This window comes from Amborella trichopoda, chromosome 3 (assembly GCF_054954075.1).
Source record: "Amborella trichopoda isolate Santa Cruz 75 chromosome 3, AtrichopodaSantaCruz75HAP2 v2.0, whole genome shotgun sequence".
Lineage (NCBI taxonomy): Eukaryota > Viridiplantae > Streptophyta > Magnoliopsida > Amborellales > Amborellaceae > Amborella > Amborella trichopoda.
The window spans coordinates 38376812-38520990 of NC_142338.1; the positions used below are offsets into that span (position 1 = coordinate 38376812).

The following is a 144179-nucleotide window of genomic DNA, read 5'->3' on the forward strand; positions in this document are numbered from 1 at the left end:
CTTTAGAGATTAGCTCTGACATGAAGGGTGGATTGGATGCCTCAACATGTAGGGCGATCTCAAAAAGCATGTTCCGCATGCAGGTCTGGACTGCTTCCTTCTCGGTCATGGGAGTGGCGTGAAAGGTCACCAACTCTCTCCATCGGGTGATGAATTTATCAACCGGCTCACCAAGGTCTTGCATCAAGGTGAGGAGCTCGATGGTTTCCACATTCCATTGGACTTCGTAGAAGCATTGGTAGAACAACTGCTCCATTTCGTGCCAAATGTTTACCGAGTACGACAACAACTGAGCATACCACTGGAAGGCTGATCCTTCGAGAGTTTCGATGAACTGGCGGAGGAAAGACGTCCTTCAGTTTCCATCTCCCGACGGTCCCCTTGGAATTGGGTGAGGAGACGTGGTACCATTGAACAGGGGGAGTATCCCTTTTTGATAGTTTGGGGGAAACGACACCTGTCAATGTACGAAGGATACGACTTTTGGTAGAGTGGCATCTCCTGCACGCCCAGGACCTTGTTCTTGATGCTATGGGCCACCATAACATCTATGTCGATTTGGGAGACCCCGCAAGAAGAGGAGTTACTTGAGTGACTGGTGGGGGAGCCTACGTGGGAGCTGTGTCCTCACCAGTCGGGGAGTCAGGCGTAGAAGGCACCCTAAAGGCCTCTATGCGCTCCATCTCTCCGAAGATGGCTTGCATCATTTCCTCGAACTTGTTCATCTGCTCCTCTTGAGTGTTGTTTGCGTCATTGATCACCATGACACTGCCCGTTTCCTCTAGGAGGTCAAGGTCAAGTGATGCAGCGGACTGTCGAGGCTAGCGAGTCATGTGTGGCAAGTAAATCTAGAGGGGCTCAGCTTGCACAGACTGGACTCGATCTTTCTATACCGATCTTGTGAGGACCGGTTCATGACGGTCTTGGGACCATGGTTTCTGGGTGGTGATAACGGACTAGTACTCCTGTACTTGCTCAGGATCTGAAATTAGAAGAGGGAAGAAGGGATTACATGGTAGGAGGTCGTCAAGGGTGGTGACTTCGACTGCCTTGGAGGCTTCGTTGGTCAGGATCCGTAGGCCTCTCTTTTGCTTGATCCTGAGGCGACTTTGGACCTCATTCCAGAACCAAGCTTGAGACCTAGACTGCCCCATTTTCTTTGAACGGGCGAGGGCCATGTTTATGAGATGGAGCAGGGAGTGGGGCCCAAGGATGGAGTGCAGCTTGGGTTCTTGTTTTGGAGGTTGGAGGCCTTTGTCCGACATCGAGCCATTGGCCCGAGTTCCCTTGTGAGGCCAGGGTGATCGGATGACCGAGGCCGGCTCAAGATGGTACTCTTAGGGAAGACCTTTGAGTACCAAGGCTCTACGTGCTTGCCTGGCATCGAGAAAGAGGCAGAGGAAAGAGGGGACGGCTCGTGACTCTGCCTGAGTCTGGCTTCGAAAGGGATCTACAAAGATGGTACGTGTGCGCCTCTAGGGTTAGCCGTCCGGGTAACTTGGGGGTCAGCCCGGGCCCGGTCAATAGGTTCGACCTTTGGAGCTTGTGTTTGTGAGGGACGAGGCGGGAGATTGTCTCTCACAAGCTGAAGCTGTGTGTGCCGGGAGGGAAGACAGACCGGTCGACCCTCCTGTGCTCGAGGTGGCATAGAGCTAGCGCTGCCTCGAGCTATGGAAAGCGAATGCATGGTGCATGCAGGGTTTGACCCAAGAAGGCCTAGTCCTGAATGAGAGCTCAAGGCAACATGCGGGTCGCCCTAAGGTGTGGCTTGATTAGATAGATCACGAGCCTCTGAGTGTGTGCGAGGGGTGAAGACCTCAAAGGCTCCGCCTCTGTGTATCCTGGTGTGGGGGCTCGGAGTAGTGATGGAGCACGAGGGTTTACCTTGCGACGAACCTCAAGAGCGACAGTAATTCATTTGCCTTTCGCTGGAATGGACGAGGAAGCCTTACGAACTGGCAGAAGACTTACTAGTAGCAGGGTGTACGGTAGCAGAAGTGTTGCTCATGCAAGGGGCCTTGGTGGAGGGTCCACCAGGGCGAGAAACTAGGGAGGCAAGGACCTTTAAATCCCCTCTCGCACCAACCTAGGTGAGAACCTGGGAGCCGGACCGTGAGTCTTGACTCAGAAGGAGAGTAAGGAAGGAGGCTTGAGCGGCTCGCTTCCCTGAGACAGCCACGAGTGCAGGGATATGGAAATCCCCGACCCAGATGAATGGGTTGAACAACTCAGGCGCCATAGAAATGAGTGCAGAAAGTAAAGAAGGAAATTGGTCAAGCAAGAGCGAACCGACTAAGGGGTAGTAAGTCCCCAGTGGAGTCGCCAAGCTAATTAGGTTCCTCTATCTCGCCCTATAGATCTTGGTGATCGGGTGGCACATGTCTCAAGTCTTTGGTAGATCTAAGACTTGAAATTGCTCTCTCAGAACCTTGCTCGAGGGGCAAAGGCAGGTATACCAACCAATGAGAGAGGAATTTTAAATCGGTTTGGGACTTACTCGGGTTGGCTCGTGTTGATTCCCTATTAGATAACAAAGAAGGCCCCCCATCTGCTTTAGTTGGTTCAGAATCGCCTCCCTTGACATGTAATCCTCCTATTTTTCTGCACAACACTTCTACGGGTAATTTGTAAGACAAGTGGGTCGAGAAGGACCCACCCTTGTCTTGGGGTAATGCACGTTCATGGGAGAAGGTGATGAAGTGCAACGTTAGACGAAAGGCAGAAAAGAGAAGAGAATTTGACGGAAGGGCGAGACTAGCATGACAGTCAGAAGTTGTTGACTCGAAGCGGTAGCAAGACGGGCATGGTTCACAGACCAGCATGGTGACAATACTAGTCGGAACCGAGTTCGACGTGGCGGTGCTAATCTAAGCCCACCTTTAGTAAAGTGAGAAGAGAAAGAGGTGGAGAGGAAAGAATGAGACGGTGAAGAGAAGGGGAAAGTCAGACGTCAATAGACTTCACGGTGGGCAATGCAAGGAGGCGGTGCATCCCTTTTGGATGGCGCTGGCTCTTAACAAGGCACACGACAATGGTTTCTCCTAGGTCGCACGACGATAGGTGTGGGACGCAGGGGAACAACAATAGGCATCGGACACACAGAGGAATCTCGCAGACGGTGATGGATATTGCCAGGGCCTCTAACGGGCGGCGATAGGTATCGCCATCTATGCTAGATGCGCAGCAGAGGAAGACTCCTACAGGCGGCAACACACTTCGTCGTCTAGGTTCTTCACCGAGACATCAAAGCTACGCTTGTAGGTAGCGATGGGCAGCACTAGCTACAGACTTCATTAAGAGAAAGAGACAGACGAGAAGGAGGGGAGGGAGACTCGCGCATGGTGCTGCCATCGCTATGTGCGCCCTATGAGACCAAGGGAGAGGCATGCACGGCACTGCCACTACCGTGCAGGCCTCCTCAAGGGACTCAGATAAAGAAGAGGGAGAAGAGAGGGGAGAAGGGAGAGAGAAGAAGAAAAGAAAAATAAGAGAGAAGATTTACCTCAACTCTAAGGGTACCGATCAAAAGTTTCTCTCACCTCACCCTCTTTCTCAAGTGTAACACCACAATGGTAAGAAAAAAAAACTTGTATTAAGTGAAAGCTCTCTCTTGTGTGTGTATGTATCTGCCTTTTTTGCGTACAATGGTGGTACATATATATAGAAGTGTGCCCCAAACATGGGTGGTTGATCAAAAGTAACCCTGTTTGCTGAAAATTAAGATTAACTTGATTTAGAAGAAATTAGAAAATAGGGTATAAAATGACAGATTTACCCCTTTCTAACAAGTTGTGAAATTCGAGAACAGTCCATGTGTTGCCCTAGGACTTGTATGTTCTTGCATGGCTCATTCGGGGTCATTCTGATGCCCGGTTGATCGTAAGATGATTGTTTTCTTGTAGGGCTCGACATGGCGATCGATTTGATACCAACTTCGAGTCGTGGATTATGTTTTTGGTGCACGATCATGTGACTTGAATGTTGAGTATATATTGAAACTTCAAATCGATAGTGTTCGTTCCATGATGTTTTTCTGTGTTTTCTTTGCTGAATCACACTCAGCATGCTGCTACGATCACGGGGCACCAAGCGTAGCTCAATTCTGTAGCTGAACAAAGATTTTGCAAGTTTGAAATTTTGGTCGGAATCAAGGATTCCGGTGACAGAATTTACAGTCTGTTCGTTGGCTTCTTGTGCAGAATCTGATCGTTCATCTTATATGGGTTCGGGTCATAGATGGCTCGAGATCTTACGCCCGTAATGGAATTGGTTTGGCGTCGATCGGGCTCGCGAGCAACGTGATTTGGCAGCTCGAGTGAGGCATGATGCTACTGAATTTTCTGCACTTTCTTCACGATTCAGTAACTTTTCTCTAGCTTTTCTTTGCGCTCGGGTATCGTCATGGGGCGTGCCACATTTCGAATCGCTCGTCTTGACTAAACGAACATGCTCACGAAATTTGAGCGCGATCCGACGTGGGACAGCCAAGATATGTGAATCAAAAGTCACTAGTCGTAACTGTCCTTTAATGGTGTAGTGTTGCAGGGTGGGTGCACGGGAATAGCGTGCGGCTCCTCCTGTTTCACTCTTTAGGCTATAACTTCTTTCTGAAGTGTCTGTTTGGATTGAAACTTGACCCCTGGGGGTTTTCAACCATGCCAGATCCAATGGTAGTAGTCCCATAGCAATTTGAGATGTTGAAAATGATGCTCTAGTTATAGGGGTTCGTTTCATGGTGCAAGAGGCTGACTCTGCTGGAATTGTGTCTCAGTCTGCACTGCCTTAGACATGTCAGAATACAACAAAACTTGGCAGGAGAATTTTGAGAGACCTCATGATGATCCTGGCCAGTTTTGGGGCTGTTATGAGAATATCAAAATTTCCACTACTTGCTCGGCCTTTATTGAGCGGGGGCCTCATGTTGATGAAAATGCCTTCCAACATGCACATGAATGTGGAAGGCCATAAGGTCTCTCTAACAAAACAAGCGAGTATTTCGAATCCTTAGGCTTTCATTTCACTAAGGGTTGGATACCAAACCACCCCGAACACTTATGTGGACCACGCACACACCTGCAGGTTCAATGATTCGACCAACGAAAAAGGGAAAGGAGCATCAAACACACTCCTCACTACCCCAGAGCCGTTTGGCATGTGGTACTAAAAAAAATTCCCTTTGAGTGCCATCTTGATTAGTCCTCCTTCTCTATACACATGAGCTAGCCCGCGAGGCAGGGCTCAGGGAAATATACTCTCAAAGGCACCCAGTCAGCACCCCCCTTCTCCAGACAATCCTATTCCTCCAAAGTCAGCCATGAGCTCCCTTCTTCCTCAATGTCACACATTACAGGACTTGATCAGCTTCACCCTCATCTCCCTGAGGCGAGATAGTCAAGAAGGAAATCGAGGCTGGTTTTGAGTATGGGAAAAAAATCTACTAGAGCTTGCAAAAAACACAGACGAAAGAGATGAGGGTGCTGCTCCGAAAAAGAAAAGAAGATTTTTCAATCTCAGAAGATTTTCCAAAGAAAAACCGGTTCTACCTGTTGTAAAGAACGGAGGAGCTTGTCATCAGTGACACTATTCACTATTGTGACATCGAAATACAGAAAGATGGACTCACTCCATCCAATATGCGGCCCCAAGGCCATCATGATGAAATAGAAGAGACACAGCCCCAAGGCCGTCTTGAGCCTATCCAATTTGAACAATGCCCCCAAGGCCTTCAAGTGTCAGGCATAGCAGTGATGAAGCACCAGCAGCCCGTCAAACCCGACTTGGGGGATGCACTAAGGAACTCAAAAAAAGGGAGGCCTTCGACTTATGAAGCATGCCACATGCTGGTGTTTCACCAGGGATGTGTAGCAGCCCCTGTTGACCAAATATAGTTGAGGTTAAGAAGAAGGTTGAAAAAACCCAGAGGTAGGCTCCGTCCAAAACCCTGAAATATCCCAGACCACCATTGATCCCTTATTCGAATTCAACCACTTCCGTTCGTAAACTACCTGTCCTCTTGAAATACCTTGGACCTCTTCCAGTCCCTTACTCAGAAACCTCATCTTCTCCCGCTAAGACTCCCACACAATCGCAATTCTCACCCCATCCTACCTCACCACCTCACCTACACCAGCCTCAGCAGTGCAGTCTAGTTAGCCTGTGCCACCTAAATTCACATTACGAACAATTCTTACCTAATGGCTGTAGCAATCCCTTCCGCTTCAAACACCATTCGTCCCTATAAAATCAGTGGAGAACCAAGGAACCATCCTTCCTAAGGCCGATAAAGTCAAATGTGATGTGATCGGGCATCTTAAGAAACTAATGGCTCTCCTAAGTATTTATGATGCCCTCATGTTGTCTAAAGACTTTCGAATGGCTTTGGTACATGCTCTCTTCAACCCTGAAATATATGAAACGAAAGTCAAACAAGTCGAGGCCGTGCAATATTCAGCACTTGCATGGCTATCACGTTCTCGGATGATGACCTACAACTAGGAGAGAAATTCCATAATCAACCTCTCATTGTGACTGGCGAGCTGCATGCTTATTAGGTTAATCGAATCATGCTAGACGGGGGATCATCATTCAACCTTATTCCTCGAAGAATTCATACCCAGATTGGGTTAAGTGAGGAGCAGCTTGAACCAACAAGCTTAACGGTTCAAGGGTTTCAATTAGTCAGGAGAAAATTTGGCTGGTACCATCCGTCTCAAACTCAAAATAGGGGATTTGAATGCTTCTACGTTGTTCCATGTTATTCACACAGACACCTCTTACAGCATCCTACTGGGTCGTCCTTGGCTACATGAACATGGTGTGGTTCTATCCACACTGCATCAGTTCTTCAAATAATCGAGATGGAAGGCAACACACAGTCTATGCTGACAAAAGGCCATTCCCCATCGCTGAATCACACTATGCTGATGCAAAATAGTATTTTGTGAACGCAATACTCGCTCAAGAACTAGCATTGCCTGTGAAAGTCAATATGGACCCAAAATTGACAGAGGCTGCATCAACCTCTCATGAAGACGTCAATGATGACAGGATCACTCAATCATCTTTTTCAAGAAGAGAAGAGATATGGAAAGATAATACCTTTTACACCTGTCGATGGAAATTTCCCTACAACCCCAAGAGACGTACTTTGCCAGAAAACAAGGAGGAAGACTCACCATCTATTCCCTCGGTACGGGCATCTTTGCCGATGGAAACTCAAAGTAAGCATAACATAAACAAAGCTGCAAATTCAAGCCTGTTGACACCTACAACCACTCATGCTCATGATGGCATGAAGGTGTTACATATCCCCATCCCCTTTCTCGAAGCTGAGATGGCGCACATGGCTGAAGTAAAACAAAAAGCTGACCAGAAGGTTTTGCACATTCCAGTCCCCCAGAGGGAGGAGAATGATGCTTCCTTCACCCCTCAAGTCAATTACCTCACAAGTAAGCTTGAGTTATTAAAAGTACCTAAATTCCTACACATTGAAAAGGATGAGGTGGATTGCCCTCACCCCTTCTCGATACATTGACAAGACTCCTCTAGAATCCTACAAATCCCTGAAGTCCTTCCTGGACCAGTCCTTGAAAAGGAAGGAGATGAAACCAAGCTCACAAACCAAGCATACCACATGCAAGAATCCCAAAAGACCCTACATGTCTCAACTCCCGTGTTGGAAGCTCGAATCGCTTGCCAGGAAACAAGGAGTGGTCGGCTTCCCTTGTTCACAACTACGCCGGCAGCCTCGACTAGCAAAATGAGCCTAAAAAACAAGTCTTGATTATAACACCAAAAGAATAAGTGCGATATTTGCTAGACCAAGCTGAAGCTATAAGAAAAGGAAAAGCTATGATGAAAGATTTTGCTCCCCTGGAATCGATTCCTCCCTCTTTTAAGGTTTCATCCCAGAAACTCAGGAAACAGCTGTCCAGGTAAACCTGCGAGGTAATCCTCTCCTAGATGCTGAAGTCATACCCAGATGGGACTTATACAACCCCACGGCTCATCAAATCATGAGAAAGATGGATTACGAGTCGATTAACAACCAAGGGTTGAATGATGGTAATGGGATGTTGGCACCCTTTTCTATCATTGAAATTACGACATCGCAACATAATCAAATGGAAGGCCTTGGCTACCCTGGGCACCTGAGCTTACCCTCATGGCCCTTCTTCACCGACCAAATTTCCCATGTGATAGTGTCACAAGAATTGTCACTGTCCCCTCGAGAGCTTACTTCTGAGGAGGCTGCTTTCCGAGAACCTCATGTGATGACAGAAATGAACCGAGTCGTTCAAGAATCTGAGTGCTCGGAGGTTGAAGAAGAAAAAGAAGAAGCGCCACCCGCGGGGCAAACAGTCGAAGTACTCAAAACTCCTAGGAACACTATTGACTCACCGTCCCTCACTAAAGAGGAGATAGAAGAAACGCCGGAAGTCTTGGAAGACGGTGGCCAAGCAACGACAGATGACTTAGAAAAAGTAAATCTGGGTGACGAAACTGACCTAACACCCACTTTTATCTCAACCATCATACCTCCTGATGAAAAGAAGGAATGCACTAAGTTTTTGAAGGCCAACAGAGATGTATTTGCCTGACATTACGAAGAAATGCCGGGTCTCAATCAGCGGGTAACAGTCCACAAATTAGGGATTGATCCCTCTTTCAAACTCGTCAAGAAAAAGTCAAGGAGATTCAAAGCCGATTTAGAAATCTAGATCGAAGCAGAAGTGAACAAGCTTAAAAAGGAACCCGTTAGAGAAGTCAAATATCCATGTTGTATCAGTCAAGAAGAAAAATGGACAGATCAGGATCTGTATTGACTACCACGATTTATATTCGGCTTGTCCCAAAAATGAATTTTCAATTCCCTTCACAGAGTTGCTGATTGACTCGACTGCCAACTGCCAAGTATTCTCTTTCATGGACAACTATTCTGGCTTTAACTAAATAAGGATGGCTCAAGAAGACGAAGAGTCTACTGCTTTCCTAACTCAAAAAGGAGTCTTTTCTTACATGGTGATGCCCTTCAATCTCAAAAATGCTGGAGCCACCTATCAAAGGGCGATGACCACTGTCATCGAAGACATGCTCCATGAGAAAGGGGAATGTTACGTGGATGACCTCGTGGTCAAGTCTAACAGAAGAAGCGATCACATAAAAAATATGAGAAAAGTCTTCGAGAGACTTCGCCTCCATCAGCTCAAAATAAACCCCTTGAAACGCACCTTCGACGTACGATCTGAAAAATTCTTGGGATTCATTATCAGGCATTGAAGCTTGAAAATCAAACATATTAAGATTAAAGCCATTCAAGAAATGCCACTGCCAAGAAACCTGCAAGAGCTCAGATCTCTTCAAGGTCATTTGGCTGACATACAAAGGTTCATCTCTAACTTGTCAGGACAGTGCCAATCCTTTTCCCATCTCTTAAAGAAGGATGCACCCTTCGAATGGGATGAGGCGTGTCAAACAGCCTTTGATGGTATTAAAAGTTATCTGTTGAAACCCCCAATTCTTCTGCACCAATCCCGGGGAGGCCCCTCATTCTATATGTAGCTGCACTCAATGAGTCACTTGGAGCTCGACTAGCCCAAAACAATGACGAGGGGAAAGAAATGTCTTTATCCTATATAAGTCGGAGAATGAACGGAGCTGAGGGAAATTACTTGCCAATAGAAAAGATATGCCTAGCCCTCATCTTCACAGTAGAAAAACTTTGACACTACTTGCACACCCGGTTCAGCTCATTTCCCGAGCAGATATTATAAAATTCCTCTTGTCGCTCCCCTGCCCATCGGGCCGCTTGCAAAATGATCACTACTTCTCATGGAGTTCAACATCACATATGTGCCACAAAAAGTCGTCAAAGGCTAAGCCCTCGCAGACTTCCTAGCTGCACAGCCTCTACCAGCCAGTACCCCCTTGATCAATGATTTGCCAAAAGAAGAGGTCTTTCATGCCAAAGTCTCGCACGAATGGAGGATGCATTTTGAAGGAGCATTCTAATCCGAGAAAGGTGATGCCGGAGTGGTGTTCTTTACCCCTTGCGATGACCTTGTTCCTTTGTCCTTCTCTCTCTCAGGGATAGAGTCACATAATGAAGCCAAATGTCAAGCACTCATCATAGGCTTGGAAATTGCTGCCCATATGGACCTAAAGTATCTGAACATCTGCGGGGACTCAGAGTTGGTGATTAGACTACTCAAAGGGGTATATGATGTAAGGAAATAAAATCTCAAACCTTACTTCAATACTGATAAATCATTAACGGCTGAATTCGAAGGGGTTAACCTTGAGCACGTGCCGAGAAGGCCAAATGCACAAGCTAATGTGCTCACCAAATTAGGGGTAACTATTTAAATGTCACTAAAAGGGACCACACCAGTATGGGTAGCAGAATGGAGATGTGTTGAGTTCGTTAGAAAACCCGACAAAGAAGATGAGGATCAATTATCCGAACAAAGCCCTCCTCACCTACTTGGGGCAGACATGGCTGATGAGGGGAACACATGAGCCTCATGCCGCTCCCCAAAATCCCCCATGATTGAAGAGGAAAAAAATAATGGAGAGGAGTCAAGACTGCCGGAGCACATATACATGAAATAAAGCCAGTAACTGACTGGCGCACCTCCATCAAAGATTATCTACAGCATAATCGGCTTCCTAAAGATCCTGTTGAGTGAAATAGGATCCAAAGGTCAGCCACACGATATGTGTGTCGTGACAGCACCTTGTTCTGAATTTCCTACAACAACAAGCTGCTCAGGTGCATCGATTAGGAAGAAGCAAATCACGTATTTATGGAGTTTGCGGAATGCATCAGTCTGGTCTCAAGTTGCATAACAGGATCATCAGGATTGGCTACTATTGGCCTATTATGATTGTTGACTCCCTAATGTTTGCAAAAATCTGTCCAATATGCAAATTCATTCAAGCTTCATTCACCAAGCTGCTTAACCTCTTCACCCAACGGTGGCATCTTGGGCCTTTGCTCAGTGGGGGATGGACAATGTAGGACCCATTTATCCACCTTCTTCATTGGGGTACATATTCATACTTGCTGCCACATATTACTTCTCTAAATGGGTTGAGGCAATCCCACTCAAAAAGGTCCCCGGGCTCGCAGTGGCTAACTCCGGGTGCCACCATATCATATACAGATTCGGAGTCCCTGACTAGCTCATTTCTGATAATGGCCCCCAATTTCAAAGTAATCATATTGACAAACTAGTTGATGAGTTCAGGTTTACGTAGAAATACTCGACCACGTATCATTTGAGAGTTAACGGTCCGGCCGAGGATTTTAATAAAACCCTTTGCGACGCCCTAAGGAAATCTGTCTTTGGAACTAAAATATATTGACATGAAAAGCTCTTTGAAATTCTATGGGCTTACCGCATTACAGCCCGAGGCCCAACTTAGTCAACCCCCTACTCTTTGGTATATGGGGGTGAAACTGTGTTGCTTCTAGAAATTCATTTGCCTTCCCTTAGGATAGCCCTCCATTATGGAATTAAAGATGAAGAATGGGCTACCCTTCGATATCAAGAACTAGATATGCTTAACAAAAAAAGATTGCAAGCACAATAGAGTCTAGAGATTCACAAGATTCGTATGCAGTGAGCCTTCAAAAAATTGGTCAAAATAAGATCATTTGTTAAAAGAGAACTAGTCTTAGCAGTAAGAAGACCTATCGTCACTCATGGCTGAACTAAGGGGAAATTCAGGGTAAAATAGGAAGGCCCATTTGTGATAAAAAAGGCCTTTCTCAATGGAGCCTACGTACTAGTCAATTCTGAAGGGGAAGAGGTTATGCCCCTAATCAATGGGAGATATTTGAAAATGTATTATCCCTAAGCTAAGGTCCAACCTACATGACTGTTAAACTATTAGAAAATGTCTTTGTTTGAACAAATTTTTCAACACCTTGGTCCATAATGTGGGATAAAGAGAAAGCATGTCAATAAAGCCTACAAAATAGTGGAAATTTCGATAGCCTCAGAATGGCTCCAGAATAGCTCAAGATATTCATTAGTACTCCAAAAGGCCATTTTCCAAGTTTCATCGCGATCCGACATGTCTAAGGCAATGAACACAAAGAAACAATTTCAGAAAAATTGACCTCTAGCACCCTGAAATGGACCCCGTAACTAGAACTATATTTTTGGTGCATCAAATTACTGTGGAACCACCATGATTAGAACCGGCATAGTCGAAAATCCTTATAGGTCAAGTTCTGGCTTAATCGGTCACTCTAAGACAAAGTTATGGGTAAAATACTTAAAAGGTGTGGGCCGCACGCTATTCCCGTGTGGCCACCTTACACTAGAACACCATTAAAGGTGGTTGTTGACACAGTCACGAGCAGTGACTTTCGAGGCCCATATCTCACTCGTTTGGAGATGGATCGCACTCAAAATTTTTTAGCGTGCTCATCTCGTCAAGACGAGCGATTCGATATATGGTACGCCCCATGACGATGCCCAAGCAAGGAGAAAAACTAGAGCAAATTTGCTGATCGATGAAGAAAGTCACAGAAAAATCAACATCAGCGTATCCCACTCAGGGGACCACATCACGATGCTCGCATACCCGATCGGCATGAAACCAAATATATTATGTGCGTAAGGTCCTCGGTTATCTTTGTCCTAAACCCTGCGTACGATGAATGGTTAGATTTCACAAACAAAGCCGTCAACGCTGCTATAAATTTTAGCTGCCGGATTTCAAGATTTCGATAAAAAATTCAAGATGACAAAATCTTCATTCAAACATGAAATCGAGCTGTGTTTGTTGCAACGTGATCGTGACAGCATGCTCAGTGTGATTCAGCGAAGAAACTGAAGAAAAAAAATCAAGGAATGAGCACACTATTGATCCGAAGTTTTCAAGATTCTTCCAAAATTCATGTCTCATGGTCGTGGTTTAAAAACATGATCCATGGCTCGAAATTGGTATAAAATCGATCATCATGCAGAGCCCTACAAGAAAATAATCATCTTTCGATCAAAAGGGCATCAGAACAACCCTGAATCAGTTATGGAAGATCACGTAAGTTCTCGGGCAGCAGCAGGGACAGTTCTGGAATTCGACACATAGTTAGGTAGGGGCAAAATAGTCCTTTACACCAATTTTTAGAATTTATTTTAATTCAATAAAATTGTAATTATCTTCAATTTTAGTTAGTATTTTGGCATCCACCAATGTTTGGCCCAATTCTATATAAGCATGCAAAGCCAAATTGTAAAAACCATGGATTCATTTCTTCAATAAATCAATAAAGGCTTCATCTTTTCTTAAGCTCGTGGGTGCGTCTTAGAGAGAGATAGATAGGAGAGAGGAGAGAGAAGAAAAGGATTGGTACCTTTTAATAATGTAATTTTCTCTCTCCTCCCCTCTTTTGCTCTCCGCCCATCTTTTTCTCTACTCCCCTCTTTCACTCTCCTCCCCTCTTTCTCTCTCCTCCCCTCTTTTACTCTCCGTCCATCTTTTTCTCTCCTCCCCTCTTTCACTCTCCTCCCCTCTTTCTCTCTTCTCCCCTTTTTCCCATCTCTATCACTCTTTCTCTTTCCTTTTTCTCATCTCTATCTCTTGTTCTCTCTTCTCTTTCTCATCTCTATCTCTTATTCTCTCTCCTCTTTCTCATCTCTATCTCTCTTTCTCTCTTCTTATCATCTTTATCTCTCTCCCCGCTCTCCTTTTAAACATAGCCAGTGATGTTAGCACTGATTGTGTCTTCTTTCTTCTCGTCCTCTAATACAGTCAGTGGAGCTAGCACCAATTGCATCTTCTCTCTCTTCTCGGTCTAATATAATCGGTGAAGCCTAACGTCAACTGCATCTTCTCTCTCTTCTATGTCTAATACAGCCAGTGAAGCCTAGCGTCGACTACATCTTCTCTCTCTTCTCTATCTAATATAGTCGGTGAAGCCTAACACCAACTGCATCCTCTCGCTCTTCTCTGTCTAATCGGTGAAGCCTAATGTTGACTGCATCTTCTCTCTCTTCTCTATCTAATACAATTGGTGAATCCTAACACCGATTGCATCTTCTCTCTCTTCTCTGACTAGCACAACCGATGATGCCCAGTGTCGACTGTATCTTCTCTCTCCTCTTTTCTTAAACACAGCCGATGAAGCCTAGCACCGGCTTTGTCCTTTTTCTCTCTTCTCGTTCCAACCCAATCGGTGATGCTCAGCGTCGATTGTGTCTTCTCTCTCCTCACTTCGTAAATACATCCGATGAAGCTCAGCACCGACTGTGTCTGTATCTGTCTTCTCTTTCCAACCCAGTCGGTGATGCCTAGCGTCAACTATGTCTTTCCTTCTCTTCCCCTTCCAACATAGCCGGCGATGCCTAGTGTCGACTGTGTCTTTACCCTCTTTTCTCCTTCCTTCTCTCTTCTCTCACACTCTTCTCCTTCTTTCTTTCTCTTGCTCTCTTTCTTTCTCTTCTCTTTCTTATTCTATTACTTCTTATTCTCTCTTTATGATTTTCATTCTTTCTGTTATCCTTTCGTTTGATTAAGAAGGGTTGAGATTAGCCTCTTATAGTAGTCCTATCGTCTTGCCGTAATGTTGTTGTCTCAGAATTGCTGTGCCCTCTTTATCGCCACGACAGACGAACCATCGTATCTAGCTAGTCAGTATCGGTATTGACGTTTAATACTAATTTTGTTGAGCCGGTCTGAGTTATCGAGACCATTTTACTACCACGTCAGGGCAATTATCCACAAGCTTAGTCACTGTATTGATCTCCCCTCCTGGTCAAATTCTTCTTTCCCCCCATCTTTCTTCTCTTGTTCTTTCTTTCTTCTTTTGAATGTGCACGTCTGTGTACATTCACCCAAAAGGCCAGGTGAGGTCCATTGACCCATCTATTTTATAACCTTTTTCATATAGGTGTGATTGCAGAAAACAGGCAAATACAAGCCAAGGAAGGTGACTTCGAACCAGTTTTATTACTGTGGGGCTTTCTTCATGATCTAAGAGGGCGCCCACGCCAGCCAGCCTGAGTAAATCTCGAACCCACCTTAAATTCCTCTCTCATCGGTTGGTAATACATGCCCTTGTTCTCGAACGAGGTTCCCAAGAGAGCGATCTCAAAAGTCTCGAGTCTCCCTTGAAACCCGAGATGCATGCCGCCGATCATCCAGATCGGGAGGGTGAGATTGATGCACGTAACCAGCTTGGCGACTCCACTGGGGACTTACTATCCCTTAGTCGGATATTTCTTGTTTGTCTAGTTTCTTCTTTTATTATCTGCTTTATCTTTTAATACTTCACTTATGGCTTGAGGGATCTGTAACCCATTCATTCAGATCGAGGATTTTCTTATCCTGCATTTGCCAGTGTCCCTAGGGAACAAGTTCCTTCAACTTCATTCTCAACCATCCTTTTGAGCGAAGACCCCTTTTCCAGCTCCTAGGTCTTAACCTGGACCGGTGTGAGGTGGGAGTTAAGAGTCCCTCACTCCCCATCTCCTCACTTTGGTGGAAACTCCATCAAGGCACCCTGCATCGACAGCACTTCTATTGCCTCACATTGCATGTACCCAACCAGCGACAAGTCACTTACCTGTCGTCCGAGGTACACTGAAAGGCTGCCCAGTCCCTTCCACAAAAGGTAAAAAAGTTGCCATTACTTTTGTGGGTCGTTGCAAGGCTACCCCTCACATTCTTGCACCACCACAAGTCTCTATCCACAGGGGCTCGACACATAGAGACAGAGGCCCAGTGACCGCCACCTCTTACACACACCACAAGGCTTGTGGGTTACCCACTCGAGTCACACCTCGGGGCAACCGTTATGTTACCTCGTGCCAGTGTCCAGGATCGAACCTTCCAAGACCAGGTCCTACACATGCTACTCATATGCATCCCAGCGCTTTGGGTAATGCCATTTCTATGCCAACCCGAGTACACAGGAGACAACCTCCTTGTTTTCCTACTCTGGACACACCAACGCACCTTGTGAGGGGTAGGCCTCCACCCGTTCTCTTACAGACACCAGCTCGTAGTTCTCCGCCTCTTAAGGCCAGACCACTTGCTCGATCCCGAGCTGACCCCCAGGTCACCCTTGACCATTCTTTCCGAGGCGCACAAGCGTCGCCGTCGCAGACAGTCCCTCACCGTCTACTCAGACCTCCTCATGAGTCACTGCTCTTGCCTGCTCCACTTCTTCGAGCAAGCATCTTCATCCTTAGTATTCAAAGACTCTTGCCTGCTCCACTTTTCGAGCAAGCATCTTCAGCCTTGGTATTCGAAGACTTTCCCCAAGAGTACCATCCTGAACCAGCCTCGTTATTTTGGTCGTGTCTCTAGAGCCCACAAGATAGCTCGGGGCAACGACTTGATGGAAGATCGAGTCCTTCATCCTCCCAACCCAAGATGACCCCAGCCATCCCTTGCCGCAACTTGATGGGGACAGCTCTCTCTTGTCCAAGAAGAGCCGATCAGCCGCAGTCCCAATCATAGTTTTGGTGCGAGGTCCATCAAAGCCTCAAAGCTAAACGTGATAGAGGTCTACAAATTTTGACTAAGGAGTTGACCAAGGCAATCAAAACAATTAGTTCTGACTACCCTCTCCACCTGAATCCCTTCTACCCTCTTCAGATGACGAAGCCTAAAGAAGGGCTCCATGAGCCTTGCACTATGATTAGTGTCATAGAAGATGACCCAGCCACTCAACAGCCACAGTCCCAAGACCGTCAAAAACCTGTCTAAATGCGATCGGCATACAAGAGTCGAGTCCAATCAGGGCACGCTGGGTCGCTGCTGACCGACCTACCACGCATGACCTGTCAAGTTTGCAAGCCCTCGGCTGCGACTAACGTTGATCTCCATAGAGAAACAGTCAGCGTAATGGTTGTAAGCAACCTGGCGATGTGCAGGAAGAGCGCATGAACAAATTCGAAGATACGACAGGCGCGATGATGGAAAAGATCGATCGTATTGATGTCGCGCGTCAATCAGCTAACCACGAGGTCAATTCCCATCACTCAGATGGTGCACCTCCAAGGCATCCCCTTCCCTTTGCCTCACAAGATAATTCTGCCCCTCTCCCCGTCTCTCAAGCGGACATTGATGCTATGGTGACACATAGCCTAAAGAACAGACAAATCTCGAGGATACAGGGTGCGACGCCTTACCAAAGGTCGTACCCTTCATACATTGACCAGGTCTCGTTTCCCATAGATTACAAGAAAGGGAAGCTTCCTCTATGCAATGGAACCACGTCCCCAAACCAGCATATTGCCCACTTCTAGGCAGCATGTTGAGAAACAACAGCAGACGGGAGACTTCTTCTCTGTCAGTTTGTTGAAGCCCTTGACGGCTCAGCTTTTCAATGGTACACTCGACTCCCTCCAAACTCAGTACATACATGGGAAGAAATGGAGAAACTATTATGTTAGCACTTCTATGAGATCGAGAGAGAGGTCCAAACCATCGAGCTTCTCACCCTGACTCAAGCCCCTGATGAACCTGTAGACTAGTTCATATCAAGATGGAGAAATTTCGCTGCTCTCCATCCCTATCCAATGTTTGAGAAGGAAGCAGTCCAAACTTATGTGAGGAACATGCGGCCCAAGATTACTCTACACGTCAAGGCCTCTAATCCGACTTCCATGTCAGAGCTGATCTCTAAATCAGTCAGCATAGAAAGTCTATCACACCGCTATGGTGGGTCACGACAGCAGCCTGCCAGCTCTGCGAATAACCGGGGCAATGGTTACCCTCGGACTAACACTCGGGGCAACCAACAAAAAGGAGTAATCAATGCAGCCGTCATGGTCACTGATCCCAAGAAAGCTCGCTCGCAAACTTTGGACCTCTCTAGAGGGATGAGCACATCGAAAACAATGCCCCAAGCAGGCAAGCAACAACAGTCATACTATCGATTACTCCCACCAGCTAATCTTAGTTGGGATGCTTATTTCACCAAGCATAAGAACAAGGTCTACCCCTTTGAGAAGGAATGGGTCCTTGCACTGCTCTGATTATTATTGGAACAGAATATGATTCATCTTCCAGAAGCTAAGTTCCCTGAGCAAGTTGGCCTCAACACTTTGACGAATTATTGTGCTTACCATCGAAGGATTAATCATCCTACAAATGACTTCGAAACACTAAAAGATATTATCGAGGCCCTGATTCAAAAGGGTCAGATAAAGCTTGAAGATTTAAAGAAGGCCTTCAAGGCAGCAGAAGCCTCCCATACAATACCCATCCAGGAAGAAGATGAACTCCCTGGTATCCTTCACGCCTTCTTCGTTATATTGCTTCACAAAGGCATAATCACACCGAAACAGGCAAGGCAGCCCCGACGGCTAGCTCATGGGACTAAGGACCGTTGGTGCCCGTAGCATCAGATATGGGGCCAGTACTTATGAGAATGCTCTAGTTTTCATGATATATTCGCAAATAAAATGCGGGAATGTCAAGAGTTTTACAATGTCCCAGTACATGATCTGCAAGCCACTGCTCCATCAGTGTAAGAGGAGGACCTCCCAACACAAGACCTTCACAATAATTATTCAAACTCTGCTGAACCCTCGACTTCCCATCCATGGATAGTTCACCACGGGCAAAGCAAACTCAAGTCTTTAAGGCAAGAAGCATTTCGCCAAGCTAGGGCTATTCACAAGCCTAGTGACGCGAATCAAGTACCACCTCAAAAAACCGAAAGGAGACGGGTAATGAGGGCTGCTTGTTCGAGAAACAAGATGGCTCAACTGCTAGTCAAGCAGGAATTTCTCACGCCCCTTCCCCCACTGCCAACTTTACTGGACTTTCTCCCTGGCACGCTCCTTCTTCCTTCCCATCGAGAGGACCTCCGAGAGTCCTCTTCCACTCATAACACTTTCAATGAGGGTGATGACGTTAAAAGCTCTTCCCAATGGTCTAGGCAAGGGAAAGATCTAAGAGACCCCCTGCACTCGTCCAACCCTGGCGATGACGTAAAAAGCTGCCCAGAGTGGTCTGATGAGGAGATCGACCTTAAAAGTCCCCCACCTTCTAACCCTTCTCCTTCTTCTTATTCTGCTTCTCATTCTTCCTTATCTATGTCTCTTACAGGTACAACCTTGATATGTCCGGACTTCAAAGCTCTTGATAGAGAACTTGAGGGATTAAACATAACTAAAACACAATGAAGGCGATTGAAAAAGATGCTGGTTCAGAAAGCAGGATTCTGGACAGTTGCTACCACCTTGGCTGCTAGTGCCAAAGCACAAACATCCTCTTCAAAGAAGAACAAAAGGTCAAAGCCAAAGAAACCCCAGTGGCCCCCTGAGCTTGACTTTGAGCAGAGACTGAAAGAGTCAAAGGGGCAGAGTTTCTATTCTCGGAAAGCTTGCCACATGGTGCAAATCTCAGGAGCATCACCCAACATGGGGCAGATGAATCTCAGATCAGGGAAGACGCTACAACCTCCGCTGCAGAAGTCCGACAACTTGAAATTTCCTGGTTTGCCACTACACCCTAATCCAAATACCAACCTCCCTATTCTACAGCTCCCTAGGCTCCTTCGTAATCCGAATACCTCAAACAATCCACCTCTCATCCAATTCCTCGTGATATCTTCGACTCAATCTTTTCCAAAACCTTGAACCTCCATCATCCAAAGCAAGCTCACTGTGCAATTAAGTCAGCCAATAGGCCAAAATAAACCTACTCCTTAACCCAAGATATCACCCAAACCAGTGGCAGGACCAGAAGCACAAAGCCTTGACCAAGAAAGGTGCAATATGATGTGATAGAACAACTGAAGAAGCTCCTAGCCATTCACAGCATCTACGATGCCCTTATGCTCTCAAAGGATTACCAAATGGCTTTAGTCTAGGCTCTCTCGAACCCGGAGGTGTATGAGACTGAAATAGAACCCATTGAGGTAGACCCGACAATTTTACAAGGATGTATGTCAATCACCTTTTCAGAGGACGACCTGTAGCTAGGGGAAAAGTTTCATAATCGACCCCTCTTTGTCACTGGTGAATTACATGTATGCCCCATCAACTGAATCATGTTAGAAGGAGGATCAGCAGTTAACCTCATCCCAAGGAGGATCCTTACGCAATTGAGATTAGCGTCCAAGGATCTTACGCCGACCCACATCACGGTCCAAGGGTTCAACTAGTCAGGAGACCAGCCAGCTGGCACAGTTCGCCTTCATTTTAAGATCGGTGAGCTGGACGACTACTCCCTGTTTCATGTAATCGACAATGACACTTCTTACAATATTCTCCTCTGTCAGCCATGTCTCCATGACCAGGGAGTGGTTCCATCATCGTTGCATCAGTGCTTCAAATACAGTAGAGATGGGAGACAACATATAGTCGATGCTGACAAAAGACCATTTCTTGTAGCTGAAACTCACTATGCTGATGTTAAATATTACTTCACAAATCTATTGTCAACTCAGAAGCTGAATCAGGAGGATCACAAGTCTACAATGAAGACAGGATCTTCACCTCATGAGGATGTGGGGAGAACATTGGTAAACATGTTCAAGGAAGAGGTGAGGCAAGGAAAAACTCTTCCTTTAACCCTTATTCATTCTAGCATCCTGTAATTGTCCTTGAAGAAACCCCTTCTTCACTTCAAGAGGTGTCCTCGCCCTTTGCCCCTAGTTTTAGACCACCTTGGCCAGAAGATGAACCAGAGGTCAGCTCTAAGATTGAGCAAGTTATGGGGACAGAATTCCCAGCTCCAAAGATCACCTATACGTTGGACCATCAAAACGTTCTGCACATCCCCATCACACTCCTGAAAGCAAGAGTGGTGTGCTAACCACCGCGAAAGATTTTTCAAAACCCGGTTGCTATAAGCATAGAGGATGCTTCTTGGATCATGGACCAACCATTGTAAAAGGGCTCAATGATTCAAATCAAAAATTGCTAAGGCACTAGATCAGCCCCGACTGATTCTTTCAATGCCTAATGCCAGCCATGTTTTCTAATACCTAGCACCAACTACGTTTGCCAATGCCTAGCGCAGGCTGTGTCTGACAACACTTAGCACCGGTTGTGTCAGCCAACCCTTAATGCTAGTAAAGTCTTCCAATGCCTAGCGCTAGGTATGTTTTCTAATACCTAGCACTGGCTGCATTTGCCAATGCATAGCGCCGGTTGCGGTTGCCAATGTCTAGCACCGGTTGTGTTCAGATCTCTAACACATGCCATGGACTCCACATGTGACGCCTCAACCCCTGCTGCATCCCCTAACAACCGTCGCCACATCCTTCTATGCCGCTTGACACATGTCTCACACGTGTGAATGGAAACCGCCTGTCTTCCCTGTGACGGTTCAGTTCTTCTGATCATCCACTTCCTGCAACCGTTCGCCTTCCCTGCGACGTTCCACCTTCAGCGATCATTTCGTTTCCCTTGACCCTTCAGTGTCTCATCAGAACTTCTCCTCCATGGTTGGAAAAACATTGAGAGACTTTTCCTTTCCTACGTCCCTAAAACCCTCTGCAACTTTCCCTAAGTCACCGGGAAACCCCTTGAGCTCCTGAAAAACTTTCCAAAAACTTGCGAAAACCCCAACTATTGCATTTCCCGCCTCTTCTACCCTCGAATATCACAACTAGAGTTCTCTTGCTTCCCGAAAAACCTCCTGTGCTAACCGAGAAACTCCTGCAACTCTTCCTTTTCCGACCATCCCTTGACAAGCTTGCTGTAACACTTGATCTCTTGCTGGACCACTTTATCTCTTGTCGGAATCCCTCTGCTTGCTGAAGCTTTCACCCGAAAATCCTCTGCTCACTGTTAAAAAAACTTTTGTTTAAGTTTTTTATCTTCTGTGAAAAGTGAAGAAAATGGGGTTTTACCCCCTTATATAGCCAGCACTACCCTCAAATGCCCCTCCCAGTCGCGTCCAAGGAAAACCAGACAATGAGTCTGGTCGAGCTTTGACCCGAGGCCCGAGGCAACTCTTATTGCTGCCTGTAAAATCCCAACAAATGAGATGGACAAGGTCGGGTTTTGACCTGAGGCCTAGGAAAAGTTTCATTTACCGCCTCGTCAAGGCCAAGTGGACCTCAGGTTACGGCCCGAGTACCAATCCATACTCAGCGCCGGCTATGTGGTCAAAGTGACCTAGCACCGGCTGAGTTTCAACAGCCCTAGCGCTGGTCATGTGCTCAATAAGCATCGGCCATGTCAAACGATAGCATGGGGTGCCCTCTGCGTTGGCTGTGTTTTTAACAACCCAGTGCTGGCTATGCGGTCGAAGTGACTTAGCGCTGGCTATGTTTCAACAAACCTAACGCTAGTTGTTTGCTCGGCAACTCAGCGCTAGTGGTGGCACATGTCATCCTCAGCGCCCATTGTATTTTTAACAACCTAGTGCCGGTTGAGTGGTTAAGAGGCAGTGTTGGCCAACTTTAGCGTCGGGTGTGTTTTCAGAGACTTAGCACCGGCTGAGAGCTCAACAAATAATGGTTGATGCAACAGATGCCGATTGTATTTTAAGGAACCTAGGCCAAATTTGTGTGTGACCTATCATCTCTAATGGAGTCAGGAGCAGGCCACTATCCTTAAGGAGTCGGCTTACCTATTCTTCATGTAGTCTCATCTTTCACCCCCCGGGAGTCATACTCACACCCTAATCCCAAGTGAAGTCTGCTTCCGTTTGCCATCCCTTGTCGGGCTACTATCTCCATCTGAACCCTCTGCTTGTGTATGGAATTAACTACTTTATCCCCAAGGTGGGGTCTCACCTACATGGTGACCCAAACCATGGTCTGTTCTGTATGACCTTAAACTGCACAGCCTTGGTCTAGATGCACCACCCTAAATTGCATGGTCCAAACTATATGACCTTAAACAGTAGTGGAGGTCTAGTTGCACGACCTTAAACTGTACAGTCCTAGTTGCATGACTCTAAACTACATAACCATGGTCCAATCTATATGACTTTAAACTGCAGCGGAGGTCTAGTTGCATGACCTTAAACTGCATGGTCCTAGTCGCTTCACTCTAAATTGCATAAACATGGTCCAAACTATATGACCTTAAACTATAGAAAAAGTCTAGTTGCATGACCTTAAATTTTGCGGTCCTAGTTGCATGACTCTATACTGCATAACCATGGTCCAAATTATATGACCTTAGACTATCGCTGAGGTCTAATTGTACGACCTTAAACTACATGGTCCTAGTTGTATGACTCTAAACTGCACAACCACGGTCCAATCTGTGTGACCCTAAAACCATAGTACACGTTCTGACCGCATGACGATAAACTGCTTTGCACAGGTCTAGGAGGCATGACCATAAACTCGCCCCCACATACGCGCACCACTATTACTATCTCCCCAATGAGTCCATTCATTTCATCATCCTACATCATTCCCCAGTGAATCTCACCCATGTTCACAAAATGGTGAACCATCTTGCCACCTATACTCGTCATAAGATAGTGGGTCACCACTTTCCACCTTCCTTTCATGCATCATCCATCTTTCACAAGTAGCTTCGTGCCATCTTCCCAACAGTGAGCTAAACCACTACTATACTCACTTCATGGCCCCTACAGACGACTATTCACCCCCATTATAATCCAGTTGTATGATTTTAAATTGTAGTTTACGTCCTGACCGCATGACGTTAAAAGGCTTTGCACAGGTCCCGAGGGCATGACCCTAAACACGCCTTCACAAAAAAAATGATGAAATAACAGGCATGGTGTATAGCTTAATAAGGGCGCGCCATGAGTAAAAATGATGGACGGGCATGGTCACGAAGCCATGAGTAAAAGAGTTTCGGGAATAAAAACCGGGCACGGTGAAAACTCTGAAGGGCATCGTGAGTAAAAACGGATGAAAAGGGTGGACATGGCCGAAAGGTCATGGGTAAAAGAGCCCCAAATAAAAAGAAATTGGTGAAAACCATCTCTACGGCACCAATTCCCAAGTTCAAGTGAAAATCCACAAAGGGCGCTTGGACCAATAAACATGTTGATGCAGCACTCGCCTCAATAGACGGTTCAACCCTCACTCAAAAAGAAAAATCCTTGGTGACACATATCAGGACCCAAAAATACGAGCTTCAAGGAAACGATTCCGACAGCCTGAGTCCATTCGCCAAAAAGTACTCGAAGGATAGAAGATTTGCCAAGAAGGTAAGACAAGTCTCATGACAAAGAGCATCATTCTCACATGCTCACCAACATACTTCCAATATGTTGAAGATGTCCCATGGAAGCTAAGTCAACCATGACTTTGGAGCGGCAATCAGATGATTATCGTAGTTGCAAAGCAGTGGATAGGGGTGGTTGTACCCAGAGCTGGTCACCTGGATAAACTGAGGTGCCCTACTTGCCAAGGAATAACTGATGCACGAAGCAGACGGCGTCAGCATAAGGCCTTTCAGCATACCATTCACGTAATCCTTAAAACATGCCTAAACACCAAAGGATATACACAAACCCAGACTAAATGGGAACAATACCTTTCGACATGGCACTCGATTGCCAAACATGCTTGATTATGACTGACGAGGTCCATATAAAATCCTCATCTTCAGAATCACAAATAATCTGCACGAGGGTGAGGACATCGAAAAGATCCCTCAAAGAGTCTCTTCTCCCCCTAAAGTCTCCACGGATGGATCTGCAAACAATGCATCCCTACGTCTGAGCATCCTAGTTGCACCATTACGTGAATCTCCTTGACGTTCACGTGGTCCTGTGGCTAGGAAGAAAAAAAAAATGTAAAAGCCAAACGAAATTTTTCAAATGTTGTCCTTCTCGCTTCTCTCGAAGCACAATATTTGGTGGGTAAGCTATTTGAACACATATTTCAGCACTTTGGTCCCTGATGCTGAATAAAGAGGAAGCAGGTTAATAAAGCCTACAAAACAGTAGAAATTTCGACAATCTCATAATGGCTCTAGAGTTGGTCAAGATCTTCATCAGTACTCCAAAAGGCCATTTACCAAGTTTCATCATGATCAGGCATGTCTAAGGCAATGAACACAAAAATAATTTCAAAAAAGTTGGCCTCTAACACCCTAAAATGGACCCCGTAACTAGAACTATAATTTGGTGCGACAAATTGTTGTGGGACCACATCTATTGGATCCGGCATGGTTGAAAATCCCTATGGGTCAAGTTTCGACTTAATAAAGCACTCCAAGACAAAGTGTGACACTATTCTTGTGTGGGTGGGTCGCGCATCTAGCACCCTAGGGTGGGCCACACACTATTCTCGTGTGGTCACTTTACACCAGAACATCATTAACGATGATTGTTTTTATAGTCATGGGCATTGAATTTTGGGTCTCATATCTCACTCGTTCGGAGATGGATCGCGCTCAAATTTTGTAAGCGTGCTCATCTCGTCAAGACGATCAATTCGATATCTGGTACCCCCTGTGACGATGATTGAGTAGGGAGAAAAACTAGAGGGAAGTTGCTGATCCATGAAGAAACTAGCAAAAAATTCAACAGTAGCGCGCCTCATTCCGGTAACCAAATCACGACGCTCATATACCCGATTGGCATGAAACCAATTGCATTATGTGCATAAGGTCCGTGGCTATCTCTTGCTCGAACAATTGGATTTCACCCACAAAGACGTCGAACTACTGTAAATTCTGGCTGCCAGATTTAAATATTCCGACCAAAAACTCAAGACGACAAAATCTTTATTCGGACACAAAATCGAACTGAGTTTGTTGCAACGTGATTGTGAAGGCATGCTCAATGTGATTCAGCTAAGAAAATGAAGAAAACATCATGGAATGAGCACACTATTAATCCGAAGTTTTCAAGATTCATCCAAAATTCAAGTATTATGTCGTGGCTTAAAAACATGATCCATGGCTCGAAATTGGTATCAAATCGATTGCCATGCGGAGCCCTACAAGAAAATAATCAGAACAACCCCGGATCAGTCATGAAAGATCACGCTAGTTCTCAGGCAGCAGTAGGGTCTGTTCTGGAATTCCACATATTGTTAGGCAGGGGCAAAACAATTATTTTGCAGCTATTTTTAGGATTTATTTTAATTCAATAAAATTGTAATTATCGTCAATTTCAGGTAGTTTTTGGGCATCCACCCATGTTTTGGCTCAATTCTATATAAGCATGCAAAGCCAAATTGTAAAAACCTTAGATTCATTTCTTCACTCAATCAATAAAGACTTCATTTTTGCTTAAGCTCGTGGGTGCATCTTAGAGAGAGATAGGAGAGAGAAGAAAAGGGCTGGTACCCTTCTGTAAGGTAAATTTCTCTCTCCTACCCTCTTTCTCATCTCTTTCTTTAATTCTCTTTCCTCTTTCTCATCTCTATCTCTCTTTTTCTCTCTTCTTCTCATCTTTATCTCTCTCATCGCTCTCCTTCTAAACACAGCCGGCGATGCTATCACCGACTGTGTCCTCTTTCCTCTCTTCCTCTAATACAATCGGCGAAGCCTAACGCTGACTGCATCTTCTTTCTCTTCTCTATCTAATACAGTTGACGAAGTGTAGCACCGACAACATCTTGTCTCTCTTCTCTGTCAAAAACAATCGACGAAGCCTACCGCTGACTGCATCTTCTCTTTATTCTCTGTCTAATAAGTCGACGAAGCCTAGCACCAACTGCACCCTCTCTCTCTTTTTTGTCTAATACAGTAGGTGAAGCGTAGCGCTGACTGCATCTTCTCTGTCTAATACAGTCCGCGCAGCCCAGCACCAATTGCATCTTTTCTTCTCTGACTAGCACAGTCAATGATGCTCAGTGTCGTCTGTGTCTTCTCTCTCCTCTTTTCTTAAACACATCCGACGAAGCCTAACGTCAACTGTGTCCTTTTTCTCTCTTCTCTTTCCAACCCAGCCGGTGATGCCCAGTGTTGATTGTGTCTTCTCTCTCCTCACTTCTTAAACACTTCTGACAAAGCCTAGTGCCGACTGTGTCTGTCTCTCTCTTCTCTTTCCTACTCAGTCAGCGATGCCTAGCGCCGACTATGTCTTTCCTTATCTTCCCCTTCCAGCACAACCGGTGATGCCTAGTGTCGACCGTGTCTTTCACCCTCTTTTCTCCTTCCTTCTCTCTTCTCTAACACTTTTCTCCTTCTTTCTTTCTCTTCATCTCTTTCTTTCTCTTCTCTTTCTTATTCTCTTACTTCTTACTCTCTCTTTATGATTTTCATTCTTTCTGTTATCCTTTCGTTTGATAAAGAAGGGTTGAGATTAGCCTCTTATGGCAGTCCTATCGTCTAGTCGTAATGTTGTTGTGCTAGAATTACTACGCCTGCTTTATCACAACAACAGACTAACCATCGTGTTTAGCTAGTCAGTATCGGTATTGAGGTCTAGTGGTAATCTTGTTGAGCCGGTCTGAGTTACCGAAGTTGTTTTACTACCACGTCATGCCAATTACCCACATGCTTAGTCACTGTGTTGATCTCCCCGCCTAGTCAAACTGTTCTTTCCCCCCATCTTTCTTCTTTCGTTCTTTCCTTCTTCTTTTGAATGTGCACGCTTGTGTACGTTCACCCAAAAGACCAGGTGAGGTCCACTAACCCACCGGTCTTTTAACCTTCGCCATATATGTGTGATTGCAGAAAACAAGAGAATACAAGCCAAGGGCGGCAATTCTGAACCAGTTTTTTTTACTGGGGTTCTTTCTTCGTGATCTAAGAGGGCGCCCACATGAGCTAGCCCGAGTAAGTCTCGAACCCACCTTAAATTCCTCCCTCATCAGTTGGTAATACCTGTCCTTATTCTCAAACGAGGTTCTCAAGAGAGCGATCTCAAAAGTTCCGAGTCTCCCTTGAAACCCATGATGCGTGCTGCCAGATCATTCAGATCCGGAGGGTGAGATCGAGGCACCTAACCAGCATGACGACTCCAATGGGGACTAACTACCCCTTAGTCGGAATGTTCTTCTTTGGCTAGTTTCTTCTTTTATTATATGCTTTTATCTTTTAACACTTCACTTATGGCTTACGGGTTCTGTAACCCATTCATCCGGATCGGGAGGGTGAGATCGAGGCACCTAACCAGTCTTAGTTGTACATACTAAACTATACCGCACACGGTCTTGAAGGGATGACCTTAAAATTGCCTCTCTCAAAAAAAAAAAAAAAAGAAAAAAAAAATGATGGAAAGAAACAATCTTATTCCCTGGCAAAGAGAGAGGTTACAAGAGCCTCGAGGAAGTAATCAAGGCACGCGAACGAAGTTTCACACATCTTTCTACTCCACAGAAGCACAAGAAGCACGAGAGAAACGTCATACCACTTCACAATGTGGAAGCACAAGCGACACGAAAAGTGAAAAAGTCACGTGATCCTGTTGCAGGAAAAATACAAACACTGCGCGGACTAATCCTTCAGCACAAAACCACACGGTCCTACCAGCTGGCGCACATAACCCTATCTTCCCAATAGTACGCGCGTCTCCGACAAAAGATCGCTTATCTCAGGTACGCCCCTACCCAAAGGCTCACACAAACCTTTGACCTATTTAAGGGCCTAGCACACACTCGTGCACAACTACATGGAGCTGACAAGAAATTCCTTGTGCTATTCGCACACACGAGGCTCTTAGTGGTCACGTGTTTTTTTTTCAAAAAAAAAAAGCATCAATCAGGGTTATTGCAAAACCCATAAATGATGAACACCCTAAGGGTCCGGATGAAAGCCCGAGAGGGCATCCAAACTTGACAGATGGCAGTCCTCTGGGACCAAACAGGTCTCCCAACCCATTTCTTATCCCCACCATAAAAGAGGGATAAGAACTAAGTGAAGAAAAGAAAAAGAAAAGTGAGCAAGCCATGAGAAGAAAGAGAGGATACACAAGCCACAAAGAAGGAAGATTCAAGCTGAAGAAAGATTTTATTTCATGAATAAAAAGGATTACAAAAGCTGCGGTTACAATATTGTGTAGCTACAAAAAAAAGATAGATTTGTTTTGAAATGAGTCTCCCTCCAAATCTGTCATCACCTTCTAAAGTGGTAGTGTCTTCCAAGACGAAGCGTCATTCTTTTCCAAAAAAAAAGGAGCACCAAAAGAATGAAAATAACCTCTTGCTCCTTTTCACCCCCGAGTGAAGACAAAGAACCAAGAGGTAGTTACGAAAGTAGTAAGAAGCGAAAATTCGAGTTGCATATCTCCTGCTAAACATATTGATAGCTCACCCATGTACTGAACATCCAAGCTGACCAGATCATTCATCTGGTCAACTGTCATGAAGAAGATGATGGGCAAGCGAAGACCATCACAATCTATCATCAAGCTTGCATGGACGAGATTGGTTCCCTCATAATCTAATGCACAACCTCGAACCATGCTCTTAGAATATCAATCAAACAACAGGGATTTGAAGGCACAAGCCCGCCATCCAATGCAAGTCCATCAACACATTCACAGGGTCGAACATCTTCACCCAGGAGGTCAACATTCGGACGAACTCCAAGACCAAAGGCCCGAATACCGACCTCATCAAGAGGCATGGCCTCCCAGATGAACACTTCAGGAAAAAGAGATCTCCTCTCCCCCTTTTCCAAAGAAAAACAGAATAAGGAAACTTCTCCAAGGGAAGGAGTTGCTTTGCTGCTATCTTGGCCTAGCCTTTTTATAAAATTGCACGCCTGACATAAAAGCACTCCGGTTCCCGAGCAGTGCTTCGTCTGACCACATGGACACGTGTTACTATGCAAATGCCTCGACTGACTCCCAGTCAAGTCTTCTGCAGCGTCACCTCCAAGGCATCATTTTCAATGGATCACGTCAACTCTTCCGTCGGGTCGACCTCCCAGGCATCACTATTCGACGGATTACGAGAAAATCTTCTACAAAGTCCCATGTCGACAATCAGCTGCTCATGGAGAAAAGTGTTCCACACGTCCAAGCATCACGTGGTTATGTCACACTCTTCCCCCTGACAACAACTCATCTATGGTATCTGCTACCCCAGGGAGCCCTATCCAGGCACGACCCCCTCCAAGAGGAGTCCCTTTCAAAAAAAAAAAATGGACATGGAGAAAACTCGCAAGGGTGCCATGAGTAAAAATGACAAGCGAGCATATCCATGAAGCCATGAGTAAAAGTGTCACAATGGCGCCATGAGTAAAAGTGGAAATTAAAAGCAGTGGGTGTGACCTTGAAGTCACGACTAAAAATGTCTTGAATGAAGAGAGTTGGCAAAAACCAGCTTTTTGTGGCAATACTCTTACCCAGTTCAAGTGAAAACCCAAAAAGGGTGCTTGGACTAATAAACAGATCAACTCGGCTTCCTATACCAGGTACGACTTCAACCATCTACAAAGAAGAAAATCAAAAAGATTCTGGCTTAGTGCCAATCAAAAAATTTAGGCCCCAGTGCTAATTAAAAAATTCTGACCCCCAGCACCAATAAAAAATTCTGGCCCTAGCGCCAATAAAAAAATTACGGCCTTAGCACCACTAATAAAAAAAAAATTCGGCCCCAGCGCCAATCCAAAAAAATATTCTAGCCTTAGAGCCAAAAATCAAAGTCCTCGGACCCAGATCCAAAAATCAAAATCCCAGGCCCTAAAGCCAAAAATACAAAATTTCATCCCTAGAGCCAAAAATTGGTGAACAACTATATTGGAACCCACTAGCTGGTCCAATAAGGAGGCATCATTGACATGTAATGGTAAGCCCTTCACAAGGCAGCCTATCAGCGCGCTCTCCCACCAAAAAAAAAAAGGATTGAGAAGGAAGCCCTTAAACAAGGCCCTTAATCGCTAGAGTCCACTTCGGTCACCCCTCTTCGAAAAGGAAGCTTAGCACGATCTCCCCCTCAAGGATCACACTGATGCCAGTGATCGAGAAGAAAAATATATTTGTTAAGAGGCAATAAAAACACGTCTTAGCGATGATTGGAAAAAACAAGAAGATGAACTTCGAAGACGAAATCTCATTCCGAATGATTGCACTTCTCGCTTCTCTCGGAGCGCAACATCCGTTGGGGCAAGTTATTGCACGTCATTTTTGACGTAATTACATCCCTGGAGCAAATAAGGAGAGAGTCAGTGACGACCTAGTTCTGTTGGTAACCAAGACACTGCCAGACGAAGGGAACACTGAACAATAAGCTTAATACTAGGCAACCTTGGGGAAAAGTACTATTATGCCAAAATGATACCTTACAGCTATAGCCCATTATCAGTGACTTCAAAATAATACAAGACCACTTCCTTTGTATCCAGAACGCTAAAAACCCCTAGGGACCAAATTTGGGCTCAATCAAACTTACGAAGAACATTTTAGGCCCAAGTTACCCCAAAAGGGTAGGTCATACACTGTGTGGCCTCACCGAACCAGTCCCCGTTCATGGAGGCTGCGTTCTCCACATCTCTAGATTGTTTTGCAAAACACTGAAAAATTGCTCTATTGAAATGGGAACAAGCTTAAATTTAGACACAAACTAAGTCTCGATGACCCGATCATTTTGGCATATGGCACGCTTCGTGATGTGACCTAGAGCCATGTTTTTCTTGGAAGAAAAAAAACTTGAAACTATGGAAATCAGAGCTTTTGAAGAAAAGACATCTCCAACTTCGTGAGGCATAACTTGAGATCTATATATCGGATCATCACAAACATAGGTCTGATGAGACTGTATCACGAAGGGCTACAAACTAGTATAACTTTTACATTCAATCTAAGGTCGGAAAAAACACAAATTCCAAAGTTGAAGAAAGAAAAATCGCCCAATCGCTGGAATCCCTTTTTTCGGTGATCTCCCGAAATAAGAAAGTACTTCAAGCAAGGATCAAAACAGACAAAAATTAGTGCAAAACAACTGCAGAAGTCTCCTCTTTAATTTTCAATCAAAATGAAGACTTGGAACACCACAGATCGCACTACATCGATGGCCAAAGTTCATGATCTTGTCAGATTTTTACCTCTCGGGAAAAATTCCGCGTCAAGACGATCAAAAACATCAATTCTTCAGAATCAAGCAAACATCATTATTACAATGATGGATCGTCTGAATCACCGCCACAACAATTCAGAAAAGCTTCCAAGATTTGGCAATGGAAAGAGGCCTCTCAAAGAGGAATGGTCTTGTCATTAACACAAAAGGTTTAAGGGGTATTTTGCTCATTGTTCTTTAATTCGAGAATTTACTATAATTGAATTAGGCTTAGTTTTGAGCATCCACCCTTGTTTTGTGGATCCTCTATAAATACAAGCCTAGGTCAATTATAAACGGGCTGGATCATTCATCAATGAAATAGAGGCATTAAGGTTGTTTTCACTTGTCTTTTGCTTCTAACCATAGATCCCACATGCGAGGAGAGAGAAAACTTTTCAGGGAGAGAAACTACCCATGGCCCATCCTAATTACACGGCCCCATTCTCCCTCTAGTGTCCGAAAAAAGTTCCCGAAGTCTAACAATGGCAAGTGGTGCCTCATGGAGGGATGGTTTTGTCATTTGTTCAAAAGAACTAAGGGGTATTTTGGTAATTATGTTCAAAAACAGGATTTCTTTTTAAATCCATTAAATTGTAATTTCCAAAATTTGACTTAATTTTTAGCATTTCACCCTTGTTTTGTGGTTGACCTATATAAGGACCTTAAGTCATTTGTAAACCTAGGTTGGGAAGCATACTAAAAATTGGGTTTTTGCCCTTCAAGCCTTTGATTGTGTATAACTTCTAACTTCAAGAGAGAGGAGAGAGAAAACTGTACCACTTTGGGTGATTGCCCTTAGACCTACTACTTCCTACTCGCAACTTTCAAACCCTCAACTTCCAACTCCCAACTTCCTACTCCCCAACTTCCAAACCTCCCACTTCTAATTCCTAACTTCCAAACCTCCCACTTCCAACTCCCAACTTCCAAACCCCACACTTCCAACTTCCAACTCCCTAGAACCTTAAACTTCATACTACCTAGAATCTCAAACTTCCTACTCCTTACACCATACACCTCACCTTAGATCACTAAACACCCTATCTCATATACTACCCTAACTCGCTTAGGTTCATTCATCTTAGACCTAGACCCCAACCTTGACCTCAAAGGTCAAGACATATTTCTAAGGAGCACTCAAAAGGGTTCCTCAAAGGAGCGCACAAACCCAAGCCGGCTTAGGTCCACTCTTTCTCTTTCATCTCTCTCTTCTTTTTTTATCTTCTATTTCTCTCAACTTCTCTCATACTCTATCTATCTTTTTAAACTTGGACAGCTTTCGTGGGGCTCTTCGGAAGTGATTCGCGATAGTTTAGAACTGCACACTTTGCTCTCCAGCTTCGGTGCTAGAGGTGGTTTCTCGACAATCTAGAACTACGGACCTCACTATGTAGAATCATCCAGAGTGACCTCACTATGGAAGTGAGCTCACGATAGTCTATAACTGCAGACTTCACTCGCCCTCTCTCTATATCTTACTCTCTCTTGCCCTCATTCCTCACCTCCTAAGCCACAGACCCAGGCCATAGGCGAGTCCGCCTTAACCCTTCATCTCTCTAGCTCTCTCAATATAATACTCTACTCTTTCTTACTCACACTCTCACCTCTCATTCATCCATCTTAATTTCATTATTTCTTTATCACTTCTTCACTGAATCCCTCGGGATACTTGTGACCTCCAAGCCCAGTATCTTTTTTTGTCCCCAGTAATTCCTCTTGGGAGGGGTGATGCCGGAAGTCTACTTAAACCCCCCCTCTAACCCTTCGTTTAGACCCCCAACCCCAAAGTATAGCCTGAAGGCCACTTTTAGTGTGTGGATTCAACTGCTGTGCAAGGAAGCGAGGGACTCAAATTCAAACCACTCTGCAAGGATAGCCGGAGGGCTTTCGAGATGATCTAAGAGATCACCCGAACTCGTCCTCTGAACCCAACACGGCAAGGTAAGTGCTCAAGCCCTTCTTTGTTAATTAATTTCTCTCTTTATTGGGTCCTATCTGCACCACAAGTACACGTGCGCACACGCGCTTTGGCCCCACGGTTGTTTGAGAGAGGATTCCTCTGACTAGGTCACCCATGCCCGAACCGACCCGGGGCGATGAGAAATTAGGCCCGATCATTTGGTGACTCCACTAGGGATGCACCACCCTATCGTTGGATCGGTTTGTTTGCAAACCTTCACAACACTTAATCCACACTTAAAAATGGCTCTAGGCTTTACTTACTGTTTTTATTACCAGGTTAGGGACTTCATGATTCCCACACTTGTGAATATTGGGGTAAGGGCTTTCAACCTACATCTCCTTTTCTTCTGTTGTGAAGCGACCAAATTGTTCACACTTGGGCACCAGTCCAACCTAAGGTGAGAAGGGCTCTCAAACCCTTACTACCCCTCTACCCACATCAACGGTCAGTCTGTTGACGCCAAATGCATGGGTTGTTCCAAAACCACCACCTCTCATGCTCACACAGATATTGGTGGATCCTCCACCAGTCTCAAGCTTAAGAGTGGCCCTAAGGCCAGTCCCCCTCCTCATGCAACCAGCTCTTCTAAAGCCATTGTTTCTGTGGGTACCAAGAAGGTCACCCCTAACTCTTCTTTCTACATGTGTGCCACCTGTTTTGGCATCGCATCTCACACACCCCAAACCCGTGGTTCAATCACTGGCCCATCTCAGTCGAAGGATCACAAGGTCACTCGACACACTTTCACAACCACTATGACTATCAGCTTAACCGCTGGTTTGTCTTCTTAAGGAAAACAAAAAGCTACCCCAAGTCTCTAGCACACTTTGGGTGTCTTGAGACCCAGACCCACTATCAAGAGTGACTCTCAAATCACTCCAATTGTATTGCATACTATTCACTTAGCTCGGGGCAGCTCAAATGCCATCCCCCAAAGAGCACATGGTCAAATGATCACATATATTTACATGCAAACAATGGTGGCCATAGGGTCACTCCATTCATTAAGGTCGGCATCCCAAAGGCCAAACTCTCTACCTCACTAAGGGTTAGCCCCCAAGCTGCCCCAAACATGTATTCAGACTCTGCACACACAAGCAGGTCTGACATTGACCTAGTTCTGAGGGAAAATGTGAAAATAATCCAGAAGAACTGCTCGCATTCGCTCGGGGGCAGTTTTACCTGGCCATCAAGAAGGGAAATAATGGTCAAGCCCAAATACGGGGCTAGGAGACTAAGATGTTGAAAGACTGACTTAAGAGCAAAGAAGACACTTCCTCTCAAAAGGAGAACCCCTTATCCCCCCTTGCTACCCTTGGCACCAGTGAGCTTGAAAGAGCTTGCCACATGATACATATCAAAGAGGTCGCTTGGGGCATAGTGGGGCCACTGATCTACAAGGTTCGAAGTCTGGTTCGAAGTCTGGAAGAGCCTATAAAAGGGGCAAAGAGCCAGTCTAACACCAACTACCCCATAAGGTCCAAACAAGCTGAGCCACTACCCATTCAAGCCCTTGAGCCAGAACTTGCTCGACTTGAGCTTGTTGTAACTCAGATCCTCAAAGAATCTCCACTTGATCCCATTTCAAGTTGGGGCACCCGAAACAGCAGCCTTCCCGAGGCAACTGGGTCCAAGCGTGTTAGCTCATCTTGAGCTCGGGGCAGCTCATGAGCTCGAAGAAACCTCACCTAGACTCATCTTGAGTCAGGAAACAGCAACTCGGGGCATTCCCCAAGTCTCAAATGAGATGGAAGCTGAACCCATGAACGAGGCAAACGTCAAATCCAAGACAAGGCTCCGACTAAGCTAGTTAGTACCGAGTCTCCCATGACCAAGAAGCCAAAATTCACCCTCATTAATTCGTGAGGGGTCTATTAAATATGGGGAACTCTCAAGTTTCGATAAGGGTGGAAATTGAGCCCGAGGAAGTGATGGAGCATGCAGAAAAGAGTGATGTGGCTCCCTCCAAAGAAGCCATTATATGCTCTCTTAAGTAAAGTATCATGTGGATGGTGCAAGTTCTAAACCAAGCATAGACTGCTTTCACTACCATGTTGCAAGATAATTACCCACCATCCCCACCCACAATATTCACCGACATCTCGGCTCTGCAGATTGAAATCAATGAGCAAGACAATATCGCTAAGCTGCTTCAAAGCGCTGAGAGCCTCATTGCCATGATAAACCTCACGAACAAGGAAGAGGCTCTACGATCATTTGTCCCCTCTACTCCTTTACCCGAATTCATCCTAGAAGATTGGAGATCGGATGAACCAGATTCTTCTTTGGCCAATTCAGGTGATGCGACTTCTATTACCTTAATTTGTCAAATCACTCCATACTCTGATGAGAGCTCGTCACTCTCATTCGAGGCAAACCGCCCTCTAACAATGGGTAGGATGAGCCACACTCCCTTTACTGGCAATCTCACCAAAACGGCTTCTCCATTCCCCGAATGTGCCATGGTCCCCTATGAGGTCGATTTTATGCTCTATCCACACCTCGAACGTCCCATATGTTCTCTTGGTGGCGATGATGTGACCTCATCATCTTATGAGAGTTGCACACCCTCATTTGATGGTGAGGAGCTTGAGACTGATGATGTGGCCTCCCTCATCCTCATCCGTCAAATCCCCCCATCCTTTGATGGGAGCCCGTCACTCTCATTCAAGGAAAACCACCACCTAAGAATGGATGGGAGGAAGTGGATTATCTCTACTGGCGACCTCACTAAAGTGGCTTCGCCATGCCCCAAATATGTCATGACTCCCTATGATGACAATTGCATGATCTCTTCATGCCTTGAAAGCATCTTATGTTCTCTCTCGATGATGTGACTATATCTTCCGATGAGAGTTTCACATTCTCATTCGAAGACAAGGATATCCAGGCCTAGAAAAATGAAGTGGGCCGAGGGAAAACCCGATAACCATCATTAATGATGTTGTTGAGATAACAACAATCGAACCCATGATCGAAAACTCCATCAAACAAGAAGCATGTATTTAGCAAACTATGCTGGAGTGTAGCTATCCAAATGAAGAAGAATTTTTTAAGGCGATTAGTGATGAAGCCTCTAGAATCCCTTCATTTCCCAATAACGAGCAACTCGACCCTTCATGGGAAGAAGAATCTCCAAGAATAAATATTGCCTATGCCATGGTGATTGAGGAAAATTCAGAATCCTATAGAGATGAGATGGTGCAACCAAAGGCCCCATCGAGGCAATTGCAAGCCAAGATGAGGTCGAAAGATGTAATAATGAAAACTGTGCGCCAAGAGATGGTGGTGTCCCATGAGTTCGAGAATGCTCACGTGGAGTACCAAAGTCCCTCTATCTGCTCCCAACTGCCATGGGAAGCCTTTAGAGAAGTACCACCAAAGGAATCACTACCCTCACCTACATCTTCTTCATTGCCGGTTTCTTCTCCATCGACCCAGGTTGTGGATGAGTTACTAGTGAAAGGCATGGCAGCTGAAGCATTGAAAAGATACAATATTCCAGCAGTAGAAGAGTTGAATTGCTATCAAAACCTTATCCAGTTCATGTTGACCAAACTTCATTCCCACAAAATTACCAAAGATTCAATTTTCCCAAATATGATGGCACCAGCTCATCGCAGCAACACATAGCTCACTTTGTTTCTGCTTGTGGAAATGCAGCAAACAATGAGCATCTCTTGCTCCTTCAATTTGTGGGGACTCTTACAGGAGACACATTCAAGTTGTACTCACGATTACCACCTCGTTCTATTTCATCATGAGAACAAATGGAGAGAGAGTTCCTCAAGCGCTTCTATGACAAAGAAAGGAATGTGTAGCTTCATGAACTTCTTGATGTAATGCAATGACCACATGAGCCAATGATTGAGGACATTATAAGGTGGCATAACCTGGCAATAAATTTTGCCACTCCAGTAAGTGAGCTTCAAGAAATGGAATACTGTGTAGAAATAATGCATCCGGGATTGTCAATGCATGTCAGTACAACATCTCCTTCCACATTCACTAAAATGACTGACAAAGCAATGAGAATGGAAGACATGCTCAAACAGGATGGCAAAATATCAGAACCCTTCACAGTAGTGGAGGATGATGGTCAATTAGCAGCCACCATGCCAGACACTATGCATTCCTCGTGCTAAAAATGGCATAAGAGTTACTCCTTTGATGAAGGCATGGTCCATGAGTTGCTTGAAACTCACATATCCAAAGGAATGATCGAGCTACCCTCGTCAAAGAGGCTCGAGGAAATCAAACAACCCTAACTACTGTCGATATCATAGAATGCTCAGTCATATGATTGAGGATTGTCATGCTAGTAAATACATCATCCAAAACTTCATAGACAATGGGCAATTGAACTTGGGGCCTATTCCATGCAAGATGAATCATGAGCCAAGAACACGGTCCAAGCTATACGGCCTAAAACTATAGCACACATCCTGACCACATGACGTTAAACTGCATCGCACAACGGTCCTAACCACACGACCTTAAAATGCATGGTAATGGTCTGAGCTATATGACCCTAAACCACTAGCACACATGTCCTGGCCACATGATGTTAAACTGCATCACACAATGGCCCAAGTTGCACGACCTTAAAGTTGTGTCGCACAATGGTCTGAACTTACAACCCTAAACAATAGCACTCATCCTAGTGGCATGACGTTAAATTGCATATCACATCTAGTCTCGAAGGCAAGACCCTAACTTTCCACCATTAGGTCTTGGTGGATGACCTTAAAATACACCAATTCAATGGTCATGACGGCATGACCTTAAACATGCTTCCCCATGGTCACGACGGTATGACCTTAAAATTGCCTCCTCAAAAAGATGGACATGATGAAAACCCACTAGGGCATCATGGGTAAAAGAATCAAAAGAAAGGAAAATAAAAGAAAAGAAAAGAAAAAGAGAAAGAGAAATGATGGACATGGTGTGAACCCCAAAAGCCACCATGGGCAAAATGTGTCAAAAAAGAAAAGAGAAAAAAGACGGCCATAGTGAAAACCTTCAAGGACACTAAGGGCAAAAGTGTCACAATAGAGAGAGTGTGGTGAAACCCTTCAGGGCACTAAATCTCAAAATAAGGACGTGCAGATCCTATTCTACAGGTTATCACAAATAAAAGTGTCATGGTCGTACGTCGTCGTAGCATGACGTTAAATTGCGTGACATAGATTCCATTTACATGACTATAAATTGCATCTTGTTCTTACATATCTTCATAAGGTTGCCGCATGATACCTTGCTACATATAGCCCCTATCATGTCCATCTTCATAACATCCTCAGTAAAAGAGCACCATCGCTTCAAGGTGTTCTCCCCAATTAAGGCGTTACCACAGTTCCGACTTTAGGACGTCAAAGCATGCAAACGCCTCTCCATAATGTCATATTCTAAGTGGGAGAGCACCATCACTCTAAGGCAGTGTTGGCAAAAAAGGCCGATCTATCCGGTAACCACCCTGTTAGATCTGGCTGGTTCCGGTTTTGGGTGGTTTTGGTGATCAATCGGTAGTTTAAACGTTAAATAGAACAATACTTCACATTTATATCAAATGTATTAAAATGGCATTTTGGTTAGAGTTGAAGTTTAAGTTTCATGTGAATTCATGTTAGAATCATGTCGTCAGCAGCTCTCTTCTTAAGAGTGTTTGTGTTTTAAGAATCCATTTCTCGTTGGTTCAAAAAAATTACTTCTCATTGGTTAAAAAAAAGTACTTTTCTTTTAAGAATCTTTTCTCGTTGGTTTAAAAAAATTACCTCTCTTAAATTCTCGTTGGTTCAAAAAACTTACTGATTGTTGGTTCAAAAAAAGTACTTTCCTTTTAAGAATCCTTTCTCGTTGGTTAAAAAAAATTACCTTTTCTTTTAAGAATCCATTTCATTGATTCAAAAAACTTACTGTTCTTTTAAGAATCCATTTCGTTGGTTCAAAAAATTAGGGAAAATTACAAAAACCCCCCTAAAGTATACTATCTATGCAGCTTACCACCCAGTTAACCTTTCCTCTCACTTTTTTCCCCACAATCACCTTTCGTCACAAAACCCCCCAAGATAAAAAGTAATTATTTTTTAGACGAAGATGCCCTTCCCTACCAAAAAAAATTCAATTGACAGTCCCAAGTAGCGTATAGCCGGAGCGCTTGTCTTTATTGCCGGAGCGACCTATTCAACTGTCGAAGCGTTGTGGCACCAAAAGGTGTACTGCCGGAGCACGTCTTTGTACTGCCGGAGCACATCTTTGTACTACCGGAGCATATGTCCTCATTGTCAGAGCAACCTATTGAACCGCTGGAGCGCTATGGCTGTAGAAGGTGTACTGTCGGAGTGTTTAAATGGACTAGCGAAGCGCCCATAGTGCTGAAAAATGTCTCCAAATAGAATGCCCATTGAATGTTGTGCTTCAAGAGAAGCGAGAAGGGCAACACTCAGAAAATTTTCTTCGGCTTTATTTCTTTTTTCTTCCTAGCCACAGGACCATGTGAACGTCGAGGACCACGTTTGGACTCATTTGTCGCAGATCCATCCATGGAGACTTTGAGGGAGAAGATACTTTGAGGGATCTTGTCGAAGTTCTCACCCTCAAGGAACTATTTGTGATTCTGACAGCTAAGGATTTTATAAGGCCTCGTTGGTCAGAATCAGGCCCATCTAGCAGTCGAGTGCCATGCTGAAGGGAATTTTTCCCATTTGGTCTGGGTTTGTTTATTCTTGAATTGACAGCTAAAGAGCCTTTGGTCGGTGTAGTTTGCTGCTACACCAGGTTTTCTTTTGACAAGGGTACCTCTGTGGGCCCCATCCTACAGGGTCCAGTAGAGGGCTTTTTGTTGGCCTGTCCCGAAGGTCTGGGCATGTTGGTTAAGGAGGGATTTTAGCGAGGCAGCCTCATGATGAGGCTTCACCCTGAAGTCTCTGTCAGGTTTAACTCTGGCTTTGTCAGTTTCTTACCTTCATGGGCGTCTTTGGTTTGTCGAAATGAGTTTCTTGTTTTTATTGTTTGTTCTGGATGGTTTGTTGAAGGGCCTTTGGGCGTCTTTAGCATCTTGGAGTACGTTAGCGACCTCATGGGGAATAGTTCTCTTCTTAATAAGACTTGTCTTTCCTTCTTGGTGAGTCTTCTGTCCTTCGAGTCCTTTTTGCGAATGGACTCAATATGTCGGAATCTTTTCTTGAAGCTCGTATTTTTTTATTCTGGCATTGTGACACCGGGGATTTTTTTTAAAGTGCAGGCTAAAGCTGCGATGGTGAGTGTTGCATCAACCTATTTTATTGGTCCAAGCATCCTTTGCATATTTTCACTTGGACATGGTAAGCAGCACCGTAGAGACGGTTTTCACCAACTTCCTTTATTTTTAGGCTATTTTACCCTTGACCTTCTGGCCATGTCCACCATTTTCATCCGTTTTTTCACATGACGCCCTTTCGGGTTTTCACCATGCCCGGGTTTTTATTTTCATGGAACTCTTTTGCTCATGGTTTCGTGACCATGCCCGTTTGTCATTTTTACTCATGGTGTTCCCTTATCCAGGTATACACCATGTCCGTTATTCTTCTTTTTGTCTTTTTCTTCTTCTTTTTTTTTGTGAAGGTGTGTTTAGGATCAAACCTTCGGGACCTGTGCGAAGCCTTTTCGCGTCATGTGGCCAGGACCTGCACTACAGTTTAAGGTGATACAGCTGGACCGTGGTGGTGATGAATGGCAATCTGTTAAGGCCATGGAGTGAGTATGGTGGTTGTTTTGACTCACTTTGGGGAGATGGCACGAGGCTACCTATGAAAGATGGATGATGTATGAATGGAAGGTGAAAAGTGATGACCCACTAGCTGACGACGAGTATGGATGGCGGGATGGTTTGCCGTTATGTGAGCATGGGTGAACCTCACTGGGGAATGATGGATGATGGTAACGAAGTGAATGGACTCACTGGGGACGCAATGAAGGTGGTGAACGCACATGATCGGGTCTGTTAGGGAAGGCGTGCGTGAAGATGCACGTAAAGGGTGTGCGTGCGCGTGTGGGGGAAAGTTTAAGGTCATGCCTTCAAGACCTATGTAAAGCAGTTTAACGTCATGCAGCCAGGACATGCACTATGGTTTAAGGTCATATAGCTCGGACCATGGTTGTGCAGTTTAAAGTCTTGCAGTGAGGACCATGCAGTTTAAGGTCGTGCAACTAGACCTTCGCTACAGTTTAAGGTCTTATAGTTTGGACCATATAGTTTAGGGTCGTGCACCGACAACATTTAGGTGGGTTGCCATGTAAGCAAAACTCCGTGGGGGATAGTGGCTTGGTGAGAAGCGGACTCACTAGGGATTAATGGGGTAAATATGACTCCTCGGGGATAATGAGAAATGGTATGCATGTAACTCTGCTGAGAATGGCAGACTGGAGCACAGATGTAACCCAACTGGGGATTGAAGAGATAAGAATGACCTTAAGTCCACTGGGGAAAATGGGTTGTAATACGATTGTGACTCCTCCTACTAGGGATGAGGGACAGTGGCCTGCATGTAGCTCCACTGGGAATGACAGTCCAGAGCACAGGTGTAACCCTATTGAGGATAGTGGTAGAATACACTCGGTGGAGAGGTGCGTCCATGCACATTGACTATTTGTCACACCGTATAATGTCTTGCTACAGGGACGTGCATTACAGTTTTAAGGTCTTGTAGCTCGGATCATGGTTATGAAGTTTAAAGTCATGCAGCTAGGACCATGCAGTTTAAGGTCTGCAACTAGACCTCCACTACAGTTTAAGGTCATGTAGTTTGGACCATGTTGCTAAGTCTTTTAACGTCATGCGGCCAGAACGTGCACTTATTTTAAGGTCATACAGCTGGACCATGGTTACGCAATTTAGAGACATGGAACTAAGACCACGCAGTTTAAGGTCGTGTAACTAGACCTCCGCTACAGTTTAACATCATATAGTTTGGACCGTGCAATTTAGGGTTGTGCACCTAGACCATTTAGGTGGGTAAGGAAATGTGGCTCCATGGGGAACAAAGTCGTAACTGGAGACTTGACTCTCTGAGGATGCAAAGTGGTGGCCTGCTTGTGGGGGCAACATGTCACGATCTAAGTGAGCTCCGCCGGGGACAGTTGGAAAAATCCACATTTGACAGCGCTATAGCATGCGCACGACACTAGCATAGGAAATGTGAGGGGCGTGGCGTTAGACTTAGATAACGTGCAGGTGTTAACATGAGTAAGGCATGCGGCGTTAAGCCTTTTGGTGAAGTCCACAATGACAACACTTTGTGAAGCGCATGAAGATAACACTTTGTCAAGCACACGGCGATAACTTCTTGTGAAGTGTGCGGTGATAGCTTCTTGTGAAGCATGTGGCGATAACTTATTGTGAAGCACATGGCGATAAGCCTTAGATGACACACACGATGATAAGGCATGGAGATAGCTTCAGACGGCAGGTTCATGAGGTACAGGCGGCAATGACTCGTGTTTGAGCTTCGGGCTTGACCCACTCTGACTTGGACATATTGTCATCTGAAGACGAAAACTGGAGCATCATTTCAAGCTTGTGAAGGGTGTTTTGTGTAACCCTTGTCCATAAAAGGCAGTAATGCCCCATTTTAATATTTCACTTTTCAGTAAAATAGTGTTAGAGTTTTAGAGCGAGAGAACTTCCGTCAAGAGACTTCCGGCAAGAGTTTTCCAGCCAAAACAGTGCACTGGCATTCAGGGGCTTTCCGGTGAACTTCAGCAAGTCGTGAACCTTCACAGCGTGCTTGCAAACGTCTTCAGAAAGTGTCAAGCCTTCTGAGGAAGGTAACAAGGGCTTCTCAGAGCTTTACCGAGGCTCTAGCAAAACTACGAGGGCCGCAATGGTACTATGCCGAAGTTCTAAGGTTGTTTGTGAGAGTAGAAGAGGAGAAACCAACTGGCAACTTCCAGGAGCCCTTAGTGATTTTTTGGTAGTTCTGTGGTTGCCGACAAGTTGCAGAGGGGTCAATGGACTCTGGTGGTTTTCTAGTTATCGAAAGAAAAGGAGGAGCAACAATGGGCTCACCAGAAACACAGTGAAATGCTGGTGAGTTGTGGCGAACTGTAGAAGTATGAAGAAGGGAAACTGAGAAATCATAGACAGCTTTCGAGGAACTCTTGGCAATTTTCTATTAGCTTTGGTCACCAGTGGAAGATCCCGGTGAGTAGGAGTGATTTCCTAGTGGAGGGAAGAAACGTCGATGAGAACTCGAGGCGTCACAAGCCTGTAACGGTCGGGAAGGGTTGTGGGACTACAAATGGTCACTCGCCGCAAGCACAGTGACAGGCCACGCCGCGAGTGTCAGATGGCATGCCCAAATTTTGAGGGACATGGTGTGCTGCACGTGTGACGCATGCAAACAGCTTGAGCACAGATAGTGCTAAACGCAGACGGCGATAGCCCCTTCAGTAGTGAGACAACGATAGCCCTACCTTCTACACACGGCAATAGCCTCTTTAGTCGTGAGACGGCAATAGCCCTACCTTCTGCACACGGCGATAGCCTCTTTAGTCGTGAAACGGCGATAGCCCTGCCATCTGCACACGGCAATAGCCTCTTTAGTCATGGGACAGCGATAGCCCTGCCTTCTATACAAGGCGATAGCCTTTGTAAGAGTAGCAGACGTTATGCCCTAGGTTACCAACCGGCGATACGCCCTTGCTAATGCAGCCGGCGCTACGCAATAGCTTTTTGTATAAGCATTACGCAGTCAGCAATAACCTTGCCTTCTACGCATGATGATAAGGCCGCCCCTTAGTGATTTGTGCGTGGCAGTGAAGCCTTTGTCCTAGCTGCATAGCCCAGCCTTCAGGCGCCATTCCAGATGTGAAGAACCTCCCACGAGTAGGGGAGATTAGCACTAATGAGTTCACTGGCAAAAGCTTGGTGAGGGGTGAGCGACTCTGGCTCACCGAGGCTTTGTGTGAATCAAGGTGGCCTTTGAGTGTCACCTTTGCTAGTGACCCCGTCCGCTTTGAGGTCACGACGGGAACATAAGAATAGAAGAAGGGGTAGGCCTCTACCATTGTTTGCATAGAAACATAGCCTCAAGAGAGGATTTTTCGACCCTAGGCAAGAGGATGGTGAAGACCCCAGGACTGAAGTGGTCTTCTATTGGTCTCCGAGTGTAAAGGGAGCACCAGTACTTGCAAGGGTATTCTTCCTGGATTGTAAGGGTGCTGAATTGATACAGGAACATTCTAAAGCACGCTTCCCTGCTAGCCACCATTTAGTGCTTAGCAGGATACCATGACTGTTGCTCAAACACAGTCAAGGTGTTATTGGAAACTTGGAGCCACATTAGTAACACATGGCTACTCGGTCATGGAGAAGCAGGAATTTCACTACTAGATCTGCACTTCATCGGTGGGCTCCCACTCATCGGTGCTATATATGACGAGTTCGTGCCCCAAAACTCGATCATTTTTGGAGGTAAACGGGTCGAGAAATAAGACCCACCAACTGGACTGCAAGAGCTATTTGGGATCTACCAACTGCTCTGCTCAAAGTCCAAGCATGGATGCATCTCCTTCACCCAGTGGATGGCATTCTTCTATGAAGACTGTAATGATGAGGTCGTTCCACGCCCAAGAAGAAAGGAGAAGGCATCTGCATAGGGAACCCCTCCAGTATTTGAAGTTCACAGTGGGAACGACCACATCTTCTTGGCGGCATACTGGTGCTCTTTCTGTGTAAGTTCTCTCTCCCCACTATTCATCCAAGCACTTTCTATGTAGCCTGTGAAATGGTGAGGGGACAAGAGTACGTGCTCGCACAACCGGTTCTATACAACATCTACTACGGCTTGGGAGCCATGTCCAGGGGCAAAGCCTATCAAGGTGATGAAGGAGGGAACGACATAGTGGACGGCGAAGCCTTTCCAGTGGACTTCAAGACCCGTTTCCCCATCCACTATGTGTATGGCTAGCTCGGGGCTTATTTCCCCAACACCTACCTCAAAAATAGGGTGTTGGATGAAACAATGTGCCTGTTTCTTCTGAGAAATGCTGGGCAGAAAGCCATCTTCCACACTCTTGATCATGCACGTAGCTTGTTCTACAATGACCACCTTCATATGAGTAGACCCGCCTTCCCGGTCAAAAATCTCACGGATCGCACTTTTGCTGATGAGCTGGGCAAGAGCCTGGATGGTGCTTCTACCACTCATAAGGAGCTCATGTTCATGTTGAGCATCAGGGGCGAAGTTCTACCTTACCACACCATCCATAGTGCGAAACTCGAGGGGTTTTCCCTCATCGATTTGCCGGACAGCACTGGATAAACCAGGGGTGCCCTTTCTCGGTATTCTTTGAAAAACGGTATAGCAAAGTCAGCCGCAGGAAGAAAGATCAGCTGGGGACCCCTCGTGAAGCCTAGCTTCCGAGGCACATTCGCACAGCTTGGGCCATGTGCTTGAAGTTCACCGAGATCAACAAGTATGTGCTGTCATATTTTGGGAGAATAGTGCGTGCCACTGAGGCCCACGAACGCTGGTGGCGGATCACTAGTAAGGGGTATTGAGAAGCCACCCACCCTTGAAATGGGGACAACTCCCACTGGAACCAGAATATGTGGCAAAGGAAGATGGCGAGAACTCCTCCATTAGGGGAAGTATTCACCCTGGGCATCCCCTCAAACTGGCGCGACATTGGATGGCCTCGCCAAATTGCCGTGGACAAGTCTCTGCCACAGTTTCTCGATATGGAGAAGAAGACAAAGAGCATGTTTTGAAAACCTCTCTGTTGTTTTCAAAGGGAAGGAGGGTCGCAAGGTTCCGTGGTATGAAGAGCACCCTGTCTAGGATTTGAACAAGTTGATAGGGAGCGGCCCTCACAGCAAACTTGTCGTTGGCTCTTCTCGAAAGGGTACTTCTAAACTATTTCGCCTCCTCAAGCGAAGGTGAAGAAGAGCAAGTGAGTTACCCCAGTCATTCCTCGTGCACTCCTGAAATGGGGACAACTCCCACTGGAGCCCTGAAATGGGGACAACTCCCACTGGAGCCAGGATATGTGGCAGAGGAAGATGGCGAGAACTCCTCCATTAGGGGAAGTATTCACCCTGAGCTTCCCCTTGAACTGGCGCAACATTGGATGGCCTCGCCAAATTGCCGTGGACAAGTCTCTGCCATAGTTTCTCGATATGGAGAAGAAGACAAAGAGCATTGTTTGAAAACCTCTCTGTTGTTTTCAAATGGAAGGAGGGTCACAAGGTTCCGTGGTATGAAGAGCACCCGGTCTAGGATTTGAACAAGTTGATAGGGAGCGGCCCTCACAGGAAACTTGTCGCTGGCTCTTCTCGAATGGGTACTTCTAAACTATATCGCCTCCTCAAGCGAAGGTGAAGAAGAGCAAGTGAGTTACCCCGGTCATTCTTTGTGCACCAGCTCGTCGGGCTCCGAAACGTAAGGGGCTCAAATGTCCAGTGGTTTGGGACCCAGAAGATGGTTCTTCGTCAGCTGCTTCCTCGGAGTCCTATGGGTCTCTGGTGGTCTCTGATTCACCCTCTGCTCTTGAGGACTCATCTTCTCTTTCATCCGAGTCTTCTTCTGAATCTTCAGAGGTTCCAGCAGGTGCCTCAAGTCCCATTGCATCGATCAATATTACTTCAGACTAAGAAGTGATGTCTGTGGCTAAAAGGGAGGGTCCAATCCCGATGGAGATCAACGGGGCTGATGTGGCGGTTGAGATGGAGAAGGCCTCTGAGGACCAAGAGGTTGTTGCACCTACCCCAATAGAGGTTGTGGTCATAGAGGAGGTTGGTGTTCTAGGGACTGAAGAAGGGCTCCCTGAGCAGTAGGAAGTTACTGCTTCAGGCAATGTAGCTATAGGGGATGCAGAGATAGGGCATCCTCAAGGGGATGATCTTGTGGGCCCAGAGAAGGTAGCCCCAGCAGGTGGTGAAGGGGTGGAAGACCTTATAGCCATTGAAGCGACGGGCCCAACAGAAGAAGCAATAGCTGAAATCGCTGCCCTAGAGGACAAGGACGAAGAAGAAGAAGGGGGACATGTCAAACCTATCGAGGCAGAGATGGCAGTTCAAGAAGAGAGGGGGCAGGGAGAAGAAGTTGTCCCTGGAAGGGCTTAGGTTGCTTTGGAGCATATTGTGATTGCTCTCGAAAATGAGGGGCGAGGAGAAGAGGTTGGCCTTAGAGGGACCATGCCTACTAATGGTGAGTTGAAAAGCCAAGTGAGGAGGCTGATATTGTGAGGGCTGATCAGGTTGAGACTAGGGCCCCAAATGATAGAGCTTGAGCTTCACAGTCCCTCAGGAAGAGCCAACAGCTCACATGACTATCATTCCTTCAGGCCCCACCATTGAGACCAATGCTCCTTCTATTGCATCAGCCCCAGCAGCATTGCCTAGGCCTAGATTGAGTGGGATGCCTGGCATAATTATGGACATGCTTTATTTGGGTGTGCAAAGACTAAAGGGTCTGCCTCTTATCAAACTTAACAATGCAATCCAACAGTTAAGGTAGGTTGTCATTGCAAGGGGGTGCACCAGAGTTCCTCCCTTACTTTGATGATGTCGTAAACGAGCTAAAGGGTGGAGAGTAAGGGCCTTGCATGAAGAAGCAACTGCACTGCGACTGGAGAGATCGCAATGGCCCCTTTGGAGTCCTCATTCATGCAGCACCGCGAATTGGTAGAAGCTCAATTGCGACAAATGGATGCTACAATCTCCCAGAGGTCGGACCTTGCTGAGGAGGTCGTCGCTCGACACCACAAGGTGGTGACCCTGCGGGCCAGGATATTACAGCTGATGCAAAAGCTTGAGAAGTTGGAGAAGGAAACTGCGGCTTGGGAAACAAAGGACCAAGTGCTTGCCGATAATATTTTGGCCCTCGAATACTCCTCGGAAGAAGGGACCGCCTTGATGGAGCATGAGGTTGAGCTGATGGCAGATTTGAAGGGACGCATCGAGCATGCTAAGTCCTCGGCCAAAGAGTGCAAGGGAAAGATCAATGTGATCATTGATCATTTTTTACAATGCTTTCCTTCTCTTTTTCCTTTCATTTCTTCTGTTGTAAAGAAAAGAACACTTGTAATGGCCTTTTAATTTACGAATGAAATAGTTCTTTTCTCTTTCTGTGTGATGCATGTCTTTTATTCTTCCTTCTCTTTCTGCTTCATTGTTTCCGCCCTTTCAGAGTGTGAGACGAAAAAGAATACCCCACTCCTTGCTTTGTCTTATGACAGCTTGTTGTGGCTTCAATGACCTCGAATGGGGGAGCATTTGCTTTTTCACCCCTTACTCTTTGATTAGACAAGGGCTCATATTCCATGGTTCTCATGATTAGGTGAGCCTGTTTACTATAGATACTCTGATCTGGGGTAGCCTTGGCTTTGATTCAGGGTGCATTGGTCTTGAACTCATCATAGGTCTTAGTCTCAGGGACGAACTCCTTTAAGTGCTTTGAAGCGACGCGCATAACCTCCAACTGATTCTGAAGGCTGCGAACCTCACTTCTCAGCTTTGTCAAGGGTCTCGTTCCTGAGAGCTGGAGGACTGACCCTTGTCAGCCTGTCCTTCTTCAAGAGAATATGGGAAGAGTAAGACCTTGTTTTGGCTGCTAGTGGTCTCTTTGTTCAAGGAGGCTGGGATTTGGAGTACCTTCCTTGGTGGTTGGTATACCAATTCTGCTTTTAGGAGAGCAATAGGGACATGCAAGACTTTTTGCTGGTCCGGCATATAGATGACCCTCGTTGCTAGAAGTTTTACCTCTAAGGCTTCCTCAACCTCAGGGGCTGCTTCTGGCAGATCATTTTGTCCTGACGAATTGACAGTGGAGGTAGAGGGGGAAGCTTCATCTTCGGGGGATGACACCATGATCTTAGAGATGTGGCAAAGAATACTTGGGTAAATAGAAGTCAAGAGGAGGATCTTGCCTTGTCTTTCTTCCACTTTGAACATGTTTGTAATTATTTGCCCAAGGTCTTCAACATCATCATGAGACGAGGCTTATGTCTCTCTTACAGGCTTCCAATCATCATCCTTTGCCTTTTCTGGTGCTGGAAGATCTGTGAAATAGTACTTAACATCAGCATAGTGAGTTTCGGCTACAGGGAATGTTCTCTTATCAGTATAGACCGTGTGTTGTCTCCCATCTCGACTGTACTTGAGGCACTGATGAAGCATGGAAGGAACCACCCCTAATCGTGGAGCCAGAGGCAGCCAAGCAGGATGTGGTAAGAGGTATCGTTGTTGATTACGTGGAATTGACCATAATCGTTCAGATCACTGATCTTGAGGCAATGGCGCACCGTGCTAGCTGGCTTCTCTCCTGACTAGTTGAACCCCTGCACTGTAATGTGGGTAGGAGTGCGGTCCCCAGATCCTAATTCCAATGGGGGGAGGATCCTTCTTGGGATCAGGTTAACTGCTGACCCTCCATCTAGCATAATCCAGTTGGTAGGGCAGGCATATAATTCACTAGTCACGACGACGGGGCGATTGCGAAATTTGCCTCACAATTGAAAGTTGCCTTCGGAGAAGGTGATCGCCAAACACCCATTCAGGATGGCTGGGGCCACCTCAAAAGGCTCCACTTCAGTTTCGTACACCTCCAAGTTGGAAAGGGCTTGAACTAGGGCCATATGGAAATCTCTAGATAGCATGAGGTTGTCATAGATACTTAGAAGGGCTGGGAGCTTCCTCAAATGCCCAACTACGTCATATTTCACCCTATCCTCATCAACCTCCTGTGCTCTTGATCCTGTCACTGGTTTAGGTGGTAGAGTAGGTTTAGGAACAGGTTTTGATTGAGTTTTGGTTTGTGACACTGGCTGAGTTTGTTGTTCAGCCGGTGTGGTTTGGGCTAATCGGGAAGTAATAGGGATTTGTATTAGGGATGTGGAAGTTTGAGGTTGAGGCTTGGGGAAAAGTGAAGGATCAAGAAATTTGAGAACCTTGAGCTTCTGAGGTGTGGGTTATAGCATCTTCCCTGATCTGAGGCTCATTTTCCCTGTGCTAGGTGATACTTCCGAGATCTGAACAATATGGGACGCCTCCTTGGAACAAGAGCTTGATGATGGCTCGGACTTGGCTTGGGCTGTCAAGGCATCAGCGACAGTCAAGAACCAACCGCATAAGCCAGCATCTTTCTTAGGCGTTTCCGATGTGACCTGCTGATGTCGGTGCCTTTGAGCTCCCTGTTTAGAGCGTCGAAGTCTTGGCACTGTTGAATTGCGCCTATGAAAGAGATAGAAGAAGAGGGAGGAGAAGAAGAAGAAATGGAGTTAGAGTGTTTTGGGCAGCTTTTTAGATCGTCTCCAGAATTGGATGTGTGCAGGAGGTATTTTAAATCTTACCCCAGCTCTGACGATTGGTGAGTGCTTTTAACATCCTCACCCATATTGGACGTACCCCAAGCAGTTGATGAGTTAGGGATGTCCGCCTCATTGGACAAAGGGATAAGGCGAGCTGCGCTTGGGATGAAGTCTTGTAAGGTCGGCAGCGGAGGAAGGGGCTTGAGAAATTATTCCTCGACTGGTGGCTGAGGGATATGATTCCTTCGACGAGCTGGCTTGGGTGCTCGTCTCCATTTGGATCCCTTGAGAGGTGTTTGGTTCGTCTTATTGGGCTGATGAGTAGCCCTAGCTTAGCGAACTGCCTCACGCTGAACGGACTTGAGCCTACTTCGTCCATGGTAAACTTCCCATGCTTGAGAAGTTGAGGGCTCTGAAGGGTCTAGGGTATGCTCATAGGGGACCCGTAATGGGATTTCCTCTTGGACGGGGTGATGGCTTGTAAGCGTTCTGGGAAGACAACGTAAACAATGTGACCTTCTTATACCTTCTCTGTGACTATAGCTTCGAACCTAGAGCATTCCCTCAGCTCATGACCCCACACCTAGTGATATGGGCACCAAAGATTTCTGTACCTTGGGAAAGACACCTAGGTTGCCTAGCGGGCTTGAGAGTGATGAGACCCTGTTGGAGCATCTCCTCAAAGAGGGCCTGCAAAGGGTCTTGCTCAGCAGTTTCCTGGGCTTGTGTCTAGAGGTCTCCTTGCACTGATGGAGGAGGGACTTGAGGGTGTCCTTCTGGGTTACCATGAACTTCTTGGTACTGCTGCATCTTCTTTGCCAAGAGCTTGTGGAAGCCAGTGCATTCCCTCAGATCATGGCCTCGTATCAGATGATATAGACACCAGAGGTTCTTAGTTCCTGGAGGCAGGAACTTGGGCTACCTTGTCGGCTTCGGTGTGATGAGATCTTCTTTGAGCATTAAGGAGAATAATCCACGGAGGATGGTAGATCATCTTCTTAGATTGTCACTACGTGGGAAGCCTCAGTTGTCCTGAATGCTTTCTTTAGCTCTTCGAGCTTTATCTCACCCTTATTAATAAGGGCTTTGATAATGTCGTTGAGCGTATAGCAGTCTTGAGTGGGGTGGCCAAGCACAGTATCTCTCGTGTGTCTCTTGTCTGGCCTTCTCTAGGGATTTTACCTCCGACAGCTGGATCATGTTCTACTCTAATAGTAACCGAAGCAGTGCAAGAACCCACTCCTTCTCGAAGGGGTACACCTTGTTCTAGTGCTGAATCCAGTAGTCACTTCGATTGATATTTTTAGGAGGTGGTACCTTGTTATAGGACTGCCATTTGGAGAGGTCCAAGGTTTGATGGGTGGCTTTCTTAATGTCATTCACGATGACAGCCGCACTAATCACCCCTTTTTACTAGTTGCCCCGATTGTAAGAGTGAGAATTACCATTGCCCCTGTCATTTCCTGAGCTAGAGGGATGCTAATGAGATCCACCATGGTGCTTGGACAGACCTTCTATACAAACTACCTTAGAGATGAGCTCTGACATGGAGACTAGATTGGAAGCCTCAACGTACAAGGCAATCTCCGGCAACATATTTCCTATGCTGGTTTGAACTGCTTCTTTTTCAGTCATGGGAGTGGCATGATAGGTTGCCAACTCCTTCCATCGGGCGATGAATATCAACTAACTCACCAGGCTCTTGAGTTAGAGTGAGGAGCTTGATGGTTTCTACATTTCTCAAGACTTCATAGAAGCACTGGTAAAACAATTACTCCATTTCTTGCCATGTGTGTACCGAGCTTGAAGGTAGCCGAGCATACCACTAGAAGGTTGGCCTTGGAGAGAGTCTCGACGAACTGACAGAGGAGGAGTCGCCCGTCAACTGCCATCTCTCGACAAGCCGCTTGAAAGTGAGCGATATGTTGATGCGAGGATGTGGTACCATTGAAAAGGGGTAGCTTCCCTTTCTGATAGTTTGGGGGAAACGGCACCTGGTCAATGTACGAGGAATACAGCTTTTGGTAAAACAGTGCTCCTTGCATGCCCGGGATCTTACTCTTGAGACTGTGGGTCACCATGGCATCTACATCGATTTGCGAAACCCTATGAGGAGCAGAGCTGTCTTGGGAGGCCTGTGGGGGAGTTTGCTTGGGAGTTGTGTCCTCACCAGGCGAGGAGTTGGCCTCATGGTGAGGGGAAGCAGGGAGCCTGGAGGCTTCCAGGCGATCCATCCTTTTGAGAATGGACTGCATCATCACCTTGAACATGTTCATCCGCGCTTTTGGGTGTCAGTTGGCTCGTCGATCACCATGATGCTGACCATTTCTTCTAGAGGGTCAGAGCCAGGTGGAGTAGTGGACTGCAGGGGTTGACAAGTTGTACGCGGCAGTCAGTCTATAGGGGCTCAGCATGCCTTGATTGGACTCGAGTCTTGTACGCCGACCGTGTGAGGACCGATTCTTGACGGTCTTGGGACCACGATTTCTTAACAGCTAGATCGTTTCCTGCAAGCTAATCACCGAGCAATATTCTTGGACTTCTTGCTCAGGTTCTGGAATCCGAAGAGGGAAGAAGGGATTGTGAAGCAGGAGGTCATCGATAGTGGTAACCTCAACTGCCTTAGGGACCTCTCTAGTCAAGATCTGTAGGCCTCTCTTCTTCTTGAGCTTGAGGCTGCAATAGACTTCTCTTCTGCTTGATTTTGAGGCTGTAATAGACTTCACTCCAGAATTGAGCCAGAGATTGGGACTGCCCTGTCTTTCTTGAGCATGTGAGGGCTATGTCTATCAACTGAAGCAGAGTGTGAGGTCCAAGGATAGAGGAAAATCAGGGCTGTTGCCTTGGAGGTTATAGGCTTCTATCTGCCATCACGTGTTTGTCTCGAGTTCCCTTGTGAGGTCCAGATGCATGGCTAACCTGCGGTGGCTGACTCAAGGTGGTACTATTAGAGAAGACCTTTGAGTACCAGGTCTCGAGGTGTTTGCCTGGTCAAGGAGGGGTGACAGAAGAAGGAACTAACTCGCGACTCCGCCTGAGTCGGGATAGGGGAGAAACCTGTGAAGCTGGTGCCTGTGCATGGAGGAAGCCCTTCGAGTGACTTCGGGGTTAGCCCAGGCTTGGTCAGCTGGATCGACCTTAGGAGGTCAAGACCTATGAGCTTGTGTCTGTGAGGGACAAGGTAGGAGCTTATCTTGCACAGGGTGAAGTTGTGTGTGCTGAGAGAGAGGACGAAGTGGTCAACCCCTATCTGCTTGAGTTGACACAGAATGGATGTTGCCCCGAGCTGTGGGATGCAGATGCATGGCGCGTGCAGGGTTCGGCCCAAGAAAGCTTAGCCTTGGACTCGAGCTCAAGGCAATATGAAAGTTGCCCTGAGGTGTGGCTTGAATGGACGAACCACGAGCCTTTAAGTGAGTGCAAGAGGTGAAGGCCTCAGGATCTCCTCTTTAGTGTGTCAAGCCTCTAGGCATAGAGGTTTGGGGTGGTGAAGGAGTATGGGAGGTGGCCTTGCGGCGATCCTCAGGAGCGATGGCAACCTGCTTGCCTTTCGCGAAAGCGGACAAAGCAGACTTTCAGTATACTTTAGCAATGTGACTAACAAGGACTTGCCAGTAGTAGGATGCATGTTGTGGGTGGTAGCAAACGTGCTACCAATGCGAAGGGCCATGGTGCAGGAGTTAGGGACCTTCAAGTCCCTTCTCGCACCGATCCAAGAAAGAACCTGGGAGTCAGACTGTGAGTCCCGACTCAAGAGGAGTGTAGGGAATTAGGCTTGAGAAGCTTGCTTTCTCGAGACGGTCACGAGTGCAGGGATGAGAAAATTCCCAACTCGGATGAACGGGTTGAATAACCCAGATGCCATGGAATGCAGTGTCGAAAATAAAAGATGATGCCGATCAAGCAAGAGCGAATTGACATAGGGGTCATAAGTCCCTAGTGGAGTCACCAAGCTAGCTGGATGCCTCGATCTCGCCTCCCCAGATTTAGGTGATCGGGTGATACGTGTCTCAAGTTCAGAAGACTCGGGACTTAAGACCGCTCTCTCGAGAATCTTGTTCACAAAACAAGGGCAGGTGCCCAACTGGTGAGAGCGGAATTTTAAACATGAGGTGGGGACTAACGTCACTTGGTACTGACTCACACGAGCATCTTCTTAGATCATGACGGAAAGCCCCCTAGCTGCTTTAGCTGGTTCGGAATCGCCTCCCTTGACTTTCAATCTCCTTGTTTTCTGTACAGCACTAACATGGTTAATTTGCAAGACAAGTGGGACAAAGGACCCACCTTTGTCTTAGGACGATGCACATTCATTTCGCAGAGATGATGAGAAGTTAGGATGATGGAAAAGAGGGTGCAAGTAAGGGGAGAAAGAGAAGAGGACTTGACAAGGGGACGAGCCTAGCCTGATAGCTGGACCAATATAGTGACCAACTCGAAGTGGTAGCAAGACGGGCACAATAACTTAGACCTGTGCGTCGGCAACACTACTCGAAACCAAGGTCGATATGACTGTCCTAAGCTGGTGTGGCAGCAAGATGGGCATGGTACTCTTGACTAGCACGACGGCAATACTGCTCGATAGTCAGACCGTTATGACAGTACTAGATTGAGTATAGCCTTCAGTCAAGCAACAAGAGAAGAAAAGAAAAGAAAAGACAACGAAGAGAAGACACGAGATGGTGAAGGAAACAGGTCCCTTGGCGTTAAGCATCGCCGTCCACAGCCATGGAGTAACAGTCTTGTTGCCCCTGAACGGCGCTAGACACTACTACTCGAGGTGAAAGGGCTAGTAGTGAACTGTAAATGGCTATAGCTATCGCCATCGGCAACACAAGAAGGCAGCATGACCCTTCACAGGCGACGATGGGTATTGTCGTCTGCAACAGGCACAGAGTGCACAAAGAAGCTTGCTGATGGCAAAAGGCATCGCCGCGACCCTTCGTGAGCGATGATAGCCATCGTTGTCTACAAGAGACGCGAAGCACGGGTGAGTCCCCTGCGGGCGGCGATAGGCATCGCCGTCTACATGTGTCGCGAAGCACGGGTGAGACCCCCATGAGCAGCAATAGGCATCACCATCTGCAAGGGACACAAGGCAGGACGAGTCCCCCATGTGCGGCAATAAGCATGGCCACGACCCCTTCACGGGCAGCAATAAGTATCACTGTTTACGATAGGCGCGAGGCAAGGCGAGACCCACATGGGCGGCGATAGGTTTCACGTCTGCGACCCGTGAGGGGAAAGAGAAATAGTCTGCGATCGGCGATACACATCGCCGCATAAGACGCCAGTCCTGGAACCGAAACAGGAGTCTGACCCATTGCTTGAACGCAGCTCGACTCGCCGTGTGCTCCTTCAGACGGTGTTTCGTACAACGACGACTAACACCATGCGCGAACCATGTCGAGGAAAAGAGACGAACAAAGAGAGAGAGGAAGAAGCTCGCGCATAGCGCTGCCATCGCCACGCACGACCTGCAAAACCTGCAGGAGAGAGAAGGAAGAAAGAGGCATGCATGGCACTGCCACTACCACTACTATGCATGGCCACTAAGAAAGGATCAGACAAGGAAGAGGAAAAGAAAGAGAAAATCCAAGAGAAAAAGGAAGGGATGAGAGAGAAAATACCTTGAGAGTAGGAGGGGTACCGCTCTAAACTTTCTCTCTCCTCTCTCTCTCTCCAAGACTCACCCACGAATTCAAGGAAGAATCTCAAATTTTATTGCTCAAAGTAGAGAATGAAAGTGGATCGTTACAATAAGTTTTCAGCCTCTTCTCAATGAGAGGTAACGTCTTTTTATAGACTAGGGCTAAAATGTGGGTGGATCACCCAAAACTAACCCTAATTAAAGATAATTAATGTTTATTTGAATTAAAAGAAATAAAAAAATGGGATAAAAAATGACTGATTTGCCACTGCCTAACAATTGAGACAATTCCAAAACAGTCCCTGCTGAGAACTAGAGACGTTCTTGATTCTTCTCGGACGATCAAGCATTCGAATGAACAAAAGATGATTGCCATTGTGTGGGGCTCGATGCTACGATAATTTTATATCGATTTTAAGCCATGAATCACACTTTAAAGGCCTGATCACATAACTTGAAATTTGAATAGGTCTTGAAAATATTTGATTGATAGTGCATCTTCATATCGATGTTTTACTGTAATTTCATCATTGAATTGCACTGAGCATATTACCACGATCGGGTTGCAACAGAGGGGATGTGATTTGGTACCCGGACAAACATTTCGCATCGTTTGGGTTTCGGCAGGAATCTGAATTCCTGCAGCTAGAATTTACAGTCATTTTATTGACTTTGTGTGTGAAATCCGACCGTTTACAGGGTTCGGACCAGAGATAACTCTAAACCTTACGCACACGATGGAACGGTCTTATGTTAATCCGATGCGTGAGCACCATGATTTGGCCACTCAAGTGGGTGGATCTCTTGCTGATTTTCTGCAACACACAGCTTTAAATAGCAAACTTCTCTCTAGCTTTTCTCCCGGCTCGGTCATCGTCCCAAGACGTACCACATATCAAAATGCTCGTTTCGACGAGACAAACACGTTCCAACAAGTTTGAACGCGATCCGATCTCAAACGAGTGAGATACGAGCATCACAAGTCATCGTTCGGGACTGTCCCTTTAATGGAGATTAGTTGCAAGGTAGCCATACGGGAATAGTGTGTGGCTCCTCCCATAACTTCTTCCTGGGGTGTATATTTAAGCTAAAATTTTACCCGTGGGGGTTTTTTACCGTGCTGGATCCAATGGCAATGTTTTCACGGCCGTTTGATGCTCCGAAAGTAGGGTTCCAGTTATAGGGGTCCATTTCAGGGTGCTAGAGGCTAATTCTACTGAAACTGTTTCTTTGTCTGCAATGCCTTAGACATGTCAAAATGTGACGAAAATTGGCAGGTGACTTTTTGAGGTCCTTAGGAAGATCTTGACCTGTTCTGAGGCCATTCTGAGACTGTCAAAATTTCTACTGTTTGTCAGACTTTATTGACCGGCTTCTCCCTTTTATTTTGCAAACAAATTATACAAAGAATAACAGCATTAGTCTTGACAGTCATAACTTCCCCATTTTTCTCTCTAATGCAAAAGCTTGAACAAGGAAGGTCTATCCATTGTCAAGCTCTGAAATAGGGTTGAGCTTGGATATATTCATTAAACACCCGGGATTTATTTAACAACTAGTCTGGTTTCTACTTACAAAGCACTTGAAGAAATGGTACAAAGATATGATCTTGCTCCCTTTAAAAAAGAGGCATACAGTCTTGTTTACTTGTTAAGTTAGAATCGGAGAGACGCAATTAGGTAAGGTGGGGCATGAGGTCATGTTTGATTCTACGCTCCATAGTGGTTCTAGATCAAAATATTGATGTTTTAGTAATCAGCTTTTGCACAATTTGGTATAACCTGAGCAGGGTAAGATGATCCACCATTATGTCAATAGGAGCGAGTGGTGTAGTTTTACTGGTTTGGAAGCTTCGAGAGATAATTTGATGCACAGAAGATGGAGAGAGGATGGAAAAGACATAATTAAATCAAAATAATAACGATAATTAAATAGTAACCAAAATAAATAAATTAAATAATTAAATAACCAAAAGAAATAAATAAATAAAATATCCTAAAATAAATACTCTCTTCCCCATGTTTTTCCTCTCTCTTAATCTTTACGGAAATATCTCCTTTATTTTATGTTTAAAAGCAAGTCTAACATATTCTAACCCATCCATCTGCGTTAATTTTTAGAATGATAATAAAAATAAGTTTCTAGTTCTATTTCTCAAATCTCTACCGCTAAAAAGACAAAACTAACCCTGTAAGAGTATTAGAAACCCATAATACCTAACATCTAAATTTCAGTCTTACAAAAAACTAAAAAACAAAAAAAAAAATATAAAAATCTTGTTTGCATCATGTTTAATGGGCTTTAAGTTTTATTTCATTTTATGTAGATTTTGGCAGAAAGTATCTATCTTCAATAGTGAAAGAAATGGTACAAGCTTGGTGCAGTAAAAAAAAAAGGATTTTTTGTGGGATACGGTTTCTATACGGCCAGCCTGCATATTGTAGAAATGCGGGCTTGGCAATAAATATATTTTTTAAATATAATTTGATCTTAAGTTTTAAACAAGATATAACCTTTAACATGGAAATCAGAAAAAATAAAATTAAAATTAAACACTAAAAATAATAATTATAGTAAGAAAAGATTTGGACCGTTAGTTACAATTGTTTTTAGATGAACCACCTATTTGCATCCATCTTTAAGGTGGATGCTTTATACCTTTGGACCGCATATTGTAGAAATGCGGTCTAGCCCACATGAAACAATTTTCTCTTTTTTTTTGGCAGCCAAACAATTAAAGTTTTCAAATATATATAAGTTTTAAAGATGCTAGTAGACAAATAAACAAGCACAAAAACAAACATATTAGGATAAAAATATAAGGGATTATATACAATGAGACCATTTACCTTTGGTATAAGGATGTCACAATCACTTACAACTATCCGATGTGAAATCTCATAGCTTTGGTGTGTCACAAAGTTCGAGAAAATTTCTTTTGAACTTTGAATTTAATCAATGAAATAAATGCAGCCATCCAATTTCACATCCAATGGTCTTAAAATTAATTGTAACCACCTTGTACTAAAAGTAAATAGTCTCATTATATACTTTCTCAAAATATAATCCAAAACAATAAAACACCTACAGTACCTTTATTCAAATTTTCAAATATCTTAATATTGAAGTTTTGGTTTTTGTCAAACATACCATTTGGTACCTCCTTAAAACAAGTCAAAAAATGACCAAGTTACCAAGTGAGAACCCTAATAAGGGCATTTCCGTAACTTGGTCCAGTTAAGTGACCCTAAGCATATGCCCATTTGCTTAGTGAAAAGTCCAACATTCAAAAAAATAGGACCACTCAATGTTCCCTGCCAAGAGGAGAAATCGATCAAACATATTAAAACAACTAAATAGAATTTATTAGTGTTGGGGCAATGAAACTGTGAAACTTCGTTTCAACCCACTACAATATATGAGAGAGAGAGAGAGATATGGTTCGAAGAAGCATGGTTTAGTTCACTTGATCTTTTTCAAGACTAGAACCAGATGAATCTTTTTGTACCCCTTTGCCATTTCCACTGCTACATGTCTAGCATATGCTTCAAAAAGCATGTCCATGATTCCCTCTCCAAAATGGTGAATGATGAGGGGCTCCATCACAGCTCTCATGGCTAATGCCATGTCTTTCCCATTTCCATTAATGCCACAGGGAGACTTCTCCACTTGCTCAAAGCGCTCAAGGGTAAAAGACCCCTCTCTCTTCACTTCTTGTACAACCTCTCCCCCACAAGGTGTGTAGTAAGGAGGATCAAATGAATGCAGTTTTTCTTCATCTATATAACCCTGTAGCATATGAGAAATACCAATATATAAACAACAGTTGTTTCATGCGGGCTGGACCACATTTCTATAATAGGCTGTCAAGAGGTATAAAGCATCCATCTTAAGATGGATGCAAATAGGTAGTCCTTCTAAAACCAATTGTAACTAACGGTCCAAATGTTTTTTTCATATAATTATTATTTCTAATTTTCAAAATTTATTTATTTTTTCATGTTCATGATCTCCATATTAAATATTCTCTAAAAATTAAGATCAAATTACATTTAAAAATATATTTATTGCCAAGCCCACTTCTCTGTAATATACGGGCTGACTACGTGCTAACCGCGTCCATATATAAAGCATGTTATATGTAGTGTTTGGTCATGACCTTCTTGTGTCTTTGGCATAAATAAATTTTTTCCTTTTTTTTACCTAAAAAGTCAATTTTGACAATGTTTGTGAAGCTCCCTAGATTGCATGTGCATTTTATGGGACAATGGTTTTATCAAAAAAGATTTCAGCAGGCACAGGAAGCTCCCCATGTTATGAATGCGTGGGAGGGAGTCCATCCCAAGATTAATCACATTATAAAGGCTAGCTTGTTATCTAGTGTCCATTAGGCAAGCCAAGGTTCTAACCACTATTAATACACATGTAATATGGATACATATGTTCATTATGCTTTATGTACGTCGACACATCAAGGAAACGATATTCACGTCTAACACTTCATAAACTTATATTTAATCTAAACCTTTCTTCTAGAAATATCAATATAAATGTATTTAATGACCTTTAGAGTCTCAACTTTCCCAAGCTCTAAACAGTCAAGGATGTATTTTGTTTGAAAAACCAATTTTGGTATTGGTGTTTTGGACACTCATGTACGTGTCAGACTCTAACACACACATATCAGTGTCTATGTATCATACATCAATGAATGAGTAGTTTTTTTTTTTTTTTTTAAGCATAATTTAGTATCCCGTTTTATCAAATTGATTAGGAGTTAACATTTTGAAAATATTAATGGGATGGTGTTAGTGGTGGGAATAAAAATCACAACATGGTGACTAGGGCGTGTGGTGCTACTACCACGACTCTAGCCTCTTTTGGTCTTACATGCAAAATAAGATCTCTAACAGCACGACTCAATGCTTCCCATATAAAAGCACCCTCTTTATCATAAGGATCTACAGTCCTCCGACCAAAAAGTATTAACACCATCCTTCCCCCTGTGACCACCTCTTGAGACCGTAATTTGAGATATAGTGAGAAATCTTTTTGGAATTGCTGATAGTATGCTCTTGGCACACAAGAAGGGCTAGATTCAGATATGTAAATGTTTCCCTTGTTAAATGGAATCCCTTCCTCATTGTACAATGCCGAAGGCACCTGCAAAAAGGAGTTGAGCAAATAAAATCATTCCCGTGCCAAAAGGATGAAATTTTATATAGTCTTATTCTTAGTAATGCAACAATGGTTTTCTTCTTCTACTTATTTAAGGGCACCTCTTACAGTCTCACTATAGTATGCAAAAGAGATTTGTGTATGTAGAAACTATTGGTTTAATTGGCATGCACACAAGAATCAATGTTATATTGACACCAACATGATAAGTGTTGCATGTATCTATTGTGTCGGTCTAAAATGCTCATAGGGCTAGACATGTCTCTATGCTCATTTTTTTGTAAATAGAATATTATATCTTTAGGTGGCCCCAATTAATTGGGAAAAAGCTTTGAAAATGATGAAAATATTATATTTTTACAACACCTAATATAGTTTCTCTTTTTATATCACCAAACAAGTGGAAGGAGGGGCAGTAGAACGAGCCAGGCAATTCAAAACTGAACCGCATCCTTGCCCCCTCAAATGCCCCCATTAATTTTTTATTATTTTCTATATAAATAGTGTCTCCACACGCCACATGTCATGATCATCGACATGAATTTAAGCATTAAGGGAGTTCAATAAGAAAAGGGGGACCAAATATGTATAGGATTGGTTGGTATCCAGTCCACATGTTATGGATGTCTGGGAGGTGCACAAACGCTCCTTAACAGTTCAGATTGAACCAACTCTCAAAATTATTTCCCTAAATTCGGTCATCTTTAAATGCATACCTTAGATAGCCAATGCAGGGCATAAGAGGAGTGCACAAGATGCAAACTATTGCTAGGAAAGAGCCTCCCATAAAAAGATCCAGGAACACCAGCGACAAAGCAAGAGCCAAAGGCCCCTTCTTCTCTCAGTCTCTCGTGGAAAGAAGGCAAAGCTCTAAAAAGCCAATTGAAGTCATTTCCAGGCAGGTCATTGAGATACAACTGAATTTCAGGCATTGGCCTGAAACCAAGCCGGACCTTTGTTGCCACTGCCCTGACCATCGTAGTCAAGACCAAGAAGGTGTTCGGCCCTGAAGAGCATCCTAAATCAGCAATTTTCATGCTCTCACCTAAATGGGTTGAAAGTACATCCATGACTACCTTCTCAGTTATGGGCATGAGCATGTCCAGGCCACGTCTCTGCAAAATTGAGACACAATTAGCTGAAATTCATTCATGGCTTTGTTTTTATTGATAAGCATTTGTTGTATTTGTCCCTACAAATATACAAAAAAACTGAGAAATGCTTAGTTCAAATGGTTAAATCTATTATCATTGAGAAAAAGAGAGACCACATTAATGGGAGTTTGTTTCTTGTGAAAGCACTTTGAGAGAAGTTTGTTTACCAAAGATAATTCTATCAGCCTGAAAAAGCGCTTTCATATTCAAATAGGTATAAAAACCGTTTCCCCACGGGCGTACTTATTAACTTTTTTTTCTTTTTAGAAAAAAAACATCGAAAAGCTGTAATCCAGGAAAAAAATCTTTCCTTCGAAACTAAGGTGGAGAATGGTACAGAGGAGAAGAGGAACCTGATAAGATGAATTACAAGCGTAGCTTGTCTTTGCTGCCCCACCATTCATGTGAAGAACTTTTTGCACTTCCATCTAGTGCGAGTGTGGAGGAATTGGACTTGGGTTTGAGTGGTTAGCAGCCGACGTTTAACCGTGCTATATCTCAAGTTCGATTCCTACCGTTGAACTACCTGAAAAATAAAAAAAATGAGAGTATGGTCTAGCGACCTCTTTGACTTTAACACTAAATATGCGAGCTTTAATCCCAATTTACTCTAACCTCAAATGTAAAACAATCCCTTGGCTCTGGTTTCTTCAGCCCCTATTCCAACCTTTCCAAATAAGGAAAGGTCTTCAAACGTGGAAATGGGTATAAATTCCAGCACCAAAGGGGAGGCCTATTCTTGTTTCAATACGCTTGCTTTATATCTTAATTCTTGGGATCCTATTTCCTTTTTATAGATAGCCTGCTTTTGTCTTTCATACATGTCCTCATATGCTGGCGCCGGAGAGACTAAGAAAGTCCTGTTCAAGCCACGAAATTTCAAATTTTGCAATCGTTTGGGTAAAAGGACAAATTATTTCCCATACGTGCATTTAAAAGTAAAATTTACAAAAACCCCCTTTCACTAAACTTTCTTTGGAACCTACCCCTAATTAATGTTTTTATCGCATCATTTATTCCAAAAACAAACTTTTCTAGCAAGTATCCCAAGTCAAAAAGTTATAATTTTTAAGACCAAAATACCTTTTCTCTTTTCTAACACCAACTACTTACCTTTTCTCATGACACACAAAAAGGTAGTCTGGTCATATAAACAAGCGATCCAACAATATCCCAAAATGGTCTGACATTGACAAAGAACTGTCTGGCAATAGGCCCATGCGGTCTGGCACTGCCAAAAAGTGGTTTGGTGTGCGGTCCAGCAATGTCAAAGAGCGATCGGACACGTTTTAGTTTAACAACGTTCGACAATTGGTACATGGCAGTCCGGCAGCCCATGTAAGCCCACATGAATATTTGGCCAAACTTACATTTTTACGACAAAAAATGGTATTTTTATCAAAAAAAAAAATGCTTTTTTATACTTGGGGGGAGTGTGTTTGTTAAAAAAGTATATTTAGGGTAAAAAGTGAAAAAATACTTCATTGGGGTAAGTTACATTAAAAGTTTAATCTTGGGGTTATTTGTATTATTCGCCGAAACTACAATCCGTTTTTGCTTCCCATGAATCAATCTCTCTCTCTCTCTCTCTCTCTCTTTGGTGTTTCTATCATTCTCTTCTTTCATTTTTCCAGGCGCCGAAACTACAATCCGTTGTTGCTTCCCATGAATCAATCTCTCTCTCTCTCTCTCTCTCTCTCTCTCTCTCTCTCTCTCTTTGGTGTTTCTATCATTCTCTTCTTTCGTTTTTCCAGGTAGCTTCTTGGTTGTGTTTCAAAACCCTGGAGTGATCATTCATCCCATAGGTCCATGTAGGATAAGTAATCCAAATCGTCGTGTAATAATGTGAATCGGTAATTTAAAATATATTTAGAATAATAAAATGCAATAAAATTAAAATAGGGATTTATAGGTTAGAAATATAGAAGAGCCTTAAAAAAAATTTAGATAAACTTTAAAAACATATAGAGAACAAAAATGGAAAATTAGGGTTTTACGGGGCAACTAAACCAGGACACATCCTATCCATAACCAATTCATTTCCAACTTATTTCCCATCCAAATCGATGATACAGCAGGGCCTTTAACGGGCCGCCCAAAAAACGCTAACAACAACAACAATAATAATAATACATGCCTAAAATATTTTTTGAAAATTTTAAAACTCTCTCTCTCTAGAAACTCAATCTCTCTCTAAAAACCCAATATCTATTTCTCTATCTAAAAACCCAATATCTCTTTCTCAGCCTAAAACTCCAATCTCTCTTTCTAAAACTCTCTCTCTCTCTCAAAACTCAATATCTATTTCTCTCTCTAAAAACCCAAAATCTATTTCTCTTTCTAAAAATCCCATCTCTCATTCTCTCTCTTTAAAACCACAATCGTGTCTCTCTCTCTCCTTGACCGGTCAAATAAAAAAGGCTTCCCACTCTCTCTTTAACTTTACTTTTACCCAAACAAAGTAACTTTCGCTCTCTCTAAATCCCTTCCCGCTTTTTCTAAACCTTCACTTTCTAGACCTAACATTCTTTTTTTTGAACATTTTAAAGCCTTTTTGTCGCCTCTCTACTCTCTCTAGCCTCTCTGCATATCTATATCTTTAGGCTTCATCAATGATATTAAGCCTCGAAGCTTGCTCGCTACAACAAGAAGCCCACTTTTGAGGAGATCCAGATCTCTGCTCGTTTAGTTCTTCCTGGTGATCTTACCACGTATAGTTTCAGATGGTACCAAGACTATTACCAAGTTCTCCGGCTCCTGAATGTATAGCTTGAATTTGAATTTCAGGGTTTCTCTCACTTCTCTCTCTAGATTTTGTGAACAGACATGGAAACTACAACAGATATGACAACTGGATATTAAGATATGTCAGTATCTAAATTGTATGTTATACCTATATCAAAATTGTATCGTATAGTTTTAGTAAGTATTGTTTGTACCATCTCTATAAATCAACAATTGTATTGTAATCTTATTGATTGATTAATATAGAGAAAGATTATTTCTCACAAGGTATCAAAGCTTGGTTCTCTGTGATTTTGTCTGGTCCTTCTCTGTCTGGGCCTTCTCTGTGATCTATACAAGCTCAACTCAGGGTAAGTTTTCTGTCACGGTATTTCTATGAGACCTCTCTGATCTCTCTGGCTTATCTCTTTGATCTTTCTCTCAATCCTCACTCTGCGTACTTGTGGTGGATGCATGTCCCTCTCTCTCTCTTATCTGTCTGATCTTTCTCTCTCAACCTCTCTAATATCTCTCTCTCTTATCTATCTGATCTCTCTCTTATCTCTCTGACCTCTCTATCTAACTGATTTTTTACTCTCTAATCTCTCTCTATTCTCTCCAACTCTCTCAAAACCCCCTTATCTCTCTGCCCTCAAATCTCTTTAAACCACCCTCAAATCTCTCTTATCTCTCTGCCCCCAAATATCTCTTACCACTCCCTTTCCTGAAAATTCTCTACTCTCTCTTATCTCTCACCCCCCAAATCCCAGTCCCCCCAAATCTCTCTTGTCTCTCTGCTAGTTGATCTCTCTTATCTTTTTCTCTATCTCAGAGATTTCTCCCAAATCTCTCTCATCTCTCTACTGATCCCTCAGATCTCGGCCCCTCTTATCTCTCGTTTCTTTTTCTGATTTGTATAAAATAAAAATAAAAAACTTGGATCTCTTCCTACTTTCTCTCTCTCAAATCTCACCAAAATTTATTGCCACTCGCTCGATGGTTCTCGCTCTTAAGGGAAAGACTCTGATTTTTACCAGTCATATTGATGTGTGGGGTCCTACACCTATTCCATCTAAAGAAGGGTCATACTATTTTGTAACCTTTACTGATGATCATACTCGTTATACATGGGTTTTCTTTATGAATAATCATACTAAATGTTTTAAAATCTTCACTCAATTTTATTCGTATGTCGAAACTCAATTTTTCACTAAAATCAAAGCCCTACGCTCAGATTCTGGAGAGGAATATATCAGTGGGTTGCTTTAACAATTTTTGGCTAATCAAAACATTCAACACCACAAAACCTATCCTTATACACCAAAACAAAATGATTTTGCTGAACGTAAAAATTGTCATATCTTAGAAACCACAAGATCCCTTCTTTTTTCTACATATGTCCTAAAAGAATTTTGGGCAAAAGCTGTTCGTACAACAATCTTTCTCATCAATGTCATGCCATCCTCCATTTTATCTGGCAAAACATCTTTCCAAAACATATTTACATGATCACCTGATTATTCCCTCCTACGTGTTTTTTGCTGCACTTGCTTTGTTTTGTAACCCCCAACTGAGAGAGAGATAAGTTATCTCCAAAGCTGATCAAATATTGCAGTCTTGGTTACCCTAATCATCAAAAAGGATATATGTGTTATGACCTTGTAACCAAAAGACCTTGAGTATCCCGACGTGTGGTGTTTGTTGAGCACATTCCATTCTTTGACAAAAGCAATAATCCCTCACCCTCTCACCCTTCTTTCTTGATCCCCTTCTCTGATTATGTTCCTAATTCCTCTGATCATTCCACCCTTGTCTATCCTTCTGATGTCCAAGGAAGAACTCCCCCATTTCATGCTGACAGTCCTAATCAGAATCCTGCACATGTTGATCATCTGCCACTCCCTGCTCTTAGATGGATCACTCGGGTATCTGTTCTACCTTCCGAACTTGCTAACTATGAAACCTTCTTACCTCAGCACCAAGCATTTTTTGCCTCTGCTCATTCTTTTTCTGAACTTCAGACTTACAAAGAAGCTATAAGTCAACCTGAGTGGCAACAAGCAATGACTGATGAGTTGAATGTTCTTAAGCGTATGCATGCTTGGGACCTGGCACCTCTTCCAAAAGAAAAAACTGTTTTAGGTTGTCGATGGGTATATAAAATTAAAACCAATGCAGATGGTAGTCTAGAGCGATATAAGCCGCCTGGTGGAAAAGGGTTACAATTAGCAATATGACATCGACTTTGCAAAAACTTTTTCTCCCGTCGCTCATATGACTACAGTTCGTATACTAATCTCAATGTCTTCTGTCTAGCAATGGTCTCTCTATCAATTAGATGTCAGAAATACTTTTCTCAATGGTGATCTTGATACGAAACTATATATGAAGTTACTTCCCGGTATTGTAGATTCTAACAAACGATTGTGTAAACTTCGACGGGCATTATATGGACTCAAACAAGCACCTCGTGCTTGGTTCGAAAATTTTCGTAATGAAGTTCCTTCTGTTGCAATTCGACAAAGTCATCATGATCCAACACTATTTGTATTTGAAACTTCTGAAGGACGAGTTTTCTTATTACTATACGTGGATGATATGATTATCTTTGGTAATGATATGGGCACAATTCATAAAATCAAACAAAAACTCAATAGCACATTTGAAATGAAAGATTTATGTTTCTTGCAGTATTTCCTTGGATTAGAAATAGCCTATTCTCCTTGTGGCTATATGTTGTCATAGCTCAAATATGCTTCAGAGATTGTTTCTCAAGCTCGACTCCAGAATGATACTAAGAAAGTTAATACCCCTCTTGAGGTCAATGCCAAATTTTGCGCTCCAGATGGAGAAGCTCTTCCTAACCCAACCTTTTATAGGAAACTGGTTGGGAAACTTATATATCTGACAATTTCATTCCCCAGTATTGCTTATGTAATATATATAGTTAGTCAGTTTTTTAGTGCCCCACATTTTGTAAGTCTCATTACCGTTTTACGTATCATTCGTTATATCAGGGATACCCGTCACCATGCCTTATTCTTCTCCTCTTATCCCTCACTTGAGCTCCGGGCATGTACAGACTCCGATTTTTCGAGAAATCCAAATGATCGCATATCTACCACAGGATTCTTTATTTTTCTCATTGATTCTCTCATCTCTTGGAAAAAAAAAGAAACATAAACGAATTGATTGATCAACTATGGAAGCTGAATATCGGGCTATAGCACAAACCACCATCGAGATGGTTTGGCTATGTTGGCTGCTCGCAAACATGGGTGTCACGATCTCCACTCCTACTCAACTTATTGTGACAACAAGAGTGCCATTTATATTTCTAAAAATCTGGAATTCCATGAGCGCACAAAACATATTGAAGCCGATTGTCACTATATTCGACAAGAATATCTCGCAGACACCATTTCCTTACCCTATGTGTCCACCGCCGCACAACTCGCCAATTTCTTCACTAAGTCTCATCCCCCACATCATTTCTCACAGTTTATTTTCAAACTCTCCATTATTCCTTTCAAATCATCGCAAGTTTGAGGGAAGTGTGAACAGACATGACAACTACAACAGATATGGCAACTGGATATTGAGATCTGTCAATATCTAAATTGTATGTTATACCTATATAGAAATCCACAATTGTATTGTAATCTTATTGATTGATTAATACAGAGAAAGATTATTTCTTACAGATTTTATTTTTTGGGTTCATGATGTGATGTTTCTAGGGCTTGTTTCATTTCTCACTGTTCTATCCATGAAGATCAAGGTTTTTCATGTTGTCCACCGAGAGGCACAACTGTTGCGAGTGAAAATAGGTATCCATCATTTTTATTTTGAGAGATAAGAGATAGAGAGAGAGTACAACTATGAATATTTAGAGAGATATAGAGAGAGAAGGGGTCTATGAATATTTAGAGAGAGAACCCCAGGGAGTTGCGGAAAGCAGATAAGGTTTTTTCAACAAGGGGTCTACCAGGCCTTTCCGTGCAGGGCTGGGCCTTTCCATGTCTTATTTCAGGGTCGGGCATATCCGGGTTGGGCCTTTCTAGGGCTCAGGGCGGGCCGTATTAGGTCCCGACCGTTGGCAGCCCTATTTGTGACCATTGATATGTAAAATGTGGAGGATCTTTTGGGTGGAGAGAGAAGAGAGAGATACTTTCTCGTGCCGAAGAGAGAATGAGCAAGGCTTGATCGGAAGATGCGGTCTTTAGTTAGTGGGTATTAGAGAAAACAACAGTGGCACAACAGTAATTTAGATTATTCGAAAAAAAATGGGGGCTATAATGTCCAAATTGAGGGGTCCACCAAGTTACCGTAGGCCCCGGCATTTTCTTGGATTTAAAAATAGAAAGAGGTAAATACGTGTTATAAAATAATTACACAAATACGGTATTGAACTATTAAATTCACTAAATATGGCCTCCTTAAATTCACTGAAAGTAACTGATATCTTGACTTGTGGCACGAGATTCAGTGGCAGGGACGCTTAAAAGTGCTTGCATTATCAAAAGCGGCAAAAAAACGACTTTTTAAGTAGACGTAAAGACAATGTAAGAAACAACGGTGGATTCACTCTTAAGCGTCTTCGTTACTTCCAACATGCATGCTTAATTGTTAAAATGAGACATCTTATGAACAATAACTTTTAGGAACTATTTACTTCTTAATAAAAGGAAGTTGACGTTATTTACTTTTTAATAAAAGGAGGTTGACGTTACATTTTTCAGTCAAGATTTCAAACCTGCTGGTTGTGAATGTATCATTAATTAGAGTCAATTAAAAATAATTATCGAACTTTGTAACACCTCAAGTCATCTCATTTAACATCTAATGACTTGGTGTAATTGTGACATTTTTATAATAAAGATAAATTGTCTCAATACATACAATCCCTAAGTTCTATGAGCTCATGCATGACTAACCTTCTAACAATTCGAAGAGAAGTAAAAAGCAAGATTTCATAGAGAATCGTAATGTTCTCATAAAAAGCTGAAGAGCTAGAGAGGGTGTTTTTTTTTTGTTTTCCCCCTAGAGATATTGTGAAAGGCATTTTTTGATCTCCTAAAAGTTTTTTTTTTTTTTAATTATAAAGCAAACCTAATTCCTAAAGAATCTAAAAGAGAAATATAGAACAAAAAAGAAACAAACTAGGGGAGAATATGGCACACGTTGTTTTTCTTAAAAAAAATGTTTATATAGAGCCGAGGCTCTAAACAATCAAGTTATAGCCTACCTCAAAAATTTCACTAGAAGAGGTCGTTTTGATGCCCAAACATCCTCAAATTGATTATCTCGACATCAAGATGCATGGACATGCGAAAAAAAAATTGACTTCAAGTTTTGGAAATAGCGCATCTTGTAACTCATTTTGAACGGTCAAGTTTCAAGATTTTCAAGTTTTCATTGATATGCATGATCTACACTATATTTGAAGCTTTAAATTTTATAATTAAAGATAAAAAACTATTTTAAGGCTACCACAAAGATTTCCATTATTAAAATCACATTTCTCAACACTATTTGAAGGTGTACTTTACTTTACAAACGACATCCTTTTATTGATGGATGAAGTTTCTATAAGGCGTAAGCTTTGTGAAAACAAAATAAAGTCTCACCTCAAATCTTAATTTAGAAAGCACTTTCAGTAACAAAAATCTCCATGTTGGCTCTAAAATCAATTTCCATCCCAAACAATAAAATGTGAGACTAAAAAAATATAGAGATCTTGTGGAACTAAATATAGAGATCTTTAGTGCTAGATAGACGATCTAGATAATTTGCACTATTTTTAGAGCTTGAAATCGTAACTTTTTTACAACCATAATGTTCAAGCCTAGATTATCTATGTTAGGGTTTTTCAATGCTTGAATTTTAATCTTCAAGGAATTATAATATGAGAATTTACTTACTTTGATAAAGCCGAACCCTATCAAACCCTTTTCCTTTGTTAATTGATATAATTTATTGATAAAGAGAAAAACAAAATGAGAGGATACCAACGTGTTGTTGATATTGGCTTGAATCCCAGAGATTAACAGGATTAGTTTGTATTTCTTTCCTAATATCCTATTCTTTAGGTTGTTTATTATTTTATAGGAGATTTTATTTAACCTAATTTCTTATTATATAGGAATTGATATTGGGTAACTCCTTTTGGATTAGGATAGACATGTGGGTATATAGATAAGGATGCTGCTAGATTTCAAAAAAGTAAAAAAAAGGTGGAGAGCCTCACGTACTTGCTTCTTAAGGGTTTTTTTTATAATCGATTTAAGTTATTTTTTCGAGAGAGGAAGTGCTAAAAACCAGAGGGGAAGCTTGGTTGTTTAGAGGGAGAAAATTATAGAGAAAAGAAAACCTGATAGGAGATTGGGTTTTGAGTCTCTAGATCCTGCTGGTATGTATGTATGGCCACAGCGCCTTTAAACATGCAATATTTTTCTCTCTTATAACTTAATGCTTATCACTAAAATAAAAAGGCTTTTTTGAGTGAAAAAGTGTCGTTATCTAACAGTTAGAAAATAACCACTTACTTTCCAAAATTACAGGACCACGTTTTCTCAGAGATTTGAAGAGGAAGCGGAACGTTGGAGAACGGCCTCCTCCATCCCTCTTTAAGAAAGGTTTCATGGCCATGGAGAGGTACACATAGGTTCTCATAGTTCTGGTTAAAGCTTGATCTCTGCAATCGATAGTCTCACGACACTGCCCCTAATCCTGGGAGTGGGTCCATCTCTTCCCTCAAGATTTAAACATCGGTATCACAACAAGTTGTGGAAGCGTGGTGGGCTCATAACCTACAGATCCCAAATTCTTATTTTCGTTTTTATTGGTGTTTTATCCTGAGTTTAATTTATAGTACTTTTGACATTGTGCTTTGCCATTCACATATATCTTGTTGTAAATTTTTTTGTTCACAATTTTGGCTCTCTATTGCTGTCGCTTGAGCTATGAATCACAATTGCATGAGTCGTAATTTTTTCCATTGTTGACGATGTTTTGGTGCACGGTACTTTACTACCCCTATCTTGTGCTCATACATATTGGATGATAACGTTATTAATAATTTAACATCCTTGACACTCTTATTGATAAATTTATTGATAAAACTATTGATTCATTGATTATTCATATATATCTTTTTTTCTTTTTTTTTCATAATCCTCATACTCTTAATTCACCTTCTTGCCTACATGATTCATATATATCTTATTGACTCATTGTTCTTGATTCACATATATCTTATTGATAAGGTTATTGACGCTCATACTTAAATAGCCATTGTACGATTCATTGTTCCTATACGTAGCAAATCGGTGACTGATAGGTAGGAGATCTCATACGTATCTGGATAGATACTTAGCTCTTGCAGTGAATTAATATTTACCCAAGCAGAAGTTAAGCATATATTTTTTTTTTTGCCAAGCCCTTTTTTAACTTTTTTTTTTCTTCTTTTCATTGAATATGACAATGAAACTCACTGTATTTCAGTAAATTTTAGTGAATTTCAAGCCCTTTTTGGTTTGCTCTTCTTTAACTCAAAAAGACTTTGTTCTTCTTTTTTTTTTTTGAAACCTCATGCACATAGCAACCACACACCTTAACCACTTGGCTAAAGTGAAGTGGTAATTCTCTCTTTAAAAATAAAATTAAATTAAAGATAAAATTTTTTGTTTAATTTTAGAGAGAGAGATATATATAGACTTACTGTTGTAATTTTAGAGAGAGAGAGAGACAAAGAGACGCATAACTGCTGAAAATCAATTGGCTTGCACATTTCTTTCTTCCATAATTTATTGCTGAAAATTAGTGCATAATTTTTTTAAATTATTGAAAATTGTTATGAACACAACAACTATTCAAGTAAAGGTTGTTATATTAACTGCATGCATTTTTATTTTTATTTTTGTGGCTTATAATTTAGGGATTTTTCACATATTTTATTTGCATAATAATTATCATTGCATTGTATAATTATTCTATGATTTGTTCTTCTTTTTTTAAGCAGGAAAATTTCATGATCTTGATTCTGTGAACTCATTTTTTTTTGTAAATATGTTATGCCATATATTTTGTTGAAAATATTAAATATCGTTGCAGACTCTCTCCCTTGTGCTAAGACATATTCACATATTTATGAAATTTATTTTTATGCAAGATTTGATATAAAGTAGTTGTTGCCTTACTTTATTGATTGTTTGTTGTATCATAGCAGTGCGAACATAAACTATTCAAGAAAATTTTTCTTTGAGGTTGCAGCTCACTGACAGTCGGCAAGCCTATTGATTAGCTAGCAGACAACTTTTTTCTAAACATAATTAAATTTTTGAACTTTCGATATTATCTAAAAATTAAAAATGGAATTTAAGCTAGTCATGTCAAAACTATTTAAACTTGAAAAACTCAATGGGACCAATTTTTCTATGTGGAAAAGAAAATTTAGATATATTCTTTTCCAAGATAGGATAGATTATGTCTTAGAAACAGAACCACCAGTTTTAGAGCCTAATGCCAATGGTCAACCCAAAAAGGGACTTGAAAAATGGTTAGAAGATGACAAAGTCGCTAGGACTATTATGTTGAGCTTTATGGAAGATGATTTAATTAAAGTATTTGAATATCACACCACATCTCAAAGTATGATGGGCACCCTATCTGAAAAGTATGTGACCACTTCTAAGACACATGTACAATTGTTAGAAAAATGTAATTCTTGCAGAATGAAAGAATCAGACTCAGTGACCGAGCATGTCAATAAAATGATAATGCTTGCAAAGGACCTTGCTGCAGCCGAGAATCCAGTCCCCGATCACATGCAATTGTCCATTGTCCTTAACAGTCTCCCTCTATCTTAGGAGTCTGTTGTAATTGCATTGAACCATTCTACACAAGAGATAAATTAACTTAGAAGCCTTTCCCTAAAAGAAAAAGGTGTAGTGAACTACTTAATATTGTTTACTCTGATATATGTGGCCCATTAAATTTAAAAACACATAGAGGTATGGAATATTTCATAACATTTATAGACGATTATTCACGTTATGGATATGTATACCTAATTAATAGGAAATCATATCCATTAGAAACATTTAAAAATATAAAGTGGATATAGAAAATCAGTTAGGTTGACATATTAAAATTCTTTGAATAGATAAGGGATGTGAATATTGCTTCGCTTTAATTTTCGAATTTTATAAAGAGCATGGTATAATTCACCAAAAAACTATAACATATACACCACAACAAAATGGTATAGCTGAAACGAGAAATAAAATTCTAATAGACATGGTTAGGTCCATGATGAGCAATTCAAATTTATCACCTCATTTTTTGGTGAGGCTCTCAACAATGCAATATATATCATCAATCGTGTCCTAACTAAATTTATAGACTTGGCCCCATATGAATTATGGACAGGTAGGAAACCTGACATTACTATATTGAAAGTTTGGAGTTCTTTGGCACATGTGCTTATACCACTAATAAATAGAGATAAATTACAAAGTAAAACTACAAAATGCTCTTTTATAGGCTATTCAGAAAATTTTTAAGGGTATAGATTCTATGACCATGATGCTAGATAATTAGTAGAGAGTCGTAATGCTCATTTCTTAGAAAAAATAGATGATGAAAATATTTTAAATAAGCATGTTGACTTACATGAAATTGATAAAGATAAGGGTCTGGAAGACCCTGTTTCTTATACTCCCTCTACATTTGGTGAAAATGATTCAATTGAATCAAGTATACCAAACATGCCTAAAAGAACTAGAGCCCCACATATGACTTTAGAAGAATTTTATGTATTTATGTATGAAAATAATTACTCTTCAATAAGTAAGATACAATAGATGAACCTCGAAGCTACAGTGAAGTTATTAGCTCACATAACTCAGCTGAGTGGACTCAAGCCATGAATGATGAACTTGATTCTATTAAACGAAATCAAGTTTGGGAGTTGGTTGACCTCCCTAAAGATAGAAAAGTCATCGGTTGCAAATGGGTCCTAGAGAAAAAGCTTTATGCAAATGGATCCAATGATAAATATAAAGCTAGGCTGGTTAGCTACAAGATTTACCCAAAGGGAGGGCATAGATTATGTAGAAACTTAGTCTCCAGTAGCCAAATTTTCATCTATTAGGATCATCCTTGCATTAGTTACATATTATGATCTAGAATTATTTCAGATGGATGTCAAAACAGCTTTCTTAAATAGAGAATTAAAATAAGATATACACATGAAACAACCAGAAGGATATGTAATTAAAGGCCAAGAAGACAAAGTATATAAACTTAAGAAATCTTTATATGGTCTAAACCAGTCTTCTAGGCAATTGTACTTTACTTTTCATAATGCAATCACTGAAATTGGTTATATAGCCAATAGGTTAGACTATTGTGTATATGTCTAGAATAGTGGGAGCAATTTTATTATATTGTCACTATAGGTGGATGATAGTTTGATAGCCGGTAATGATATTGGCATGATTAACCATATCAAATCATGACTAAGTTTTCATTTTGAGATGAAAGATATGGGAGAAGCCTCATATGTATTGGGCATTAAGATAACAAGAGATAAAAGTTCAAGACTTCTTTGTTTATCTCAAGAAAATTATTTAGAAAATGTTTTAAAGATATTTAAGATGGAAAATTGCAAGCTCATAGATACACATATTTGTAAAGGCTTGAAATTATCAAAGAAAATGTATCAATTAAATTATAGTGACAAAGCTGAAATAGAAAGAATTCCATATGCTCAAGCTGTATGATGCATAAATTATGACATGTTGTGCACAAGACCTGATTTGATTCATGCATATGGACATGTAAATAGATTTCAGAGTAATCCTGGGATGGTTCATTGGTAAGCTGTAAAAAGGATACTCAGATATATTCAGAAAACTAAAAATTATGTGCTTCCAAGCTGACAACTTACAAGTTACTGGGTACTCTGATGCTGATTTTGCAGGAGACCCAGATGATAGAAAATCAACCTCAGGACTGTAATCCTCTTTGAAGGCGGATGTGTTTCTAGGTCTAGTAAGAAACAAGGTTGTGTAGCTCAGTATAATATGGAAGCTGAGTATATTGCTTGTAGCATTGCTACAACTTGTGTCGTCTGGATTAAACGCTTCATAAATTATTTGAAGCTAGATATAGCCGACATACTTGTTAAATTTTTTTGTGATAATCAGGTTGTTATTTCATCAATTAGAAATTGGGCTTTTAGTTCCAAGGGTAAGCATATTGAAATTGATTATCATTATATTTATGATATTATTGGAAAGAATGAAATAACGATAAGTTATTTACTATCTTCAGATATGATTGCAGACCCTTTAACAAAGGGATTGAGTGCAGAAATATTATCAAAGCATGTAGTTTTGATGGGGCTTAGAAATATTTAAGTCAGGAACTCCCAAATGGGATATTTTTTTATGTCTGGTCATGAGAGGAAAAACAGCATTAGCGTGAAAACCATGACACGACTTTGGATATTTTTTGTTATGAGATGTATAACCGCACTTCCGTGAAAAGCCTCATGACAAAAATATTCTCATAAATGTTAAATTCATTAAGTGGTAAAGACTTTATGATATTTCAATATATCTAGCACTCATGGCCAAGTGGGAGATGTTGATACGTGTGTGTGGCCATGGGGCCTTTAAACGTGCAATTTTTCTCTCTTATAATTTAATGCTTATCACTAAAATAGAGAGGCTTCTTAGAAAGAGAAAGTGCAATTATCTAATGGATAGAAAGTAACCACCCATTTCCCAGGATTACAGGGTCACGTTTTCTCAGAGATTTCAGGAAGAAGCCGAATGTTGGAGAACGACCTCCTCCATTCATCTTTAAGAAGAGTTTCATGGCCATGGAGAGGTACACAAAAATTTACAGAGTTCTCATAATTCTGGTCAAAGCCTGATCTCTACAATCGATAATCTCAGGACAGTACCCCTAATCTTGAGAGTGTGTCTATCTCTTCCCTCAAGATTTCAACAGTTCCTTCAAGTAAGTAGCTTGTAATTTTATTGTATTTTTTCTCTAACTTAATAGAAAAAATAGATTGTCTTCATCGATGGATTTAGTTACATCTGTGATGAACCAAGAACCACATAAAATCTCTTCTTCTTCTTCTTTGCATTATTTACTTCCTAAGTTATTTTTCGTGCTTGTTAGCTTGTTGCTGACTCTATTTTTCTCACACTTTGCTTGCCAAAAATCATCCCATCGGATTTTAGAGCTTCCACGCATAATACATGTCGGATCAGATTCTTGCTTTCCAAAATTTCAATAAGCAAAACCAATGGTAACAATGATATTCTTTTTAATAAGGGCACCTTTTTTTAATCATTCTTCATAAAGAAAATCATCATTCAATGGTGGGCGGGTATGCCATTCCCCGACAGTCAATATCCTTAATGGAATCCTCCTCTAGACCCCTAACCCAGAAGCCTGCTTCAAAACCATCCTTCAAGGTGCATCAAATGTAGCCCGATTAAGAAACAAGTCACCATGGATGCCAATGTGTTCAAGTCATTAATGGCTTAATAGTTCTTTTTCCAAGTGCCATTCTGTTTTCTTCTCCTGGTGTTCATAGGCACATTATCTAGTTTGGTTTCGAAGAGAAGGATAGTGCCTTTTAGCACAATCATGCCACTGGATAGCGACCTAAGTTCCTATTCCATCGTTCCAGTAACTTCCACCTCCCTATCGGGCTCATTCTGCAGCCATTTTCAGACTTTTGAATTGTGAGGATAAAGTAGAGAGAGCTCCTCTTATTCGCACCAGACTAAGAGGACACATTCTATTCATTCCTCTTGTTGTCAAGTTATCGCTTACGTCTCATTGAGTGCGCCCCTCATCCCCAAAAACTCCTCTTGGGGGAACTTTTGACTCTTCCATCTTTTCCAACCATGATCCAAGGGAGTGTTGTTTCGATCTCCATTCCACCTCCTTCGATCATCGCTCATATGCTTTTCTTGATTGGAAGTTGCTACAATTCGGGTGGATCACTCAAAGGCTTTGATCTACCCCCAGTGAAAAACTATAATACGCCCCGAGGAATTCTTCCCAACTTGATTCATTATACTCAATGTGAAAGGTAAAAAATGTACGATAAATTTACACTCGGTAAGAAGCCACCGTCATTTGAGACACTGTCTACAAGGTAGTAGTACCCAAAGACCGCAAAACAACACAGAATAAGTTTGATATCTTTGTCCGAGGAACAACTCTTTTCTTCCTATGTCAATATATCTTGATTTTTGCCTATGTCTAAAGGCTTTTGTTAGGCTACACGTGTACCTTTAAAGTCCTCAATATTTTTGGGCACTTAAATACCCTTGAATTATAATACAAAACTTTTCAAGTAAGGGCATTTTTTGTCATTTAGAATGGTAGAATGAATATTTCTATAAGAAAATAGTGGCATTTTATTAGTAGTTAAAAAACAATTAATGCATTTTGAGGGTGATGTCACACACCATGCCGGTGATGTCATTATCCACTATTATTAATAAAAGCTTTTGTTTCTATTAGAAATTTCTATTTTACCCTTGAGTAAGTACTTAAAATTCCCTTAGAAAAAATGTTACTACATTCTATTATAAGGGTATCTAAGTGTCGAAAAAATTTTAGGACTTTAAGGGTATATACCACCAAGTGGAGTAGCCTAACAAAAACCATGTTTAAAAATAATAGATAGGTGACTCTGATCGTCCATCCCCAAAACCTATCCAAATTGGTGGATCGGCATTTTTGCCAGATTCGGCCTTAAAAAATTAAAATAATTAAAATTTCTTAAATAATTAACTTTATAGGTTTACAAAAGAAAGGGTAGTGCAATATGGATTTTTATTATTTTACCAAAAAATATAAGTACATAATCCATTCTCATTTCAGAGTGTTTATCAACCATGACATTCATTTCGTAGTTAAAATGTTGTCTAAAATGCACTATATTTCAAATGTTTTTAATTTTTATGTTTTTATAATCTATAGTGTCACTTATGCGTGTAAAGAGAGCTACTGTTTACAGCCAAATTCGAGAGAGTTTCCAATGGAGAGACCGTCTCTGATTTGAGCTCCAAACTAATTAAAATATTGAAAATTAGTATAGATTGCAGGGTCAGTCAAATTACAATCTTAAGAAGAAAAGTCAATCTTGATAGATCGATTTCTAAAAGGTCTATAGGGATAGAACGTTTGGGTGTGGATTCTAGGTCTCAGGGTGTCGAATCAATATCTGGGTTAGTTTCCTATGTGTATTACACTTTGGACTATCTAGCATGGCTATTTGGGGATTGATTAAGCTTGAACTTCGGGTTTTAAGTCCAAAAAATTGACTAGGGTCTACTAGGTTGTTGTGGTCCCTAGGGTTTATTAGGTTATTTTGGTCCTTAGGTTTCAGGAACTTAGGAAAAGTTGTCAATTTCAAAATTGGGTGCTTATAGTTACCCCTCTTTGGCACACACTGTCTTTAAATGGACAAACGAGCAGTAAAGAATTAGGCACTTGCAGACATTGCTCTCATCCTCTTCACCTAATATCAATGGTCAAAGATCACACCAGTCCATTCAATAGATCTGTAACATGACACTTCACATCATCCCACTCATCCACTTAGGGTATTGTCTGTCTAGGGTTTTTGGCATGAGTTTTATTTAGGACTTTTCTCACTCTAATCCAGACTCCTGAATTGGATTTTTTGGCAATGTCACTTGATCTTAGGCTTGACAATCTTTTGATTGTTGAATCTCTGAATTCTGATTTTTTGAATTTCGTTATTGCTCTATAGTTTCTTATCCCTTTCCGGGTTATCCTGAGTGCTTGGCTTAAAGTTTGGAATGGCTTAAGGCTAGGAGGGCTTAAGGTTAGGAAGGCTTTTCTATAAGAAGGTTATCGTAAATTTCAAACTTACTTCTTAAAAAGATTTTCAGCTTATTTCCAAGAGACAGAGAATGTTTTAGAAAATATTTTAGAAGTTTTGAAGACAGAGAGAAGTTTTGAAAACATAGATAAGTTTTATAAATAGAACTGGGAATCAGGCATAGGATTTTAACAAAGAAATTAAAGTTTTTGAAATCACAAGACACCAAGATGTTTTTTTAGTTTTTTTATTAGTCAAAAATATTTATAAAATTTTGATAATTGGTTTTGAAAAAGATTTTAGAAAATATTTTAAATTTGGGGGGGGAGGGGGAGGGGAGGGTCTGATAGTTTAACCACTTGTGACCCTATTGGTGGACCCCTTATGAGCTTGTCAGGTTCAAGATGAGGAATCATCAAGTATTCCTTCATCTCTCAACCTCGGCTCTTAAGTTACAATTTAAAAGAGAGTTCTTTGAAGTTTTTAAGTAAATCAATATCTTGGAGAGTACAATATACTGCTACTGAGTACTCAGAATCTCTTTGGATTTCCAATTTCTTTCATCTACTACCTACCCTTTCAAGTTTCAGATGATTGAGGTCCTTAGCTATGATCCATCAGACTAATGCTAATTGATTTGTCTTTTAACACCTTTTTAACTCAAGAAGAGGGAATAGAAGATGTTTTAGAGATAAAATACTTTAGAGAAGAGATAGAAATGAGATATAACTCTTTTTCTTTTTATGGCCTCAAGGTCCCTTTCAGGTGTTCAGTCTAATGGATTTTTTTTTCAATGCTTGGGGTTCCTTTCAGATTTTCAGCCCAATGAATTTTTTTATTTTTATTTACTTTTCATTGCCTTGGGTCCCTTTTGGGTGTTTAGCCCGGTGGCGTTTTTTCAAATGCTTGAGGTTCCTTTCGGATTTTTAGCCTAGCAGATTTTTTTTGTTTTCTTTTATCAAAGAAGAAGAAGAATATGATGAAGGAAGAGGAGGAGAAGAAGAAGAGTCAATGGTGCCCCTTTTTTTTTTTTTTTTTTTTTGTGGCACTTTGCCCTAAGACCATGTAGGAATTCAATCATTTTTTTCTTTTCAAAGTGGCAAGGACGTTCTAATATTGGTTATCCTCATATTTTTCTTGCCTTAGGTTGGTATCCAATATCTCTTTCACAACGGTCATTGAATTCTTATTGAACTGCTCCACTTGAACCTTGATTTACAAACTCTAAATCACTCTCAATTTCCTAATCCCTCAATCTTATGCTTGGACAGGTAAGCTCATTAGGTTTTCCCTATTAATGGGATAATTTATGTCATTCATTTGGCTTTAATACCTTTCGAATTATGAGGTGTGAATGCCCCCCCATTTATGAGGATTGAATGCCCCATTTGGCTGTTGCAAGGGGTGAATGATCACCCCACTCCTTTTCCATTGTATTTTTCAGTTAAGATTTTGTGTTGCTCTTTGGAAGTCAATTCCTTCATGCTTGAGTTAAAGTGAGACTCTCGCACAGGATGAATTAACGAATAGGGGATTAATTTCATCAACTGCCCCTAATATGTTTCTAATATCAGATGAGGGTGCCCCCATTGAGAGATTTGATGGGATTGGCCCTACAAAGTCTTCTGCATCTATAGTAACATGTTCTTCATTAAATGAAATTTCTTGATCTAGGGGTGCTCTGGTGATAGGGATCGTGCCACTGTCATTAACAACAAGGTAACATGGTCTGATTTTCTAAATCTAGCTCTTCGTTCCAAATGGGTGGATCATCTAGGAAATCTTGTGAAGGTGGTTTGGGAGGTCCACTTAAAATTTTTAGAAGGTCATCTTTCCTTAGTGGTTATGGTTCTCGGGGTAATAAGTTTTCTTCAAAAATTTGCTCTTTCGTGTCCTCTTGAATAATTATCATAGAATTACCCTTATCGCCTTGATTTCAAGAATCACTAGTTTTGGAGCCTTGAACAAGCTTATGCTTAGGCTTATCTCGGATCCCTTGTGAGTTTAATTCACTATTCCACGTGTATGGGTCATCTTCTATCGTATTCACTTGGAAGAACAGGTTAAAGGGATCATCTACCCCAATTCTATTGTTAATGATTGGAATTACTTGCAAACCTGCATCTTGAAATGTGATAGGACTCATAAGACGGTTGCTTTGCTCTTTCATTTCTCTTGGTCCACAAGATCTAGGCTAGAGTTATCATCATTATTATGACTTTTGATATAATTTTCTACAAAATCCAAGGTAAGTATGTGCTCATGTTTTCCTTTATCTGTTGAATTTCCTTAATCTGTTGAATTTCCTTATTGTTTTTTTCTTGTGCTTGAAGGCCATTATGGATGTTCTTTTGGCTTGGTCACAGTTTCCGATTTGCTTAAGTTAATTAAGTCAATGTTGACCTCTGTTATCGAGGTACCTGAAGTTGTTTGTGCGCTGCCACTATCGACGTCCCTATTTATGATGCTTATGGCGCTGTTGTCGATGAGATCTTGAACCCTATGTTTGAAAGCTCGACATTCTTCAATGTCATGGGTGTGGTTTTGATTCCACTCGCACCACTTAGGTTCATCTCCAATATAAAGTGAAGCAATTCTAACTTTAGGCAATTCCACAAGGTTTTCCTTGAGTAGCTTCTTGATAATATCGGTCATTAGCTCGTCTATGAGAGTGAATTCTTTTGATGTGGAAGTTTGCATCTGTCATGTGATCGAGTAAGTTTTAGTCTCTTCTCATGGTTGGTTTGCATAATGATCACTTTTCTCAATCAAGTTTACCTGCTTGTTAGCTGAACCCACATCATCCTCTCCTTCTTGATTCATTGGTCGAGTCCTCCTTACCATCTCCTTTTTGTGGAGGGTCAACTATTATTGGATTGTTAAGGACTCTGGTTTCATTCTTCTTGGCTTGTTTATATCGTGAGACTCTCTCAAGCACAACATCGAATGAGTAAGGATTTGCCCCATTACTAAAAAAGGTGATATACTCTAGAGACATGCTCTTCAACGTCATGCCTACCTTCCAGATTTAGAGAGCGGAGTTTCGACTGCTCTCATAGCGGCCTCTCTAAATATTATAATAAAATTAGAGGGTGATTTGCTTGACTTTTGTTTGGTGGACAGTAACTTACCAAGGGTAATGAGTCTCGACCTTGCCCCATAATAGCGGGAAGAAAACTGTCTGAAAATTTCGTCAGAAGTAGCTTGAGTGTTATCCTTCATGAATTTTTGATTCCATATCAGGGGCTCTATTGATAAGCTATCGGAGAACATGACCTTACTTTGATTGGGTAGGTCTCGCAGAGTAGGGACCATTAACAGGTCCGCGTCAATGTGTGTCTCAAGGATTTCTTTCCCAAAAAATTTGTTTCTGAATCGTGGCATTATAACCGATAGATCCCCTAGGTTTCCTAGAGTCTCTTGAAATATGCTTTAGGAGTTGAGAGCTCATTTACTCCCATCCTTTCTAAATAATATTGAAGACGTTTCATGCTTTTTGTATGTTGGTGAATTGAGTCGTTGATATAACGGTAACCTGGCTCGGCTGTATGGTTTGTAGGACCTGAGTTTGTGGTATACGGCTTGTACAGGCTGGCTATTGGGCCCATGTAGCACATTGCCTCAAGGACTATGTTGAACTCGTTGTGCTGGTTATTAGCCTATAGACTGCCCAAGGTTAAATTGGGTTTGAACTGACCCATTGCTAGGAGTTTGCATTATATGGCCACGCAAAAAGGCCATTAGGATAAGATCGCCACTTGACTAGGATGGACTACCTAGGCTGCTACGATACCTCTGACCTTATGTAGCTACCCCTATGGTTATGATTTTCTCTTACCCCAGCATTAGACTATAAGAATAAAGGAAGACCATAACTACTGTTAGATGAAGTCAGCCCCTAAGGTGGTCCTGGACTGGAATGATGGCTAGAGTTAGACCCCTAGTCTTACGTTGGTTGGATTGGTAAGCTAGTCAGTTGTTGACCCCTAGAGTTATCTAGGTTTGAGCCAACAAGTTAAAGGCTTCGTATAGCTTGAACTTCAGGCTTAACCTACTCGGATTGACAACGTTGGATGATGTACCCTTGGTTCAGCAGGTCTTGCATGATTGCATGCACTGTAGGGTTGTCTTGCTACCGAGTTAGGTTTAGACATTGACCATTACTGGTGCTAGATTGTGCAGGTAGTCTTTCATTAGTTTTATGTGTTTGTGAACCACCTGCCCTCTAACTAGCTACTTGCTAAGAATAGAATGTTGGGATAGTAATTGAACATCGGGGTTAACTTGGTCAGGATTGGCTAACTCAGATATCTGGATCGAGGTTGTAACCTTAGGCCTATTAATTTAATGCTAACCTCCATGTCTTAAAGGATTGCCTCTAGCTTAACCCCTTGACTGTTTAGGGTATTGCGAACCCTACTAACATTTTGGCTAATAGTTTCTAAACCATGGTCCTCTGTTATTAATCAGGTGACTTTGACCACTAGGTATGGTTCCTTCTGGGTTGAAACTCGATTCACCCACACAAGCACTGTGGATTTGAGAGAGAACTATGGTGGTGCCTTTTAGACAAACTAAGTTTCCTGGATCTAGACTGGGTTGGAGCCATAGGATTGGACCTAACCTTAGTTTATTCTGGGCCATGAATTCTAGACTTGTGATAAACTAAATCGTTAGACCTAGCTTGGACATGGACCTAGACTAGAGTTTGGCATGTACTGGGCTTGGACCTAGGTGTGGACTCAAACTCGTGCCTAGATTGGACCTAAATGGACATGGGCATAGGCTCTATCTTATATTGAAAACCTAGACCGAAGTTAGCTAGTCATGGACTCGGACCTAGCTGGGCTTAAACTTAAACCCAATTGGACCTAGCTAGGCTTAGACTCAAACCATATCTAGACCTAGACTGGATACAGGTTAAAACGGGATCTAGATCTAGAGTGGGCCGACTTGGACTTATGGACAGACTTGAGTTCGAACCCAGTTGTGGACTTGAGACCAAGATAGAGACTTGTAATTAACTAGGTGTGAGCCCTAACCTGGACTTAAAAATTCTTAGGTTTAGACTGGGTGTGAGCCTTAAGTTGGACATGACATGAGGTCCTAATTTCAGACATGGGTGCGAACCTAGGTTAGATTAGGCGTGAGCCCTTACTTAGACAAGACAAGAAGGCCTAGGTTTGGAACTGGGTGTGGACCCGGGTCAGACCTGAGCTAGGTTGGGTGTGAGCCTTGGCTCGGATCTAGACAAGGGGCTTAGGCTCGAACCTGGGTACAACCCTGGTTCGGACTTGGGTTAGGTTGAGCACATGCCTAGGCTTGGACCCAAAAGGACTGATTTTCAGACCCGGATCTAGACACACTTACAAACCTAAATGTAAGCACAAAATGCACTCGAAAATGTTTGAAAACTTTTTTCTTAGACAATGGGTAGGCTAGATTTTAATGCGGTTCCTAACTATTGAAAACTTGAAAGTGGTTAGGGCAGTATTTGCTCCCACCTAGGTCTTGGTCACCTATTAAAGGGATCAACCAAGTCCTACTATATGTAGAGTTACTTTAAAGCAGAGGATTACGAAGGGGTACTCACAGTTAAAGTTACGCAATTCCCAACCGCCCCGGCTCTCAAGACTACGTGCCCCTCACAACTTTAATACTGGATTTTGGTGGTTTTCGAAAGTATTTGTTGGTTTTCCAAGCTTCCCCGGTCTGTTGTGTGCAAGTAGTATGTAAAAGATTTTGCAAGTGCACATATGTGAGGATAGTGGCACATTCAAATCAAGCAAAGCACAAAATAAGAGAAATGTGAGTACTTGGTACGCTCATGCTAAGTAGGGTGTGCTTTCGAGTCGAAATTAACCGTTCGAGAGCATAATTGAGGTGTAGGTAACCCTTGGGAAAGTATTTGATCAAGAGAGTGGCAACCGAGCAAAATATGTGCCTACTTGAGTGTGCCCCGAGCTGAGGGTGACTCAATTAGAGCACAAAATTTTATTTCATTTTTTCTCTTACCTTTTTTTTAATAAGCAGAGAGAAGTAGAAAATGGTTAATTACAAGCAAAGAAATGAAAAGAGATATTTTCGACAAAGTAATTTTTTTTTTTTTTTTTTTTTATGCGAAGAGGAAGAGGCCTTAAAGGTATCATATTAAGCGAAGATTCTCTTCTCTCCTTTTTTGGAAATGAAGTGGCTTTAAAAAAGCAACTTTCTGTCCAAAAGTGATTTTTATTTTTTTACTTTTAAAACTAAATAAGCCTTAAAAGGTTATTTTTGTTTTTTCTTTTCTTTTCTTTCTTACAAAGCAAATTCTATTTTTTTGAAAATGAGAAAGGCCTTAAAAAAAAAAATTTATTCTGTTTTTTTTTTTTTTTAAAGCAAGATGGCCATAAAAGAAATTTTATTTTTCAGAAAAAGGACTTTTATTTATTTTTAATAAAAAAAGATGGACTTTGAAAAGTTTTTTTTTTTTAAGAAAGAGTATATGATTTATTTTTAAAAAAGAAAATTCCAGTTTTTATTAACAAGAGAAGGTCTAAGATTTTTCTTTTTCTTTATTTTTTTTGAAGAATGCTCATTTTTCTTTCTTTCTTTTTTTTGTTTTTTTTGAAACAACAAGGCCTAAAAAGGTGCCCATTTTATTTTTTCTTAAGAAAGGGATTTTTCCTTTTTTTAAAAATGAAAATGGCTAAAAGTAAATTTTTATTTTTATTTTTTTGGGATAAGAAAGATGGCCTTAAACACCCACTTCTATTTTTTTTTAAGATAGAATGACCTTACAAAAACAAAAAGAATTTTTTTGCAACAACAATTTTTTATTTTTTTAAAAAAAAAGAGGCCTTAAAAGCTATTGTTATTTTGTTTTTGAAACAAAGAGGCCTTATTGATTTCCTTTTAAGCAAAATTGTGTTTTTTTTTTTAACAAAAAGAACCTTCAAAGAAATCTTTTTTTTTTTTTTTTGTTATAAAGTGGTTTTTTTTTTTTTCTTTGTTTTGCAGAAGCAAACTTTTGAGAGGAGAATCAAACAAAGGATGCTAGACTATAAGCAAGGTTCAAACAAAGCAACAAGCTTTTATTTCTATTTCTATTTTTTATTTTTATTTTAATTTTTGTCTTTAGAAGAAGGTAAAGAGATGGGCCAAAAGTTCTATCGCTAAAAACAAAATATTTTTCTTTTTAAAGCGTACATCCAAATTATGCAAACAAAAACCTTACATGAACAAAGATCTATATTAGGCAGTCGGCCAAACCATTAGGGTGACCTCCCACAAAAGTATCATTAATAGAACTTTTTAGATCTAATAACAATGAGATATTTCAATCACCCCAAAGACCAATTGAAATTACAAAAAAATGTGCTGAAAATAAGCTCCAAAACAGTCCCTCTGAAAGATCGAATCTAAATCTGGCATTAAAGCGATTAAAAAGATATCGTTTAAGCATCTTATAGGTGAAATATCACTTTCTAATAACAGATATGGAGGTCCATCAGGTTATGGCCTTGTAACAAGACGTGCTTTGTAATATAGGTTTCCAAAGCCCTGGGTTTAGAAAGAAAACGAGGCCGATCTACAAGAACAAACATGCACACCCGAAGACCGGAACAAACATTCACTGGAAGAAAAGCAAATGTTGTGGAGAAAATAAAAGAATCTAAGTTAAAAGAGAGATGAAGTCAAGGTTTCTCCAAGGAAATAGAATTTTTTTTTTTTTTTAAAGAGAAGTCGCTGCGACAGCTTTTTTTTTTTTTTTTTCTTTTTCTTTTTTTTTCTTTTTTTTCTAAAGTGCCCTTGAAAAGGATTATGATTTTTTTTTTCTATTTTGAAGAAAAAAAAAAAAACGTTTTTTTGTGCGAAAATTAGCTCGTCCGCCCCTCATGGTATACGTCGGTCAAAGCATATCTTAATTGACAATGCATATGGACGTTGGGCTAAGCCAACTCTAAATATTGCCCAATTTGTATAATTCTTGGAGTTAGAGGCATATGAAGCCTCATGATATATATATCTTCAAGGATACACCTCATCATGACATCATATGGTGAGGTTTCCTTATGCTCTGTCTATTATGCATCATTTCTTTAACTGACGATGGATTAAAAGAAACATATTGCATCTCATCAAAACTCCTTCAATATCATTTGGAGAAGCATATATACGTCATAGGAGTATATGTATCTCAGTGTTTTGTCTCAAATTGAAACATCATGATGATCTCTTATCATAAAGTGTTAGTCACGATGTACATGTGTGACGACGATGGGTTAGAAAAATATATCATACCACATCAGATTCCTCCACCTAGCATATGGAGAGGAATATTGAGGCCTTAGAAGTATACATATCCTAGAATTTGTCTCATATTGAGCTGACTTTAATATATTCTATCATCAACCGTTTGTCAAAACGAGCGTACCTGATTGACATCTGATTGGTATTACATCAAATATCTTCAATATCTTGTAAAGAGGCATTTAAAAGTATATATATCCTAGAAGTTGTCTCATATTGAGATGGTCTTATGCCCTCTACTATTATCAATCATAAGTCGAGACATATAGGGGCTAATTGACATATCAAAACTTAAAAGGCATATTGAGACCTGCATATGATTAGTCCTCGTTATATCATATCTCTCATATCTTCATATCATTTCAAAGGCATATTTTGGTAGGTACTATCAAGAACCAGGTTTTATCTTATCTACTGTCTATTAAGATAGTCATCCAGCATCTATCAAGGACTTCACCTTTCCATCAAGCGTCGATTAGAACTTACTTAGTCTCATATGGTAACTAAGAGCATATTCAACAACCAAGGCATATCTTTAAGTTTATTAGGCTCATATATCTTATCCACTATCTATCAAGTCATTTAATCGGCATCTGTTAAAGACTTGGCTTTATAACCACTCCTTCAACCTTATTAAGCGTCTGTCAAAATGTACCTAGTCTCACATGTAACTAAAAGTACACCCAACAGAACCGCCCCGTATGTGGCACACGTTAGATAATGAATATTTCTAAGTCATTGCATATAATTTTCACCTTGTTTTCTAAAGTTGATAATTTGGCTTAGGGTGGGGTTTTTCTTTCGGTTGGGGTGGTTAATTTTGGATCAATGTAATTATTCAGTTATTTTTCTTTGATTGTAATCTTGAAATTTTAAAAAATTAAATAACTGTTTATCAAAAAAAAAAAAAAACGAAACAGTGGACCAGAGCTAGTTCCCTAACCAATTTTAAAACGAGTACCAAGAATAAAAGGAGAATTTGAAGATGGAAAGAAATGGTTTGTGCTTTGATGATGGACGAATGATGGAAGGTCTCTTTGCCAAAATTCAAGAAACAAATAAATAAATATTTTAGATAGGTGAGGTTTTGCATAAGGTTGCCTACTCATATGGTAGAACTAAAACTAAGGCACACCTCGAAAAAAAATTTTAGAGATGTCATTTTGGTATCGAAAACCTTATGATGACTTGAAAATTTATTTTCATCTTTATTTATAAAATTCAATATATCAAAAATAGTACAGGTCGAACTTATCAATAAAAAGTTAAAAATCTTAAAAATAGACAATCTGGATAACTTGTTACCAAATGTACTATTTTTTTTATTTCTTAATGTCCATACATCATGAGGTCGAGATGATCAATTTAAAAGTTCTCCATTGCCAGAACACTTTCTTCTTTAGGATTTTTTAGGTGCACTTTAGTTCAATAGTATAAGTTGCAACCTTTTATAAACCTTTTCGTTTTGGATTTAGGGGAACATCGGAAAAGTTCATTCAAAAATCAAGAAAAGGTGGCTTGGTCATTTGGGCCATTAGGGTTTCCTGGAAGTTGTGGAATATTATTAAAAGGACTAATACCCAAAAGGTGTTTAACGAAATAGGATGTTGATTGATTTCATTGAAGGCAAACTATTTTGTGCATCAGGGGATGCACTTGGACCATAGCACCTCTGATGCATTGAACATCCATCTTCTAGGTGGATGTCAAAAAATGATGCCCCACCAAACAGAAAATTTATGATATTACAATTATATTAAAAATACCATTTTCAATTTTAGAATTAGTTTATTTTTTTCATATTCATGTTCATTGTAGTTGAGATTTTCAATTCTCAAATTTTTTATCTAAATCAAAATCTAAAATAGATTTTGAAAAGAGGACTCAATTTAAATAGGTGCATCTCAAATCATAAAAACCTTATGTTGGGAAATGAAGAGAAAATCCTCTTTAGATTGAGGTGTCCCTTGATCCATATTATTTGAAGTGTGTTTCTTTTCTCTCGTGTAAGCACTAATCTTTAAGTAGTTGACTCATTGAACACTGTCATGCTTATTTTGAACCTCCTTCCTTGTAAAACTGGGTGCATTTATCCAATTCCTAAAGCTCCTAAAAAAAGTGACCTGAATCCATATTATTTGAAGTGTGTTTCTTTTGGAAACTCTTTAAATTCCCAGCGGCACTCATGTGAATAACATTCGCCACATCTGTGATCTCTCTCTCTCCCTGAAAGCTTGGAGAATGAGTTTATGGAGCTCAGCTGGTCTTATTTTAGCTGTCTTTGCACACACAGGTACAAACTTTGAAGCTCGAACCATAAACACTTGGAAGTCAGATTGTGACAGAACGATACGACCCAGCAAATCGAGTCACGAGAAAAAACTAAACTGAAAACAGTTGCCGAGCTGCTCATTTTGAGTTGGCCACCCCCAGAAGGCAGGCAACTTAAGCTGAATGAAACGGATTTTTAAACTAATATGGAAGATTTAGATAATTAATAATAGGTAGACACTAACATATTTTACTTAGATTACTAAGATAATTAACAATAGGTAGACACTAACATCTTTTACTTCGATTACTAAGACAATTAATAATAGGTAGAAACTAACATCTTTACTTAAGATTACAAATAATATCACTACAAGGTTTCAAGTGCTGAACATAAAGAAACCACCCGGCAAACTTCACTGGATACATAAAACTGCAAAGTAGATTACAGTTATTGGCAACTCAAGGACTAAAGCAGACTATAGAGACATCGTCTCAATCATGTGTGGTCAAAGGCCTGTCCATAACCTTAATTGAGATTTTGAAGGAAAATTAATATCCTCCAAAACAGTATAAATCATTTCAATCCGTTGTTTTTGCAATAAATTCCAATCCTAGATGTATGATCAAGTGATGAACAAGATTTCTACTTAGTTCACGTGTTGAAGAGACACAGAAATAAAAACATAAGCATACAAACCAACAAACAGGAATCTCACTACTCAGTTGAGAAAACAAAACACCAGAACGGTCGGAATCTCACTCCTCAGTTGAGAAAACAAAACACCAGAAATTGGATAAAGAACAACTTTAATTTTCAACATACAATCTTCCTAAGTTTGGGATCACACAAATCACCATTTGAGAAAAAACTTTTACTAATACAAACATCAAACAATTTTCAGATCTTCACAAGATCCTAAGATAAATTCTTGTAGAAGAGATCTTTCAAACACAAAGATGTAAGGCCTAGGTAATAAGGGTAGTAAGGCAGTTATACTTAATGACAACAAAGAAAGTGGTTTCGTGAATTATCTTTCGTGCTGATACCTTCTTTAGTCACTTTGGTTTTTCATCCTTTTTTTGGCACAATTGCAAATACAATATTCTAACAATTCATGGTCAGCAGGCATGTTATGCATTTCCATGCACGCCAAATTTTACATGATCAAAATGCCACAGCAAATGATGAATATACAAACACGGAAAAGTGGCTGCAAAAGGAGGGTAAGGATTTTCTTTTTCTTTTTGGAACTAAGAGCATTTTCTCTTGGTGAAGAACAGATTACCTCACATTTGTTAATTACATCAATGCACTTGATAAATGATGGAAATATCCAAACTGGTAAATGCATTGTAACATATAGGTATAATAATCATCATCATCAAATCCTTTTCCCAACTAATTGGAGTCGGCTACACTAATCGTCAAATCCTTTTCCCAACTAATTGGAGTAAGCTACACGAATCCAGATATGCCTTTCTACTCTATTAAGGCCATACATGAATTGGAATATACAATTCTAGGCTCACCATTCTAATGGTACATGGTAAAATAGGCCTGTATACAAACACCATTCAAATATACGACTATAAAGAAGTAGACCTCTTGTGAATCAGTTATTCATAAAGCATGGCTGAAAAATATCTCTACCCCATCATCTGGCTTTGGGTGAGGTAGAAATGTTATTCCTGCATTAGGATTTATGAGCTCCCACCTGTTCACACACCCATATTTAGTGGTTATCTAATTGGCACATTAGAAGAAAAACAATTTAAACAATGGAATATGCATGAGCAACATGTTATTGTATTGCCACCTCATATGAAGTGAAATAATATTTAGGCCTTTCAATTTGCGACAAGTTTACAATCATAATCAAGTACATATGGCCTATGGATAACAGATGCACACATGAATAGTTCTTTCCTGGTCTAAGAAGGGTGAGGACACATTAAATTTTCCGTTGAACCATCCCAAACCTGAGTAAAGGAGGTAGGTTGTGTCAGGTAGGTAGCCAAAATAAAACTTTACCAAACCTTTCCATGATGATGACACTTGAATAGTCTTTTTCAATATGAAAGAAGCTCATTTTTTAAAAGAGAAATACAATTTTAACTCAATTTAAATTAAGCCTTTGATTTGATGATATCATAATAATTAAATAGGCTACATACACAGAACCATATGCAAGGTCATCATCTTCCTTCATCTTAAATTCCTATAAAATAAATGTAATCATAAATTTTTCCCCTCACGACTAGTAGTACAGTGATAACAAAATCGTTTGCTGCTTACTAAAGGATTCATAATACAGAATATAAGTTTTTGTAGCCTTTCTTTAAGAGAGAAGGAGGGATACCAATGCAATTAGCCATTTCAGGATATCATTCAGGACTGTGAGGTCGATTACCTGTACTTAGAAGAGGCATAATACAGAAACATCATTACTTGAAGCTTTGCGAAATTGTTACCAGGACAATATCTAGGACCATGTCCAAAAACATTATGTGTTCCTGGTTTGGGCTTAAAATTCTGCAATAAAAAACCAGTAACTAAATGACACATACATACACACACACACACACACACATATTGTCTGGATAATTGTAGGAAGTAACTTACATCCCATCTATTTGGATTAAATGTTAATGGATCATCAAAATATTCAGAATCAATGTGATTTGATCGAATCCAAACAAGAATTCTCCAATCCTTAGGAAACGTGTACCCTGTTATTGCTCAAACAACAAATTTCGTCATCATTAAAAAAGAAACTGGTCAAAAAACAAATAAAGAAACCAAAAAGCATTCTCCCCACAACATAAACTGTATAACTCTCACCGTTAAAAACAATACCATCCTTCAAAACTCTCCTGAATATAAAGGGGGAGATATTTGCAAGGCGGATTACTTCGTCAGCTACCTAAGTTAGAAGACCAAAGCTTCTCAAAAAAGAACATGGTTTAACCATTGATCATAGACATATAGATTTGTTGACAACCAAGAATTTTTTAACGAAAGAGAACAGCATCACCTTGGTGGTATACTTCATTGCCTTTAGGTCTTCCATTGAGAGAAGACCATTCTTGGGTTTCTTTCCCCGGATTGACAACGTTTCATCCTATGAACAAAATCAAGCAAAATAAATCCAGCTGTTGTAAAAATAAAGTTCATGATTGTGCTCAAATATTGGGAACCTTAGACGACGATTAAGAGAATGCAATACAATAAAAATGATAACCACCATTAGATAGTGGAATCATGTCTTAGCTTTCAGACCAAAAGAAATAGTTTGAAAAGGGACCTTGAGCTTTTGCATGATAGTGGGATATTTCGCCAAGTAGTAAAGAGCCCATGTCATCACATTTGAGGTAGATTCGTAACCACCCAGAATGAATGAGACAGTGTTGTCTACAATCTCTTGTTCACTCAAATATTCTCCATTCTCATCAGTAGAATCTAATAAAACCTGCATGAAGTCTGTCTTATGGATGCTTTTCTCTTTCCTTTCCTTTATTTCTTTAAGTAAAATGTCAGTGAGTTTCTTCCTACACTGCAGGAGATTATATAAAGCCTTATTAGAGAAAAAGTAATCCATAACTTAATGAGAGAATTCTGGTCATTAAAATTTATTTAAGGCACACCTTGAGAGCATGGTGGAATGATGTTCCGGGGAAGTTAAGCGGCATTGCTCGTAATCCGGCCATGAGTCCTGTGTAGAACCTTTCCATGGTGCATAAGAGGGTCTTTTCCTTGAAGCTTGCTAGTATGTCACATATGTTTGCAAATGTTACCTGCACAAATGTTTATATAACCTTGATTATCAAAGGAATAAACTAATTTGTATTAAGGTAACAGGTGAAAAGCTACTTCCAACAGAGGATCTCCCTCCCTGCCTCACACACACTTGCGCACTCGTGCACACACAAGCGCGAACACACACATGCATACACACACACACACAGAGGCAAGCTGGCATAGGAGGGAATATCGCCAGTGCCTAATTCGGTTAAAAAGAAGAGGGTGGATTATCAGAAGGAACTACCATCGAGCACCCACACTTCAATATGATGTTTAAGAAGGTTCTATCAACCAAGAGACACAGATAACCATTGAGTTCATAGGTAAATGCTCAGATCCCAAGCAAATTAGGAAAGGCATTGGTGTTAAAATCTCGACAGGATGAGGTATATAGATATCCCAAATCCCAATAGAGCTGTTACAGACTTCAAAATCATTCCAGAGGACAATGAATCGGTGCTTCATGGATACGATCACCGAGAGATTGAGAGGATTATGAACAAAGGGACCATGACCATATCCAAAATGGTTAAATTTAACAAAGCAGAAACTAGTGGTAGACAACCAAATACGTTAGAACCAGGCCATGCTCGGTTGTCTAAATAATGCGTCGTAGTTTTCATTGTTTTTTATTTAACTTACAGCTCTGGTCTCTTCAAATGCAGAAATCCTCCCTTTTGAAACCCAATTCTCCATGAACTCTACGAAAGTGGGCTGTGCATTAGTCAGCAGGCTAGATAGGGCTCTTGGGCTGTTAAAAGCATCCATGAAATATCTTTTCAGCCTTTTATGGCTTAACCCATCTTTCATTGTAATAGATGAGGCTCCCAATAGTTGAGATGAGGGCCATCCCGGACCGAAACTCCCATCTTCAGTCCCTCTACCGAGCACGAATTTGTTCATCTCTGGTGAGCACGTAACAATTGAAGGTTGCCCAAATAAATGGGTCCTGAAAATTCCACTATCACCATGCCTGTAAACAAGTGTAAGTCAAAACATGAAGTTGGAAACTAAAGATAATTGAACTCAAATATCATGCTTTGACAGTTTCAAAGTGTCAAGAGCTCCAGTGTATGTAGTCCAGTTTTTTAAGTATAAAACGACCAGCACTTCTTATTCTTCTTCTTCTAGTGGTTTGTTTCCATCTTAGTTTAAATCCTCCATAATTCTTTCTATCTAATTTGAATTCATTATTTGCATTCATTAATAAATGGTGAACAAGTACAGGAAAAGACCAATATCTCTGTTTTCTTCTTCATGGGTTTCTTCTTGTCCTCATTGTTAATTAGCAGGTGTGCCTGGAATAGCTTAAGAAACCCACAGATGAAGCGCTCGACTACCATAGCAACAACAAAAAAACTGAAAGGCAACCCCAACCTCGAGATATAGCCAATAAGCCTTGATTTTATGATCTACTAAAATGCCTCTTAAAGTATCTAAAACAAGATGGGTTTATTTCAATGAAAACCATTTCGTAGATCAGTAAAATTACAAATAGCTACAGCTGAAGCTGTCTCAGAGGAATAAATTCAGATATATTTCGTTCTCTGTGCATCTTTGGTGGCTTATCCTCATAAATCGTTGAAAATATCAGGAAATCATCAAAATGAAAGCTTGTAGATTCTGAAAACCCCATATTCAAAGTAAACAAATGAAAATAACCAAAAAAAAAAACATTTATATCACCGTTCCAAATTGAAAAGTTCACAAAAAAAAAAGATAAGAAAAAAAAAGAAATTCTCGATCTAGTTCCATTCAAATTGCCACAAAAGATTCATGTAGTGGTTTAACTCTCTAAACCCAGTTCCAAAAGAAAAAAGCGCAAACCCATTTATTTATTCTCCAAAATCCTTTTAGGGCACGCAATAATCTTTGCCCATATTTTTCTTTGTAGAGATTGAACTCAAATTTACCTCGATTTTCTTTTGGCTATGAAGTCATCAGGCCTTCTTGTGAATTTGAAGCACCATAAGAAATCAAGAAGCTCCCCAATAACAGGCCAGCCCATTGAACCAGGGGGCACCCTGTGACCATCTCTTTCTTTCTCTAATCCTCTGCAATACCTCCAGTCATTGATGATCGAAAAGAGCCATAAAAGTAAAGGTATGAGAATGGCAATGATTGCAGTAACCAAGGGAAAGTCGCCCAACTCCATTCTTATTCTCTCTCTCACTTGCTTGGGTGGTTTATTTATGTGTTGCATGTTAGGACTCATCATTAGATTCCACGGTTTCCATTGAAATCCCGTTCTGTCTTGTTTTCCCTTGACAGTAACCTTTACCAGACAGAACCTCACCCACTGTAATCTTGGCACGTTTTTGTCACTAAAATATAGATTACAAAATAGCACTCTCTCTCTAGGCAGCAGGTCCAATCCCATTCTGTTTTGATTCCTTGTGGGATCACTGCTCTCTCCTTTTGTCGTCGAGAAAAACATTATAAAAAATTGAGTGCTCTCTCTGTCCAGAAAGACAGTATAAAAAATTGAGGCTTGCCTGAGGCATCTAGAAAATGGAGCAAATAATCACTATTTAAAAAATCGATTAGGCGGCAACGGGTGGGGCATAGGTCGGATCTTATTGGACTCAGACCCGCACACAGAACCCAAATTTTACTTGTGGACCCGTACCTTACGAGTCCAAATTTGTAGCACCCCGACCCATATCGCAAAGGATACTTAAGATCCTGAGAACTGGATTTGGACCGGACAGGCAATTTTCTTACCTGAAAATCTATACATCTCTTCAATGTGGGGATTAATCCGACCCACGCCGTAGAAATTCAAAAACTCTCTCTCTCTCTAGATTTTCTCCAAACAAAAGTAAACAGTGGAGCGTGAAAAAGCAACTCATTTCGAAGAAAAAAGAGATAAAGACAGCCGACCTATCTCTCTTTGTTCTTTAGTTCCTGTGGCATCCAGATTCCTTAGCACTTTGAGGCCTCCGTTGGTTTCGACTGTCTTTTGCTTGTGGCCATCATTTTCTTTGGCAAACTGCGTCATGGGAAATGGGGTCTTTGGAGAGAGAAGGGGAATTTTCAGGTGGGTTAGAGAGTCAGAACAGAGGGATGTGTGGGCACATCTGAAGGGTCAGTGAGCTCCTCTAATGGCCTCCTTGAATGAGTTGCAGAGCAACATGAAGGTGGGGCTTCGGTGTTTAATAGCATCATGGGTTTTATGGGTCACAAGGAGGAAGATGATGGTTCTCGTAGAGAGATAAAACTGAAGAAATCTAGTTGAAATTGCGTTTTTCTCTTCTTATTGTAACTGTGTGAAAATAGTCTCTGGTTGTTGGTATTTCTACGAGTCATTTCAAGAAGGAAAAAGTTTATATAAAGGTCTACCTTATAACATAGAACTGCGGATGCCCTTCAAAAATCTATCGAAAAAGGTCGTTTTATTTATGAAAAACCATTTTATTGATCATCTCAACATGACATGTTCGAATATGAAAAATAAAAAGAATATAAGTCTCTAACATTTTTACAATATATTTTCTACACCATTCATTTTCAAGATTTGTATATATTTATAGATCTACTTGATTTTACTATTTTTAAAATTTAAAATTTTTTAATTAGATAAAAAAATAAATTTTAAAATAATCCTAAAAACATTTTACATCAAAATTATAAACCGTAATAAAATTTGAAGGTGCCCCGTACTTCTACACCCAGATGCATCCGTATGCAAACTGCACCCCTCTCTCTCTCAACGGTGAGGATGATTGACAGCAATCTCTCTTTTAAATCTCCGTAAAAGACAATTTCTGTTGCTTTTGGTATCTATAGGTGGGAGGGGTTAAAAGACAGAAAATTGTTGTTTCTTTGCGAGTTAGAGAAAATCTTTTAGTCTTATATCTAAAAATTTAGTGAGAGAATGTGTGAGGGTTTGCTATAAATGAATAAGATAACTTGAAGGGTAAACTTCGAGTATAGGGTTGGGTCGGGTATGGGGTGGTTCCACTAAAACCCAGACTTGTATTTGAGAGTCTTTCTCGGGCTCTACCCGCTGGTCCAATGCTTGGACCCATACCTGGACATGTATCGCGTATTCTCGATAGATCCCGGGTTAGATCTTGATCCATTGCCAGCCCTAGCTAAGGTATCCGGGATCTGGCTGAGGCAAGTTACGTGAGGAAAAGTTCACAGGCAGGAGTCAAACCCCCAATGGATAAGGCTAACCGGTAAACTGTTCTAACGTATCTTTAACGGTTATGTTATACTTAAAGTTTATAAATATTGGGCAACGGGAATCAAACCCCCAATGGATAAGGCTAATCGGTAAATTGTTCTATTTATATCAAACCTAAAGTTTGCAAATATTGTGTACAAATAACTCGTGCAAAAATTAAAGTTTGTAAATATTGTGTAGAATTAACTCGTCCAAAAACAAAAAAAGATGATGGCCAAGTAGTGCCCACCGCTACCAAGTCGAGAGTTCTCGATTTTTATTCTCCACAACGTAAGTAGAACCCAGGTAAGACGATAAAGAAAGACCAATGTGATCTTTTATCATAAAATAAAAAAATTTTTTTTTTTTTTTACACCTTTTTTGTTTTGGCAAAGATCACTTATACGTGGTCTTATTACAATAACATATACTTCAACATAAAATCAACAAAGCAATAAAACTAAGATCTTGAAACTTGATACCATTGAAATAATTATTTCTTATGATAGAAAATATAAAGATGAAATTGCAATAAATAAAGTAGAGAGTGTCGGAGATTACATCAACCGGGGTTATTGCACCCCACACCAAGTCACCACCATCAGATGGCGCGGGATCAACGTTCTAGCTTCAATCTCAACCGGGAAAGCAAGTGTAGGCCAAACTTTTCTATGGAACCTTAGAACTCCCTATTAATCACCAAGCTTTGAACCTAGATCCAGTCTCCCAAAGATCTTGATTAGCATATCCCCCATTACCCAACCCTTAGGTTTAATCAAGATGATAGAGAGAGTTATGAGGTAGCCTAGGGTTGGGGCATGCCCCTTTAGAGATGGACTAGGAGAGAGAAAATCTAAAGAGAGGGAGAAGAGAGAGAGTGGGGCGTGTTTATGAGAGAGAGCAAAGAGATAAGAGAGAGATGTGTCGAGAATAGAGGAGGGGATGTCTTCTATTTATATGACAAAATTAGGTTTAGGGTTTCCCATAGTTTGTCTCTTTAGTGAGATTGAATGTAAACCGTTGATCAAGGGTGACTTGTAGGGTGAGAAATCTAAGTCATCTATTTTATAGATGGGTCATCAACATTATGAAGGTGCATGAACCCTTATCCCCCTTTTTTAAACCATTTTCTCATCAATATAAATTATTTAATCAAAATATTGTGCATTTCATACAATAACACAAGCCTTCTCATACTTTCACAAAAATTTTCAAAATTATATCAAGTCAATATTTGGTCTAATAGATTTTCAAGTCATATGTTTCATTTGACCACATGTTATAATTGACCAGTACTAAAAATAAAATAGTATCCAAAGGGGGTGGGGCGTGCCACCCATGAGGGAACTCATGGGCCCCACCTTCTAGAAATACGGTAGGCTCATATGCACAATGGGCCCCCATAAAAATTTTATATATTTAAATTTAATAAAAGAATTTTAAGAATATTATTTAAATATTTAAACTATTGTAAAATCAATATCTTTAATTTTATAAATTTAAATTTTATAAATAAAATATCCAAAGGTTTATAAAAATTCAAATAATAATTCTAAAATAATTTCTATCATAAAACAAGCATAGTTAAATTAGTTTAATGGAAAAAAGATTCGTATGGTTTACGAATTGAATCAACAATTATGGGGCATTCTACTTTCAACTGTGGACTACAGATCATACTTGCTCTATCGGGCCGACTCAGTGTTTCCCATGACCCACAGTCCAAGTAAGGGCTCATTAGCAGGTCACCAAGATCTGGCCGATGAGCCAAGGGGTCGCAATCCCAGTCTGTAGATTTTAGGTTTTTCCCTAAAGACAGGTTAATGTCACTTTGACCTGATGCGACTACAGCTCCTATGATACATAAGGGTATCTCTCGTACATGCACACGCTTCACCCTAAAAAGTAACTTGTTTTCCTGAAACGATCTATCAATATGCATGCCGTGTGATGGTACATGGATGAGGTTTTTGCTTATTTCTCTAAAAGCCACCATCATACACAATGGTCACATAGTCCATCGGCTCACTCATCCGGACATACTCCAACCTCATCAAGGGATGACCTATTAGAACCCTTATCGATTTATATTTTATGCCTAGGTAATATGGGTTTGTCCCAACCGATTGGCCTAGACCGTCAAGCACAGATCGGTATCTGCAAACACTGTTCGTATAATATGGTCCACGAGGGACCACACTCCCACTGAATTCATGTTCCACTATATCAAATGTTTTTATTACAATCCCTCATAAAGTCTTTAATAGCCACATAAACCCAATTGTTGGTTCTTTGGTAGTTAAGGAGATTGTCGCCTCGACATAACGCTAATATATCCAAAAAAAATAAAAATAAAAAATTGAGATATGTGGACCACCAAAAAAGGGAGAGAGAGGCACACCCAGGATGGTATCTATAAAACAAGGGCTAACATTCCCAAAGCTATACACATAAAGCGACTTAACTGCCATGCTTTTCATCGATTGTTATGGATGGTCAGCATCGGGTTGCAAATAAAGCATAAAATAAAGGGGAAAAGGGTTTATCAAGGGCACCAGATAGAAATAGCTCAAATCAAGAAGAAATTGTCTGCTATAATATTATTTACCCTTAGTACAAAAAGGTGACAATTATTCTTAACCCTCAATCTGATTAGCTTAGGGTGTTTTACAAAGTTTGAAAAATTATCATTTGAATTGTGAGCCTGTTGCACAACACTAGTTGTCTGCTCCACGACAGAAGAAAACATTTGGAAAGTAAATAAATAAAAGGGATAGATAGAGAGAAGGGGAAATAGTGTGACAAAAAGTAAATAAATAAACAGACGAGAGAGAAGGGGTGGGGGGAAGGGAGGTGCGCAAAGTTGATGATTTGTTTTGGTGGTAGGAGAAGAAATGGTGAGACAAAATATAGTGAGAAGAATTAGTCCCACACTAGGTGAATGGGAGACACTAGGAGCTAAAGCACTATTAAAAGCGGTTTATCACTCATAACAAGGTAAAGTGCAACGCAAGGTATACTTACCCCCTCATATTGCGGGTGGCCCAACCATCTTAGATAGATGAGATAAATAATTAAATTAAAAAATTAAAACTAAAACGTTTAAAAATAATTATCTATGTATTTTTTTAATGGAAACAGGTGATACTGATATATACATTTGAAAAAGAAAGTACATGAAGAGTAAGGTTCAAAATATCGACTCGGCCACGGTGCTTGGCCCCTGGACGAGGAGATGTACACGGCCGAGACCAATTTCCTCCGCTGAGTCAATCTCTTTTTTTTTTATATAAAAAAAATCACGAAAAAATAAGTATATATATAAAACAAGCAGAAAATTTTATTTAAAAGGGTTTTGTTAGGCTACACCACTTGGTGGTGTAGACCCTTAAAGTGCTCAACATTTTTTGACACTAAAATATTATTGAATTGTAATACAAAATTTTTCAAGTAGGGCTATCTTTTGTCATTTAGAAAGTAGAATAGATATTTTTATAAGAAAATAGTGGCATTCTATTTGTAGTTAAAAGCAATTAATGCATCATGTAGGTGATGTCACATACCATATCGGTGATGTCGTTGTTCACTATCGTTAATAAATGCTTTTGTTTCTATTAGGAATTTTTAATTTACCCTTGACTAATTATTTACAATACCCCTAAACAAAAAGTTACTATACTATAGGATAAGGGTATCTAAATATCTAAAACTGGTGAGCACTTTAAGGGTCTACACCACAAATGGTGTAGCCTAACAAAACCTTTTAATAAATTAGCTTTGTCAGTAGGTTGCTAGACTTTGTCTTGTACCTTCCATTTTAGGAGGTCATGGGATCTAATCCCCCAAACCATTTTTTTTCTTTATAATTTATAGCAAATAAAGACTAGATCCAATCCCCCCAAACTACTTTTCTCTTATAGTTTATAGCAAATAAAGACTAGCTCTATATTTTTTATAGTTTATAGCAAATAAAGACTAGCTCTATATTCTTTATAGTTTATAGCAAATAAAGACTAGCTCTATATTCTTTATAGTTTATAGCAAATAAAGACTAGCTCTATATTCTTTATAGTTTATAGCAAATAAAGACTAGCTCTACATAAAATGATCCAATCCCCACAAACCACTTTTTTTCTTATAGTTTATAGGAAATAAATACTAGCTCTGCATTCTTTATAATTTATAAGGAAATTATTGTTAATATACCTTAATTTTAAAAAAATCGCAAAAAAACCCCCAACTTCTCAAAACCTCACCCACACCCTTTTTTCCAATTTTCGACATTTTCCAGGATGAAAATACCCTTTACGATAGTCTTTCTACCATAATACATTGCGACCATTACGGTAATTAAAATACAGTTGTAAATAGAGATAAAATTACGGTACTTCTAGTACCATAATAACACAAACAACTATTACGGTACTTTAATTACCGTAATAACATAGAGTATTACAGTAATTAAAATGCCGTAATACTTTAAAGTAGTATTATGGTAATTTAAGTACCGCAATATTGCCCAACTCAACACGAAAGAATTTTTACTCTCTCGAGCCTACTATTTATTTACTATCTCGATAAAAATCCACGCTAGCTGTAATTTTTCAAATCTCAAATTTTTAGGATACAATCTCTACTTAATTTTTATATGGTTCTCAAAATTTTAGAACGAAAACACGCTTAAATAGGTGTTTTTGAGCGAGGGAGTAGATCCACATCGTGCTCCCATAGTGTGGCAATGAAATCATGGAAAAGTAGATCTTATTTCCATGATTTTGATTTTCCTGATTTTAAAGATCGTAGTCATTAAGCTATCCAAACGATGGATTTTGACAAAATCCAAGATGTTAGAAATCCATACGATTGAATCCATGTACCCAAACAGACCCTAAAACAAATAGAGAATTTTTACACGGCTTCAAGCTATGGAAAGGCATTTTCACCAGATATACAAAGGGCGTTAGTTTGTGCAGATGGTATGCAAAGGCACCGAACTGGATCCCTACATGGTGACTTCTATGATGCATATCACTCGAAAAGCAAACCAACCCATCTGGGACTTGACAAGGGGAGGTTACCAGAGAAATCAAGGAAAAGTAGTCATGGAGCAAGAGGACTCCCCCTTAAAACCACCGCGATTTGTGTCTTATTTTATTCTAAACTTTAGCTTTTTTTGTTTTGTTAAAACTGACACTAATAATGGCGTAATGGTGTAAAAGGACTGCCCACACCCCCCCCCCCCCCCCCCCCCCAAAAGCCATATTACACACGAATTGTTTTTCAAAATGGCTGGTTGTAAGAGTGTCATTGAATAGACACAAAGTTCTAATTATTTTTTTTCGAACTTTATGACTCATCATGACCCATCCCATTTGGCATTTAATGAGTGGAAATAATTATAACCTCCATGTATAAAATATAAAGGATCTGGTTTGTATGAGTCTAGGTAGAAGTGAGTCACCTCTTAAAAATCTATTTTTTATATGGATTTTTTTACTTAATTTTTAAAGACAAGTAATCTCTAACATGGTGATCATGAATATGAATAAATAAATAAGTTTTAAAAATTAGAAATAATAATTCTACTAAGAAAACATTTGGACCGTTAGTTTCAATTATGTTTAGATGGACTGCCTATTCACATCCATCTTTAAGATAGATGCTTTATATCTTAGGACCGCATATGGTAGAAATGTAGTCTAGTCCGCATGAAACAATTTTCCAAAGATACATGGTCTCTTTGTAAGCAATCATATGAGACTATTTTTATTACAAGGAGATATAATAATTTCTAGCCATTATATGTTAAATTGGACGGCTTAGGATTTTTTCTTAACTTTGAGTCACGTCAAAGGATTTTTTCTTAACTTTGAGTCACGTCAAAGACACATTCACAACCACCTAAGTTTGAAAATCTAATGGACCCTAGTGATTATGTCATCCTTGTGCTAAAAGCAAAAGGTCTTGTTTGTATATTTTTCCATTTCTAATTCTCTTTTTTTTTATTGAAGGAAAAAAATAAAACAAAAGATGACACCCATTCTATAGGAAAAAATAAAAAATCAAGGGGCCCTAACAATGTAAGTCACATCCTCCATTCCCACTGTTGTCAAAAAAAAAACAAAAAAGGAATAGAGAGAAATTTGCAATTGACGCTAACATGTACTCTCCTTTTGTAATAGGAAAAATTATAGAAAAAAAAATTCGGCTTAGAAATAAAACATTGAATCAAACTCTTCTTTGGTCTCAAGGTAATGGCTATGAATAGTCATCGACACCCACAGTCCGACCTCTTATGGGACGTAGAATGCATTACAGACGTATGATTATTACGCTTCAATCAGGTTATTCCATTCCAACTCTTATAGAGAAAATGACTTAAATCAAAATACTTAATAACACAACGATATATGTATACAAAGCTTCTACCCTGAGCAAACACATTGGAGTTGTACACAATCAATTGAAATCCAATCCGTGAAATAATTTGATCTATAGACATCATCGTTGTGGTAAAGGTCGCAATGCCAAAGAAATCATTACCGGAGGGCATAAAAGCATTGGGGGGGGGGGGGGGGGGGGGGTGGTCATTACCATCTATATTTTAAAATTGATTTTCGACGGAGTGCATTACTGATTTTACATTGTTTTATAGGAAAAGTATGGAATGAGACCATTTTGCCTTTGGTACAAGGTGGTCACGATTAATCATGACAATTGGATGTGAAATTGGGTGGCTGCATTTATTCCATTGACTAAGCTCAAACTTCAAAACAAATTTTCTCTAACTTTGTGATACACCCAAGCTATCAAATTTCATATTGAATGATTGTGATCACCTTGTATCAAATGTAAATGGTCTCATTGTATGCAATCCCTATTTTTCATTCTCTTTTTGGAATTTAAAATTTTGAGACATTATTTATCAAGAATATCAACTTTCCAAAGAAAGTAATATACGTAAGGTAAACTATGAAAGGTAATCATTATTTCCATTGCGTTCATATATTATGTAAATTGAACCATAGGTAACCTAGACCTTGTTTAGCTATCCCAAAACTATTGGAAACCTATCCCAAGCTGTAGTAGACCTCGAGAGATTTCCAACCGTCAAAAAATCTCTCGAATCAGATCTGCCATCAAAGCGTTACAACCTCAGGAGTGTTTAGGGTAGTGATGGAAAAATTGAACTGGAACGGTTAACTAGACATTGGCTTGGAAGCTGTTCAACCGGCCTAACTGGTAATCGGCCAGTTCAACCGTTCCAATTGAGCAAATCACGGGCGATCCAAAAAGTTTTAAAAAAATACAAAAAAAAAATCTACTAAATATGAAAATTATATTTAAAAAATGATTAAACAATGCACATCCCAATGAAGTTGAAAATAAATGAAGAAAATAAATTTTAATGAATCAATTTGTGCCTAGGTATATTTTTTAAAATTTTAAAATAGATGGAAAAATGTAAAAGTAAATATTAATGGTCAAAACAATTTTCAAGTTTTGCTGTAATGATGAAAACATTAAAAATACATTACAAACAAAATCCCTTTATTTTATGATATATATATATATATATATAAAACCAGTATGGTCACCAAAACCGGCTGAAATTGAAACTGGCTAGTGGCCGATTCCGATCTAATCGGGGGCTTACCTGTTAGAACGGATGACTTTTCCACAATGGTTTTAGGTGAGATTTACCAAATTGCCTTATGTATACGTGTGTCATGCTCGGGCCGTGCGCCATGCGGCTTGATGGGCCTAAGGCATCCAAATTATATTTTAACTAGGATATTTTAGGCTGTAATTAACTAGAATATCCTAGAAAAATACGAAAATTGGCTTATTCCTAAACAAAATAGAACTAGGAGATTATATCAAACAATTTCAACCCTAAGCCTCTCTAAAAACTATAAATACCCCTTAAATTCTCAAGAAACTCACGGGAAAAACAATCTAAAAAGAGTAACAAAATTCCTTAGGAAAATCCCCATAAATATTAGGAAATTCCCTAGAGTCTAGAAAATCCTAGTTAATTAGGAAAACCCTCTAGAAAATTAGAAAAATCTTAGAAAATTAGGAAAACCTAGAAAATTAAGAAATTTGTATCCTAACAAATTAGGAAAAGCTTAGAAAATCAGGAATTTTGTTCAAAATAACTAGAAAAATAGAAATAATCCTAAATCCCCTAGAAAATTAGGGAAAACCTCTAGAAAAATAGAGAAAAACCCTAAAATGCCTTGGTCAAAACTCTTAGGCCCAGCTCCTCTAAAAATTTCTACAAAATTAAGATCAACTCCTAAAAATGATTTATCCTAGATCCAAAACCTTAGACTCTTACTTCAAAAAAGCAAGAGAAGACATTAAAGGTGTAAATCAACCCGCGGTCCTGATAAGGGATCCAACTCCGGGTTTTCTATTTGATCTTTTTTTCTTTTTATTTATTTATTTTACTATTTTATTCTTATTTTCTGGATATATTTTATTCTTAGATTTATTTAAATTTTACAAGCTTTTTATGTCTTATAAATAGATTTTGGAGCGGTGCTGCCAATAGGTTTACAAGAGAACCCGATTTTGTAATAATTTGCAATGCCTCTAAACTTGTAATTTGAGCGATCTCACTTTTTCTACTAATTTTTTTAAATTATCTCATTCCGCAAGATATTTGAGTTGATCTCACTTTGAGATCGGCACAAATTATAGCACAAACATATATATAAAAAATCTAACTTTCTTCTATATGTATTTTCTAATTAAGAATGTATAGTTGTACCAATATATTTTTATGAAATATTTTGAAATAAAATTTAAAAAAGAGATTTATGAAAAATGAAAAGGACAAATGGCCCTATTATGATGGCATAATCATGTAAAGGATTAACATCTGAAAACCTTTAATATGTGTAAGTGCGTTACTAAGTTATGAGGTTATACTGGGGGTGATGGATATTTCAAATTTTTGAATTTAAATTTTTATGAAAATTAAGAAATAAAAAAAAACTTAAAGATTTTATGTATTTATTCTTTATCAACTATAAATGTATAGAAAATTATCATTCATCATTTATATTGGGACAACTATGTAAAGTAAAATTAAAAATTTGCGTCATACTTGCTTATGTAAAACAAATTATTTCTGACGCTAAGAAAATAAAAGTATGAAAATTTAAGCAAGCATTATTCCTTTGAAATAGAAAACTGAAAAAGCCTAGAAACTAAAGAACTAAAAATTGGGAGAGTATTATTATTCTTAATGCTAATTGCATGTAAAGCTCATCTATTGAGAGTAAATTATTTTCAGTAATGAAATTTAAACAGGTGTAGTTAAGACATAAAATTAAAAATAAAAATAAAAAAAAAAGAATGACTTCATGTCATATGAAAGAAATTATATGTAGGTGGTGCCCTTTCAAGCCCCTCTTCTCCCTGTTATAGCCTAGATAAAGGGACTTTTTTACACTTTGGGCAATCTTCTCTTTTCTCTCCCTTGTATCTTTTGGTAAGCCGAAGCCTTTCTCTTTCTTCTGTGCATGTGATGGCTCCGTTGGTGATTATTCATGTCTACGAGAGAGAGAGAGAGAGAGAGAGAGAGAGAGAGAAAGAGAGAGAGAGAGAGAGATTTAACGGACCATACTAATGCCTCTAAAAATGCCTTTATCTAACTGGGAGTATAGTCGTTCTTGGGGTAGGCTTACTTTCAAGAATCCTTCCATGTGGGCTACTCAAGAGCATAAAGAAAGGGGTCTAATACTAGCAACGATGCCTGAGATCCCTCAGGCACCCTATCTCTTGGTTACCAAATCTTCAGACTCAGCCGAAGAAGACCTACCTCAAGAGGTCGGTAATTAGTCCATCAAGGCCCTCAAGAGGGGAGTTGCAAAGGAACGTGCTGCCAAACTGCTGGAAGGAATAAATGTGAAGTTCAAAGGGGAGATCAAAATTGTGGAGGAAACCTTTGCTCTGAAGGATAACCCTGCCCCGAGTCCCAAGAGGTGTTATAATTGTCTACAAAAGGTACAAAAGGAGGCTGAGGAGCTGGCGGCTGGCCTTTCTTTCAACCCCCTTGCTATGGGTGCTACTGTGACCACAAGAAGGGGGAAAGGTTTTTGACCCTAATGATTGTCATTTCCTAGAATGTTCGTGGCCTTCGCAATGCTAAAAGAAGAAGGGTGTTGCGTCGACTTGTTTGTAGATGTTGACCTAACATTTTGGTTTTGTAGAAAACAAAGCTCGTCAATTTTGATGTGTCTCTCCTTAGAACCGTTTGGGGCTCTGGCCCTTTAGACTTTGCTTTTGCTGCATCTAGTGGCATCTCTGGAGGTCTTTTTAGCAATCTGGGACCCCTTTATATTAACGGGGAACGTTTTATATTTATCGTTTCGTGCTATTATGGTTTAGTTTTCTGGTCCTGATGATTTTGTGTGGTTCTTTTCAAATGTACATGGGCCTAATGTAAATGGGAAGAAAGAGGAATTTCTCAATTCGCTTTCGAATATTATTACCTCACGTGGGACACCCTAGTGTGGTGCTGAAGATTTCAATTTGGTCAGGAGCCCATACAAGGCTTCTGCTCCTTTTTTATGCTTTTGTGACCTCTCAAGATCTCTTTGATTATGAGGTGGTGGGCACCGCACCAAGTATACTTGGCCGAACAACTCCACTACCAAATTGAAAATGTCTAAATTGGACTGCTTTCTAGTTTCAAACGAGTGGGATAATGTCTTCCCCAAATCCCTGGTGAAGGTCGTGCCCTAGCTTGCTTCTGACCATGTACCCATTCTTCTTGATACTAATGGGGTGATCTTCGAGCTAACCCCTTTTTGTTTTGAACTTATGTGGCTGGATGAGAAATCTTTGGCGGTTATTGTGAAAAACTCCTGGGAGACATGCTCGATCCTTGGTTGGTCTGTTTTTATTCTGACCAAAAAGCTGAACGCCCTTTAAATTAAACTTAAGGAGTGGGAAAGGAGCAATTTCGGGGATCTAACTGGGAAGATTATTTCACTAGAAAGAGATATCAACTCCCTTAATTCCCTGAAACACTCTAACGATGCCCTTTCTATGGACCAAAAATTAGATAGAGATAGAAAGAAAGATGACCTAGATAACCTTCTCAGAATGGAAGAGATCTTTTGGTTTCAGAGATCTAGATCCAAGTGGGTTAAACAAGGGGATAATAACATTAAATATTTTTAAACTAGTACAAATTCCAGGCATCAATCTATTTGCATTAACGATTTGATTATACATAGCACTAATATGGTAATCCCCTGGCTGTGAGTAATGCTATTGTGAATCACTTTCACTCGGCCTTTTTCTCGGAACATAGGCTCTCTTTTGACTTACAACAAGTCCCTTTTAAGGTTCTTGTTCATGTTTTGGCTGCAGGTCTTGAAAGTGGCTTTACTATTGAGGAGGTTTTAAAGGCAATTTGTGACCTCCCTAGGGATAAAGCGTCTAGCCTAGATGGCTTCCCTTTGGCCCTTTTTTAAGACTTTTGGGATGTGGTTAAAGCCGATCTTTTGGCATGGATTCATCAATTTTACCATGATGGATTTGTGAGCGGTGCTATTAACTCCACCTTTATATCTCTCATCCCTAAGAAGAATTCCATCTAATCGCTTCAAGATATCAGGCCCATCAGCCTGCTCTCAGCCCTATATAAGATCCTTGCTAAATTGTAAGCTAATCACTTGCGTTTGGTCCTTAATGAGATGGTTGAGGGCCCTCAAACAACTTCTATTAAAGATCAGTACATCATGAACGGTATTCCACTAGCTCAAGAAACTATCCATACCACTTCCTCTTCGGGCACTAAAGGGATCCTGCTTAAGCTTGACTTTGAAAAAGCTTATGATATGGTGGAATGAGATTTTCTTGATAAGATTATGGAGTTGATGGGGTTTGATGTTAAATGCGGGAATGGATATTTGGGCATTTAACAACTGCTTGTTTTTCAGTTTTGATTGATGGAAAAGCCAATGGCTACTTCAAAGCTACCAGGGGATTACGCCAAGGATAACCTTTTTTCCCCTTTCTTTTCAATCTGGTGGCAGGGGCTTTCTGCAAAATGCTACAAGGCCTAGTAGACTCTGGGATGATTCTAGGCGTCCTAGCTAGGCTCAATGGGATCGTGCTTAACCATGTACAATATGCAGACGATACTTTAATTCTGTTGAAAGCTTATGTTGAGAACATTCATAATATTTGGACGTCCTTGAAGCTTTATGAGCTTATCTCTGGGGCTAGTATAAATATAGAGAAATCCAAAATCATTGGCATTAATTGCCTAACCTTCGAGTTGTTTGCATAGGCTAATTAGCTGAAATGCAAGACCGAATATTTTCCCACCAAATACCTCGACATACTGATTATTAATGATAGTTCCCCTAGGTCTCTTTGGGAGGATCCTCTCATTCAAAGAGCTCGGGTCAAATTGGATGGGTGGAAGGCCATATTCTTGTCCTTTGTGGGCAGGTCAGTTCTCATCAAAGCTATCATCTCTAAACTGCCTATTTATTATCTTTCTCTTTTTTAGGCTCCAATTGCAGTGATACACAAAGTTGAAACTTTAATGAGAAATTTCTTATGGAGTGGTTCTCAACATAAAAAAAGTTCCATCTTGTTAAATGATCATCTGTTTGTCTGCCCAAATCAGAGGGGGGGGGCTAGGTATCCGTAGACTTAGGGCAGTTAATGAGTCTCTACTCACTAAGTAGTGGTGGAGACTATCTACACATCGAGATCAACTTTGGGTGAGGGTTATCCTTGATAACTATGACACCGACCTTGATAGCTTCATTGCTATACTACGCCCAAGGTTAGAGTGTTGTGACCTGTTTGGAGAGGAATACATGGTATCAAGCCTCTATTTCTTGCATATTCAAGGATGCTCTTTGGTGATGGACATCTAACTAAGTTTTGGCATGGCAAATGGTTTGTGTGAGCATCCTTTGAAGCTAGTGTACCCTGAGCTCTACAGAAGATCTACACAGAAGTAGGAATTGGTAGCTGACATGATATCTATTATTGGAAATCAACCTTTATGGAATGTAACTCTAAATGTTAGAAGGGTAGACCAGATTGTGACTGATCAATATGCGACCTTAGTGTCGAGACTTTAAACTCATGCTTCCATCTTAAAAAGCCGGATAGAATCATATGGTGCTTGGAACCCAATGGAGGCTTCTCAGTTCAGTCTCTCTACCATATTGTTAACAAGGACCGTTACATTGAGGATTGGCTTTCCTTGGCTAACTTCTGGAGATGTAAAGCACTACATATGTTAAAACCTTCCTTTGGCTTCTCAAATTCAAGAGGCTACTCATGATTGACCAGTTATATAGAAGAGGTATGATTCTCACCAACGTCTGACTTCTTTGTAAAAGGATGAAGAATTCATTGATCATGTTTTTCTCCATTGTCCTTATGTGGCAGCTCAGTGGGATTTGATGGTGTCCAGTGCTAATTATATTGGCCCTAAATCGATGGAAATCCCTGATAGATGCAACAAGTATGGTGTCCACCTTTTTCGCCCCTAGGCACTAAGCTCTGGAGGATTACTGCCACTTATCTCTGGAACTTATGGAAAGAGCGGAACATAAGAACTTTTGAGGGTCGCCACAGGGACCTACCCTCTTTTCTCGCAATGATCCAACGGTCCATTGTTTCTTGGGCATACACTTCTCTCCCTCTCATTGTAGAGCCAAAGGAATTGTTTTCATGCACTTCAGGGACTCTTGCAGTATAGAGTTAGATGGACCTCCTGTCGCTCGATCTTGACTAAACCACCTGAAGATTGGGTTAAACAAAATTTCGAAGGCAGTGTTAAGGGAGAGCTCTCTAGTTTTGGGGGTCTTCTTGGAGACCACAACAGGACTACGCTGTGGTCTTATTTTGGGAGGATACACTACTGTGAAATCAATGAAGCCAAGCTTTGGGCATTAAAAATGAGTTTATCTAAATTGGACCAATCCTTCCATAGAATTATCATTGAAAGAGAGCTCGAAAAATATAATAAGATGGTGCTCTAATCCAGACTCTGCTCCCTAGAGGCTCAACAATGTGATGGATGAAATCATTGTCCTTCTTCAGGAACGTGACGTGGTTTTCCTTTATGTGCCCAGAGGATTTAATTCAGATGCTGACCTGTTGGCGAAGAGGGCCACGTCTTGATTGACAGTGGCCCTATACCAACTCCTTTCTTATTTGTTTCTCTTCTTTATCTTTGTCTCTTATTATTCTCTTTTCTCTTTTTTGGGTTTTGTTTCTTTTTCTTTTGTTGTAACATTCATTATCTTAATAAATTCTCGCACTTGCTAAAAGTCGGAAACTAACTATCGGAAGTTCAGGAAAACAAACCTCGATGATGGTCGCCCTACTCTCAGAGGGAAGACACCCAGGATTCTACCTGCGTGAACTTGGGATATGAACCGATCATCTTAATCGTAGCACTGGGTAACCTTGATCGTCACCTATTGACAAGTTTGGGTGCTGGATATGAGCTCCAAAATGCGTCTGCTTCCTTTCAGTCGCTTCCCTTCCTACCTTGAATCTTGTAGACTGGTAAGATGAACGAGAGCCTGTGGCTTTTCGACTTTCTCGGCATGATCTTGCGACTTTTAAAAAAAAATGTATAAAAAATAGTAAAAAATATCTAAGGAAATCTTAATAGAGAATTAAGAAAATCCTAAAAATAATAAAATTGTCATCCTGATATCATTAATTAGTATCCTACTAATACCAATTTAACCTTGAATTGAAACCCAAAAAGAATTTATGTCTTGGATAAAATGAAGAGCAATGTTCGGGAGGGTGGTGAGAGAGAGAGATTTGTGGGAAGAAATACACAGTTCGGATTTGTGTGTAAAGAGGAAGGCCAGTAGATTAGTTTTGTGTAAGGATAAGGATTAGTAGAAATGAATTTGCATGGAATGAGTTTTGTGTAAGGATAAGGATTAGTGAGAAGAAGAGACATATCAGGTTTTATCTATGAGATAGATTAGGTTTGTTGTTGTCCGGAAAGAAAGAGAGAGAGAGAAAGAAAGAGAGAGATTATGCCAAAAGATTGTATACTCCCATGGGGTATACTTACTATCCATCACTCCCTATGAGTAAAACCTAATATATAAGTAATTTTAGGAATTTAAATTTTTGAAATGTAACCTCAGTACAAAATAAAAAATAAAAAAATTGATCTCTATGAACTAGAGAAAAATAATGTCTAAAGATTGGATAGAGATCGTCAATTTTTTAAAGGTATGATTCAAGTGTAAAACTTGAAATTCAAATTTTTATTTTGAAAATAATCATCCAATGGTTCTTAGGTGGTTCCCAAAATTTCAAACTGCAAAAAATCTCCCAAGTAGGTATTTTTACTGAGGCAGTACATACAAGTAATGCTCCCACATGCGCATAATATGCACGTTGTACATTATATACTTTTATGTAGCAAATTATTATGTCTGTTACGTGTTTTGTAAATAATGTTGTAGACAAATTTAATAAGTTGGGCTTTAATATTTATAGCTTGATTATCTTCCTTTTCTTTTTCTCATTTGCTGAAATATTAACAAATATTCAATTAATTCTACCAAAAAATTGAGTTATAACGAGGGAGATGTACAAAATTGGACTGCAAACTATACTTTCAAAGAAACATTAAACAGGTCCCTAGTGACTCCATTTCTTGCTAAAGGTATCTACTTCCGAGTTTCTTTCTCAATTGAGATGTAAAAATGACACTTTCCTGCCTCTCATTTAGGAATTCAACTCATTTAGTAAAGGCCTCAACCCCCAAGGAACTATAAGCTTACTTGTACCTCAATTGAAAACAATAGTTGACTCCCCTTCTGCCAAAAATTTTCCCCTTCAAGCAATTTTTTTTTAATGTATTGTTGAATATAATCCTATCCTTGTACAATTATCTCTAAATTGTTCTACATTGATATACAAGAAAGGCACAGAGTAATTGTTTTACCATCTCAAGTAGTAAGACCCCTCAAATTCCAACACACACTGGAATAACTTCGGGACACGCATCGAACTTATGTGACCCAACTACAAGGAGGTGGCTATCATCTAACACTCATCACCTCCTTCCTCACACACAAATGTGCAACCTGCCTCATATTCCACATGATATGTTCCTTGAAGGCACCTTCAAACTCTGGTGAAGCCAAGGCCCGATGATAATACTGCAAATTGAGATCTCTTACCCTTTTATATTCCAGTCATATACCCCAGATAGTGTTCTCACCAACACTAGAAACAACCCTACATTTTGATTATTGACACATCTAAGAGTTCTTGATATTGAGCTATATGAGGGACTTCACCGAGTCATTTATGTTGTGTATAGAAGCTTCAAAATCTGATGGGTTGATTTTTGGCAAATAAAGAGTGAGAAAAATAGACCCAGCAACATGAAAATAACAAGCACAAAAATAAGGTAGGAAAAAAATGATGCAAAAAAAACACCAAATTTAATATGATTCGTCACATATATGACTACATCCATGAGCGAAGATGATCGATGATATTTCAGTAATCAAAAGAAAGAAAATTATATGGCACAAAACTCAATCTCTCATAAAGCCTTTCCCTCTCTACACCCAATAATTTTCTACACCCAAATTTTACTTTTTTTTTTTCTTGTTACATTTTCTCTTTCTACAATACAATATAATATGGAGAAAAAACAACCCAAAAGACGCCCATGTTATAGCCTCCCCAAATCCGTAACATTTTAAGGCTGGTAACTTTATCCCTCGACTTGCATGACTATCCTAATCCACAGGATCCTATCCAAAATCAATTCGAAGTTAGTTATTAGCAATTCAAAAATAAAAGGAAAGTGGAGATATATTTCAAGGGCTCAATTTGCTTCTGGTAGCTCTTTCTAAATGAATGCACATAAACTTCAAAAAGAAAAAGTGAGAGTTCTAGTCATTTTCTATTTCGCTAAATCTCGTACAAACTATGTTTCCCAATACTTCACTTTGATATTCTTTCCAACCAAAATAAAAGGAAGCCAATCGCTTAATATTAGAGATCCAAGAAAAAAATAAAAAATTTCTTACGTCAATTCCAAAAGAGGTTCTCATCAACCGTCTTCTTTACATGTGCCCCCACGGGCACTCTTCTTGGCAACACATTTGACAAGTCCAAGAACAAACTTGAACAATGCAATGAAACCAGTTTTATCAGCATATCTGCAACATTCTTCCTAGTGTCAATCTTCAGTAACAAAATATCACCTTCAGTTATTATCTCACAAATAAAATGGTACTCGATATCAATATGCTTTGTCCTTATGTGATATACCTGGTTTTTCACCAAATGTATTGCCCTTTAACTGTCATAATAGACAATAGTCTCATCTTGATGTAAACCCAAACCACTTACAAGCTCTCTAAGCAAAATAGCTTATTTCACTACCTCGGGACAACTATGTATTCTACTGCAATTGTAGACAAGACAACCACAATTTGTAGCATTGACCTCCAATTGATTAGATTTCTTGCAAGTATAAACATATAACTTGTAGTAGATCTTCTACAGTCCAAATTACTTACAAAGTCAGCATCAACATAATCAATAACCTTATCACTAAACTTGTTGCTACTATGTACCCCTTAGGAAATACAAAATCCATTTCACCTCATGTCAATGCTTATTTCCTCGATTAGTCATATACTTGCTAATGATACTAACGACATGAGAAATATTTTGATGAATCCAAATCATTGCATACATGAGGTTTTCAACTGCACTCACATAGGGAACATGCGACTTGTATTATTTTTCAACATATATATTTGGAGATAATGTTACCTACAATATGAAATGTGCAGTAAGAGGCGTACCTATGGACTTTGAATTTTTCAACCCGAATATGTTCAGGATCTTCTCTATGTACTTCTTCTGAGACAACCACAATTTTCTTGAATTTTTTTCTCTCCGTATCTCTCTACTCAAATTTTTTTGCTGAACCTAAATCTTTCATCTCCAATTCTCTAGCGAGTTGAGTCTTCAATTTACTGCTTTCTGAAGAATTATTCGCGACAATGAACATATCATCCATATAAAGCAACAAATAGATGAATGAACGAAAAATAAACCTCTTAAAACTGAAATCATACTTGCTTCTGACAATGCTCATGTCTATTCATGAATGTATCAAGATGCTTGTATCATTGCCTAGGATATTGTTTTAAGCTATACAATGATTTCTTCAGCTTGCAAACATGATCCTCCTTGCCCTTAATGACAACTGTTTCAGGCTGAGTCATATAATATGTTCCTCTAACTCTCTATGAAGGAATGCAATTTTGGCACCAAGCTGCTCCAACTCCAAATCAAGCAACGCAACCATAGGTTGTATCATTGCCTAGGATATTGTTTTAAGCTGTACAATGATTTCTTCAGCTTGCAAACATGATCCTCCTTGCCCTTAATGACAAATGTTTCAGATTGAGTCATATAATATGTTCCTCTAACTCTCTATGAAGGAATGCAATTTTGGCACCAAGCTGCTCCAACTCCAAATCAAGCAACGCAACCATAGCTAGTAATATCCCAATAGAGGTATATTTAACAGGTGGAGAGAAGATATCATTATCATCAATACTTTCATTTTGTGCACAACCTTTTCAAACCAACTATTGCTTAAACTGATCACCACCGAACTCAAGTGATATTCTTTCTTCTTATAAAACCTCTTCCTTACAATGGGCTCTCTTGCCTTTGGACAATTTCACATGATCCCATGTATGATTCTTCTAAAGAAAGTCCATTTCGTTATTCATGGCTTCACTCCACCTACTATTATCATATCATGTATAGTTTTCTTAACAGTAGATAACTCTTGGCATGTAGCAACCAATGTATAATTCCATCTCCACTGCATCACCACTGTTGAGATTTTCCTTTTCTGTAACCTTCTTAATGCGCTTCAACATGATAAATACATGAAATTTAATATCATAATTGCTAATAAACTTAGTCGAGTTAGGATCTGGGCACCATAATCTAAAGCTCTTAACTCCATCCACATAACCAAATAAAATATACTTCTTTGGCTTGGGGTTCAACTTATCATCCTTCACATGAATATAAGCTGGACAACAAAAACTCTTAAATAAGAATAATCAACAAATTTACCGGATCATACCGCTTACAATGTTTTATACTTGATTATTGTAGATGGTGATCTATTTACAAGATAACGCCCCATATTAATTGCCTCTAACAATCCTTTGACAAAGTAGTATTACGCAGTACGCGGTGAGCCTTCTCTCAAGGTGTCTAATTCATCCGCTCAACAACTCCATTTTGTTGCGACATATTCGGAGTGGTGTAGTGACAAATAATTCTTTCATTTTGATAAATATTCACAAACTTTGTTGAAATGTACTCTCCATCCATTATCAGTCCTCAAGCACTTGCCCTTCTTCCCAGTCTGTCTTTTGACTTTAGCTATCTAATGCTTCAATGTGTTAAATACATATACATTCTTCTTCAATGTGTAAATCCACTCATTTTTGAGAAATCATCTATGAAGGACATAAAGTACAAAGATCCGCCTTTTAGGACAAACGATGCATGGCCCCATACATCTAAATGACATTGTTACTTTTGTAGTATGCTCCGACATGCGAAACTACACCCTACATTGATTACCATTGACACAATGCTCACAATTCCAACTTGCACTTCTCCACCACATTGATCAATTGATGTTTGTAGAGTTCTATTAAAGCACTTTCGCCCATGTGGCCCAGCTGAATATGTCACAACTGAGTCAAGTTAGAATCACCATCTTCTGCTATGGAAATTGTTGTTGTGTCAGTGACAGTATTTCAAAGCAGCACATATAAATTCGGTCCAATCTTTTTACGTTTCATGACTACTAGGGCACCTTTTAGAATTTTCAAGACTCCACATTCTCCAACAAATTTGCAGCCATTGGAGTCTAAGGTACCCAAGGAAATGAGTTTCGTTTTTAAATCTAGAACGTGTCTTACATCAGTCAATGTTCTCATGACTCCATCATATATCTTGATAGTAACTATCCCAACACCAATAGTCTCATAAGCCGCATAATTTCATAACAAAACTAATCTACCATCAACCCTCATGTACGCGGTGAACCAATCACGATGAGGCATATGTGATAGTGTCATCCTGAATCAAGAACCCATGAGTCTTTAGAGTCATCACAATTTTTCGAAATTGACAATACATTATCTGTTCCACTTACTGAACTTCTGTCTACAATGTTGCCGCATTAGATGGTATTTTTTATTTTTTTTTAAGTTTTTAAAAATTAATGCTTGATATGCCTATTTTTTCTTGCAGTAATAATAATGAGCATTACCTTTTCCCAATCTAAATTTGGACTCAGACTTGCCCTGACCTTCATATCCATTTTTATTTCAATCAACGTATTACCCTCTATCCACTAAACCATATGCATGTGGTTGAGAATTACCTTGTCTCTTCTTTAAATAATTCAAGAGAAAAGTTGACATCACATCCTTCATCTGTATGATGTCATTTCCATTAAACAATATCATGACAAGATGCTAATAAGAATGATAGAGTGATGATAACAAGATTAAATCTTTATCCACATCAATCAATGCTCAATAATTCACATGTAACTTTTTTAAAATGATTTAGGTGCTCAGGGATATCCATACTTTCATTCATATGCAGGGTGCACAGTTGTTGCTTCAGAAACAATTGACTTGTGAGGCACTTAATCATATATAGTATGTCAAGCTTCGACCAAAGAATTGATGTTAAATCTTCATTGATAATGTTAAACAGCTCTTTTCTCGATAGGCACATAGGGTAGTACACATAACCATCATATATAAGTCTTCCTAATCCTCATCTGACATGGATTTTGGATTCTTCAACTTTTCTTTGAAAGCTTTATGTAAACCTTGTTACACTAGCAAATTCTGAATATTGATTTGCTAAATTATTCAATTATTTTTTCCATCAAATTTCTCTAACTCGAAATTTGCATTCATAACCTTTATTGCCATACCGACAAACTCAACCAGGCTATAATAACATTTATTATGTACAAGAAGCTCCAAACCCAACAAGTTGATATTTGGCAAATAAAAAACGAGAAAAAATAGAACTGGTAATAAGAAAACTATAAGCACGAAAATAAAGCAAGGAAAAATACTGTAAAAAGAACACCAAATTTTACGTAGTTTGTCACGTGAGTGTATAAGCCACAGGAAAAGACGATCCCAGGTATTTCATTAATAAATAATAATAATATTACAAGGCACTTACTTGAGAGAACTACAGATACAAAATTCAATCTCCTGTAAGGTCTCCCCTCTTTATAATATTCTCCCTCTACACCCAAGAATTCTCTACAACCAAAGTTTACCTTTCTTTTTTTTTGTATGTTTTTCTCCCTACAATGAGATATAATATGGAAAAAAACAACTCAAAAGATACCCACATATCCTTCCCAAATCCCCAACTTTTTGGACTAGTAACTTCTTCCCTTAAGATGTGGTTGCATGACTATCCTATTACGATAGGATCCTATCCAAAATCAATTCCTACACAATAGGAATTAATTACTAGCAATCCGAAAATTATAGGAAACCAAAATTAAAGAAAACCAATTCTATAATATTAGAGATTCAAGACAAAAATAACAATTTATGCCTCCAAAAGGTTGTTTTGGCATCATTTCCCACCATCATTCTATTGTGCCCTTCAAATGACTTATTGTAGTATTCAATGCCTATCCATACATGAATTCTTCTTCTGGTAGGAGTATGACTTTTAATCATCTATCCATCTTTGCATCCATGTACTTTTCTTGTAATGCATCTTTCGATAATACAAAGCCACTCCATACATATCTCTACCAATATTTCGAACAAAAAAATTTGGAAAACTTTTCACCCAAATTCTGTTTTTGCCTTTTAGGATAAAATAACCATCAATATGGTTGTTTTTTAGGGTTGGAGGGGTTTTCTAGCCCCCCCAAAATCCTTTTCTCCTCTTTTCCACTGGGTGAAGATGCAGGACCTTCTTGCCCATGCTTTGCCCATGAGCCTAGGTAGTGTATGTGAGTGCATAACAACAAGATGCACTTGAATATCTCGGTGCATTCCTAAAAAGTGCATATGCAGCCTCAAGTGATGCGCCTCAGGCTGCATAGCATATGATGCATCCATATAAAGCGATATGTGACCGCATTTTAAAACATTGCACTGCAAGGTCATCCTTCGTTGAGGCCAAAGAGGTGCTAAGGATGATGTTTGTGGCCAAAAGAATGTTGGTGTCATGTGTTCATTTGGGAATCTTGTGAGGGCACATGCTAAATCCTCAACAACCACCACATGGTTTGTACATATAATCACAACATTTTTTGAAGCAATCTGGGGAGGATCATATACATGTGCTAAGAGAGTGTCGGCCTACACTATAATGATATATATGTGTGTTGATCCTTATGGATATGACTTCCTCTTGGTTGGGGGCGGGGGCGGGGGTTGGGGCGGGGCCGGGGGGGGGGGGGGGAAGGGTTGGGGTTTGGACCTATTAACCACATACTAGACTCGTGGTTTTACTATTTATTGGCCAGCTTTGATAGGCCATTCATAAACCCCTATGATTGACTATGCGGGTTCCTTAGGGTTGGTTTTAGAAGATAATTATGGATAATGAGTTTTTAGCAAAGGTAGAGTGCCCATGGAAAGTCACTTTCCTAACTAAATTGGATCCAATGTACCTCTAGAGTTATTTAAAAGTGAGTAAGAATTTTTGGAACATTACAATTTTTTCAAATTTATTTATGCCTTTGTGAATTTTAAATATTTTCAAAATTAAAATTTATTTTATTTCTTGAAATTCAATATGAAGGTATTTTTTGTATTTTATAAATTCTTAAGGACCTATTTAAGTGGGATACACGAGGGGGACTTATAAACCACATACTATATTTATGGTTTTACTATTTATTAGTCCGCTTTGACATGCCATTTATGAGCCCCTATGATTGACTGTGTGGATCCATTAGGATTGGTTTTAGAAGGCAATTATGGATCATGAGCTTTTAGCATAGGTATAGTGCCAATGGAAAGTCGCTTTCCTAACTAATTGGATCCAACATACTTCTAGAGTTTTTTTTTATAAGTGATTAAGAATTTTTGGAACCATTCTTTTCAAATTTATTTGTCCTATGTGAATTTTAAATATTTTCAAAATTAAAATTTATTTTATTTCTTGAAATTAAATATGCTTATTTAAGTGGAACCCATGCGGGGGGCCAAAGGGCCCTGACCCCCACATGGGTGGGACATGGGGCACACAAGGACCACACACCCTTGATAGTAGGATGCCCCTCTCCCTTGATAGTAGGATGCCCCTCTCCCTCCGAATTTGGTTAGGATTTTATTGGGGAAATATTTCAAAGAAGATTTGAGTAGTTATAACTTTGAAGAATGAAGGAACTATGATACATGCAGTCGATCCCAAATAATTGGGATAAGGATTGGATGATGATGATGATGATGACATTGATATTTTGATTATTGACATGATAATCATGTCTTTTTCTTTATTTGGATTTCTGAAGTAAATTGAAGTTATTTCTTATGAGAGAAGAAAATCCATGTCAAATTGGAGATCTAATCCTAGGGATAATATTTCTTTGTAATAATGATCATAGATCCAAGCTGTCTGAGAGAGGGGACACATCCAACACAATTTTGTTTTGAGGTCAAGGATGCTGCTATAGTGCCATTGTCCCACGGTTAAAGGGGTGAAGACAAATCCTATGTTTTTAACTTTATGCTCTCAACCCCAATTTTTGAATAAGGAGGTATTGCCAAGGTGCTTCCTATTTCAGAGAACTCAAGTAGGACCTAAGGATCAGTTTGCCATAGATTTGGTAATCGGGTGTGGGGTGCGCTAGATCCTATGGAGGTAATCCTAAGTATAAATTGAAGTCTTCCCAATTTATTTGTTAGTTGATGTTTCAGTTTACTAATTTGTTCTTGATTCATATTGTAATTCAATTCAGTTTATAAATAAAAGTTTTTATTACTAAAGTTAATAAGAGTAAGATCCTAGATTGTAGTAGGTTGTATTTACTACTTCCGCTGCATATTTTGGCAAAAGTAAATAGAATTGACCAGTTATTAATAAAAGAAAAAACAAATGTTTAATATATACCACAGGAATCCTATATAGCGACATCTTTCAAAGTGGACATAATTAATGTAAGTGGCTGCTAAGGGAGAGACACCTTGCTTTTCATTGGTCATATTTGTTTTGCAACTTATCAAGCATTGGATCTCATACATTTCTCGGCCACTTGCAAGATATGAGAGAAATACCTAAATACCTACAAAGAAGGTCCTCCACTTCACATCCAAAACATTCAATCATTGTTGTCTTTCACATTCCATGCCAACCATTTTAAATAAGAGAGCGTCATCAACATATTGTAAGTTAGAAACCACAGGTCCTGCTTATCAATACTTTAAATCCCCTTATAAAAACTATATCATTCACTAAGTTCAACATTAACTTGAATGACTATCCACTATGATAAATAAAAAGGGCAATGAAGGATCACCTTGTCTAAGCTCCTTGTATGTTTTGAGACAACCAGTGGCCTTATCATCAACTATGACAAAGAAATATGCCGAAGATGTGCATTATGCTATCTACTTTCTCGGATGATCACCAAAACCTATTTATTTCATGATATCTAACAACTAATCTCATTACACCTTATCATGCACCTTCTCAAAGTCTTTCCTAATTTACACTGATATTCTCCATGTTATGTCTTGAATGGATACACTCATATGCTGTCATAATACTACCCATAATCTGTGGATCCTTGTTGATAAACACAAATGGAGGACAATGATATAAGGGAGAATGGGCTTGAGCCTAATTTCCTGACAAATTTTTATGTACTGATTAGGAGACGTTATTGGTCTAACATCTTATAGTGCCTCAATGGCTTGTTTCTTAGGCTTAAAAGTGATATAAGTGGAATTATTTCGTATTATTAGTTTTTCCTCCCTCAAACAACTCACTAACCAATAAATCTATATCACCTTTAATCTGACATTCCAATAAGAATGAAAAAATGCTAATGGGTAACTATCAAGCCTCGGGGGACCTTGACCTTACCAACCAACCAAAACTTGTTGCCTTCGACGTTCTCGCTCACTATCTTGGCTTACGAAAAACTTTGAAAAGGGACCATGTGTTTTACTTCAGCTGTGAAAGCTCTTTCAAAGAAATTCACGAAAGCACTTTCTCTTCCTGCTATATCATCTTCATTAATATCTAGAAAAGATGTGCCCCAAATATTACTCCATCTACTTTGAGAGTTGTTTTTTTTTTGTTTTTTGAACAAGTAATGGGATTTTCATTTATTAATGAAAGGAAAATACAACAAAAGAAAATAAAAGAAATAAAACAAAAAAAAAGAACAGGGGAGAAAGGAAACAAAAAGAGAGAAGAGAAGGAAACAACCCTAAGGCAGAGAACCTCCCCTCGTTAGCTCGTCGGCAGCCGTGTTCCTTTACCGATAAACATGAGAGAACAAGATTTTTTGGTAGCCTAAAGAATTGGTAATACGATCTTGAATGTTCATCCACCTCTAAGGATCACATTGAGTGAATTCCCTTCAATGATAATTCGTTGAAATGCATTCTTCAGCTTAAAGACCCCAAAGAAAAAGGCCCAAAACTCTGCTTCATTATCCTAACAAAGATGCAAACTGCCCTGGTAGGACCATATAGTAGCACACAAAGAATCCCTTAGCAGGCCCCCATGGCTAGCGACTAGTCCATTCTCTCTAACACTGATATCAAAGTTAAGCTTAACCCATCCTGAAGATTAAGGGAACCAACGGCCATCCTTGATAAACTTCATTCTTTTCAAGGCCAACAGATAAGGCAAGTGGAAATCAAATAACTCTTTATGAAACGGCTTGAAATATGGATGGGTATGGGCCTAACTTACCATAGTCTTCAGAACAGTATGCTCACTAGACTCCAGATCCCTCGACTTCCCATCAAAGCATTTGGCATTTATTTCCTTTCAAGATAGTCCACACCACAGCAGCCACATAGCACCTCCATGGCGAGAGAAGGGCGGAGATCATCCTTGACAAAAAACCCTGATATACGGTCAGGCATTACCCAATTTCACTTAGCCTTGCATAGAAGCCAGTTCCAAATGGATCGAACAAAAAGGCAGCTGAGGAAGTGATGGAAGATACTTTTAACATCTTGTTTACATATAATGCAGTCACAGGTAATGCAGTCATTCACCAGGGGGGGGGGGGAGTCCCCACAGGTGAAGTTGATCAAAGGTAAAAAGTCTACCCAACTTAGGAGCCAGAGAAAGGCTCTAACATGATAGGGACTTTACACTGCCAGACCTTCACAAAAAAAAGGTTGGAAGAGATGACACGATCTGCTACTAATAATTTTTATAATGATTTCACCAAGAGAATACCACTAGGTTCAAGTTCCTAAATCACTTTAACCCTTTTGGCAAGAACCAAACAAACCTCATAGACCTGGGAAAGGAGAATGTTGTATTGATCTTCCACCATAGAGTTGACTCACCTAATATTAAGAGTAACGTTCCAAATCATTAACTGTTTTCGTCTCCTGATTCCCAAACCACCATAGTATGGAAAAATTTTATACTATTATCACCCTACTTCACCGCTTTGGACCTAGACTTTTGATTTAAAGTGCTTTGTACATCTAGGGACGCAGTTTTAATTTGTGTCCCCAGATAAATCACACATCCATCCTAAAGACTTATGTGAAAAAGTGTTAGTCCTACACAAAAATAAAATCGATGGTTTAAATTTATTCTTCATAAAGTATCATTTTTATTTTAGAACTTTTCTTTTATATATATATATATATATATATTAATGCTCCCAGTATTAAAGATTATATATTCCCAATAAATTAAGTTCAAAATCAATCTCAAAAATGGATTATGACGAGAGGCCGTTTCAACATATAAGTAAACCGATTCATAAAAACCATGTCCATTATTTAATTCATTATTTAAAGATGTCCTAACTCCAGTCTCTTCCAACGTAAGCCTATTTTCTTGTCCTTTGTATCCAATTTTCTAACATTCTCAATATATTAGACATTTCAAGTTTGATTCCGTAATGCATTTAACCCCGGTCGGGGCCTACAAAGTGACCCAGATCCAACATGTTACATGGCCTAATCCTCAAATCATCTCAAGCATATGTATTTCCCAAGTACAAAAAATGATACTTTTTTTAATCAAAATACTTGCTTTTTTTGCCATGTTTTCTCACTCTCTCTCTCTCAATTAGTCCGACACAAATTTGCCGAACTGGCAAACCTATGTAGAGTGGGTTTGACCCATTTTTGTTCCGGATGGATTTTATATTTAACTTGTGCCAATCCGATAAATTTTTGTGTCAAACCGGTACAACTTGTACAAAGCTAATTTGGCACATTTTGGGTATTATGTTTTGAAAATATAGGTTAAAAAGGGGTATTTTGGTTAAAAAATTATTATTTTTAATTTCAGTATAGTTGAAAAAGAACAGTGTTGGTTAATGGAGAGGGATTAGGGCCAGTTAACCTCATTCGAAGTATACAAGTGTCTTTCCAAGATTTCTTGTGTACATATGCAGACCTTGAGAGCTACCCAACAAAATCCCCCTGTTCTAATATTTTGGACCAGTGAAACACTTGGATAGATGTTTTGTGAGAGAGCGAGAGGGAGGGTGCTTCTGGAGCTGCAAGGCGCAAAAGATGGCTTCGCTATCCATTACGAATGCCCTGAATCCCCTCCTTAACAAACCATCACAACCCACTCTTAAGGTAAATTTATAACCTTGATTCTGATTTCTCATACTCCATCCCTAAATGTAGCGTCTTCTCTCAAATTCTGAATCTGGCGGTTGTTTCTCTCGAAATTTCTTATTTCTTTGAGTGCCCTCGATGCCATTCTTGAGATGCTAAAACATAATATAAACCCTAATAATCAAAACCCATTTCTGAATTCCGCAATTTTGCCCCTGTAGCGGCTATTCTTTATCAAAGTCTCTCTCTAACTTCTCGATTCAAATGTCGAAAAGCCCTCAATCCTACTACTGCTAATAATTTTTTTTATCTTGATAAACCTCAGAACCCCAAATTCCTTGTTGCCAAAGAAAACACCCAGATTATTCTATATCATCTCTCGAAGTTTGTCTACTTTGTTTTTCTTTCTTTTTTTTCCCTTTCTCCCTACCATCCATTTTTTCTAAAAGTTTTTCCTTAACTCCAAAGGCTCTTTAACCCCTCTATCTCTGATAGATGGTTCACCCCATTTTCTCTTTTTGAATTTTTTCGCAGGTAAACATGGGCCAAGGCAAGTGGACTTGCAAGAAGCCCGACATTCACCCTCAGTTTTATGAAGATGCCAAGGTTTATTGTAATGGTGAGCATGTGTTTACCACAGGTGGAACCAAACCAGAGTATGCGGTTGATGTGTGGTCAGGAAACCACCCATTTTACTTGGGTAATAGATCTGCTCTTGTTGTTGATGATGATCAAGTGGAGAAATTTAGGAAGAAATTTGGGGCGTTGTCTGACTTGATGGAGATTCCGGTGCTAAAATATGGTGAAATTATTCTGCCCACCAAGAAGAAATCAGCTAAGGGCAAGGGCAAGAAGTAGTATTTCTCTCAACTTTTGGTCTATTGTTGCTTGGTTGTAATATTTGTAATTGTTTAGGATGCTTTTATGTACTAAGATTAGGTATTCGGGACATATTGAAATGGGTTTTCTTTTTACTCTGTTACTTTTCCCGTTCTTAAAAGAAAGGGATGATCACCATTTTGCAAACAAATACTCTTTATTTTATTTTTGATGATTTTGTGATGGTTTTTTTTTTTTGTTATGAAGTTAACGGTTGTATTAAAGAAAAGAAAGGGGAGAACAGGACCTTCGAGGAGACCCACAGGCTGGGTCCCTCGACGTAAAATGCATTTTGTGATGGTTATAATAACTGTTTTTCCTTTTCAAATAATGCATTAGTTAATTGTTTCTTTCTTTTGTCAAATTTGATTCTAAGATTTTGTGTGAGAAGTACTACTATCCTAGTCTATTGGTTGCTTTATTTGAGCTTAAAAAATCTCTAGAAGTTAAGTTCCTACAAATTTAAATACTAAAACTTCTTTCAATAAAAAAGCTGGGTATATTTTACCACATCTGCACACTAGACATTTTGTAATTGCAAACTCAAGATTCCTTTGTTTGAGACAAGGAGAAAAGTTGATCACAACCATGTGTTATTAGTAGACTATTAAGTGCCTCATTTAAATTGAGCGATTGTGTTGATAAGCTATAGTTTAATACTCCCTCCCTCCCTCCCTCTGTCTCTATGTATTGTAACTTGTAATTTAATCACTTATAACACAAAGGGATGTATGTAACCTAACTATCGGATATTGCAAGCCCTCATCTTTGGGACCAGAAGCGGTTAGCAGTAACCAATAGGTCTCTTAAGCGGTGAAAAGCAAAAGCACGGAATGTCTTTGTCCATCTTCGAATTCAGTCTCCTCTACAGTAGCACCATGAATAGCGCATAGTGGAGCAGCGCCCAAGACGGAGGAGGCAACTCCCATCATATGATATGGGTTCAACTTCCAATTATTCAAACAACTTTTGACCATACTATGATGCAAAATATGAATAGCAATTTGCCTTTACAGTTATAGAAATTTCCCCATAAATAGTCACAATCAAATCTAGTAACTACCAACCAAAATTGCATGGTCAACTCAACCTATCTTCTTCCATGTTTGCCTCTATAGGGCAGTGAGCAGGTTGTAACTCATCCCTAGCAATGGTGTCTCATACTTAATCAAAAATATACTTTATGACTTTCTTGATTCATCCCGATACCATCTAATAAAAAGTTCTGAATCTGCAAAGCACCCCAACCCCCCACCCCCCCCAAATCAAAATTTATTTTAATGCTTCCCTCAGTGGGGCTGACCATCATTTTGATCTACTTTGAATTTTAGTTGCTGCAACTTCTTTAAATTGTTGATTAGGTCATTCCTTGTTATGCCAGAACACTTTTTATTAACCAATGGTTATTCTACTACATTGGTATTGTTGCCTTCAAGCTATGTAGCTTCATAACCTTACTCTCAAAGGCCCCTCCGTTCCTCTCCTTCCAAAGATTCCACAGGATAGCAAGGACCAGAGTTTTCCATAGGATACATCCTAGCTTTCATGATAAGGGGAGAGCCACTATCTTAACAGCTAGTGTGTAGATTGTGGAATACGCCGCTACCACACCCTTGTTTGTAGGGGCCATACCCTAATATCAGCCCTGAAGGGACAATGCAAGAGTAAGTGATTGCATGTCTCTTCATAGGCGTTGCATATAAGACATACATTTGGTAGGACTTTGTCCTTTCATCCTCAATTTATCTATAGTGGATCTGGCAGCTCTTGCAAATGCCCTCACTTCAAGAGAAACATGGGGACTCCAAACCATAGGCAATATTTGACCAAAGGGTCTGTCTAGAGCTTAATAGGTAGTGATCTCCTTGGTGAGTTGGTCTCTTCTCTGTGATGAATAATATGCCTGCTAAACCAAATTGATCTTCTTCAATTGACATGGTAAGTTGTTCCTTTCACCTAAGTTTAGATCAATTACCTTGGGGTCGAGGATTTGGCGAAGACTTCTAAATAAGCAATACCTAAGGGCCTGGCTTCTATCCATTTATCAAACTAAAAGCTAGGATGATCAAACCAAAAGTTGGTTTTTTAACCTCTCCCTAATGATATCCTACTATTCCTTTAAGAATTAATCATTTGCAGTAATAAATAGCCTTCCAAGTAAGTGAGATGGTGTATCTTTTGCTAATTACTGGTTGGCCTCATTGGCACACCGCGACAACCACTTTGTGAATAGGGCTGTAATGCTGTATTCATCAGCCTAAGCCTCCTAATCAATAGGCCACCTTCCCCTATAGGAGCAAATGCCCTATCCTATTTTAGAAGATGAAACTTATTTTGCCCAACTTGGTTTCCCCACAAAAATGATTTCATGAAGGCTTACAAGATCTGAACCACTTGTTAAGGCATCCGGGAAAAGTAACATGAAATAAACCAAGAGGTTTGACAAAGTGGGCTTAATTAGAGTTCCTCCAAGGGATAAGTATTGTCTTCCAGAGGTCAAGTTTTTTATGAAATCTTTCTATGACAGGCTTCTAAGCTGTGGTGCATTTGTGCAAGAGGTAAGCCCAGGTATTTACATGGCAAAGCATCTCTTTCACATCCAACAATCATGGCAAGACATTCAATTTCTTCATTTCCATAGCGAACCTTATTAGCTTAGTTTTTTGTCTAGGTTGAATCTCACGCTAGTGACAACCTTCAAGCATTTTAAATTGAGAATAGGAAGGGCCATGACGGGTCACCCTGTCTAAACCTTGGATTGGGTTTGTCATTAACCAAAACTGAGAAGTATGCACTTGAAAAGAGAATCATCAATCCAAAACCTCCATCAAGCTCCAAAAACCATCCGTCCCATGATCTTTTGAAGGACCTTCTAGTGAACCTTCCCATATGCATACCTATACATGACTCCTGCCCCTCCCCCTAGTAGTTTTTAATGTATGCATTCTGGTCAATCGGGGATTCAGAATACTGTCCATAATCTGTATTTCCTGTATGGAGGCAGATTGGGGTCTTTGGATGACAAAATCCAGGACCAATTGGGCAAAACTTTAGCTATAATATTATATAAGCTTCCAAGGAGGCTAATAGGTCTGTCTCTCAACGATTCTATAGAGCTCTTTATGGGCACTAGTGCTATCGATGCAGTATTGACTTCCCCCTCCAATAAGATTTTTCAAAAAGTTTGAGCGTGTTCTCTAGGATGACCTCCCAAAGTTATGGAAGAAGGGAATCCGTTAAGCTGTCTAGGCAAAGGGCTCTATCCCAAGCCGTTTTAAAAGCTACATGTTACGCCCCATGCTTTCCAAGGCCTAGATGCTTTGTGCATTAGGTGCTAGGAAACTCATGGGACCGGAAGGTTCTAGAGAAACCTTAATGAGAGGTCTAGTGGGTTTCTAGACTAGTCCTAAGGGGCTGGACTATGTAGAGGATTCTAGAACCGTGAAAGGCTAGAAGGTTCCTGGCCAATGAGGTGTAACATGTGGGTGTGTCTAGAATATTGTATGGAAGGCCTTGAGCCTGTAAAAAGGAGAGGACCCCTCATTTGTAACCCAACTTGGGCAAGGGGAAGAGTGTGGGAGATCTATTGCAAGCATTCTTTGATTATATAGTGGATTGGATAAGGCCTTTGGCCAACTCGTGTGTCCCTTTCTTGGTTGGCTTGGTTATCTATTGTGTGGTTGTGTTGGCTTTCTATCCTTCTGTGGTGCATACTAGGTGGAGGTACTAGTGTTGGTGGTCACTAGGCCTAGTTGCATACCTTGTGGGCTTAGCATATGGTTGTGCTTGTGTTGAGACGGTTGACTCGTCCTTGATAGACTAAGGATCGAGTGCTGCATGGCCTGAGAGTGGGCTTCAAAGTCAGGCCGTGACATGCAGCCATGGTTTCATCACTTTTGAAGCCTTTCACGCCACTTTTCCTTATCTTCTGGTAGGCATTTAAAGGGCACATTTTTCATTGGTGTTTTTTGGCTGTTCCACAATAGTGAAAAACTTCTTAGTGTGCGGGACAATGGTCTCTTGACTGGCATCGACATTCTAATCTTTGGATGTTGTTACCCCTCCAATTGTTGACAATAGTGCGGAAGAACTTAGTATTGTTGTCAACATCCTTCAGCTAACAAACCACGGACCATTGGTGCCAGTATATTTCCTCACATTGAAGGTACTCCTATAAGGATGCAGTAAGGTTTGCTTTCTCTTGAATCTGACACATAGTTGGCCCCAGCCCATCATATCCAGTGCATGGATTTGTCTTGTGATGGTATAAATTTTTGTTGGGATGTTATCCAGAGTGCTTCACCTCCCTATTCGTGTCATCTTTGATAAACCACAGTTTCTTCATCAGATTGAAGCCTTGCCACCCATGTCCTTTTGTAGTGGCCCAAACATTCTTAATAAATAAGAGTAGGAGTTTGTCCGACATCCATGTCAGTTCAAATTTGAAGGACTCGGTCCAAACCATTTGCCCTCGTCTTTTAGGGATTGGAACGTCATTAGAGGAGATTTTCGAGATGGCCCTTGGGGAGACTAAGGGTACTTGGAAATATATTGTTTCAAAAATATATTACTGGTGTAATACATTACTGACGTAATATGTTATTTGAAAATTGATTGTCATTGTTTGGATAGCATCTGGATGCAATCTGGGTAATACATTACTATTGTTTGGTTATGATTGGATGAAATCTGGGAAATACAACTGGTATTTTGACTAGGAAATAATGCATTACTTTTATCTATAGTAATGTATTTTTTGTTGTACAGGGTGCCTTTATTTTGGGCAGTGATTTCATACAACGGTTGTATCATAGTATAATGCAACGACACTTCTAGAAAACCATGTTTGTGGTATTTGTATGACTCAAAATTTTGCACATACACTCTTCATCTCAATAATCAATCCCAAAAAAAAAAAAAAAAAAGTTCAATTTGAACCCTAGATATGATCAAAGTGAGTCCCCTCCAAAAACAAATCTAGAGTATTCATTTGGTGAATTTCAAGATCTTAGCTTTTATAAATTGAAAATCGTTTTTTTATTTTTTAACATTGTTCATCTAATGATAATAAAGCCATCCAAAAAAATTAGAAATGAAAAAATCCTTAAGGATTAGATCTAAGCATCTCACTAAAATGAACGACATATGTTAATTGGGCTATAAAAATACTTTTTAGGTTGTGTTTTTAAATTTTCCTTTTTTTGTGATAGGTCATTAGAATGAAAAGGGTTTATATTTCAAAATTTGGATCAAATACATGGCCATAACATGGTTTTTTAAAGTTGTTGCATCATATTATTATACAACAGTTGTATGAAATCATTGCCTTTTTTTTTTTTTATGGATAAATTATCAGTTAAAACTACTTTATTTTGTAATATGTGAAGGAACCAATGATTAATTTTATCCCTTCTTTCCCTGTAATTATTTTATTAATAAATGAATAGCTCCACCATTTTTCAAAGAGAGAATATGGTCTTCATCACTAGTTGCTAATTTGTGAAAATGTACGGCTTCATTACTATATTAATGTGAGGCCATGAAGAATGCATTTGACATTGACATACATAATAAATAACAAGGTTTGACAATAATGCACACCATCCAACAAAATTTATGAATGAATCACACAAGTTTGAACGAGAGAGAATCCTAGATTCCTAGAATAGAGAGAAGCCCCATAGGAGAGAGAGGAGGCCAATGGTAGAAAGAGAAACCCATAACATATAGAAACCCGTCAACCAATCGTGAACTAAATATTTTGATGATTTTTTGGTTTGATTAGTGAAAATGAACATGAAAATGGATGATATATCCAACAGATTGAACCTCGATGTTTAATCTTCGGGATGTCTAGGAGTCAGGAGGCAAGGGCTTTACCTACTTTTAGAATTTGTCTTCAGTTACAAGTGGCTACTTAATTTTTTATAGAAATGGAAGATAGGTGAGTTTTGACTTCAAAGTAACCACCTCATGCCATAATTGTAAGAGCGAGCTCTTTAATTTTTTTCACATTTGAGAGGGAAATGGATTACCCATCATCCTCGTAATCCATTTTGCAGTTATTTTGGTGGAAAATCCATTACACAATTTTGGGCCTTATATGGTAATGTATTACCATTTCACACTCGTGTTGTTGCGCATCCAAATAATGAATATGAAAAATTTCACGTAAATCCATTTTTTTGTAATAGATTGTCGGGTACCCAAACAGCCCCTAAGGGATTGTCTGGTATCCAAACGGCCCTTTAAAAAAGGAAGGACCGACTCCGAAGAAGAAATAAAAGAGATTTGTCAAACCGAGGCATAAAAGGCGACGAGGCAAAGAGTGCTTAGACCATGTAAATTATGCTTCTGGGATGAGTTTGTCCACCAAATGTTCAACTGGAACGAAAACATTGAACCCACACGTACAATGAATCGATTCTATCAGCACTAGATTTGTAAGGCCACCTAATTACATATACACCAAAGGTGATTGCTATTTATATTTATACTCTTTAGGCCAGTTTAATTTTAAAGGAAAATATATTTACTTTGTAAAATATCGCAAGTTTTTTCCTTCTCAATTGAGAAATGTTATCGTTTTATTTTATTATGTTGGTAGACTGTTTGGATGTCTATTAAGATATGATAATAAAATTTTATTTGCTAGATACGTCTGTTGGGATGCGTTGAAATAAATTCTGAATTCGTATTTTTTTTTTATTTTTCTTATTACATAAAAAGCTTAACCACTGTTGATTTTTAACTTTGTTTTTTCATAGGTTTGATAAATAAATAATTTGGAAAAATATAAATTATTTCATGGGAATATAGAGGAGAATGAACAAATATAATTGTAAATAAGAGAGTTTTACACCAATTCCATAACCCATAAACGATAACCCAACTAAATTATTATAATCCAAAGTATTGGCAAATTTGCCACATAAGAGAGTAGTGGAAACAATTACAACCAATCATATCTATGTGGCAATTTATGCTCAACAATGAACACAATACTCATCCCAAAATTCATTAGCAATATGATCTTGCAGTTCATCACCATCATTTTAATCAGCCTAAGGGTTTACATCGTTATATCCATCTCAAATTATTTGTTCCTTCAACTGATTCAAGTTCAATATCCATGTCATAATCCTCATAGAGCCAAACTGCAAGCAGCAATGATTATCTTATCTTGTATTTCATAAATTTATATTATTACCTCTTTCAAGAGAGAGAATCATTTCTTCCACATCAATAACATTTTGAAGAGATGAATGTCGAAGGTTGAAGAGCTCATTTGCATTTTGTGGGGCTAAAATTCCCCGACTATAAACCTTCAAATGATACCTCACAACCCCAAATGGAGCTATGAACTTTCGTGTATTCCATAACCAGCAATAACGAGATAATATATGAATGCATATAAACGACAAAAGTTATATTCTAAAAATAATAATACTTTCGTAGGAAATGGAGGAGGACTATGGCATTTAGCAACCTTGAAATGAAATTTAACTATTCCACCAAATATAAAACTTTTGCAGGTAAAGAAAATAATTGTGCCCTTTGATAACCTTGAAACTAAATTTTAGTACAGCTTTTAATACAGAAGTATACGATGATGATCTCTCCCACCTAGCAATTACATATAAAAAGTGAATGTCAAAAGAACAAGCAGTCGTTACATTTTGTGATAAAAACCTTTCCTATTCCGAGATGGAGCTTACTTTTCAACACCAATACTCACAGGAATATAAGTACAATCTATAGCCCCAAGATTCTTCAAAACTAAATCAAGAAAACTTTAATTAAAATTAATCGTTAGTTTCCCAAAACTATCAAAAGAAACATAAATTTAAAGGGAAATGATATCATATCATTATAATACAATGAGACCATACTTCTAGAAAACCATGTTTGTGGCATTTGTATGACCTGAAATTTAGTATACACACTCTCTTCATCTCAATAATCAATCTTTAAAAAATAAAAATAAAAAATAAAAAAATAAAAAATACACTCCATATATGGTCAAAATGAGTCATTTCCAACAATAAATATAGACCGTCCATTTGGTGAATTTCAAGATATAGGTCTCTATGAATTCAAAATCATTTTTTCTTTTTTTAATGTTGTTAATCTAATAAAGATAAAATTATCTAAAAAATTGGAAAGAAAAATGATCCTTCTAAGGCCTAGAACTAAGCGTCTCACTAAAATGGACAACCTATGTTAATTAGGCTAAAAACACACTTTCTAAGATATATTTTCAAAATTTTCTTTTTTGTAATCGTTCGTTAGAATAAAAATAGTATATTTAAAATTTTGGGTCAAACAAATAGCCCTAATATAGTTTTTGAAGATTTTTTCATGAGATTATTATACAACAATTGCATAAAATCACTACCCAATTTTAAAATAAATACCTTGAAAAAAGGATAATATATGCTATTTTTGCGAATTTCTAGGGGTGTGCTACTTGAAGGTAGATGAACATAGTCGAATGATAATTTAGATATTGCATTGAGAACTCTCTCAAAATGGCAGCTAACAGTTTCACCTGAGTGCTGGAACTAGTCTTGGACTGTGCGATTGCTTGGGCTCTTTCCCGTGATGTATAAGAACATTGCCAACTGCTCTTCAACCTTTACACATAGAATATCATTCAGAAGATGTCTGGTTTGAAGAATCTCACAAAAGTTTTGAAATGCATGTAACTCCATGTGACAAAATTGAAGGCATCATTCTCGGTGATCTTTAGGTGTTTCTTCCATGTATGCAAAGCCAGGTAGTGATGAATTACGAAGAGGAATCTTGTTCATGTAAACATTATTATAATTGCAAGAGTATGTGCAAGTATTAACTGCCACTTATGCCCTCGCTTCTCATGTCGTTTGGCTAATTCCACCTCAATCATGTTTCTTTGTTGATTATGAATGCATTCATTGTATATAATAATTGGAAGATATTCTAACAAAATAGAAAAAAAATTAGTTGAATCAATGCATTAGTTAAAAAATATATCTAACTCAAACGTGAAACAAAACATTTATTACAAATAAATCATTTCTCATAACCCACTCAACCTCAAAAACAAACATACATTTCATTCATCTTCCTCAAAAAATTCTTGTCTAAAAGTCAAACATAGATTTGGAAGTTCTTCAAGTCATTAATTTAAGAGTCCCCACAAAAAAATATATATACAATGGATGTCTACTATCCTTCATGACATTTAGCATACAACCAATCCAAATGAAGTTATCCTTCGAGAGTCGTAAATGTCATGGCCACCTTTTTATTAGCTAGTAAATCTCTTGCTTGCACACGCTCACTTTGACTTAAATATTCCAACCGCTGCAAATTTATCAAGCACTTCTTTTATGAAAACTCTTCATTTTTTGTACGTTTTTTCACTGTTTGTGAGGTTGATATGTCTGACCTGACTAAATTTTCAACAGTGGCTGCTAATCTACTTGCAGGACTAGATCTCACTTTATTAGCACGATGTGGAATTACTTTTGCAACAGCTTGACATTTGTTCCTTTCAGGGGTATCCATAGGCATCTCTTTTGAAGAGCTCAAATCATTCCCATTCACATTACATAGTAGGTCAGATTGTGGACTTTGCTCAATTTCATGTTCACTTATATCTTTCATGTTCACTTATGTCATCTTCTAGTAGCTCTTACCGAACCATTGATAATTGCCCTTTCCATGTGGCATGTTTACCTATAGGCATAAAATGTCATTTTCTAATGTATTTTCTTGTGCAATATAATAAACTAAAATAAATATAATTAATACAATAGAAAGATATACCTTCTACTAATATGGTAAGCTAATCATAAAGGGGAAAGCTCTACTTTCTAAATGGAGAATGTTCTTGTTTGCTTACATATATGAGCTTTCCAAACATCTTGCATAGATAAATTCCTACTATACTAAAGAAAAATAAAAAATTTGAAATCAACAAAAAGATGTACTTGCAAATATCCATCCTAAACATCATTCACGGCATTTACAACATGGGCATGGTCATCCCAACCGAAACCACTTAGGCCAATAAGTTCCTTCACAATAACATATTGCTTCTTAAGTGTAGCCCATTGAGTTTTCAATTGTTGTACGGTATTATTTTGAACGCCAAAATTTTTATTAAATGCATCCAAGACAGACTTCCAATTCTCTTTCTTCCATCCAATTTCAGACTGCTTCCTAACAAAATGTAATTTTTTCAATTGTTCAACGATGAATTCATCGTGTGTTGTACTCCAATTTGCCTTGGTTGTAAAGACATCTCTAGTTGAATGATACCATCCAATACTTGATAGATTATTAACTTTATGTAAAATACACTATATAAGTTCACATGTATCACAGTCAACAAATCACTCAATAAATAAAGAGGTACAATTTTTGGAAATGTCCAATTTTCCTTTTTTTTCCCGAGCGTTATTTTTGCAACCACCATCTAAAGAAGCGAACTAATTTTGCTACGGCGGAGTGAGTTTCCATTTGCATGCATTTCACATGGGTAGGAGATTTTGGAAAGTGTCTTTGAATAGATATTGTGGCATATTCAAAACCAGTACCTTTGTACACGGGCAACACTCGCATACTAGATTTTGTGTAGCAATCTTGTGTTACACACTTAATCCAACATGATAAAAAGGATGTGAACAAATGTATGAGTTTATGCAACTATTTATCAGCTAAGAATATTATTATACAACTTTGTTGGAAATTAACATCAAATGTTATATGGGAAAAGTTTATATGAAGCCGAGGCTCTAAACAATCAAATTAGAGCCCCTACCTCAAAAATTTCACTAGAAGAGATCGATTTGATGCTTAAATATCCTCAAATTGATCATCTCGACGTCGAGATGCATGGGCATGAGAAAAAAATGGATTTCAAGTTGGAAATAGTGTATTTTGTAATGCATTTTTGGACCGTCAATTTTTAATATTTTCAAATTTTCGTAGATCTGTCGGTCTACACTATTTTTGAAGCTTTAAACTTTATATAAAAAGATCAGAATATATTTTAAGGCTTTCTCAAATCTTTTCAGTGTTGAAACCACATTTCTCGATACTATTTGAAGGTAGGCTCTAATTTGAGTGTTTAGAGCTTAGGCTCTATACAAACCGCACCCAATGCATATTAATGTCCGTTAAAGTAAGAAACACGAGAGAGAGAGAGTTTATGATCATCATAAAAACTAGTTCATTATTGGTTACACTTATGCTCAGTATAATCAACAGTGATTAGCCTAAACATTTCTCTCAAAAAATTAATCAAACAATTCTAATATTATATATCTTCCCTACAAACTAGTTTAAGAAGTGCAAAAATAGAAGCAGTCTCCAAAACAATGAGATTTAAGAGAGAGAGAATGCGTACAAACTAATTTTTAGATGTGCATAACATCTAACAACAATCAAGAAGCCTCAAGCTAACTGAGATGACAGCAGATAAACATTACCCATAATGGGAGTCAGACAACACCGTCCTTTTGCCGTCCTAAAGGAGATGCAGTAGCTATGAAATAATAAAAATACAGAGAAAAAATCCAGAAACAAAGAACATACGAGGCATTCAAACCGATTTAGGACTTCTGCTTTATTTTCTCTAAAACCTTTCCCAAATTTTTAGTATTTGGAGTTGATTGGTGAAATTTTGATGAATAAATATAGTAGGTAGAGAGAGAAACATGGAGAGGAGATCGTTTTAAAACACCATCACCCCATTTTCATGAAACATTATCTATATTTAGGAAACAGAAATGGATAAGTGAATATTATGAAACATCCATCACCTTCAAAAACTTGTGATAGAAAAGGAGAGTTAGAAAGAGTTGTGAAAGCATGGCACGATAAAACCACAGCCAAAAACCATCTTAGAGAAGTGGTTAGAGAGAGAGACAGAGAGGGGTTTGAGATAGGGAACAAACTTGATGTGAGACTAGAGAGAGAGAGAGAGAGCATGTGTGTGGAGAGACCTTGTTTATGAGAGACAGAGAGGCCTACTTCTTGATAGAGAGAGGCACGGGAGGGACTAAAGGTTTCAAGAGGAAAGTAATTAAAGCCAAAAAGATTTGATTCTCACTTAAATTTTTCTGGTACATGATCTTGGGGGTAAAATGATATCTTTTCGGATAAACGAAGAAATCTTTATGAGGTTATCCAAATGGTTCTTACTGTTTATCTTAATCTTTTTTTCATGGCATCTAAAAATATCTTAAATTTGGGTGCATCCAAACTAACACTTGGTCTTTATTTTGATGTATTTTATTTCATTTGCTTTGTAAAGAGTTATGCTCAAATTGTAAGGGTAATGTTGTTATTGAAGACTATTGTAAAGTTTGACCTTTGAGTGGTTTCCTTGATACTAGTTCAATTGGTATCGGAGCAAAGGTATTCTAGGTTTTTAATAATATGCATTGAGATTAATATGGCCGCTAAGGAAATTTTGATCGATTTACTAAAAGATGAGAAGTTCAATGGGAAAAACTATTTTGAATGGAAGAGAAAAGTTGAATATGTCATGCATAAACAAAATCTTGTAACCATCATATCCCATGCTCCTTTGGCTCAGCCTAGAGGAACTGTAGCTCAGGCTGCTAGTGACGCTCATGGAGCTTGGGTCTCTATGAATATTTTCTTAGCCACAAACGACTATGGCATATGCAAGGGAATATAAGATATGCACCACTACAAAAGGAGATTATGGATGGGCTCAAATAGATGTATGATACACCATACCAAAATCGTAAGATGCTTGTCACGAGGAGATTATTGCATTTCCGCATGCCGGAACATTGTAAGGTGGATGAGCATGTGCACAATTTCAGGCTAATGGAGGCAGCTGAGAAGTCTTTTGATGCTCCAATCTAGACCACCATGTTTCTCTTCATGTTGTTGCCTGCATGGGAAATGTTAACGACAAACCTAGGGGCTCGTGATACTCTGATGGCATTTGGTGAGATCTTGTATTTTTTTGGAGGCCATAAGAGAAAAGGAGGTCATAGGTGGATGGACTTAAGTCAATGGTCCATGTGATAAATTCTAACCCTTCTCTTGTTTATCTTTATGTGTGTGCCATGGGTGTTGGGAACGTAGTTGCCCCACCAAGGCTAGTTCTGCTACAATCGTACACTACGTTAATTTTAATAGAAAAGAAAATGGAAAGCTTCAAAGGATGGGCAGATGTCTTAAGAGTATTCCTCATAGCCCCTCCAAGGGTACGAAGTCGTATGAAAGGTTTCCGCCTCCCCACTTGAGGGACAATATAATGGGAGAAAAAAGAATTTCCAAAATGGGAATTAAAACGAATGTTTCTCGTCTCGAAGAAAGGAATAGATTTAGTACCCAGTATTTCAAATGCAAAAGATATGGGCGTATTATGATTTTTTATAAATAATCCTGCTTTCGCTCCTCTAGTCTCTGAATAAGTTCAAAATAAGAGAACGAATTTGAAACCATGATAGTGAGTAATGGGACGACTGCATGATGCCTAAACTCCAGGGCAACCATGCACGTCTCCAATCAGAAAATATATTTCCAGACCTTCAGAAAGCTTAAACTAGGAGAAATTAAGATTTACATAGGAAGAAATCAGGATGAATCCATTCTAAATATTAAGGTATGTGCTCCTTGACCTGTAGTATGATGAAACCCTAATCCTTAAGGATACTCTATACGCACCTAGGATGCATGAAAACCTTATCTCTATTTTTAGCTCTCTACCCTGGTTGCCTAACTTTGTTCATAAGAAATTTTTTGGTTGTGTCTATGACGAGGACTCCATTGGTCCATGCATTTTTATGAGCTATCTGGCAAATGGTATGTTCCTAGTAAAAATCAAATTCCCAGTTGAGAAGCACGAAATGACTTTTCATGTTAAGCCACATGGGCAATGAAATGATGAAAAGAATTCAGAAAGATGTTTTTATCAAAGTAATTGGATAATGATTTCCAAATCTTGTGCGATGAATATTTGGAAGGAAAATGACTAAGACGTCTCATAAAAAAAGTCCCTAGGGTTACTTGGCTTTAGAAGATAGTCTATTTAGATATATTTGACTTAAGAGTATTGCCACCTCAAAACCTCCATCTATAAGTCACCTCAAAGTTTCATATTGTTTATTCTATGTCCTAATCCCATCTCAAACAGTACCAAGCTGAACGCCCAGTCTGATTAAGTGCTAAAGATTCTATGACTTGTCTAGTGGGACGATTATTGAGCGTCTAGATGCACATTTTTTAAAAAATGAATTCTTAGAAGGAAAATTGACCCATAAGAAAGTTGATTTATATGATATTAATGACCAAGAACTTCAACTCATACTAAAACTCACTTAGACAAAGCACCGGAGTTAGAACCCTTGAATTCTCTTACCTACTTAAAAGAGGTCTATGAGAAAATTAGTACAATAGAAGATGATAAACCTTCTAAGAACACAAGCAATGGGCAGGAAGCCATGGAAGATGAAATAAAGTTGTTCAATGAGAATAAAGTATGGGAGTTGGTCTGTCTTCCTCCAGATCGCAAGACGATTGGACGTGTATAAAAAAAAATTGAATTCTAAGGAAGAACTTGAGAAATAAAAGTCTAGACTTGTAGCCAAAGGTTATACCTAAAAGAAAGAAAATTCTGAGTGGCAACTTCAAAATATACAGCTAAGATTGATAGCCAAAGAGGATTCACTCAAAATGAAGGCATGGACTAATTAGACACCTCCTTACTTGTTGTAAAAATAGTATCCATTAGGATAATCCTTTCGATTATAGCCCATCTAGACCTTGAACTCCATCAGATGAATGCCAAAATAAAATACCTTAATAAAGAATTTAAAGAGGATATTTACCTGAGATAGCCTGATGGATTTGAAGTTGAAAGGAATAAAATATGGTGTATAAACTGTTCAAGTCTCTCTATGACTTAAAACAAGCATCAAGAAGGTGGTTTATGAAATTTCATAATATATTGATCAAAAACAATTTTAAAGCCCTAAAAAGATGATTACTGTTTGTGTCGGTGGGAGTAATATAGTATTCTTAAAATTATATGTGGATAATATTGCTAGTAACTCGCTAGGACCGATGTAAGAGACAAAGAATATGTAGTTAAAGAATTTTGATATATGAACGATCTAGGAAAAGTCTCATACGTACAAAGAATCAATATTATTAGAAATAAATCAACTAGCTTACTTTATTTTTCATATTGAAAGAAAGTATTGAAAAGATTTCAGATGACCTATCAGTGGATAGAAGAGTCAAACCAAGATGTTTTACAAAGATAATGAGGGAAACCGATATATGAAGAGAGTGCACTACAAGAGTGTTGTAGGATCTTTGATATAACTTACCCAAAACCAGATCGGATTTAGTTTTTTCCCATAGTGAGATTGGTAGATTTCAGAGTAACCCAAGACTAGAGTATTTGAAAAGCTATCAAGAGAATATTGAGATAGCTAAAAATTATGGGATGACAAATGGAGATGCTACAGGCGTGGTTATGCCTGGATATATTGACTATCAAGATAAATGAAAAGCTGCCTCTTAATATTTGAGGAATAGTATCATTATTAGATTCATAATATGTGGCAACATGCCTGACTACTAAAGGACACAATGAATTTCTCAACCATCTCAGATATGGGCCATTAGCATGTGAAGTCGTTAAACTCATGTGTGATGATTAGATTGCAATTGCAGTTTCACAAGAATTCAAGATGCATTAGAGTTGAATTCTTTCATATCCAAGAAGATATAAAAGATGACGAGGTTGAATTTGGATTAATACACATGGAGACTATGCATGCAGACCCTGTGAAATAGGATTGGCACCTGATGTTTTTAATGGGTATGTACGGGGCATGAGATTGAGAGTGCATGATAAATTGAGAGTTTTAATGAGCAATGGGGCATTTATGTGAGTATGTAGAGCATATGGTTACCTAAAGGCTCAGGAGCATAGTGTTGCTCAGGAGCATAGTGTTGCTCAATAGCATGGTTTGCTCGTATGTGAATAATGAGAGAACAATGAGTGGCTGGCATTTGCATCTAAGAAAATATATTGTTTATATGTGTTCTCTAGGCCTCAAAAGGCCAAGTGGGAAAA

At 39.8% G+C, this 144179-nt stretch overlaps 3 protein-coding genes across 4 annotated transcripts; 1 reads left to right on the top strand and 2 right to left on the bottom strand.

The window, feature by feature from the left end:
* Positions 1-60124: 60124 nt before the first annotated feature.
* LOC18422602 (putative methyltransferase TCM_000336) lies at positions 60125-63739 on the bottom strand. Its single transcript, XM_006827333.3, has 4 exons — positions 63473-63739; positions 62682-63080; positions 61678-61950; positions 60125-60576 (listed from the first exon to the last, which is right to left on the bottom strand). Exons 1-4 carry the CDS (start codon positions 63545-63547, stop codon positions 60250-60252), a joined length of 1074 nt encoding a protein of 357 aa, XP_006827396.2. The 5' UTR covers positions 63548-63739; the 3' UTR covers positions 60125-60249.
* A 28885-nt stretch (positions 63740-92624) lies between these two features.
* Positions 92625-98371, bottom strand: LOC18422514 (ent-kaurenoic acid oxidase 2). Of its 2 annotated transcripts, none has more exons than XM_020668347.2 (9): positions 97988-98371; positions 95747-96077; positions 94948-95097; positions 94608-94856; positions 94338-94424; positions 94145-94226; positions 93926-94032; positions 93714-93835; positions 92625-93017 (listed from the first exon to the last, which is right to left on the bottom strand). In XM_020668347.2, exons 2-9 carry the CDS (start codon positions 96005-96007, stop codon positions 92924-92926), a joined length of 1152 nt encoding a protein of 383 aa, XP_020524006.1. In that variant the 5' UTR covers positions 96008-96077; positions 97988-98371; the 3' UTR covers positions 92625-92923. The 2 variants fall into 2 exon arrangements, with proteins under 2 accessions (XP_020524006.1, XP_006878489.2); XM_006878427.4 differs by having other exon boundaries at positions 97018-98371.
* A 28687-nt stretch (positions 98372-127058) lies between these two features.
* EMB2184 (Ribosomal protein L31) lies at positions 127059-128207 on the top strand. The gene is made up of 2 exons (XM_006878428.4): positions 127059-127195; positions 127712-128207. The coding sequence occupies exons 1-2, from the start codon at positions 127127-127129 to the stop codon at positions 128033-128035; spliced, it is 393 nt and encodes a 130-aa protein (XP_006878490.1). The 5' UTR covers positions 127059-127126; the 3' UTR covers positions 128036-128207.
* The last annotated feature ends 15972 nt before the right edge of the window (positions 128208-144179 follow it).

Coding starts and splice junctions, on each gene's coding strand:
- LOC18422602 (XM_006827333.3), bottom strand. CDS start 63,547: ATGGAAGTGCAAAAAGTTCTTCACATGAATGGTGGGGCAGCAAAGACA. Junction 63,081..63,472: donor CTTGTAATTCATCTTATCAG/GTTCCTCTTCTC, acceptor TCAATTTTGCAG/AGACGTGGCCTGGACATGCT. Junction 61,951..62,681: donor CCCTGCATTGGCTATCTAAG/GTATGCATTTAA, acceptor TCCTTTTTGCAG/GTGCCTTCGGCATTGTACAA.
- EMB2184 (XM_006878428.4), top strand. CDS start 127,127: ATGGCTTCGCTATCCATTACGAATGCCCTGAATCCCCTCCTTAACAAA. Junction 127,196..127,711: donor CATCACAACCCACTCTTAAG/GTAAATTTATAA, acceptor ATTTTTTCGCAG/GTAAACATGGGCCAAGGCAA.
- LOC18422514 (XM_006878427.4), bottom strand. CDS start 97,541: ATGTTTTTCTCGACGACAAAAGGAGAGAGCAGTGATCCCACAAGGAAT. Junction 94,425..94,607: donor CTATCATGCAAAAGCTCAAG/GTCCCTTTTCAA, acceptor TTTTGTTCATAG/GATGAAACGTTGTCAATCCG. Junction 94,227..94,337: donor CAATGAAGTATACCACCAAG/GTGATGCTGTTC, acceptor CTTCTAACTTAG/GTAGCTGACGAAGTAATCCG.